Here is a 121896-nt window from a genome sequence, read left to right as displayed (position 1 = left end):
TTAAAATTTATACACATACAATTTGTATTTTGTGCAATAAAATGTTAGCCCAAAAGTAAATATATGCATATGCCATAATCTGATTCCGTGCAGTATCAAACATGATGATTTTAAAATCCTTATGACAACACCTATTTATTATTCATGACAAAGTTCGACTCACCAAAATAACCCTAACATTGTGATGATGTAAAGAAATATTCAGACTATTATCTGCGTAAAATTCTGACATGTCCTCTAAACCGATAAATGGAATGTGGGACATTTAGAACGTATGGTTGCAAGTAAATGCGGTAGTACGTATATTACAAATTTTGGAAGATGAAAATGTATACGCGAACAAGAAGACTTAGTCACCACCTCATAATTGTATCGTGTAATAAATAAGTTAAAATAATGATATTTGGGCATAAAAACAGATGATGACTGCTAATTTTCATCATGATGACAAATACTAGTAATACTTAAACGAAGTTCCAAAGTAGTAGGCTTGTGGATTCTATTTGGTTAGCATGTTTTTTCAATGGAAGTGTTTTTTTCGGTACATCTTTTGTTTGTCGGTTCTTGTTTCTTATGTTAGTTGGGAAATTTGATAACGCTTGGTATCTGAAATTATCTCAAGAAAAGCTGTTTCTACCAAACGAAAAAGAATGTAAAGATCAAAAACCTATTTGCCACTCCTGTCTTTGTGAAATTCTTTAGGATGATACATTGCCAGTACATATATTCTGATATATAGTAAAAGTTAATAAAATTGTGATTATGAACTTTACTAATCGTTTCAGGTGTAGAAACTTACAGGTTACTTAAGATATATGTTATTGACATCTGTTGCAGAGCACTTAAATGATTTAAGATTGAAACTGGCGGGAGATTTATAGACGTGTACTAAGTAAAGACTATTTTACATTAAGTTTGTAGACATATTTTAGTTATATCTAATATTAGTGTTTATATAATTTGAATACATCTCTAAAACTTATTATAAATATAGGTCTATGGTACTATATCTTCGTGCCTGTGTTTTCATTTCTTCTGTCTAGTTGATGACTGTCAGATTATTGTAAAGTGCCATAATGTATATCTTTTAATTCAACCTAATAATGAAAATGTGATCTATTAGAAAAAATGTGTTTCCACAGAAGATGATATTGTAGTTGTACTTTCCTTTCCAAATATATACTTGCTTTTAGTATCACTGGATTGATAACTCTGTTGGTGGACTGTTAGTCCCCGAGGGTATCATCAGCTCAGTCACCTGTGTTTCGATACTGACATGATTTATAACATACATTTCCCAAATATCCTGTTGACGAATAAGAAATTATTTAGAAACTAATGTTTCAACTCTTTCGTGCAAAGTTGACCTTAGATGAATTTGGCTATTCTTTTATTGTGTAAAGTTCCTAATGTAGCTACGTCCTTTTACATCCGTGGCTTTCAAATTACGTTTGAACTTTCCTGATGAATTCCAGAGGTAAAATAACACTTTGAAAGCATGGTATTTATAAAGTCTTATCTTCATTTGATTTATTTATGCATCTTTGGCTGTCATTTTATTTTTTTATTACTTCCAATGTAATGGAACTTCTCGCCTTGGCAATTAGTCCATCGAGGACATCAATCGCCAAGTACTCAATTTATTAGAATGTGCCATTATGTTTCAAAATGAAAATAATGAGATGTGGTATAATTGCCAATAGAACAGCTATCCACTAAAGACCTAAGGGGATATGAACAACTATATATATATACGTCACCATAAGGTCTTCCGCTATCAGTTAAAACCGTACCGCATAGTAAGCGATTAAAGGACACTAGAAACAATGTTTGAAATCCTTCAAAAGAGGAAACAAATAGTCTGCCTTTAAGAACAAAAATATACTTTTTTTTATAAATTCCAAGCTACAAAGCAAAAACGGACTCCCAACGCGACTTTAACTATGCTCGGTTGTGACTATCCCTTTTGGTTATAAGGCTTCTGTGTAAATCTGTGTACATCTTTGGTATATGGGAATAAGGGTTAAACGCAGCAAAATGGTACGTTTTATTTTTATTCACAATAAAACCACATATTTACACATCAAAATGTCAGATGTCAATATTTATAGCTGATCTGTTAATACATTAAATTTTTTGGAGCGAAAATTATCCGCAACTATTTAGTTTAAGAATTAACTGATGCAAATAAATAGTTTACAATGAAATGAAAAAGGAGGAACCCGAATTCTGAAGGTAATATGTCACAGGCTTGTCAGCATTATCGAAGTGAAGTGCAATTTTCATATTATTGAGAAAAAAAAAACACGCTGAATTGGAATGTCATTGGTTTAGCCATTTAAAAAAAAATTAAAACTATTCAATTCTTATATGTATGATGGCAGCTGTAATACGTATAGTTCTTCTGGTTGTTTTGATTTACTATGTAAGCAGTTTACCAAGTAAGTATTAATACCAAATCAAAAGATATAGCATTGGTGATTGAGTATAACTGTAAATATATATAACAGCAATCAGTTATAATAGAATATTTTGAAGGTAACATTTTGGAAATATAAGTTTTTAAGTGCTCAAGTTGCAAATCATTTTCAAAGTCAATTCATGAACTGGAAGAAGGTGAATAGTTTGACTTTATTGTTAGCTTAAAAAGTGTAAAACATTCAGACATAAAACTCCATTTGTTTTATAACGGGAATACTTGAAAAAGATGTTTGGCAAATTCTCATAAATAAATATTACTTAGGTTGAAAAGTTGATATTTCATCAATTCAAAAATATTTGCAATCGTTTAAAGTGTTTAAATACATACCACGACACAAATTTTTAAGAGCATATCATCTGTAGATTTGAATAGGCTGTTTGGTATTTCACGTAATATTGAATTATACAGTATTGAGAGATAATACTTAAGAAAAAATATTGAATTGAATCGAAAAAATCTTCGTACTTTATTTTTTTTTTCAATCGAGCGTCACTGATGAGTCTTCTGTAGACGAAACGCGCGTCTGGCGTACAAAATTATAATCCTGGTATCTCTGATGTTTTTTTAGAATTATAGTCATGTGTTTAAGCAATTGTTAAAAGACTTATGCTAAATCCACTGGTCGTGTGCTGATTGATATTTTAGTCTGGGAAACATGATTTATTCATCAGTTGTAAGTGGCTTTTAACTAGCTTTCAAATAAATGCTCGAATATGACATCACCAAATGAAACAGAATTGCAGATTTATACTGACATGAGCAACACATGAGCCTATAGATCAAGTAGGCCTAAATGTTTGCCGAAATTTTATTGTTCTTGGCCAAAAATTACTAAATTACAGTATTCATTTAAATCTGTTTTACTTATAAAGAAATTGTGTAATTACACAAAATCTGCGTGGTCAATCAGATCACATATTGTTACCTAATGTTATTTGTTTTCTTATTTTGCTTTTTATGTATTGCTCTCTGCTGTTTATCATTTGTCATGTTGTAAACATGTTTTCGTTGCTATAGCATATTTAATGCTTTCTGCAATAAAGTATTCATTCATTCAACACAACAGGCATCATATGTGAAGCAGGACCGAAGCTCATAAACTCGGCAAAAACGCAGGACTTCGGGAAAGTTCGGGGAGCCGACAACCTTGCTTCGGAAGTTGGTATTCGATATTACAAAGGCAAATTTTGCTCACGTGAATTTCACATGTATCTCATGAAAATTCACCTCAAACGAGCTTATTTTTTTCACGTGAATTGAGATTCACATAAATCTCACGTTAATTTCACATGAACTTTACAATTTTTTTCTATATTTTAATTAAATTTGAAAATTTAGATGTTATTTGAATAACTTCATAATGAAAATCACGTGATTTTGTCGTGAAATTCATGCGAGTTTCACGTATAAACTCGTTTGAGGTAAAATTCACGTGAGATTCACCTGAGTGAAATTTCCCTGTGTAGAGTTATAATTTGATAAATACTCAAGGACATTTGTGTTGCTTTATATGATTTCTATGTGAATTTGATAATTTTAGTTTACAAGAAAAAGAAGTCAAGAGAACTAAAAGAAACCCACATCTTACTTGAACAGTTTTTTGGTAACAGACTTTGTCCCTCAGGGCAGTATCCCCTACTTGGAAATATATGTTTAGAAGATAAGAGTTCAGATGAAATTGATTCAGGTATGACAAATTATGAAAATTATGTGCAGTAATAGAATTACAGTGAACATTTTTTTTATAGAGCTCACTTATCCATTGAAAAATCTCAATACTAGTTTGTGTTAACTTTAGATTAATGATTTCCCTGAAATTCGTGGAAATTCTTTGAACTTAAAGTTTTACGAAAATTACTCTTGCATATATTACGTTTTGATAATGGGAGTTTTTGCAAGATATCCATTGTCCTTTCCTTAAAGTAGGTTATTGCGTCAATACTGTCTATTTTCTTTTTTATAAAACAGAGTTGCACGAATTGTTTCAACCCAAGTTTAGAATGAGAAGTAAAATGTGTTGTTCTATAGCAATAAGAGAGGAAAGTTAATTTCTGTATAAAAAAAAATAGTATTCACTTCTGATACGCGTTCAATATAGTTTAACATGTTTCACAGTAACCCTGAATCACGTTTTATGTCTGTGCAGACAACATCATATTGTAAATATGATATATTTAAAAAGAAGCTTTCTTTTTTTACAGATGAATCCTTTTTACGTAGCAACGGACTTCCAAATGGACATCTACCAATCTTTGGACTTTCTCATGAATAACCTTAATTTATTTTGTGCTATGAATAATTGTAGACCAGTTCTATTGGAACACAAATCTGATGTAACATTTGCGATACTTTAAATATTTTGAAGCTTGATAACAGTTTTTTATTACTTTTATGCTGAATGTCGAAAAGGCCAAATTCTTCAGGCGCGACTAAGAATGGATAGTAGTTCTTTAAACTGTCACTTGTTTTCAAGAAACTTAGTTTCTTCCCCTAAATGTCGCTGTGGTGACTTAGAAACTAGTTCACATTTTTATTTTTTTGCCCATTATATTCGGACACAAGACAAGAACTGATAATATCATTTGAAAGCCTAAAATTAACGGTACCAATGGACACCGAATTTCTATTAAACGGCTCAAATACGATTTCAAATGAAGAAAACATTAGTTCATTTCTCATGGTACAAAGGTTCATTATTATTTCTAAAAGGTTTACAAATTAATAATTCACACAATAAACCTGTAAGCATTTCGTCTTATCAGTTACTTTTCAGTTCATTATGTAACTCAACTGACATTATCAATATTTTTATTATGTAACAGCAGAGACATATAATATTCTCTGGTAACAGAGCATGTAGTTTTGATTTATTTGTGTATAATGTATTTAATTTATCAAGGAGACGGATTAATATAAGCACTTGTTGCTTGTTTCTGAATCCTAATTGTGAATGTGTTTATAATTATACTAAGTCTTGTATTATTCATAATAAAATATTGTTTACACCAACAGTTTTTAGAAACTGCCAATATATAAATATATTTTTTTCTACAATTGACGGAACTGTTTAAAACAAAAACATTTAAAAATCTTTTGCAAAACTATAGTAGTATTTAAAAAAATTCCTCGGCTGACTTGTTACGAGTGTAATGGGAACTGATGGATAATATGTCATTATTTTCTCAAATCATTACTTCATAGTTTTATTGTAATTCATATTTATAAGGTAGATTATTTTGCCAATACAAAAACCCACATGAAAAATTGAACGTTTAGTTTAATTAAATAACTATAAAATTAAGAAGAGGCAAAGTTTGCGTCCAAAAACCCTTCAATTTTTATCAATTTAAACTGTCTACACTCAAAGGTTGAGTTTGTATACCTGTACTATCCACGAGATGGGGAAAATGTTCATTCTTTGGGTGTATGATAAAGGATATTGTACATGTACAGCTTTGCACTGGCTATTATCACCTAAAGTTCAAGGTTAAGCCATTATTATTTACAAACTGAAGAAGGATTGAATAAGTTTCCATCTGTAAAAAAATCTGTTCGAAGTTAATCGGCCCAATTAAACCCTTGGACGAATACAGAAGTTGACAAGCTCTGAAAAAACAAAGGAGAACCAAGAAGACCTGTTAAAAATAAAACATAAAAATTCCACGATCGAGTCAATAAAGAGCCACAGAAAAGAAGAGAAAAAACAACAATTAAACAAGATGAATTTTATTTACAAATTTACAAAAAGTACTCTTAAGCAGTTAAATGTTCAAAATGTAAAAAAACAAGATATCTTGTATAGTCCACTGATTCGTGTCACTTCCAAACGAAAATTAAACGTTGATGTTCTAAGTGTGTCCAAAAATTAGTCCACAATTTGACAAACAGTTAAATATAATTTAACACACACGCAGGTTGTTCACAGATAATATAGATATCTCAATATCATGAACAATTTAAAAGGGTGCTTTCACATAGTTAAACATGGAAAATAAATCCTGACATAAACTAGTAAAGCTTAATGTATGTAATGAATATACAATCCTTAATTTAATCTATTGTTGATGAGGTCATACATCTTGTACCGAAGATAAAGCTAGGGGGATGCCTTATCGGTGTACCTAAACGTTAATTTTGTTGACATTGCTGGTTGGTAACTTGGATTGATGATAAATGCAATGATTTGATTTTCAATAATACCAGCTTACAATTCTCAGGTTGCGTATATGAGTTTAAACATATACGCTATGTCAGAGTATGTTCATAAAAGTTTACATGCAGAGGTATACTTTTATTTCAAAAACAACACCAGCAAGATTTATAGGAAAAATGAACTAAAAATGACTAAAATAATCTGAATATCAAAAGGTGAAAAAACAACATATCATACAACTATATAATATGGGTATAACAGAAATTTCATATACAACTATAATATGAATATACGTTTGGCGTCGAATTGTAACATGTGATAAATGTATAATATGATAAACTAAATATTATGTATCATATTAACGTATATTCCAATGATTATATAAACTTGTAATTAAAATAATTATAATATCAACAATAAAAGTTTAATCAAAATAATAAAGATTTCAAATAATAAATGTTATCTCACTATTTAATATTCTTGGTGCTAAGACAATATGCAACATAACACCACATACAAGACCACTTGCTTATAACATATTATTACAAATTCCATCTAATCATTATCCCATGCATCATAAGTGTATTTGCACTCCAAAAAAGTAGTTGGGGCAGGCCAAATTCAGTCCAGATATTGCAAGCAATGAAATCAAAGGCTCCGCAACAAGTGCAGTCATATTTATTCATCCTGCTAATTGCAAATGCCTTTGACACAGAAACAAACCCTGGTCCTAGGTGGCCATGTGGAACATGTCAAAAGGCTGTTACATGGAAACATAAAGCACTTTGTTGTGACAGTTGTGATGTTTGGTATCACATTGATTGTCAAGGAATGTCACCTCAACAATATGGCTGTATGAATGCCAGTAACATCAGCTGGGAATGCATACAATGTGGTATGCCCAACTTCTCAACTAGTCTGTTTAACCACTCGACCATTGAAACATCAAATCTATATGACACATTGAATGATAACTCAGTATTGGGGAGCCCAGGTGCTCCAAAAGCCACATCCTCACCGATACCTAAACAATGTAAAAATAAAAAGAAACAGCGTACTACAAATAAAAACATTAATTTCCAGTCCATTCGAAATAAAAAACCAGAACTTCTACAATTGATAGACTCTGCAAAACCAGATATCATCCTTGGTACTGAAACTTGGCTTGACAAAAACTCATCCTCGTTCGAATACTTCCTAACAGATCTTTATAACATCTATAGAACTGATAGACCACCAAGTAAAAACAACCAAAGCTATGGAGGGGTATTACTTGCAGTCACCAAAGAATTTATCAGCACAGAAATCCAAGAACTAAAAACTGACTGTGAAATCATTTGGGCACAAATAAACATGTCGGGTGCAAAAAACCTTCTGGTTGGAAGTTATTATAGACCACCTTCAGATGATGGGAACTCCATAAAACAATTAGACTTATCATTAAGTAGAATAAATCAAACTTCAAACAGTAACATATTAGTAGGTGGCGATTTCAATCTAGGCCACATTGACTGGTCTGTCCCTGAAGTAATACCAGGGAAACCAGATCAAGAACAGCATAATTCACTTTTAGAACTACTATATGATCATAATTTACACCAAATAGTTAACATACCAACACGAAAAGAAAGAATCTTAGACTTAGTACTCGTCAATAATCCATCTAACATTAACAAGGTCATTACACTACCACCAATAGGCCTTAGTGACCACGACATTGTCTATGTAGAATCTGACATCTGGTTACGCAGGGTGAGAGAAAAGCCTAAAAAAATATTAAAATATAACAAAGCAAACTGGAGTAACATCAAGTCAGATCTAGAAAAAACATACAATGATCTACAAAACCTAGAGGACAAAACAAATGTAAATGATATGTGGAACACATTTAAAACAAATCTTACACAATCAGTGGAAAACAACATCCCACACAAGTTCTTAACATACAAAAACAGACTACCTTGGATTCATAACAACCTCAGGAAAATGATAAATAGAACAAATAAATTATATTATAAAATGAAACAAAACATCAAGTATGCAGACAAGTACAAACATCTGAAAAAACAAGTACAAAAAGAACAGAGGGAAGCATATTGGGGTTATATTGAAAAAATGATATTGGATCTACCCATAAATGAACCGGACCAACCATGTAACAATCAGTCAAAACCTAAAAAAATGTTTTCCTTTATAAAATCACTGCGCACAGATAACACCGGTGTAGCTCCTCTGAAAAAAGAAGGACAGTTAATAGCAGACACAAAGCAAAAGGCAGACATCCTCAACACACAGTTCCAACCAGTGTTTACAACCGAATCAAATAACAGCATTCCAGACAAAGGTCCAAGCTCACACCCCACATTAACACCACTAGAAATATCACTACCAGGTGTCAAGAAACTTCTACTCAACATAAACCCACATAAGGCAACTGGCCCAGATAACATCAGTGGCAGAATATTAAAAGAACTCAAAGATCAAACAGCTCCAATTCTTACACTAATTTTCAAAACATCACTTGAAACTGGCATAACACCAACAGACTGGAAACATGCCAATGTGGCACCAGTATTTAAAAAGGGGAAAAATACAAGCCAGAAAATTACCGCCCAATATCATTGACATGTATTTCCTGTAAACTTATAGAGCATAACATCACCAAACACATCATCAACCACCTTGAAAAGAACAATATACTGTATGACCTCCAGCATGGCTTCCGTCAGTCACGATCATGTGAAACCCAACTCATTTCATTCATCCAAGAGCTTGCAGCAAATAACAACAACAACACACAAACAGACTTAATTATAATGGACTTTGCCAAAGCATTTGACAAAGTCCCTCATAAAAGACTTCTCTATAAACTGAGCTATTATGGTATTCAAAATGAAACACTAAACTGGGTCTCTGCCTTCTTAAATGACAGAACACAAACAGTTGTCCTGGATGAAGACTCATCTGACCTGGCCCCAGTCACCTCAGGTGTCCCTCAAGGCACAGTTCTGAGCCCAGTATTATTCTTGGTATACATCAACGACCTACCAGAATAATTACAATCCAGTAAGCTCAGACTTTTTGCCGATGACAGTATCATCTACAAAACCATCAAATCTCAAAGTAACTGTGATGAACTTCAGTTAGATTTAGATGCAGCTGCTAGGTGGGAACAAGACTGGTTGATGGCTTTCCATCAAGACAAAAGCACAGTCCTTACAGTATCACAAAAGAAAAAACAGTTTAAACATGACTATATCCTTCACAATCACAAACTTGAACTAGTCTCTTCAGCTAAATATCTGGGCATTACACTACAAAAAAACTTAAAATGGTCAAATGGTCAAAACATACAGACAACATCATAGCTAATGGAAACAAATCTTTGGGCTTCTTAAAAAGAAATTAAAAACATCATGTCAGAACATCAAAACCCAGGCATATCTGGCACTAGTTCGTCCTAAGCTTGAATATTCATGTCCAGTATGGGACCCTCACACAGCTGAACAAACCTCTAGAATTGAGATGGTCCAAAGACGAGCTGCCAGATATGTCTGTAACAGGTATCATAACATCAGTAGTCCTACAGACATAATAAACTCACTAAACTGGCCGACGCTACAAGAAAGAAGACTACGCACAAGATTGATAATGTTCTACAAAATAGTACATCAAATCGTAGCAATCCCATCTGCTATTCTCATACCATCAGACAGTAGAACCCGCAAAAATCATAGTTTCACTTTCAAACACGTTTCTACCAAAAAAGATACATATAAATTTTCATTTTTTCCGTACACCATTACTCAGTGGAATTTACTACCAGTCCACACAGTCGCTGTAACCACAGTCGACACTTTCAGAGAACAGCTTACACCACTGTTCTCCACAAATTCATTTAACTCATTATTAGCCTATGTACATAGTTTTAATCACAATTTAAAATTCTTACGCACCCCAAATTCATTTTCAATTATTTTTGTGTTTTTGTAAATATATATATAGGCCACGCAGCGCAAAACAAAATATAATCTTCAGATAATGAAGGACTACTGAAAACCGAAAGAAAAGAAGAAGAAGAATCTTATTTGAATTTTAAATGCATTAGCATTTATCATCGATGTTATTCACGACAAAACACGCAGTAAAATTCAGTATTTTTTTGTTGGTTTGGTGGTAACTGAATACAATGTGAATACTGACGCCGTATAAGCATACAAAAAAAAAATACAACGACTTTTAAACTCGCCACTATATTTTCTCTGTATACTGAGTTATCACACTACATATTCCATGGCCCGTTTGTCATATGCTTCATCCATTACATTCCTGTCAGGATTAGGATACTTTCGGGAACGTATATATATCGGGTGTATGTTTTTTTTTTATCATGGTCTAATTCTTAAATGCTATTTCGGATTATTTGCATTTTGTTTTTCATTTACTCTCATATGTTTGATCTGACTAATTTCCTTGCACAGTGTTTAATTGGCTGCAGTGTGAATATGTTGACTCCAAGATGTAAGTGGCATATTCTATAGGTCGGAACACTACTGTAGTGAATGCTAGTATGTTTTTTTTTGTCTGGTTCTAGATCTGTGTTGATGGTGCCTTCTATGTACCGTTAGTTGTTGATCCATTATTGGCTGTGACTGACAGTGACGAAGAAATTAACTTGGAGGATAGTATGCAACATTCTGTAAATAATTGATTATTTCGTATGGTTAATACTATATATATCACTTGAAATTCGATATCCACTGTCTTGATCCAATCCAACAATATACAGATTCCGGGATAAACCTTCACTGCAACTAAGAAGTTTCCAATATGCAAAAAAAATATCATTACTGAGGTTTGCCGTGGAAGCCGTTTAAAATTCAAACAACGAAAGTTCCCTCTTCAGTACAAGCCACAAGGCCACACAGATAATTACTCGTTTTAAATATTATTCTTTCTAATTAAGAAAAACGGGCTCATTTTCATAAAAAAACATATTTAGAAAGATATTTGAAGAAGACTAGTACTGAAAGAGCCAGATGCGGATTTAGGGCGGGCAGGGCCGCCCCCATATGGAGATTAATATATGATAATGAACAGATATATCATGTTATGGAGGGGTATTTGCGAAAAATACCAGTCAAGGGACTAAAATTTCCCGAGCCGCTAGGCGAGGGAAATTCGGTACCAAGACTGGTATTTTTCGCAAATACCCCTTCATAACATGATATATCTGTTTAATTACACCGAATAGATTTGGATTGAAACTAATTCATTAACATGTTTATGCAAAATTTTGGGGATAAGAGGATATTATCACAGAACCGCGGGAATTATACATGTACTAATACGCGTTAGCTCGCTTTTTTATGTAACGTCATATCCGAAAAATTTTGGCGGGAAAATGCTCGAGAGGGTAAAAAAGGAATATCCAAAATGGCAAATCAGTTGGAAAGCAAGTCCTTGGAAACGTCCGTTGTCGTCAAGTTCTATCAGCAACAATAGCAGGGGGAATTAATTAGGTGGCGCTACAGTCGTCGGTGACGTCAAAAAGTCCGCGAAATAAATCAGCTAAAAAATCGACGTTTAAACTATTTATTTCAACTTTATTTTATTTCAGTACTGTACTGTTCAACTAAGAAACATAGGCTTGAGTTAAAAGGCTTTTTTTACTTTGAAGAAACTAAATTGTGACTCTTGGTCCCACTTTATTAAAATATAAAATATAAATGGTCAGTACTATTTTTTTCAGAAAGATTATTTAAATTGTATACAGTATGTTTTATTGAATTAAACATTGTTAGAAGTAGTTACATTAGGAGTGATCCCATATCCCAGTATAAAAATTACAAACTGAAAGTAAATTTCATCAGCCAGGGCTAATTTATATCAATTCAGCTAGGTTTCTAGATCTAATTTTTACCAATTTTTTGTCTTTTAATTTTTACCTGTAATCCTTCTCTGAAAAGTAGAGAAGTATCTCTTCTTACTATTATAATAACATAGTTGTTAATCGACTTTCTTTTATTTTCTTCTTGATTTTTGTAAAATAAACTCCTTTTTATTCATTTTGGTGGGTTTTTATTTTTGACTGGTGATATCAAGGGGAGATAACCACTTGCACAAATCGGCAAAAAAACCACCGCTTCGTGTTGAACATAACTTGACGTTTGCGTATCCAAAACTGTATTGCCTAGATATTCATATCGAGTGTTTGTCTTAATGAGATGCTTTATTAAATTTAAATTCAGCCCATCATTTTTAGTTTCCTCGAAAATATTTAGATTTTTCGATCAGGAGCCTTGACAATTTTCACACAAACTTCAAGTTTGAAGATAAAATAAAGAATAAAGGACTTTGAGTTGATATGTAAGTTTTGACGAGTTAAAACTATGTATATTCCAGATTATTTTGATCAATAAGTTTTTACTATGACAGTGGTATTTTAGTGAGTAAAAGTGAGGTTTGTCTCATCCGTAGTTTTACTGAATTTTCACGGTCACGTGACTCTATTGTTGCTGATAGACTTGGGGTCAAACCGTGACCTGCTTTCCAACTGAAATACCATGGTATTTGAGGCAAATTCAACGGCAGTGGTGAAAAACAGGCAAATTCACCGGCAGTGGTGAAAATTCGTTTGAAATGAGGAAAAAACATTAGAATATGCGAAAAATACACTGGCTATCAACCAATCAAAATCTGGCTTTCTTATATAAGGTGTAATTATGATGCATAGATTTTTTACAAGTATCACTTCAAACATGGGTTACTAGGATCAGAGACATGCATACATATGTGTATATATGTCTCTGCTATGATATATAACGTCACAGTACCCAAACTGCACTGAGTACCCAAATTGCACCTATTTAGCCCCCCCCCCCCCAAAAAAAAAAAAGCAGCGAAAATCTTACAAGTTTTTTTTAGGGACTAAACAATTTGTATTTTTATGAATTGACATTATGCACGTCTTTCAACATAGCTAAATATTTGAAGATATGCTCAAAATTTTCACTGTATAGAGTCTATATCATTAGAATGAAGTATTCACTGGAAAAAGTAAAATCTATGGAAAGTCCACAAAAAGTCATCTTTTAAAAATTAGCAAATAAAACATGTTACAAGCATCCATGTCTTAAAAAATGAATAGTAAGCATGGACTAATGTCAAATTGTTCTAAATATTTGAAGAAATAAAACAAAACATCTGTTATTCCATTTTTAAGCCGGGATGTTAAATTAAGCATGGATACAATTTGCGTACTCCTCATTACAGAATCGTGGTTCGTTTGGAGGTCCATACAAACCCATTTTTCTATAATTCAATATGGATTCAGAATTAAATTGGTGGAAATATACAGCAAAGACGTATATAAGTATCTTAGTTATACGTCCTTGTATATAGTAAATAAGGATACATCTATAAAATAAACCCAGAATGGAAACTATTGTCTAGTGGATCATACATAATAAACGTAGGTGAAAAACTGTCAAAATAGGTGCAATTTGGGTACCCTCACGTTTCTATCAAACTGTAGTATATCATATTTATGTGTTAATTGTCCTTATGTTTTGTATATTGATCTATATTGTTTTGTCTTAAATGTACTGTATTGTTTTATGTATTCCGTAAGTTACAGAAATAACCGGAAATAATACCCAACCACTCGAAGAACTATTCGCAATTTATGATGTTTAAGCGCACAAGGGACATTGACATTGACAACAAAAAGCCATTTGACGCTGTCATACTTAACAAGCAGAATACTTTAAAGAATTTAGAATAATGGCTGAAGATTACAATGTTTTGAAAGACCTACAGAGTCACCTTAGAACTGCACAAGTTCCAATAGAACAGATGTCAACTCTGGCCCAACAGGGTGATGATAAGGTATCATACATTTACCCTTTGACGTCTTACACGTTATGTCGTTTATAGCAGGTTATTCTCGTATTATAGGTTTTCGTGCTATTTAGAATGCATTGTGACGTCACAATTTCCATTGAAAAAGCATGCATAGTACGAATTCATATGACGTACGAAAACATATGATCTGAAGATAGGTGTCCAGTTAACTTGTCCCTTTTCAGTCTTTTCAGACTTTTGAGAGTCTGTGACTGTGTCTCTCTGGAAACAGAATTCAAAAATGGATTACCAGTTATCCTTCTTCTTCTTCCGAATACGGGAGTAGACTCCTAGGTAGGAGTGTAAAACTTCCCGGAACTTGTGTGCTATGTACATATGGACTTAATTTAAAAATAATATGACAAAGAAAAATCATTAACAATAACATATATACATTATGTACAGTGGCTTTGTAGTTTAATAAGTTGTTGTGGCTCCTTCAAATGTTAGAGTGGATATGCCACTTTTGAAGGATTCCAGGGTGTCAGACATACCTATTGCTTCAGGTAGTGAGTTCCAGTCCGAAATAGTGCGAGGATAAAAAGAAAATTTATAGAAATCTTTATTTGTTGATATTTGCCTAAATTTATGTTTCCCCCTAGTACGTCTATCAGATATTGTTAAATTGTCCTTAGGAACTTCCACTAACCCCCAATTTATTTTATATAGCATAGTTAATCTAGCTTTTTTCCTTCTTATTTCTAAATTTTCCCATTCCAATGATTTAATTAAATTTGAAACTGCTCCAGGTGATCTGTCTTTATAATCATTGAAGACAAACCTGGCTGCCTTACGCTGTACCTGCTCAACCTGAGTGATGTGTTGCTTTTTGTACGGATCCCATACAGGGGAAGAGTATTCGACGACTGGACGGACAAGTGATGTGTACGTAAGGTTTTTAACCTTACGTGTGCAGTTTTTTAAGTTCCTACGAAGAAAACCTAAGGTTTTATTTGCCTTACAGGTAATATTGTTTATATGTGTTCCCCAATCAAGATCATGGCTTATAGTTACGCCTAAATATTTACTATCTTTTACTGCTTCTAAAACATGATTGTGTAATATATAATCAAAAGTGGAAGGTTTACTTTTTTTAGAAATATGAATAACATAACACTTCTCAGGATTAAAATTCATTTGCCAGTCCTCTTCATTAGATTTTTTGTTGAATTTCAACTGCTGAAGAGGATCTCACTATTAAATACACCTTATTGCTATTTAGACCAACCCAGGAAAAACAGTTCCTTAGACAACTTCCTGTTGAGATCAAGTGGAGCAAAACACAGGTGATCAGCAATGAGCTGAGGGAGGAAAAAGTTTGGAAAGTTGACATTTTAAAATTTTGATAGTTTAAGAAGCAATTTTTAAAAGACAAATTAAAGTCATTGATTATTTGTTTGATGTGTTTACCGTGGTTTAAACATGTCTCTATGAAAAGTTTTATGCACATTACATTTTTTGCTCCACTTGATCTCAACAGGAAGTTGTCTAAGGAACTGTTTTTCCTGGGTTGGTCAAAATAGCAATAAGGTCCACGGATAGCTTCAACTGGTTTGAAAAGTTGTGTAATTTTAGAACTTATCCGGATAGGAATAAATAGTGATAAGGTGTATTAGCACCAAGAAGTGACAAGAAGAATAATTTAGCGACAAGAAAATAAATTTAATGTCAAGATATCTAACAAAATGTTCAGAATGATGCATACTTTAAAATAATATAATAAAATAATTTTTACTAAAAATTCATTACAATAATGTAAGTAGTGCTACTAAATATAAATTTTTTTATAAAAAAGCAAAGAGTCAACTGTAAATTAATTAATTGACTTTTTCGATAAATTTATTGTTTAAATAGTATATAAACTTTCTTGTCGCTAAATTTGTCCTCTTGTGCTAATTTTTTCTTCCTGTTGCTATTTTTTTTATACTTGTAGCTTCTTGACGCTTCTTGTCACTAATTAGTGAGACCGACTGAAGACACATCTATATATATAAACTTTTAATTACTGATGATTTATATTTTGATCACCATTGAAATCTTTCGATTGTAAAAAAAGAGGCATTAATTTTTCTAAAATAAAATTCTATTTGCCAATTGAAAACACTGTCATAGCGTCCCTAATTTACATTCAATAATATGAAGAAGAAGTCCTCAGTATAACGGTAAGAAAATCAATTAAACACAGAACATGAAAATTCAATATACTAGTGAATTCAGAATCATGTATGTGTCTATACAATATGTCAAGCTGTAATTTGTGCCATTTAGCCTTTAAAAAATGTTAAAAAAAAATTGAATAGAAACGATCTAATGTCTGCCATTAACACCCAATTCTCCAAAAAATGAAAAACATAAAGATATGACAATTGACATAAGAAAAGTCTTGAGTAGTCTCGTTTCTTGGGACAAGAAAATGTTTTTCAAGATCTCAAGCCTGCCCTTAAAAACTTGATCAGTAGATTAACAAAACATACATTGAAGAACAATAAATAAAAACCAGATTGGCTGAACAGGACTAACACTTCTAAAAAATAATGGTACATTTATGTCTATGATAGATAACTAAAACACAAAATAGATAACAAATTATACCAATAATGCCTGCAGTTACTGAAAGCAAGCTCAAAGTACTTAACCCTTTGATAAGAAATTTTGTTGCTGTACTTTATAGAAGATTTCATTCAGCAACCTTTTAAAATAGTACAGGAAGATACATGTATATAATCCTGTTCAATGCCCAAAACAAACTATACAAAAAAAAAAAAAAAAACACCCAAAAAGAAACATTTTAGTATTTCTTTAAAAGTTCTATAGACAACCAAATTGCAGCTTTAATTCCTTTAAACTGTCATAGTGATTCAGGGATAAAACAATGTATATATTTCTACTTCTACTTTGTAGTGACCCCCTTCAACACATTGAAGTTTATGTCACTTGTACTATGCATTGCTTAGTGGAAACGTGTTTACAGTGAAAATAATTTGAGAACTATGAACAAAAGTACCTTTAACATTTTGACATAGTACACATTTTTTATTTTGTTTTTATGCCCCACCTACGATAGTAGAGGGGCATTATGTTTTTCGGTCTGTGTGTTCGTCCGTCTGTCCCACTTCAGGTTAAATTTTGGTCAAGGTAGTTTTTGATGAAGTTGAAGTCCAATCAACTTGAAACTTAGTACACATGTGTCCTATGATATGATCTTTCTAATTGTAATGCCAAATTAGAGTTTTGACCCCAATTTCACGGTCCACTGAACATAGAAAATGTCAGATAGTGCGAGTGGGGCATCCGTGTACTATGGACACATTCTTTTTTTTTTTTATATTAAGTTAAAATTAATTAGACCTGATAAGTTTTGTTTTAAATTGTTGATCATGTCGACTTAAATTTCAGTACACATGTTCAGTTTCATCAGTCAGGGGTACTACTTGTACAAGTAATCTTTATATACTTGAAGAAGTAAATAATAATATACTTAAATAAGTAAATTTGGTTTTGTTTATAACGTTTGAATAATCTCCCCTTAATTTTCTTGAAAATTTACTTGTATAAGTAATTTTTTTTTTTAAATCCCTAAAGTTCTCAAGTTTTGAGATGTTAAAACATGCCTTTAACAATTTTTCTCAGGTTAGCTCATAATTTTTGATTAGAGTTCAATGTTTCATCTCATTAATTCAAGAGAGAAACTAATTGGGCAGAGATCTTGCCTTCAAAAATTGCCCCTTGGGGGCTTGTAAATGAGCAGTGTTCTGAAGATAACAATAATAATCTTTATTCTCATAAACCATAAGATACAACAGTACAGAGATAAACATACATATAGCGATGAAAAAAAAACTTATTTATAATAACATCATACACACAAGCATTCACAAATTATCATTAAATACCCACATACACATATATCATTATGTACAAAAATAACAGACAAATGAGATTTTCATTGTCCATGAAATTACACTTAATTGATTAGTAAAGACATCTGCAAAGGACAGACAATTAAAAATTCTATTAGAGCAAAGAAGTCCTGAGAAATTCAAGAAAAGAAGATAGTATGACTTTTGTACTTCTATAAGTAAAAAAATCTGAATGTCTAAGGGACATAATTATAACTAAGCCAATAAAATAATTTACCTGTACAAGTAAATAAAATACACTTTTATAGGTATCTTACAAATTTACTTATATAAGTATATTAATATTTACTTCAAGTGAATAAAAATTACTTGTACAAGTAGTACCCCTGACTTCATTCAGTTCATTGTGATGTGAAATTTATAAAATATATGCAAAATTAGGAGTGGGACAAGATTTCATGATTCACTAAAAATTTGACAGTGTGAGCAGGGCAATGGTGTCCTATGGTCACATATTATTGATTGTATTATACATTTTTATTTTGTACGCATATTTGTTTAAAAGGAAGACAAGATTTAAACTCACAACTATTCAGGGTTCCACTATAATATTATAATGCAAAACAATACATTTTGAAATTTGAATGCTCTATTCTTTAAGTTTATACTAAATCATTTATTATTTATTGCTCACCAGCACTGGGTATTGAACAGTAAAGATTTCAAGGTTTGGTTAAATTGTAATGGGCACACTTTATTTGTAGTTTAAAGTATGAAATTGTGGGGTATCAAAGGGAACATTTGTTTCAAGAAGCTTTTGCTACATTATGTATTATAATGGAGTTGTGCAAATATCAAATAATACATCTTTTAATGATTGTAGTTTTGGTTAACAGCCATTAGTAGCAATTATTTTATTATTTTAATTTTGACCCTTTTGACACCCCATGGTATTGTGTAAGAACTCATTTGTACTTTTCTTAGCAGAGGTTCAATTCATTTATCCTATTTTCTGGATGTAAATGTAAATATGGTATCAAAATAGATATCATTGTATAAGCTTCAAAAACTACTTATTTCTTTTTATGATGATTTTGCATTTAAAAAGTAGCCTTCTGAATTGATCATTTAAGCATGCAGTGAGATACAACATGTACTGTAGTCTTGATTGTATTGTTATGCTAAAAAGCCCATAACAAATTAGTAGTTCTAGCTTCTGTCTCATCAAGGACCTTGAATCTATCTTCAAGTACAAGGAGAATCAGTTAAAAACTTTAATCCCAGTTTTAATTCTGTATCTTGCATTTTGTAGGCTATTACTTCGATGCATAATTACTGCTACAAAAATCTATTAATTTCCCTGCTTTTGATTTTTTACATAACCTAATCGAAGTTATATCACAATAAAGATGAAGTCTTTAAGTTGTTACATCTTTTAGTTCAATTCAAGGTAACTTTTTGATAAGAGTGAATTTGTTGCATTCAAACTAGTTTCAGTTTACAAATGGTTTTAGGGTTAAAGATTTTGAATGGTTTGTTGTTAAGTTTAAACCCAGTTTACGAGTAATGAAACAAATCAAAAGTTTTTATATTGGTTTGTTAAACTGTGTATAAACCCATAGGTGGATCCAGGGGGGGGGCCTGGGCCCCGCCTTTCGTGGGAAAAATTTGGTTGATTATATAGGGAATCACTGAAGCATGACTGGAGCGGCCCCCCCTTATGAAAAGTTCTGGATCCGCCACTGATTAACCGCACAGGTTTTTTAAACTGAATAAACCACAGTTGAGAGGCAATCAATACGCCAATAGTTAGTGGGTCTCATTGGGGTCTAAGCGTGACGTGGGATTGTCAGATTTTTTTTAAGTGTGACAAATGAAAGTCAAATTATTGAGCGTGAAAACGGGAAACGAAGATGGGCGGGACACGTGAAATTACAAGCGTTATTATTACAATGATAAGCGGGATACAGGATTCTGACAAAACAATAAGCAGGAATAGGGATCAGACCCCCTAGTTGGGCATTGTATCTGTATGCATGATTAGATGATAATTATTCTCTACATTATTGTTGCATGTGACCTACATAACTGTAACTCTTTGGTGTTCCATGACATTGATTTTCGTCATTTAATATTAGGTCAAAGTTGAGTTTGATTAAATTGGCTTTAATATACTATATTCCGTGACAAAAATATTAATTGTGGAAAGGGATAACTCATTACAGCCATGAGAAATCCTGTCCTCCCTTGTATTATACGACCGCAAAAAAATTTTGCGATCGTATATTGGTATGACGTTGGCTTGGTCGTCGTCCGAAGACACATTGGTTTTCGCACTCTAACTTTAGTTTAAGTGAATGGATCTCTATGAAATTTTACCATAAGGTTCAATACCACAAAAGGAAGGTTGGGATTGATTTTGGGGGTTATGGTACCAACAGTTAAGGAATTAGGGACCAAAAATAAGCATTTTTGTAACTTCCAGGCATAACTTGTGTGTTAGTTTATGGATCTCTCTGACATTGTACCACAAGGTTCCATATCACAAAGGGAATGCTGGGCTTGATTTTGGGGGTAATTGCCACCAAATTTTAGGAATTAGGAGCCAAAAAAAGGGGCAAAAAACAAGCATTTTTATATGGACAAATACTTCAGTACAAAACATAATTTAAAGCAGTGTAAGGGAGATGAATCAAATACATCATTTGAAATACCTCCCTTACACTGCTTTTAAATTATGTATAAAGTAATGGTTAATGAACATTTAAGACAATTTAAAACAGTGTAAAGGAGGTAATCCTGCACATACAACGTTTTGATTACTTCCCTTACACTGCTTTTCAATTATGTTTAAAGAAATGCATATTTATAAAGGAAGACCAGTAAAAATATCTGCAAATGTTGCATCTTTTTTTTTTACAAAAAAATCCATATGAAAGATTTGACACCATATTTTAAATTCTATTATAAAATAGATTAAGTTAGCGCTATGGTAAATTTAAATGGGTAATTATGGTTGCAAATTCCATTGGAAATTTGAATTGAGATTATGACCATATCTTGAGGAAAAGAATTTTTTTGGGGAAAAAGGGGGGGGGGGGGTAAAAAGAAATTGTGGGGGTCATTTTTTTCTCATTTCAGATTTCAGAAATTAAAAAGAATTATTCTTCAAATATTTTTTTTTTTCAAATTTCAAGAAGTAATCTTTAATTGTACAGTATGGCGCATTAGATTTGTAAAATCTTTGACCACATTTATTTATTTGTTATGCCAAATCTGACCGTGTATTTAGATTTTTAATTTTGGGTCCAGTTTTCAAATTGGTCTACATTAAGGTCCAAACGGTCCAAAATTAAACTTAGTTTGATTTTAACAAAAATTGAATATATGGGGTTCTTTGATATGCTGAATCTAAACATGTATTTAGATTTTTGATTTCGGGCCCAGTTTTCAAGTTGGTCCAAATTGGAGTCAAAAATTACACTTTGTTTGATTTCAACAAAAATTGAATATATGGGGTTCTTTGATATGCTGAATCTAACCATGTATTTTGATTTTTGGGCCCCGTTATCAAATTGGTCCACATTGAGGTCAAAAGGGTCCAAAATTAAACTTTGTTTGATTTCATCAAAAATTGAATTCTTTGGATTCTTTGATATGCTGAATCTAACCATGTATTTAGATTTTGGATATTGGACCATAATAGGTAAATTAAAAAATTTTAAGTTCTTAGACCACATTCATTCTGTGTCAGAAACCTATGCTGTGTCAAATATTTAATCACAATCCAAATTCAGAGCTGTATCAAGCTTGAATGTTGTGTCCATATTTGCCCCAACTGTTAAGGGTTCGACCTCTGCGGTCGTATCAAGCTGCGCCCAGCGGAGCATTTTATTTTAAATGTATTTTAATAGGGTATAATGCCCTTACTAAAAGCAACAAAAAAGAAAACAAGATTTCTCTTTCTCGTAAATTTAAAATTAATTTTTTCGAACAGAATTCAATTTGTTCAAGTCTAATTATGGTGCATGAATTAAGACAAAAGATATGGACACTAGAACTTTTATACATTTGAGATTCGTTGTTTTATATTTGCCAGATAAAAGATGTTTATTTGCATTGAATATATATTATTTGTGAGCATATGCTCCAAGAACATCTTTATTTTTTTTACAATATCATTTGATCAGTCATCATCACTACAATGCTTTGAGAAATTAGATCTTTTATCAAGTGAGTACAAATGAGTCTTGTATATGTGTGATCAAATATTTGTCATGATCAAAGTGAGCTAATTATATACAGATATGGGTCATAGCTCTAAGTATATTGTAATAAAATTTGGAATGAATTAAGAATTTTTAATAAGAAGGCAATACTGTATGCTTCATTTAAAATCTTGAAGTATTTTTTTTATTTCTACATAAATTTTTAAATCTATAATTATTTTTCTATGTATTTTTATATGATTGGTGAAAACCATGCCCAAATATTTGAGTAATTTTTAAATAAAAGCTAGAAACTGGGAATTTGAGCTTCTAAAATTGCTTTATTACAAGGCGTTACTAAAAAGTCAGGCTTTAACATTGAAAGAATAAGAAGTAAAATTTCTAATTCAAAACAATATTAATTTGATCTTGACATTTTCACATCCTGTGCTATCCCTTCTTTGTGTTGTATGTACATTGTAACATTTGCACAAAATTCTAAAAGTCTAAATTCTTACTCTATATATACTCTTGAAATATTGGTCATTAACTCATTTTGATTATTTAAGTATGTGTGTGATGCTTTATCCTTTACATCATTAATCATATCAGTATTTTTAGATATATTCAAGTAATCAAAAGTAAACTTTGAATTTATAATCTTACATGTATAATATTTCTAATAGTTTTTCTATGAAGAATTAAAATTTTGTACAATCACTCAAAACGAGATTTTTGAAATATTGAATTAAGTATGAATCGTGATAACTGTAATGTACTGTTGGTTCATCGATATTATTCTGTTGCAAATATAATTATATAACCAAGGAAATATTGTATGCATAAAATAAGATCTTGTTTTTGTTCTTAGCTTGTAGAAGATTTTTTAACAGAGAACATTAAAGTACAGGGAAGTGACACAGAGGTGTTACAAAGCCAGTTATATATAGGTATAATATATTATACAAAGCCAGTTATATATAGGTATAGTATATAATACCAAGCCAGTTATATATCAGTAAAGTATATAATACCAAGCCAGTTATATATCAGTAAAGTATATAATACCATGCCAGTTATATATCAGTAAAGTATATAATACCAAGTCAGTTATATATAGGTACAAAAGTATAATATATAATACCAAACCAGTTATATATAGGTATAGTATATAATACCAAGCCAGTTTTATACATATATAGGTATAACATATAATACCAAGCCAGTTATATATAGGTATAATATATAATACCAAGCCAGTTATATATAGGTATAATATATAATACCAAGTCAGTTATATATAGGTATAATATATAATACAAAGCCAGTTATATATAGGTATAACATAATACCAAGCTAGTTATATATAGGTATAGTATATAATACCAAGCCAGTTATATATAGGTATAACATATATTACAAAGCCAGTTATATATAGGTTTAATATATAATACCAAGCCAGTTATATATAGGTATAGTATATAATACAAAGCCAGTTATATATAGGTATAGTATATAATACCAAGCTAGTTATATATAGGTATAGTATATAATACCAAGCCAGTTATATATAGGTATAGTATATAATACCAAGCTAGTTATATATAGGTATAACATATAATACAAAGCCAGTTATATATAGGTATAGTATATAATACCAAGCTAGTTATATATAGGTATAACATATAATACAAAGCCAGTTATATATAGGTATAACATAATACCAAGCCAGTTATATATAGGTATAGTATATAATACCAAGCTAGTTATATATAGGTATAACATATAATACAAAGCCAGTTATATATAGGTATAACATAATACCAAGCCAGTTATATATAGGTATAGTATATAATACCAAGCTAGTTATATATAGGTATAGTATATAATACCAAGCCAGTTATATATAGGTATAGTATATAATACAAAGCCAGTTATATATAGGTATAGTATATAATACCAAGCTAGTTATATATAGGTATAACATATAATACAAAGCCAGTTATATATATAGGTATTATATATAATACCAAACCAGTTATATATAGGTATAACATATAATACCAAGCCAGTTATATATAGGTTTAATATATAATTCAAAGCCAGTTATATATAGGTATAGTATATAATACAAAGCCAGTTATATATAGGTATAATATATAATACAAAGCCAGTTATATATAGGTTTAATATATAATACCAAGCCAGTTATATATAGGTATAATATATAATACAAAGCCAGTTATATATAGGTATAATATATAATACAAAGCCAGTTATATATAGGTATAGTATATAATACCAAGCCAGTTATATATAGGTATAGTATATAATACCAAGCTAGTTATATATAGGTATAGTATATAATACCAAGCCAGTTATATATAGGTATAGTATATAATACAAAGCCAGTTATATATAGGTATAGTATATAATACCAAGCTAGTTATATATAGGTATAACATATAATACAAAGCCAGTTATATATATAGGTATTATATATAATACCAAACCAGTTATATATAGGTATAACATATAATACCAAGCCAGTTATATATAGGTTTAATATATAATTCAAAGCCAGTTATATATAGGTATAGTATATAATACAAAGCCAGTTATATATAGGTATAATATATAATACAAAGCCAGTTATATATAGGTTTAATATATAATACCAAGCCAGTTATATATAGGTATAATATATAATACAAAGCCAGTTATATATAGGTATAATATATAATACCAAGCTAGTTATATATAGGTATAATATATAATACAAAGCCAGTTATATATAGGTATAATATATAATACCAAGCTAGTTATATATAGGTATAATATATAATACAAAGCCAGTTATATATAGGTTTAATTATAGTATATAATACTAAGTCAGTTATATATATTTTTATTTCAAGCTCACTGATGAGCTTTTTTATGTGAAATGGGCATCTGGCATACAAAATTTCAATCCTGCTATCTACAATGAGTTCATTTACAACCACTGGGTCGCTGCCACTGCTGGTGGAGTTTTTCTCCCCAAGGGTATCACCAGCCCAGTAGTCAGCACTTCTGTGTTGACATGAACTATCATTGATATGGTCATAATTATAAGGGGGCCTCGGTGGCCGAGTGGTCTAAAGTAGTCGAACTACTGTATCACTAGCCAGTCAACACTGAGGTTGTGAGTTCGAATCCTGCATGTGGCAGGTGCACTCGACTCCAATCTTAATTGACTAGGAATTTCAGTTTTCATTCCGAAGGTCGGTGGTTCTCTCTGGGCACTCCGGCTTCCTACACCAATAAAAACTGACTGCCACAAAACAGCACAATAGTGTTGAAAGTGGCGTAAAACATCAATCAATCAATCATAACTATAAATTAACTGTTTACAAAACTTTGAATTTTTTGAAATACTTAATATTATCTACCCCAGGAAAAGATTCCCTTAGCTGTATTTGGCAAAACTTTAATGAATTTTTGGTCCTCTTCAACTTCGTAATTTGTTTGGCCTTTTTAACTTTTTTTGATTCGAGCATCACTGATGAGTCTTCTTTAGACGAAATGTGCATCTGGCGTACAAAATTTCAATCCTGGTATCTATGATGAGTTTATTAATAGATAACCACCACAGTTTTGAGTGCTGTTGTTGATTGTCAAACCAATCCAACAAAAGTAGGATTCTCCTTCCAGACTATCACTTCTTTTGAGATAGAAAAAAACATTCTATACATCCATGAACATTTTAAGAAATTTATCAAAGAAATATATACTCAGATATTCCAGTTACAAAATTATGTGTATGTGTATAACCATAGTTGTCAAGAAAATTACATAAAATGTGCACAGTGCATGAATCTTGTATCATTTCAAAATATCAATGATGTCTTTGTTAATGTTATATTTAAAATTGGAGTTATCTTCCTTTGTCCATAATTGTAGTAAAACCAACTAGATTTATTTGAAAAAGAAAATTTCTTAATTGATTTTACAAATGTATTGCCTTCCACTGACATACTTGATATAATGCAATGTTTAATTTATTGTTTCAACTGCAAAATGAAAGTTATCTTTACCCTGCAGTGCTCACAAGCACTTTGATTTATATATTTGATTATAGGCCATACTGCATCTGAAATACAAATGAAAATATTTTAAAAACTAAATAAAAAATACACGTATTCATTTTTCACATATTCATTTTATTGAATATCGACCTTGGATGTGAAATTAATTACTTAATTAAACTTTAACTATTAAAAAATTGAATTTTTTTCATCATGTTCATACAATGTACTACATTAAAACTTCAAGTGTGCATCCATCACAACTGAATTACACCTGAATAGTCCTACTGGCTGAAGAATGTTTAATATTCTGTTAAAGGACGCTTGTATATCTTTACGTTAACAACATATCTATGGCCCGTCCTATTCATTATTTCTTGGTCTGGGACACCTGCTTGGTACAGTGTTGTTGCAAGAGTTTTCTTGCCTAATTGGTTTGTAAAATAACCTTATATCTTTGCCTCAGAACATAGTTTTCATCAACATTGACAATGTATTAACTTCAACTGGTTGTGTCTTGCCGCTATATAGCTTTATGAGCAGATGTGGTGTAAAGCAATCATTAATCAATCAACTTATTGTGTATTGAACTTGATGTCACCATCTGAATCCAAAGGTCTCTTATAACTAATTTTTACCCACTTAAGATATAATATTTAAGTATTTTTACAGAAATTTTGAACAAAATCAAATGAGATTAAGGAAATAATGTTTAATATTCATTGGTCTTTGATGATGTCCCCCTAAATAAGTGATAATGAAATGAATAAAAATGCATAAAAACAAAATGAAAATTTTTATAGAATATATATCCATTTCATTTGTACCATTTTGTTTACACTTTATGAAATCAGACCTTAAGGAATACACCTATATTTTCTGAAAATGAGCATTTTTGACAGTATTAACATACAGTTATGGAACTTTCTACTTTTATGACTTTTTAATTATAATTTCTTTCAATAAAAAGAGAGTCAGAGAAATAAATAACAAGAATAAGACTTATCTTAATAGCTTTTGTCACAATAACCAATTCCAGAAAATGAGATGAAACAACCATTTTGATTTATTCCCATTTTGGAATATGCAAAAATATGCAAAATATGGTTCCTAGTTTGATGTGTAGAGTAAATTTACATTGCTTAGTACATTCTAGCAACTGCTGCAGACGTGATCAAACAGCAAACTGGAAAACTACAGCGGGTAAAACAAATATTTAATCAAATGAACATTTGGCCTATGGGATTTACCATATAGAAAACAATTGATTATGTGTAATACACGTTTGGTGGACAAAATAGCCATAGAAAGCATAACTTTCACGTGGGTTCACTGGTTAGTCCCTCTCATTGTACATGTGTATCTACACATTACCGTTTGTTTGCCATTTGATAACGAGAACATGTATAATATACAATGTCTGTTATATATAGGTATAGTACATTATATTAAGCCAGTTATATACAAGTACTAATGTATAGTAAGTATTTGCTAGGAACCTCAAAGAAAAGTACAAATAAAGTCAAAAGATTTAAATTAGAATAACAAATGGTTATTACAGCTGGTTTGTTACTGTGTGTTCCTTGGAATTTGAGTTGAACTAGTGGAAATTCATTCACTGTGCAGCCACAATTAAGTTAAGAAAGGAGAATGGCCGATTTTGGCCTCAAATTTCAGGTTCATCTGACAAAAGATTTTGGACACTTTTTAAACACTTAAGTGTCTATTTCAGTTGATTCTATTAGTTTATGTGAAAGATTTTAACTGATTTACTCATTAAAAACGCTCCGATTCAAGCTTAAATATGAAAAATCTATCAAATATGCCAAAAAATGTCACTTTTCAGATGTTTTTTGCCAAAAATGAAAATGGCCGCATCCGTGTTCATCCTCAACCTTTATATATGTTATGTGTTATCATGAAATACAACTTACATTTCAATATTAAGAATGAACACAAATGCGGCCACTTTCATTTAAGACGGAAACCGTCTAGAATTTAACTAAAATGCTAAAATTGTGAAGATTTCAGTAACTTAGCATGACTTAATGATGCTAGTTCCCAATATATGTGCATTGTATTGTCAAAAACAGCCCATATTTATGTAGCAGAAGCATTCTACTTTCCAATAAATAACTAAAAGTTTACATTTTAACAGTTTTGTAAAACTGCTTTATTTTGGGGCCAAAAAAGGGGTCTTACTGGACTTACTCCTTTAATGAATGCACACAAAAAAGGCTTGAATCTTTAAAATTTGATACTTGCACTTGTATGTTGAAGTCAATTACATTTGTGTAAAAATAAGAGCCAAACAATGTTTTAGTAGTACAAGGATAAACGAAAGCTATTCTCATTTAATACATGACTTATTAACTATGTCTTATTAACTATGACTTATTAAATATGACTTTGAGGCATGCAGTCAAGATTTTTGACTTGTGAATAGCAAGTACATATTTAATCTGTCATATAAAGGAAGTTTTTGATTTTGGTTTTCACTTCCTCTGTGCAGGATATTATAAATTTATTTCATGACCCAGTCTACTTCACTCATGTTACTATATATGTTTTACAGCATGTTTTTGGGGTATGAAGGAAGTTGTACAAGAAATCTTATCCAAAAGAATCTGTAAGTACTAACTTATACAAAACATTGTTTATGGACATGTAAAGAAAATGCTTATGTTCTAAACAAAACAGTGTCCATTCATTAACATGAAAACCCTTTGAAATTTTTTCAAATTTAGATATGTTGTTTCCTGTGACTAAATGAAGGTCAAGTTCAATTTTCACGATTTTAGCTTTTCTCGTTGTTGAGTTATTTCCCTTTCAAATAGTCAAAAGTGGTAATTATTATGTGATTGAGTTATTTCCCTTTGAACAGAAATGGTTAATTATACATATAAAGTTTGATAACACTTACAGATAAGTTTTATAGATTTTTAAAAGACATTGTATTAATGATAAATGACATTTTGGATTTTTTTTTCTTTTCTTTGGTAAATTGTTTGAAGAATTTTGTGGTAGGTTTGTTTGTTATTCTGTATAAACTAATTTTCTGAATGCTATATATATATTTTTTTTTTTGATGAAGTGAACTTTAAAAACTTAGCTTACATTGTCTATTAATAAACATATATTTAAATTTCTGATTTTGGTTTTGTTAGAAACCTTTTCAGATAATAAGGACATACTATGTAGATGTGCATATCGACAGCAAATTACGATTCAATTCTTTTTCTAGGAGTTGCGCCCCTTTGAACTTATTTACCTCAATGTACTACTGCAACAGATTGTCATCGCAACTCCTCTCAAACCACACAACAGAATTTCATGAAACCTTTTCAGATAATAAGGACATACTACGTAGATGTGCATATCGACAGGAAATTACGATTCAATTTTTTTTCCAGGAGGTACGCCCCTTTGAACTTATTTGACCAATATACTACTGCAACCTTTTGTCATCGCAACTCCTCTCAAACCACACAACAGAATTTCATGAAACCTTTTCAGATATTAAGGACATACTACCTAGATGTGCATATCGACAGGAAATTACAATTCAATTTTTTTTCCAGGAGTTATGCCCCTTTGAACTTATTTGCCCAAAATACTACTGCAACCTTTTGTCATCGCAACTCCTCTCAAACCACACAACAGAATTTCATGAAACTGTGTAGATAATAAGGACATACTTTTTTTCTGATACAATTTTTTTTTCTTACACTTATATTATTTCTCCAATGACAATTTTGGGACGTGGGGCATGTGAGCGCGCTCACTAAGGTTCTTTCATTTTCTCGTGTTTCTTATGTATGAAAATGAAAATTTCTATGCCAGATATAGAAAAGTTTACTTCAGAATTATCCACAATAGAAATTACAGAAAAAGATGTTGAGGACATACTGTTAAATTTAAATACATCAAAAGCTATTGGGCCCGATTGTGTAAGTCCCCGGTTATTGAAAGAAGCGAGTTATATTGTGAAACGTCCTTTTTGTAAATTGTTTAACATGTCTATTTCTGTTGGCAGGTTTCCCAGTGACTGGAAACTTGCCAATGTTATTCCTGTTTTCAAAAAAAATTCTCCTACGGAAGTATCAAATTATAGACCAATTTCCATGACAAGTGTTCTCTGTAAAGTCATGGAAAGATGTGTATATAAGCATACTTACTTGAAAATAATATTTTGACGGACAACCAGTCAGGATTTACACCTGGTGACTCGGCTATCAATCAATTATTATATTTGACAAACGACTTTGGGAGGGGTTTAGACGAGCCTAAGGAAATTTGGGTTATATTTTGTGATATTAGTAAAGCTTTTGATAGAGTTTGGCATAAGGGGTTAATTCATAAATTAGAAGCAATTGGTATAACAGGTCAGTTGCTTCGCTGGGTCAAAGACTATTTAAGAGGCAGGAAGCAACGAGTGGTTATTAACAGTAAAACGTCAGGATGGCGAGACATTGATGCCGGTGTTCCTCAAGGATCAATCCTTGGTCCTCTCTTCTTTTTAATATTTATAAATGATATTGTAGCTGAAATTCAGTCAGAAAAATACGATTTGCAGATGACACAAGTCTGTATCTTATAGTGGACAATCCAATAAATGGTGCATTAAAGCTTAATGAAGATTTAAAGAAAATTCACTACTGGTCTGAGAAGTGGTTGGTTTATTTTAATGCAATTAAAACTGAGAGCATGACCATATCCCGGAAACTTAAAAAACCTATTCATCCACAGCTTTTCATGAATAATTTCCTTTTAAACTCTGTAAATGAACACAAGCATCTTGGAGTGATACTGTCAAACGACGGTAATTGGCACAAGTATATTGATATGATAGTAAAAAAAGCTTATTCCCGTTTAAATATACTTAGAAAATTTAAATTGATTTTAAACAGAAGGGAGTTCTATGAACAACACTATGCATACAATAGACTACAATTATTCTAAAAGGAAGCTCTATGAACAACACTGCATAATGTAGACTCACATTTTTTCAAAAAAACTTTAGAACAACTTTATTTTTCTTATATAAGGCGAGTTCTTGAATATGCTGATGTAGTTTGGGATACATCTACATTAATTTTAATTCATAAAATAGAAAGCGTCCAAATAGAGGCTGCAAGGATTGTGACTGGAGGAACAAGGTTAACATCTATTAATTTACTATTTAAGGAAACGGGATAGGAAAAACTAAAGGATAGACAAGAGGCCCACAGACTTACATATTTGTACAAAATGACAAACAATATTACTCCATCTTATCTTAATAATATTCTACCTGATCGGTTCTGTAATATACATGAATATAATATGTGTAATGCGAATGATTTTCAACCTATTGCAGCAAGAACAACATTGTACTCTAACTATTTCCTCTCATCAGCATAAAAATCCTGGAACTCGCAAACTGTTGAACTACAAAATAGTCTGTCTCTTCTTGCCTTCAAAAATTATTTAAAAAGTAACTGTGAAAATAAGCCTGTATTTTATTATTGTGGTTCCCAGTCTGGTCAAATGTATCATGCGAGAATAAGAATGAACTGTAGTGGACTCAACAAACACCTCTATGACAGAAACTTGATACAATCCCCAAAGTGTGTTTGTGGAGACCCTGAAACAACAGAACACTATTTATTAAAATGCAGAATTTCCACTAATGTCTTACTTTTTGGCTCTGATAGACTAACAGTAGAACAAAATATACTGATATTCAAAGCTGTGCAAAACTTTATTATAAGTAGCAATCGATTTACTTCCACAATCAAATAATTCTATTTATTCACTCCTCCCCTACTTAAAGAAATATTATTTCATTCTTTAATAACACTCTCATTTTTCTAAAACACCTTTCACCCCTTCCTTTGCTATATTTTTTTTTAAATATATAATCAAAGGATTAGGGGCAATAAGGCCCTTATTTGGCCCAAATATTACTGCAAATTTAAAAGTTATCATACATATTCTTAAATGTGTCCTAACTAGACTAAGGTATCAGGTTTTCAGAAAATAAAAACAAATTTCACATTAAACAAGCTACCATGGCAACAAACCATGACGAAATTTGTATATTTTGTAAAATTTCTTAAATTTCCTTGCTTTTTATCAAATTCTAAGTATATTTTAGATTGGCAAAGTATATGCGCACCCAGGAAACAACTTTATATTTGGTGAGATTATGTTAACAGTTATAATAAAGCTTCTCTTAAATTATTTTGTTGTTTCTTGGCTGCGCACAATGTTTCCGTAATGGAAATAACAATGGAAAATTGCACAAATTCTGTATTTTTCATCGTTTTCATGAAAACGTTACATATTATGACATAATTGTGACGTCATCAGATAAACAATCTTATGTTTTTCATTTATATTTCTTCACTCTATGCGTTTCCAAACATTATGTGCCAATTTGAAATAGTTGTTAAACGTTTTATTTTCTTGGGCCAAAACCGGGCCTCAATGCCCCTACTCCTTTATAATGAACTTTCTTTATGTTATTGTATTCATTGACTGTATTTTGTTACGTACATATTCATTTGCTATTAAGCATGTAATCATAGCTTGTAATTTAATTTTTGAATTTAGGGAGACAGATTTATATAAGAGCACTGCTCTTGTTTCCTAATCCCAATTATTGAATAATTTGTATATTTCGTATTCTTTACCATTGTAGCTATATATATATAACAATTTCTTTAATAAAATATGTTTACACTAATGCTATGGTTCCTACCTAGTTTGTATCATTTATAACTCTAGATTTTATTTCAAACTTATTCCAAATCCCCATCATAACTCTACAACTTTTTACCTACAAAAAAGAACTCTATACAACATACAAATCTTGGTACACAAAAATGTAGTTAGTTACATCTTGCTTCAGTGCTATAAAAATAAACCATTCTTGAAAAAAATTGTGTAGTAACAAGTCTCCTAAATAACAGTTTTCCAAATACATGCATGAAGGTCAAGGTTTCAGATTTATGACATGCTGGTTTAGGGTAAAAACATTAATTAGCAAGAATCATTTACATTCATAAAATTGAAACTTTAAGGTATTTTGATATAAACAGACACAATAGAATATGTAATATGTTTGACTGTATTCTATAAAAGATGAATGTCATTTTATTTTGGATTACATTGTATGTTATAAAGAAATTTGGTTCAATTTAATATAATCTTGTCACTTAAAAACATCAACATTTTAACTTTTATAATTGCTATCTGTTTGTTATGTAAAATAAATTAATAATATTTGAACATATTTTCATATTACTGAAACAATTTGTTTGAAACTCTTGAATATGTATATCATGCTCAAATTGTTCTCTGTGATGCTGATAAGATGTTATTGTATTGTAACCTATAAAATGCATTGCTTTCAGAATTAGGAATACTTATTTTTATTAATTTGATTTAATTGACCCATATTTTCTTATATAACTATTATATATATGTGTACCGGTATATGTATCATTTCAGCACCAAATTGTCAGAATAAAGGTACACTGTGGACACCTCTACATGCAGCTTGTTTTCAGGAACATGGACCTGTAAGATAATAGATGCAATCAGTTGTACCTTCGTCAGATCACCTGACTTGTACAGCTTGGGTTAGCTTTTGCTGTTACATTGTATTAAGAAGACCTTTGAAAGATCCTTTTTCTGAAACCAATAGATCTTTATAACTTACGGAAGCCCAAATTTATTGTAAATCTTCAAGCATTTCTTTTTATACAACCTGAAGACCCATTTGGTTTCCGGACAGTAACTTTAGTTTAAGTAAATGGATCTCTATGAAATTTTACCAGAAGGTTCAATACCACAAAAGGAAGGTTGAGATTGATTTTGGGGGTTATGGTACCAACAGTTTAGGAATTAGGGGCCAAAAAGGGGCCAAAAACTAGCATTTTTCTAGTTTCTGGACAATAACTTGTGTGTAAGTAAAATTGAGAATGGAAATGGGGAATGTGTCAAAGAGACAACAACCCGACCACAGAACAGACAACAGCAGAAGGCCACCAACAGGTCTTCAATGCAGCGAGAAATTCCCGCACCCGGAGGCGTCCTTCAGCTGGCCCCTAAACAAATATATATACTAGCTCAGTGATAATGAACGCCATACTAAACTCCAAATTGTACACAAGAAACTAAAATTAAAAATAATACAAGACTAACAAAGGCTAGAGGCTCCTGACTTGGGACAGGCGCAAAAATGCGGCGGGGTTAAACATGTTTATGAGATCTCAACCCTCCCCCTATACCTCTAGCCAATGTAGAAAAGTAAACGCATAACAATACGCACATTAAAATTCAGTTCAAGAGAAGTCCGAGTCTGATGTCAGAAGATGTAACCAAAGAAAATAAACAAAATGACAATAATACATAAATAACAACAGACTACTAGCAGTTAACTGACATGCCAGCTCCAGACTTCAATTAAACTGATTGAAAGATTATGTCTTCATCATATGAATATCAGGCACAATCCTTCCCGTTAGGGGTTTAGTATCATACCATCATAACATATATGAGAAGAACATAACCCGTAAGTGTATGGATCTCTCTGAAATTGTACCACAAGGTTCCATGTCACAAAGGGAAGGCTGGGATTGAGTTTGGGGGTAATTGCCATAAACGTTTAGAAATTAGGGGCAAAAAAGGGGTCAAAAACAAGCATTTTTCTAGTTTCCAGACAATAACTTGTGTTTAAGTGTATGGAATTCTCTAAAATTGTACATTTTTCCTGAAAAGAAAATAATCTCCAAAATTTCAAAAAAAAAATTAGGGTGAGGGGGAGGGGTTTCAAAAAGTTTGGGGGTTTTCAAATTTTTTGGGGGTTCATATTTTTTTTTTTTCAAAATTTTTGTGAAATTTCAAATATTTTGAAAAAAAAATTGGGGGGGGGGGGGGTGGGGTGGAGGGGGGATTTTTTTTTCAATTTTTTTGAGGGTTCATACTTTTTTTCTTCAAGATTTTTCAAAATTTCTAATTTTTGGGGGTTTTTTTTCCCAAAAATTTCAAATTTTTACATTGAATTTATTTCTGATTCATATATAAAAGCAACAAATACTGATATGTCAGGAGATACACACCAAACAGGGTGTGTAAATTATTATATATAACAGATTAACTTAGTATTCTGCAACAGCACAGTATTGCACAATAGCAAGAAATCTTCAATTGAAAATAAATACAAATCTTTTAACCTTGTATTACTATTTTGGATATTGGGCTCTATTTTTAAATTGGTCTACATTGAGGTCCAAAGGGTCCAAAACTAAATTTGTTTGATTTCATCAAAAACTGAATTATTGCAGCTCTATGATATGCTGAATCTTATTGTGCATTTAGATTTTTTTATTTTGGGCCCTGTTTTCAAATTAGTCCATATTAAGGTTTGAAGAGTCCAAATTTAAACTTTGTTTGATTTCAACTAAAATTAAATTTTTGGTGTTTTTTATATGCTGAATCTAACCATGTTGTTAGATTTGGGATATCAGACCATAGTAGGTAAATTAAATGTCCCATTTCAAATTTTTAAGATCTTTGACCATATTTATTTTGTGTCAGAAACCTATATTATGTCGAAAATTTTATCACAATCCAAATTCAGACAGGAACAAGCTTGAATATTGTGTCCAAATTTGCCCAAACTGTTCAGGGTTCGACCTCTGTGGTCGTAACTGGCTGCTCTTGGCGAAGGATTTTATTGAGAATGAAGTTTGATTTGTATTTTATTGAATAACAGAATATTTATGCATTACCTGTTATGAGCAGTTGGTATATACCAAGATGTTGTAATATGTGATCAGATATTTAAGGCATATTGAGTGAAGATGCAAGTACTGAGTCTATGCTATGTACATATATCCACAATTAGTTAAAAAAAGCATGTTTCTATATATTGTCCAGCGAACCTGTAAATCTCTTATAAGGACAGATTTCTTGATAAACTTAGCATATGTTTCATATATATAGCACTGTTATAGATAAAAAGAAATGAACTTTCTGTTTTTAGATAGTCATGATACTATTAGAGGCAGAAGCACAACCAGAACTACCTGATTCTGAGGGAAGGTTAGTTATATTTATATAACGAATCTTGCATATACAGACATTGAAATGAGGATGAAAAGTATAAAACTATACATAGTAACACTAAATGTCCAACTTCCAGTATTTCTGGGATTTTTTAAAGAAAAAAGAACAAAAAAATAGATTTGAATTAGAAAGAGGAGAGAGAGTCTGAGAGTATAAGTCTTTCTTATTTTTCATGCCCCCGCCGTAGCGGAGGGGGCATTAAGTTTTACTCTTGTCCGTCTGTATGTACATACGTCCATACGTCCCAAAATTGGTTTCCGTTCTCTAACTTGAGTTTGCCTCAACCAAATGTTATGAAACTTATACACAATGCTTATTACCACAAAATACAGATCAAGTTTGAATTTTGGTAGTGTCACTTTAACCGTTCTAGAGTTATGCCCCTTTATAAATGGAAAAATAACAAATGTTTAGTTTCCTTTCTCTTACTTTAATTTGCCTCAACCAATTATTATGAAATTTATACACAATGCTTATTACCACAAAATACAGATCAAGTTTGAATTTTGGTAGCGTCACTCTAACCGTTCTAGAGTTATGCCCCTTTATCAATGGAAAAATTACAAAATTTTTAGTTTCTGTTCTCTAACTTAAGTTTGCCTCAACCAAATGTTATGAAACTTATACACAATGCTTTTTACCACAAAACACAGATCAAGTTGAATTTTGGTGGCGTCACTTTAATCATTATCGAGTTATGCCCCTTTATAAATTGAAAAATTGCAAAATTTTTAGTTTTTCCCGTCTGTAACTTAAGTTTGCCCCAACCAAACATTATGAAACCTTTACACAATACTTATTACTACAAAACTCAGATCAAGTACAAATTTGAGTAGCATAACTTTTATTGTTCTTGAGTTATGTCCCTTTATAATGTTGTATGCAAGCAGGGGCATCATCTGTGTCCATGGGGACACATTCTCCATTTATTTTACAGGCATTGTTTTGTTTTTTACTTATTCAGTTAACATTTTCAGGTTGAGCAATTAATTTTTTCCCCTGTAATAGAAAGGTGAATAATTGGTTAAAAATTGATGAAATTGATTTTGAATTACAAAACTTAAGACAAAAAGGATGCCATTTGATTTAGAGTTATTTCCCTTTTAATCAAAATTAAGTTATTTTGTATTGCATGTAATTTTATTTCAGGACTGCAAAAGATTTTGCCTCAGCGTCAGATAAAATATGGCCACATTTTGCAGCATTAAATCTACAAAGAACACACAAATGGGAGCTTGTTGATAAAGGGGTCATTAAAAAGGTAACTTAAATAGAATTAATGGTATCTGAACATATTAAAGAAAAGTATGTACTTTCAAGAAAGCAACAGATCATTAAAGTCCTTACATATATTTGATTTAAAAAAAGTTGAATAATGTTATGTAACAATTGAAATCATATACTTTTGAAAAACTCCAATGCAGCCAAAGCAGCCAAACATACACAAATTAAATGGACTTGAAATATGGAATTTTGACACGTCCCAACCTAAAAAGTAAATCATATGGAAAAATTACTGTGATAAAAATACCTTGTGATTGAGAGGGTCCCCATCATTGAACATTAAATCTTGTTTTATTTAGGATATCTTATCCTCAGAACTATTGGATGTTGGGTCTCCTGTTCTGGAATAATGACCTCCCCTATTTGCTTGAGATATAGAATGGAATTAAATGAATATACAAGGGGGCATAATTTCCATGGGATTCAGTTTTCCATACAGATGGATGTAAATTTTCCATGACAGGAATCAATATGGTTGAAAATTGACACTGCGTGTCAAAATACCATTGGTAGACATAGATGTGTTTGATTACGGTTTATAGAATTTATATATAAAATTGTCAATTTTATGAATATGGTTATGAATGTGAATTTGTCCAATTTGTAGATTTCCAGTAATCAGTTAAATAACCAGACAAGACGAAGTGGTCATGGAATAAGACTGGTATGTTACTGTATGATATAACTTCCTGTTCATTATTCATTCTAAGTTACCTCCCTTTATGGTAGGTGTAATGAATGTTTAATTATACATTGATAGTTTTGTTTGGCCTAAAATATTGTTCCCGGAAAATTTGACAGTTTCCAATTTTGAGTAAGAAATTCAGCCAACTCGTTGCATTCAAATGATAAATGTTGTTATTCTTCATACATTTCATTAGTAACTGCATTTTATACCTGCTTTATATTCCTAACTCGGTGTTAAAACAGATGAAATCGAGCATACTTTTCATATATTCCAATGTTTATGTACTCGCTAACTTCAATACACAAAAATAACCTTGAAAGTTGGCAACCTATTTTCTAACATGCAAGGATAGGTGTGCTAAGTCGTATAAAAAGGGGATTTCGAAATTGTCAAACAAATTTGAACTCAGCTTTACAGATAACTATAGGTAAATACTTCACACACAAAAATTACAGAAAACCGTTATATATTGTACTTTTATTTAATAATAATATAATTTCTATTCCCTAAAGATAATTTAGTTGTTATTTTACAAGAGAATACTGGCAAAGCCAAAAATATTATTCATTGATTCAATTTAAAAACTATTGTTGTTGAAATAAAGGCAACAATTATAACAGTAGGTATCCAAGTTGATTTCATAGAAATAAAAAAATATTTAATAGTCTTTTGTTTCGGAGGTCAGGAAAGATTTTTTTTATTTTATTTTATAGAATTCTATGAGATGATACAGCAATAAGTAGTCATGCTAAAGTATTAAAATTCATTACAAATTTGTTACCGGGTTAAAACTCAATTACTAAACCACTTTACCTTTAAGAAATTTAAATATATTATGTGTTTCCTGTATAGATTGCTGTGGCTGTTACCAGTTTAAAAAAATTACCTGCTTAAAATAAACTGAAATACAAGACATTGATTGTATGAAATTAAACCAGTATAAATTGTTGAAACTATGAATCTGGATGATTTAAATCAGTTTAAAAGTATGACGTCCTTAATGGGTTTTTATGCAGATTTGTTTTGTAGATTGTTATTTTTTTCTTTTTGCGTATTTCAGGCTGCTAACAGTCGTCCAGAATCGGCCTATGCTTACAACAGTGATCCTTTCATCCATGCAGCAGTAACAGGGGACGTGTTAGCCGATCAAGAGGAAAAAATGTCTGGTCAACAACTACAACCTCAGTTCTCATTATGGAGATGATACATTTTCTAGTCAGAAATCATGTTTGTTTAATGTTATTTTATCCATTGTCACACTCATTGAAACCAGGGTATGCATAGCAAGGACTACCATGTCAATAAATGATCCAACAAAAGTTCTAAATGACCACAATAACAATGATGTAGCTATAAATAATGATAGCATGTTTGTATGATATAAAATAAGTCAGTACACTAGGCATACCCTCGATAAAACCAGGGCTAAATATATGATGTATCCAATGTTGACTGTTTGTGGTAGAGATTCATTTGAAAAAAAACAAAAGGGATCCTAGCCAATGAATCCTTTCATACTAATGCTTGAGTTACAGTCAATTAAATCATTTAGAAGTTAGTTGATTATATGTAAGAAAATTTGTTCCATTGGTAATAATTTCTTTTGCTTGAAAATTTTAATTCTACAAAAATATGTTTTTTTAATTAAATGTATTTCCTGTTACATGGTTAAAGTAAGATTACAGGGATTTCATTTGTTCATTTATGTGCTTCTATAAGTGTGTTAACATCTGGTATAAACAAAATAAAAAGTTAAATTCTACCTGAGTTGGCACAATTAAGGTAAATTCTGATAAACAAGAAAGGTAAAATTTCCTACTTGAAAAATTAAGATGAAGTGTATTGCAAGGCTTCCAAAATGGTCATATATTCCGGACATTTGTATAGAGTCCGGTAAAAGTCCGGCTGGGCAAAGCATGAAACGGTCATCTACTTTTTAGTTTTCAAGGCTTTCTTGCTTTGCTATCACTTGGTAAAAAAACATTATAGAGTGCTGACTGTGTTCCTGAAGATTATAATGCATTTATATCATCATAGTTATTGACATACATCCATAATTGTCATTGAAGAATACTCTTATACTTTTATTTTACAGTTATTATGATTAGTTGTAAAATAATGGAAATATGATTCACTATGAATTTAGGACTATCATAATACAGGAATTCATTTGTTACCTAAATAATTCACAGAAATGATGTTTTAAAAGTAGAAACCTATCATTTGTTATATATCAATTGCTTACTCTTTTTTTGGTGAGGTTTAAATTTGTGGTTTATTTTAAATGTATTATATGTGTTACAAACTAAAGATTAATTTACAATATGTTGTGCAATCCAAGATATTCCTTTGTGTAAAAATATTATTAGCATTTTTCTATTTCAAGTCTTAAATAAGCTGTTTTAAAAAATAGCAGGTATTAAAACTTGAAATGGGAACACATTTGGTTAAAACAACCAGAAGTAAACCATTTCTCATTTCAATACCTAACAAATGTTTAAATAAAGGTAGGTAAATTCAAATTGAAGGAACAGTTGCAAGAAAATGACTATCTCCTTATTTGAATTTGGTGTAAGGTTTTGTAAGACATCATTTTTTTGTCAAATTTGATGTACCAGAGCTTCATGAACACATATAAAGTGTTGTTGCCAAATCAAATACGATAGAGTTTGATATTATTGTAAATGTTGATCTGTGGACAGACATGATTATTGTAAATGTTGATCTGTGGACAGACATGATTATTGATCAATGTCATGTTAGATCTGTGGACAGACATGATTATTGATCAATGTCATGTTAGATCTGTAGACAGACATGATTATTGATCAATGTCATGTTAGATCTGTGGACAGACATGATTATTGATCAATGTCATGTTAGATCTGTAGACAGACATGATTATTGATCAATGTCATGTTAGATCTGTAGACAGACATGATTATTGATCAATGTCATGTTAGATCTGTAGACAGACATGATTATTGATCAATGTCATGTTAGATCTGTAGACAGACATGATTATTGATCAATGTCATGTTAGATCTGTGGACAGACATGATTATTGATCAATGTCATGTTAGATCTGTAGACAGACATGATTATTGATCAATGTCATGTTAGATCTGTGGACAGACATGATTATTGATCAATGTCATAGTTCTGTTGTACTTTTTCATAAAATTGTATGATCTTACAGTACCATATAAAAAATATGAGTTAAATTCTTTTTTTTTTAAGTAGATTAACTATTGAGTAAAAGTCACAAAAAATTTCACAGGAAAAAGTTTCTGAATATTCCAACAATTTAGATTTGAATATAAATCGTTTTACATTTTTGACATAGTTATTTTTTATTTGAGAACATTTCTACTGCCATTTGTATATGAACAAAAGCTATGTCAAAATTGATAATATGATATCTGGGACTTGCACATCATGAAGACGGTTCTGAGATACATGTATTATATTGACAACAAGGTTATCAACAACTTTGTGGGTCATCTTAGGACTGCTAAAAGTGGTAAAATTTTCAGGTTTAGCAAATTATAAACTTAACTTTAGATCAGTTTAAAGATTCTTTGAAATAGTTCAATTCATTCTCTGTATTGGGACAGAAATCCAAAGAGACCTGGGTTCTCCGTCATAAGACTTTACTTAGTACTCAGAATACTTTAGATCAGTTTAAAGATTCTTAGAATATAGCAAAGTGCTCTCGACCAATGAAAGTGTAGAATTTGGTGTTCCTTAATTGTGAAGAATGAATGTAAATTATGTTCTTAGTGAGGGATTATCCTTTTGTACAGGCCTATTTACAGTTCAAAACAAAGAATTTCTACGAATGAGTTACAACTGCCTGAATCACATTTATTAGGATTATTGATTGAAAGTTCGATTTTGAAGCAAACAAAAATGATAAAAATAAGTTTAACGTTTACTTGTGCAGTACAATTGATACCGTTTGTGTTATTATGTGAATATTTAGAACTTTCAAGTTACAAAAAAATATCTTTGTGGGTCATCTTAGGACTGCTAAAAGTGGTAAAATTTTCAGGTTTAGCAAATTATAAACTTAACTTTAGATCAGTTTAAAGATTCTTTGAAATAGTTCAATTCATTCTCTGTATTGGGACAGAAATCCAAAGAGACCTGGGTTCTCCGTCATAAGACTTTACTTAGTACTCAGAATACTTTAGATCAGTTTAAAGATTCTTAGACATAGTTCAATTCATTCTCTGTAAAGGGACAGAAATCCAAAGAGACCTGGGTTCTCAGTCATAAGACTTTAATTAGTACTCAGAATACTTTAGATCAGTTTAAAGATTCTTAGACATAGTTCAATTCATTCTCTGTAAAGGGACAGAAATCCAAAGAGACCTGGGTTCTTGGTCATAAGACTTTACTCAGTACTCAGAATACAAAATTTGTGCTGGAAACAGGTAATCCAGTGTTTTGATTTGTTGATTTCTGAGTCTGAGTACAATAATAGTGCTGGAAATTTTTATGACCGTAAGCCATGAGCCATACAAATAAGATAAAGTCATTATTTTCTCTGAGATGTGATCGATAGAATTCACAGTATTATATTTATATATAAATATTACACATCCCAAATTTTTCATTTTTTGTCTCGCCTTGACAGAGTCAAAAAGCGAGACATTGGTTTGCTGTTTCCGGCGGTGGCAGTAGCAGCATCAACAATGTATTAGTTTGTGATTAGGTCTAGATATTTGGTATGCAGTTGTATTAGCATTGACACATTTCATTTCCATGGAGATTATTTAGCCCTGCCCCCTCAGTCATGGTCTACTGACTTTGAAACTTTTGCTTAGTTTACATGTATTAGTTTGTGATTATGTCAGTTCAAGGGAACCATTAGTGATGGGCCAATGTTAATTGGTATGCAGTTGTATAAGCATTAGCACATCTCATTTTCATGGAGAATATTTTGCCCCGCCCCCTCAGTCGTGGTCAATTGACTTTGAAACTTTTGCTTAGTTTACATGTATTAGTTTGTGATTAGATCAGTTTAAGATGAATGGCTAATGTTAAGTCAATGATATTTGGTATGCAAATTTATTGGCATTTTTAAGTCTTGTTTTCATGGAGATTATATAGCCCACCCCCTCATCATGGTTCATTGACTTTGAAACTTTTTCATAGTTTACAAGTTAATGTTTGTGTTTAGGTTTGTTCAAAGGGAATGAATTATGATAAGTCAATGGTATTTGGTATGCAGTTGTATTAGCATTGGCACATCTCATTTCCATGGAGATTGTTTAGCATGATGATGTACCTTCAGACATGGTTCATTGACTTTGAATATTTGCATAACCTACATGTTAAAGTATTGCTATTTTAATTTCAACATTTGCATTATCAAAATTACAAAAAGGCGAGACATATCTCTGTGTTAACAGTTTACCTAGTTTTGCAATAAATTTTTCTGTGATATTTTATGTGTATGTATTTTTTAATTTTTAACTGCCATATTTGACTTACCTTTTAAATGAATGTCAGATTTGATGTGTATTAGATTGTTTAGTTTAAGATAGTAATTGATATCAGTGTTCGATTAATTCTCCATACAGCTATGTAATTACCCCCATGTTTACTTTGACAAAACACTGTTAAATCAGTCAGACTTTATTAAATCACATTACACAATCTTTTTAGTTGTTATATGCAGGTGCTCATCAGTATTAATAATAATTATATTTTAGAACATTGATGTACAAGTATGCTTTAATTATTGTTTCATCAGAGGATGACATGTTGTAAGTGAACAGATTAATATTGATTGATTGTTGTTTGCTTATTGTTCAGTGGCAAATATTTTATTCATATTCAGGATGAGAACAGATAACAATAAATATTAAAGGTATGTTTTGCAAAGTGGGTTTAAATGGACTGTAGGATTGGGAATTAAGACTGCCACTGGAAAAAGAAAAAGTTAAATAACTTGATTATGAGTATACATGTATACACAACCTTTGTGTCAGTCACCATTCTTTACTTATTTGAGGATACTGTTGAATCAGAGACAGGAATGTTTGACATAAATGTTTCAAGTTCTATTCTTCTCAAATTTTAAGATTTAGGGAAAGCTATCTCTTTCATTTTGTTTGTACTTTTTTGGGGTGTGAATAAAAGAAAGATTGCAATTAAACTTATTTAAATACAAAGTGTTTTGATGCCATTTAAAAAATTTTAATATCACAGATGCAACAATTGTTTGTTATTGATGGTGTAAAGGCACATTACTGTGATTATTTGTTATTGATGGTGTAAATGCACAATAACTGTTAACTGTATGCATATTATAATTTGTTTTAATTGTTTTCTTTGGAGTATTAATAAAAGGAATTTGATCCAAGCTAATTGTTGATTCTTTGCTATCTGTTTATATATTTGTGTGTATGGTTCTTTTAGCAGGAATATCACACAGATAACACATTAAACAAAATCCAGAATCTGATTATTGTTGGAAATTCCCTCTTTCTATCATTTCTGTTGTAGCTCCACTACCATGGTTATTCAAAATAGACATAACAAAACAAGGAAAATTATAATTGTGATACCTATATAATCACCATTTTTGTCTGTCTTGCCTTCGACAAAGAACGCCAGACATTGGAATTACAATTCTTCAGCAGTGTAAACTACTTGTATAATGCTTTATATTCCAGAAGGGAGATCTGGACACTTCATACCTTGTAAATAGATGCATTGTGTTACGAAAATTTCTGTCTGTCATATATCAATTGTCCTTGACCTAATTTTCATGGTTCAGGGAATACTTCAACTTTTTATGTGAATTTCTCACTTATTATGAGTAATAGGATAACTATATTTGTTATATGGGTTCCTTGCAAGGTTTACATGTCCTTCAGATAGGGCTCACCTGACCTCAACCTCATTTCATGGATCTGGGATCAAGAATAAAGATGTGATTAGGTCTGTTTCTCAGATGCTATAAGTAGTGAGTCAACTATATGTGATATATGGAATGATTGTAAGGTATACATGTCAGTCTGGCAGGTTTCATCTGACCTTGACATTATTTTCATGGTTTAATGGTCAACGGTTTTGCTTCAGTAGTTTGGTCCTCTTCAAGGATACTACAAGTAAAAGGGTAAACTATACTTGGTGTATTGAATGCTTGTAAGGTGTACATGGCTGGGATCATCTAACCTTGACCTCACTTTTGGAAAGTTTGCTATAGCTTGCTATAGCAAAAACTTTCCTAAGGCATCGGCCTCAAACCGGAAGTGACAGACTATCTTACTTTAGGATGTGTGTTCTACTCCTAGATAATGAACATGTAGTACTGGTGTTTGACAACTACTAGTAATTCTAGGAAGATGCTTTTGAAATTTTGAGTTACTTCTATTTTGATTAGCTTACAGTTTGTAAGCTTGCTTCATACAGGAACTTCTTAGGAAGAAAGATAAAAAGTTAGCAATATCCTTTAACTTTACGTTCCGCTATATAGATGATGTTCTCTCGCTAAATAATACAAAATTTGGTGGCTATGTTGAACAAATCTATCCCATCGAACTAGAGATAAAGGATACTACAGATACAGTTAAGTCTGCCTCATATCTTGACTTACATCTAGAAATTGACAATGAGGGTCGGTTGAAAACAAAACTTTACGACAAAAGAGATGGTTTCAGCTTCCCAATTGTGAACTTTCCATTTCTATGTAGCAACATTCCAGCAGCGCCTGCATACGGAGAATATATCTCCCAATTGATACGATATTCCCGGGCTTGTATTTCCTATCATGATTTCCTGAGCACCTGAGATCACCCCCAGTTTTTGGTGGGGTTCGTGTTGCTTAGTCTTTAGTTTTCTATGTTGTGTCATCTGTACTATTATTTGTCTGTTTGTCTTTTTATTTTTGACCATGGCTTTGTCAGTTTGTTTTCGATTTATGAGTTTGATTGTCCCTCTCGTATCTTTCGTCCCTCTTTTTTTTTTAATTAAAACACGGTACTGAATGTTCATCGATAATTCAAATAATTCAATAATACCGGCATAACAAAATATCAAATATTTCAAATGGGAAAACAAACATCCTGATTTATGTATAAATGATAAACGAAAATTAAATATGACCGACAGCAACGGACGACAACCCCTAATCAAAGAGCTCCCGAGAAGGGTCAATCACAATAAGGATGTGGCGAGGTTTAACTTGTGCGTTAAAACTTCTCCTAAATCTATGACGGTGCTATAGCATCAATACATAAAATTCAACAAATGGACAAAATCACAAAGTACCGATCTAAGAATACTCGAAACTATTCAAATAAAGTTAAAATCTAATTTCAACCAATAGATAAACCCATGTTTTCTCTGTTTGAAATGGGAACCAGTTCACATTCCATGGATTTGAATTTTACATAGCAAGTCATGTTTGTACTATATCTGCATTTTTAGATCTTTGTATTTAACCATATCGCACTTAGTTAACACCTAAATTACCATGTCAGCTATTGTCAATGTAATACAAGCAAACATTTTGTTTTTGTTTTTTTTGAAGAATACATTAATGTGTTTTAAAGGGTACATTACTTTGGAGATGTGACCACCTGATTGTCTTTTAAAAAAATAAATAGATTACAATTCAGCCATCATCTATCCCTTTATCAATCTTCGGTCTTAATTTATATATATAATCAGCTTGTTATGTCTTATTTTTATTCATTATCTTAAGTCATCATAAGTATCGACGATATCAACATCAGGTTTTGCCATTGGTGTCGTCATCAAAATCTACATCTGGTTATGATATGAGTGTATATGTTCATCAATATCGATTCGATATTGTGTCGACATTGTCGATATCGACGATATCGACATCTTGGTATGTCTTGGACATGTATGGAATACACCAACTCCTTCTATATAGCTATTACTTTTACAACCGGTCGAGCTGCCATAGTAGAAATACACCAATACCTTCTATATAACTATTACTTTTACGACCTACTGTTTCAGTAATCTGTCTCACTGCTTAATGTTTTCTGTGTCTAATTAAATTCTGACATAATGGAAAGGGTCTTTCAACAAAATCTCAGTGGTTAAATTTGCCACGTGATGTCTGCGCAACTTCCCCGCCATCTGTCAAACATTTCTCCTTTCACACATATGGTATGCCGACTTATTCTTATTAATTTATCTTAACTGTATCGCTATCGGTTTTTATTGTGAACAATATGTCGCATGTATATTATATACATAAAAAATCAAGAAATAAAACATTACCAGTTTTTATTCGATTAGCAAAATATATGGTCTTGTTTCAGTTAAACGACATACAACGACCGTTCATTATAGATCATGGAAGGATTATATTACTAAATCTGACTCTCAATAATGCTTCCATACATAGATCTTTTTTTTTGTGTTTTGTAATATATATAGCACAGGCGCTAAAATCTTATATATACGTGCTTGCCTTCTGTTAGAGGCTTTACTAATTGTTATCTTAAGATGGTATGAATAACATATTCATTAAAGAACATTTACTAAAAGAAACTTTAAAAAATTAAAAAATTAAAAAGTGAGGAGGGTCAATGCCCCTAAACGCCAGTGTTATACAAAGGTTAAAAAATACAATAAAACATAATTATGATAATTATACGCTTACATTATTAATCCAGTAGAAATAAAAACATTGTGAAATAAAGAAACCTGAATTTAATAAATTTCGAACGGAAGTCATTTTCAAAAAGTGTCAATATACAAAATTTTAGCCTTTACAGCTTCACAGCCTCACAGTTTTATGTGTGAATTTTCAGGCCCTAACAAAAATTATTTCTAAACATGCCACAAAATTTTAAAAAAAATAAAGCTAATAAAAATGCTTCAGAATGTATCCAAAATATGAATAAGAGGAGGACACACTTAAAAACCAAACCTCTACCGAAAGTTTAAAAGCTGAAATATAAATTATAATACATGTATATACTATTGGTTATGGAAGTTTTTCGATGCAAAAACGTGTAAAGTTTTCAACATTGCATGAAACTTTCAATCAACAATACCAATATACATCATTGAATATAATAACATCCTGATTATACACATGTTGATTAGTTTGTTGTTTAGTTACTTTGGCCAGAGACATATATACACAATATGTGTATATATGTCTCTGCTTTGGCAAAGCTGTTCTTTTCTTCTAGTTTTTATGAACATCGAACTTTGGTTTTTGTTAGTGAAACAAATTGAAAGAAAATTGTCCACACAGGTTACTTATTGTCAATTAAAATAAATGCCAAGATTCATAATATATATTATGTTTAACCAGAGACATATAATACAATTGTATAATAGACCTTTTCAACAATTGTCTACACCTACAGTTAAGAACGACTACGACAGGCAAGATGTGAGGGGTCGTCTCAAAAATAAAAATTAAAAATAATAGTATTGATCACAATTGATTTTATTGCTTGAAATTTATTTGATTAGCAATGATACAACTTTCCAACAGAGTCCAAAACGACATGGATTATTTTAATTAATTTATTATGAAGAAAAGGATGGGCATTAAATCACATTTCACCCTTTTAGACGTTGAGCTTCTAGCTGTGTTGGTGCAATTTACGAAAAAAAAAACCAAACAAAACATGTATTGTTGTAGTTGATGTTTTATTAAACAAAGTTTTATGTCTGTTGACAAGGGCGGCACATGTTTCTACAATGTCTGTTTATTTTGGTCTTGGGTGCATCTATAATGTATTCATTACTTTATACCTTTTTAATTTACCAAAATTTTAAAGGCCCTTGGTGTATCTTCCGATTCCGATTCCGATTAAAATCAATGAACTATTTTTAACGTTCTCTTGCTTTTTTGTGGCTTCCGCAGTAGTCTTTATGGTAGGAACCCCCCCCCCCCCAAAAAAAAAATAAAAATAAAAAAGAGAAAATGAAATAAAGAAAATAAACATACAGCGATCTCTGATCGACTAAAAAAGGAATCAAATATGAAGGCAAAGCATAATTTGAAAATATCACATCATTAAGTAAAAATTCTACCGTGTCAAAGACGTAAAAATTACCAACATATTCAGGACATGGTTCAGGCGCACAAAACATGTGAGGGGGTTTTACTAGTCTATTTGGATCCAAAACCTCCCCTATTCATGGTCAGATATGAAATTAATAAACAGCTACGCCCGTCGCTTTTTCAAAGAACAAAGTTCAATAACTTCTCAATGTCATATCAGAAATTCATGAAACATAAACCAGTCATGAAAGTTTCATGATAACTCCTCAAACCATTGTCCGATAACTGGAAAATCCTGCATTTTTTATGAATAAAATCACATAACTCCGAAACGGAAAATCTAAAATTTATAAAAATCAAAAGGGAGTTTACGTCAAAAGATATAAAAAAATAACCAAAGTCTCATGAAAACTGCTGAAAGCATTTTTGAATTATTGTCCGAAAACTGGAAAATCCCCGTTTTTCTAATGAATAAAACCTCGTAACTCGGAAACGTATAATCTTCAATTTATAAAAATCGAAAGGGAGCTCATGTCAATAGATATAAACAATTCACCAAAGTTTCTCGCAAATTGGTGAAAGTGTTTTTGAGTAATTGTCCGAAAACTGGAAAATCCACCTTTTTTAATGAAAAAAAACCCAAAACTCGGAAACCTAAAATAAAAAAAAGAAAGGGAGCTCACGTCAATAGATATAAACAATTCACCAAAGTTTGATGTGAATTGGTTCAAGCGTTTTTGAGTCATTGTCCGATATGTTGACGACGGACAGACGGACGGACAACGGTATACCATAATACGTCCCGTAAACTGGCGTATAAAAAAGAATCATAAGTACGAAAATTAGAAAAGATTCTAAAACTAAAGCTATGTCCACGAAATAGGAAATAGAGAAACAAATCCTGACCCGGTGACAACAAATCAAAATATAGCAATGACAGTGTAACTTATAAAACAAACGATGTTTGATCAACACGGACCCTATTAAACTCCAGTGCTAAGCAATTCCCGCTTCTTGTAAGAAACCCAAAGGTCATTTTCGGGAACGGGGGAAGGACTCTACGACAAAGAAACAAGGTATGTTGTTCGACCTTTGAAATCCATATATTTTTACCCCTCCCGAAATTGAATGTGTATATCAGGTAAGGTGAATATCGGTTGAAAAACACCAACTCGACCGTGTTTACAAGTGTTTAACGGACGGACGGACAGTCCAGTAATTATGTTTCAGAAATTTAGAAAATTCATAAAACAACTTACAGAAACAAATTAATCGTTATTGGCATGCTGAACAATCTTTGATGGAAGACTCGCATGATCAAAAATTGAAGAGAAAGCTGATCAGGATGCAGAATGATTGCAGTATTATTTTAATCAATTCAACGTGAAATGTCGTGTAAATACATGTAATAAGAATATTATATGACAGAGAAATATATTTATTTAAATTTTTGTTTGATATATCTTCTGTAGCTATAAGGTGAAGACAGTGTATAACCGCCAAATCGAATATGCATACGTAATGATAATCATGATGGTGTTTGTCTTTGAGACGACCCCTCAATTTTACCTGTAAACTGTAGGTGTCATTAGTCGTTGTCGAGAGTTGTTGAAAAGGTCTTATATGTCTCTGGTTTAACACAGAGCGATGAATGATGTCCCAGAAAACCACCAAATTGGGCAATGTCGTCTGCACTGAACTCTATATGATATGTTTAATTATAAAACATGCAGCCTTGAATTTAAGTCGTTGATATGAATTTAAATTCTGTATCCATTGACGTGAAAAGATAATTTGTCAGTTGTCCAAAATGATGGTTTAATTTATTTGTCAAAAGTATGAACCTATGAATTGCATACCCCGTTCTAATGAAAAATGATATGGTCACAGATTAAGAAACAATAACTTAATGCAATTACTTGCATAAGAAATTTGATAAAACAAATTAGCGTTTTGAAAAATATCTTCCTTTTCAGAGGCCCGACGGCATTGCACGTGCTTTGAGGAGTCACATTGGTTATAGAATCACTTCCGTTATTCACACAGACCTAATCTACATAACTAACGAAGTTTAATCATCATTGATTGGCTTTGGAGTGTGTCCTGAAGTAAACAAGCCCGATTTAAACCATTCGTGTTTCTTTTATTAACTTTGATATTTTGCATGCATCCTTCTGATCGTCATAGAAAAAAATACTTTGAAGATAGTCGGTCATCTACGAATTGCAAAATATCTGCTTTATCAACTTCCGTATTTAACCATACTCGGAGAACAAGAACCACAAAACCATAGCAATTTTGTATTTTTATTCAATCTGAGGTCAATACTTTGCATCATGCCATGTCGGGTTCCCCAAAACCCTTTTCTGTCTGCACTGGGATATTTTGTCCCAGGTATGCAAAAACATTACAAATTACAAATTGTGTATCGGATCCCAGGTATGCAAAAACAATACAAATTACAAATTGTGTATCGGACATTCTATTAAAACTGATATATAAAGGCAGCTTAAATAAACAAAAATAAACATAAAAATAAAATAAACATATGATGAAGAAATGATTACTACTTTATAAATGTACCTTGCTATCATATTACTACTAGACAGACAATCATCAGACGGATAATAAATCAACAATTAGTAAGTAGGTGTGAATCATTTATTCTTACACAATTATTACTTATTGAAATATCAAGATAAACATCCAGCTGTGACTGTCTCGTTCATGAGTGACATATATTTGATTTTCGGAGGCAGAAGGATTTTTCATACGATTTTTTTGTATATTCACCTGTTTGTATACTTCTAGGCCGGTTTGGTTTTTTTTTTTTCGTGCGGCGCAGTTTATTTATTGTTGATTTTGTACAACAATACAAAATTAATATTTCCTGCATTTTGTACGCATTTTGTGGGGCACAATATTCATTTTCATTCTGTCTTGGGCAATATAATTTATTTTGAGTTCTTACAGGATTTTCATTTCTAAGATCCTCCTGCCTCCCAAGAAAATAAAATTATCGTCCTCTTATATCAAAACAGCACAAGATATTATTTTACTTGAGCTGATACTTACTGCATTTTGCCATTCTACAAACAATAAATTGAATCTAGGGTTACATCTGTAATCACAGAATGTCGAGATTACAACATGTAAATTATTAATATTTTCGAAAGTTGGGGGAGAAATACTCAACTGAATTTCAACATATCAACACAAAAAAAAGATATCTTGTTTGAATTTTGATTATAGATGAAGCAAGCATTGCAAGTCATGCACAGTTAAATGTATATAAGAACATATCCCAGATATACTAAAATCCTATTATCGTCTGAAATGTTATATAGCATTGTTTCGACTCGGAATCTTGACGTGAAACCAACGCATTGCTCAGAATGAATTATTTTGCTGAAACATTGCAATATCAAAACTATGAAAAGATGTGAAAAGAGATGAGACAATATTCCCCTGTATTTATTTCACTTCTAAAGGGTAACCATCTGAATGATGTTGAAACCTAGTGGAATTTTCTCCCCTAACGACAACATTTACAATCCTCGTTTAAATAAACCAGATATACTGTTAAAAACTCTCAAATAAGTGCAATAACTACATACAAGACACACGGCTTTTTACTGTGATATAATTTATATAGCATAAATTTAACAAATTATTCAGTGCTCCAATGACCTACTATATCACTATATATAAAATATCACACCTGCTAAATAAAGTTTCAAATTATAAATAGTTAGGTTTATTGTTAACCGAACATTTGAGTTATGAAGATATGGCAAAATCAGTTGCTTAATCTGCCAGTAGGGCATTGGGGTTATTAATAGCAAAATGTAAAGCTCATGGTGGTTTTCAATATATTGTATATACAAAACTGTTCAATGCAATTGTATGGTCAGTGATTGATTATGGTGCCTCTTTTTGGGGTACTAAGGAATTTTTTTGTATTAAAATTATTTTTTTTTTTTAAATTCTGTTAAACTTAAAGCTATGAGATTTTTTATGGGTGTGAGTAGATATATCATAACTTTAATGTGTTAGCACTTTATGGAGATATAGGATTGAAACCATGTATTGTGAAACAATGGTCTACCATTTGTAGAACTTGGTCACGGTTAAATAAGATGTCTGATTGTAGACTTAACAAGAAAATTTTCTTTGGAGTAATAATCTCAGTTTTAATAAAGTAAAAAATTGGAACTGTAGAGTGAATACAAAGTTTAAAGAACTTGATCTTAATCAGTATTGTAATTTTGAATGTATTTTGTCTGTTATTTAAGATATTGAAAACAACCTTTTTATTATGTACCAGAATAAATGGCATTCAAATTTACTAGCTTATTAAAAGCAGTAAATTGTGTACTTACAGGTTATTTAAAACAAATAAATGTACAGAAAAATATTTATACAAATAATTGTACAGAAAAATATTTAAGTATTACTATGCCGGGGAAATACAGAAGTGCATATGCTAGATTTAGAGCAGGTGTTGCTCCAATTAGAATTGAAACTAATAGATACGAAGGTATAGATGTAAATGAAAGGTTTTGTTTTAATTGTAGAAAAAATGATTTAGATGTAATTGAAGATGAAAAACATGTGTTGTTAGAATGCCCAGAATATGCAAATTTGCGAACGATTTTTTTTTTTACAATGAATGTAATGTAGAAAGTAGTTTTAACGATTTGTGTAATGAGGAAAAGTTTTTATTTATGTTTCATAACGACAAAGTTTTCTATTTCACAGCTAAAATCTGCCATGAAGTACTTTTTAAGAGAAAGTGTATTTTTATACTCGTAATACATGTGACTGTATATAGTGTTTTGATTTTTATCTTCTGATTATGATTACAAAAGAATTTCTTTTTGGTATCATTTTTTTATTTTTTTGCGAAGTTTCCCTTTAAGGTGTTTTATGCGAAGATATATTGATATATGTTATACATGTAATATAAATGTATTTTTAATGTGTGTTTTACAGTCTCTCATAACTCTTTTTAGAGTGTCTCTTTTATACATTGATATGTTATTATTATATTGTGTTTTATATCAAATGTTTTAAAGAGGTGATTTCTAATAAATTATTTGTTTGTTTGTTTGTTTGCTTAACCAAAAGCCAAATATCATGGCAGGTGTTGACAACAATATATCACATACAAATAGAGATATTATTTTTTTATCGTCAGACAATTGAAACAAAATTATCGTTTAAAAAGTATGTCAATGAAAATCTTTATATGATGGACATTTTAAAAGTATATGTTTTTCATCTTCTAAATATGTGATGGCTTACGATGCCCAACGATTTACGTTTACTGGTTACTGTCATCAAATTAAAAAAAGACAGCATATATTAGAATAAGAAGTGTTGATGAATCTGTACCTTAATCTAGACAGAGAAAGAACAGTTCCTATCACAATTTGAGGAACAGAATTGAACACCACTGCCGTCAACGTAATAATACTTAAAAGTTTCATCGGCTATACTGATAGTGACGACGTCGTCGCCATAGACGCAGAAAGAGTTTGACAAGGACATATAGATGTCAACAAACAGTTTTTCATGGCCAGCAGGTTTGCAAAATTCTGCTTTTTACTTTCTAACATCGGAAGATTTTGGATATGAACTAACCATCTTAAGCACTGGGCTGAACAGAAAACAGATTTGGACTCTGGAATTAAACCATGACGAAACAGTCTACATGAAGAATCGATTTGAACGTTATCTGACAACTGATAAGTGTGGAGCCGTGAAATGTGAATCTGAGAAACGTATTGATGATGGGAAATTTAATGTAGAATTCTCCCCTGATGGATCTGGTAGATGGGCTTTTAAAAGTGAAAAGTATGGAAGATACTTAAGTGGAATTGATCAAAAAGTAGTATGCTCGTCCAGAAAAGTTTCTGAAAAGGAACTGTGGTATGTTCCAATGGCTAGACACCCACAAATCGTTTTAAGCAACAAAAGACGGAAGCGTTATTTTGGTCTAGTAGGAAATAAAATTATATGTCGAGATAGAATTCCATGGGGACAAAATTCAATATTTACTTTAGAATATCATATGGGAAAATATTTAATAAAAACGAGTGATAATAGATATCTACATAAAGATGGTAATTTAACAGGATCAAAGGAACCGGGAACACACTTTACATGGGAACTGAGAGTAAACTCAGAACCAAAGATTGAAGGAATTGCATTTCGGGATGACGAAGGAAAATACTTAGCTGGTGTTGGTAGCATGTCGGCAACTCTCAAAACCGGCAAGAAAACAATAACAGACGAGGAAATTTTCCAACTGGATGACAGTCATCCCCAAGTTGTATTTGTGGCACCAAATGAAAACAACGTATCGATTCAAAGCGGTTTCGGACTGTCTGCCATTACAGAACAGGAAAGTGAAAAGGAAACTTTTCAGGTAAGTACAGTATCAGTAATGTTTACACCCTAAACAGAAATTTAAAAAGACCCTATCCCCGAACAAAATGGCACGCCATTCCCCATTTAATTGTCACCGTAAGGATCAAACGCATGAAGTATATAAAAACAAGAAGATGTAGTTTGATTGCCAATTAAATAACTCTCCAACAGAGACAAAGAGACATAGAAGGTAACAATTTTATGTCACCGTATGTCCATCAACAATAGCAATACCCATACCGCATAGAAAGCTGTAAAGGCACCGAAATGACAAATGTAAAACAATTTAAGAAAACTAAATTTTATGTAAAAACAATAAACGGAAAACAAATATGATATACAGCAACAAACGACAACCACTGAATTACAAACATGAAGGTATATATACACAAACGGCAACCTCTGAATTACAAACATGAAGGTATATAGACACAAACGACAACCTCTGAATTACAAACATGAAGGTATATATACACAAACGACAACCTCTGAATTACAAACATGAAGGTATATATACACAAACGACAACCTCTGACTTACAAACATGAAGGTATATACACAAACGACAACCTCTGACTTACAAACATGAAGGTATATAGACACAAACGACAACCTCTGAATTACAAACATGAAGGTATATATACACAAACGACAACCTCTGAATTACAAACATGAAGGTATATATACACAAACGACAACCTCTGACTTACAAACATGAAGGTATATACACAAACGACAACCTCTGACTTACAAACATGAAGGTATATATACACAAACGGCAACCTCTGAATTACAAACATGAAGGTATATAGACACAAACGACAACCTCTGAATTACAAACATGAAGGTATATAGACACAAACGACAACCTCTGAATTACAAACATGAAGGTATATATACACAAACGACAACCTCTGAATTACAAACATGAAGGTATATATACACAAACGGCAACCTCTGAATTACAAACATGAAGGTATATAGACACAAACGACAACCTCTGAATTACAAACATGAAGGTATATAGACACAAACGACAACCTCTGACTTACAAACATGAAGGTATTTGCAAAAACGGCAACCTCTGAATTACAAACATAAAGGTATATACAAAAACTACAACCTCTAAATTACAAACATAAAGGTATATATACACAAACGGCAACCTCTGAATTACAAACATGAAGGTATATAGACACAAACGACAACCTCTGAATTACAAACATGAAGGTATATATACACAAACGACAACCTCTGAATTACAAACATGAAGGTATATATACACAAACGACAACCTCTGACTTACAAACATGAAGGTATATACACAAACGACAACCTCTGACTTACAAACATGAAGGTATATACACAAACGGCAACCTCTGAATTACAAATATGAAGGTATTTACAAAAACGACAACCTCTGAATTACAAACATGAAGGTATATATACACAAACGACAACCTCTGAATTACAAACATGAAGGTATATATACACAAACGACAACCTCTGAATTACAAACATGAAGGTATATAGACACAAACGACAACCTCTGAATTACAAACATGAAGGTATATATACACAACGACAACCTCTGACTTACAAAAATGAAGGTATTTACAAAAACGGCAACCTCTGAATTACAAACATGAAGGTATATAGACACAAACGACAACTTCTGAATTACAAATATGAAGGTATTTACAAAAACGACAACCTCTGAATTACAAACATGAAGGTATATATACACAAACGACAACCTCTGAATTACAAACATGAAGGTATATAGACACAAACGACAACCTCTGACTTACAAACATGAAGGTATTTGCAGAAACGGCAACCTCTGAATTACAAACATAAAGGTATATACAAAAACTACAACCTCTAAATTACAAACATAAAGGTATATATACACACACGACAACCTCTGAGTAGCAAACATGAAGGTATATATACACAAACGACAACCTCTGAGTAACAACCATGAAGATATATATACACACACGACAACCTCTGAGTAGCAAACATGAAGGTATATATACACAAACGACAACCTCTGAGTAACAACCATGAAGATATATATACACACACGACAACCTCTGAGTAGCAAACATGAAGGTATATATACACAAACGACAACCTCTGAGTAACAAACATAAAGGTATATACAAAAACTACAACCTCTAAATTACAAACATAAAGTATATATACACAAACGACAACCTCTGAATAACAAACATAAAGGTATATATACACACACGACAACGTCTTTATAACAAACATGAAGGTATATAGACACAAACGACAACCTCTGAATTACAAACATGAAGGTATATAGACACAAACGACAACCTGTGAATTACTAACATGAAGGTATATAGACACAAACGACAACCTCTGAATTACAAACATGAAGGTATATAGACACAAACGACAACCTCTGAATTACAAACATGAAGGTATATAGACACAAACGACAACCTCTGAATTACAAACCTGAAGGTTACTATAGGTATTTACAAAAACGACAACCTCTGAATTACAAACATGAAGGTATATAGACACAAAAGACAACCTCTGAATTACAAACCTGAAGGTTACTTTAGGTATTTACAAAAACGACAACCTCTGAATTACAAACATGAAGGTATATATACACAAACGACAACCTCTGAATTACAAACATGAAGGTATATAGACACAAACGACAACCACTGAATTACAAACATGAAGGTATATACACTCTAAAAAATGTGTTTAGAGCCTAAACACTTTCCTAAACACATTTATGAAACCGATTTTTGACATGTTTTAAATCTAAACATGTTTAATATTTAATGTGCTAACAGCCTAAACGTGTCAAGCTATAAAGTGCTTAGACTGTAAACATGTTTAGCTGTAAAGCGTTTAGACTAGAAACACGTTTAGCTAAAAAGTGCTTAGACTGTAAACATGTTTAGCTGTGAATTGTTGTATCTGGAAACATGTTTAGATGAGAAGTGTTTTGTCTGGAAACACGTTTAGCTGTGAAGTGTTTTGAATGTAAACATGTTTAGACCATAAAGGGTCGTGAAGAAACATGTTTATCATTTTATTGTGAGAAGCCGTTACTTCATTAGGCCCCAATTAAACTAATATTCCGGAAGGCTTGACTGTAAAACGTATGATAGCTCTCAATAAAACAGGTTTTCATACCATCACAAAAAGGAGCCAATGCATCAAACTAAGAAACTGGAATTTCCATATCAAATTGAATGTGACCAATACCTTTTCAATCTCAATGAGTTTTTTCTTTAATTCAATTCACGTCATTCAACTATTGCATTTTTTCTTCATTTCAAATATTCGTAAAACAGTCTAGAACTTTTGAAATGAAATTATCATTATACTAATTCTAGCTTTAAAAACAAAATTACAACTTATAAAACAAAGGAATTTATGTTATCATTTATTTCCAGTTTATCATTGAACACAATCAAAAATAAATTCATATCAAGGTACATGTACATAATATCGACCAATCTTCTACTTGTACCCCATCCCTACAACAAAACAATTTGAAAATGTCCTGTTTTCATTTTACAGGTCAATAAGAGCTTCTCCTTTCTTAGTACCCAACTGCTGGTCAATGGCCTGAAATATAGAAAAATATTGATAAGCAACTAAGTAGAATTAATCTAAAAATATAAGAATACGAACTACAACACCAAAAAGTAAAAGCATGATTTAAGATCCAGATAACAACATTAGGACCGTGGTATAAAAACATAAATTTACTGATGAATCAATTGATAGTTTTTAATATAAAACTTCTTTTCATGCTTAATTTTATTCATTTGATCAAATATATATTGGCATTTTTAAAATCAAATACACTTTTGATTCTTACCTAGCAGCATATTTGCTACTGTTCTTTATCTCCTCTTTTAGCATGCCAAGACAGATGATTTCCTCTGCACTTCTCTCTTCTAGAATAAAACAATACATATCAATAAAATTATAAAAAAATCACAACCGCGTATAATTATTGAAATAAACAAGCATCTTTCTATTTATTTTGAGGAAATGTTGATTGTGAATATCGGAAGTGCTGACGAAAACAATGAACTCGATATGACACTGGATTTGCGAATGATGCACCTCATCCTGATAAGACTCGGCAGATTCCGCTACCCTTCATGTTTCATTATAATCTGCCGAGGAGTACCGAACGAAAATTATCCTCACAAACTCCTTTCCAAGAACATATATAAATAAAAAAATGAATGCAAACTTGCATGATAGAACATTAAACAACTCTTATCATCTATACACAAGATAGTTTGAACACTTAAAGCTCTTATAAGCACCTGTTTCGTGGGATGGTACCCCCTTTTCTCTCCTGCATTGACTATACGGTAGTGTACTTGTAAATAATGCTTATAACTGTCAATAATCATTTAAAATTGGCAGTACAAAATAAAAGACAGTATAATCATGACTCCTTACCTTTCTGAAACAGTCAGTTATGGTCAGAAGTAAACAGCGTGGCCTTTGACTTCGGGTTCTTTGTTTCTTCTTCCCGCTCAAAAATTAGCACGTGATATGAATGCCGTATTCGGCCTCAATGTGTTGTAATTCTAAACGTGTTTAGGAAAGTGTCTAAATATTGAAAGTGCTTAGAATTTAAACACGTTTAGCTTAATATACTTGACAAAGTAGCTAAACATGTTTAGCACAGCAACATGTTTATTGAAAAGTGCTGAGAGCCAAAACATGTTTATTGCGAAGTGCTGAGAGCCAACACATGTTTATTTTTTTATGTTTAGAAATTAAACACTTTCCTAAGCACATGAGTCTTGCAACACGTTTAAATTCTAAGCACAATTTTTACAGTGTAGACACAAACGACAACCACTGAATTACAAACATGAAGGTATATATACACAAACGACAACCTCTGAATTACAAACATGAAGGTATATAGACACAAACGACAACCACTGAATTACAAACATGAAGGTATATATACACAAACGGCAACCTCTGAATTACAAACATGAAGGTATATAGACACAAACGACAACCTCTGAATTACAAACATGAAGGTATATATACACAAACGACAACCTCTGAATTACAAACATGAAGGTATTTACAAAAACGACAACCTCTGAATTACAAACATGAAGGTATATATACACAAACGGCAACCTCTGAATTACAAACATGAAGGTATATATACACAAACGACAACCTCTGACTTACAAACATGAAGGTATATATACACAAACGACAACCTCTGAATTACAAACATGAAGGTATTTACAAAAACGGCAACCTCTGAATTACAAACATGAAGGTATATATACACAAACGACAACCTCTGACTTACAAACATGAAGGTATATATACACAAACGACAACCTCTGAATTACAAACATGAAGGTATTTACAAAAACGGCAACCTCTGAATTACAAACATGAAGGTATATATACACAAACGGCAACCTCTGAATTACAAACATGAAGGTATATATACACAAACGACAACCTCTGAATTACAAACATGAAGGTATATATACACAAACGACAACCTCTGAATTACAAACATGAAGGTATTTACAAAAACGACAATCTCTGAATTACAAACATGAAGGTATATATACACAAACGACAACCTCTGAATTACAAACATGAAGGTATATATACACAAACGGCAACCTCTGAATTACAAACATGAAGGTATATATACACAATTGACAACCTCTGACTTACAAACATGAAGGTATATATACACAAACGACAACCTCTGAATTACAAACATGAAGGTATTTACAAAAACGGCAACCTCTGAATTACAAACATGAAGGTATATATACACAAACGACAACCTCTGAATTACAAACATGAAGGTATATATACACAAACGGCAACCTCTGAATTACAAACACGAAGGTATATATACACAAACGACAACCTCTGAATTACAAACATGAAGGTATTTACAAAAACGACAACCTCTGAATTACAAACATGAAGGTAAATATACACAAACGGCAACCTCTGACTTACAAACATGAAGGTATATATACACAAACGACAACCTCTGAGTAGCAAACATTAAGGTATATATACACAAACGACAACCTCTGAATTACAAACATGAAGGTATATATACACAAACGACAACCTCTGAATTACAAACATGAAGGTATTTACAAAAACGACAACCTCTGAATTACAAACATGAAGGTATAAATACACAAACGACAACCTCTGAATTACAAACATGAAGGTATATATACAAAAACGACAACCTCTGAATTACAAACATGAAGGTATATAGACACAAACGACAACCTCTGAATTACAAACATGAAGGTATATATACACAAACGACAACCTCTGAATTACAAACATGAAGGTATATAGACACAAACGACAACCTCTGAATTACAAACATGAAGGTATATATACACAAACGACAACCTCTGAATTACAAACATGAAGGTATATATACACAAACGACAACCTCTGAATTACAAACATGAAGGTATATAGACACAAACGACAACCTCTGAATTACAAACATGAAGGTATATAGACACAAACGACAACCTCTGAATTACAAACATGAAGGTATTTATACACAAACGGCAACCTCTGAATTACAAACATGAAGGTATATATATTATACACACACGACAACCTCTGAATTACAAACATGAAGGTATATATACACAAACGACAACCTCTGAGTAACAAACATGAAGGTATATATACACAAACGACAACCTCTGAATTACAAACATGAAGGTATATATACAAAAACGTATATAATGCCAAGGATTGGGTATGGTATGAATTATCATTCATTACAAAAAATCACTATAAATTAAGCCGTTAGTTTCCCCATTGATTTTTTTCACATTTTTCATGTCAGATTCTTTTATAGTCGACTATACGATATAGGTTTTTCTCAAAGTTGAAGGCCGTGCAGTTGCATATAATTGCTTACATCCACTCCATTTAAACTTCGGTGGATAGTTGTCTCATTGGCACTCAAACCACATCTACTTATTATTATACGAAAAAAGTAAATGAACAACGTTTTTATTGTAGTTCTAATCTAACATTTAAGTGGGGCTTTCATTCAACAAAATGTAGCAAAAACTCTTGACCCCTTTAAAAGTTATAAGACGGCCATATATGTTTCAATAATACATTTATCGTCCATGTTATATTTCTTTTTTTATTAACATTTCCTCCAAGTTAAGCATTTATTAATCGGTTTTTTTCTACGTAAATCTGTGCAGCGGCTGGGCAGGTGGGTGGGCGTTTGGCTCTGTTTCCTTGCAATATGTTGTGCTTGTCAAATTTTGATATGTTACTGAATGCGAAATGGGGGTAAAGTTCGTTATTGACGATTTCACTTTTGTCGATCAGGAGTTATGATCCCTGATTGATTAAAAATGGGTTCTTTATATCGGTTCCGTGCAATAACTTGTGATTAATATGTATAAAAGTTGTTACTGATGACAAAATCGAGGTCAATTTCGATACTGACGATTTTCAGTTTTTCATTCACAAGTTACGGTCCTTAGTTGATTGATTGGTACATGGCATTTTACGTCGTTTACTTGCAATTAGTTAAGAACTGTTCAACCAATGATTTCCAAATTTATAAATATTGTTTCTGTCAATAATGTAATTGTCGTTCAGGAGTTATGACCCTTAATTGCTATAACACTGACAGCAATATCATTTTGGCAGTCTCTTGTTTTTTATACCGTGCCCCGGATAATTTAATATGAGTAGTACCAATATATCTATTTTTAGGCTCCGTATATTTGTTTTGCGATGGTACGAACATGAAGTGTAAATTTGACCCCCAAAAAATAAGAAAAAAGTATATGATATTCTTAGATCGCAGTAATATGTTTTGTCTTTGTTGATAAATTGACCGAAGAAAAGTGGGAATCTTCAACGATTTAAAAAAAACTTGATCTAATGTAACAGTGTTGATTTAAAAAATCATTTGTTTGCAGATTGAATTCGACTATGCTACCAAAAAATGGTACATCATCACATCGGATTATAAATACTGGTCTGTTAGCAAGAGCAATAAAATCGAAGCAACTTCTGCAAGCCGCAACCCAGATTGTTTATTCCATTTCGAATGGATTTGTGGAGCTGTTGCAGTAATAGCCGCCAATGGCAAATACGTAGGCATACAACCGAATTGTCAAATGATTGCTAATAGTAGTGGCATCGGTGCAAAGAATATATTTAGAATCAAACTCATCAATCGACATATGTTGGTTTTACAAGGTGATTATGGATATGTAGGAAAGAAGTCGCCGTCTTCGAAGGAACCGGTATACTCGTGTAACAAAACAATGTACGAAGTATTGCAGCTCGAACATGGTGACAACGGAGTTTATTACATCAAAGGCGACAATGGCAAATACTGGAATCTTAAAAACACTACAATCTCTCCAACTGGCATTAACCCGCAACCATTTATACTGGAATTTATGGGGCATTGTGTTTTGGCTATCCGTGCACCTAACACCAAATATATAAATGGTGAGAAAAGTGGTGGCTTTGAAGCTACCACTCAAGTAATACAGAAATCTTGTTTGTGGCGATTCTAGGCTATAAAAACTTTTTATTTTCTCTTCAGCGATCAGTTTGTAAGGAATCAGAAACGCATTCCAATTTTTCTTGCATAAATTGTATTAAAATGATCAAATTAGTGTTGTTGTTTTTGGTTTTCTGTATATTTTGTAAATGATAACGCTATAATCTAAGTCAATTGTTGAAAAGTAATATAGCTTTGATAAATACTCATGAAGCAGATACATGATACCTTTTTGGAAAATAAAAGGATTCAGTTTAATTTATTCAAATAAATTGATTGATTGGTGTTTGCTTTTTTCATGCAAGATTTTTTATTTCTGATAAAACCAAGTTAATGGAACAAAGAAAGATAATAACATACAGATTTTGCGCATGACAAGTTTGTACAAAACGAGAATAAAACGATGAGAGAACGAGAATGATGATCAACCTGGAGCTTCTGTATAACGAGAATGATGATCAACATGGAGCTTCTGTATTGAGAACGAGAATCATGATCAATCTGGAACTTCTGTATTGATAATTTACATAAATTTTTCAAAACCCTAATATTTAAAAAAAAAAAAACTGCCGAATTTCAGAACATTTACTCGGCTTACGTAGTAAAGTAAACAAAAAGCTCTTCTACTTTCTGTTAGAGCTGTACAATTTAGAATACAGTGAAATTCATCACACATCTCTCAAAATTACAAAGTACACAGTACCTTTCCGGTCTTAACAATGCCAAACTATCTACCTGTTTCTATAGGTAACCAGTGATTTCCAGTTCTAAATCTACATAAAGTTATTTTATCTTTATAAGGTAATAAGTCTAAGTCTAAATATTCTTCAAATTCAAAGTTTTCTCTACAGAATCAATGGAGATGGGACCAATAAAAACTACGGAATCAGTTGTCATTTTTAATTCAAATCAAATCCATGCAATGGTATCATTGTCTATTACAGAGACATTTAGTACAAAAGCATTATTTATCTCTGTCTTAATATAAATGAAAATTAACTGTTGTTGCAGATTAAAAATCTGTAAAATTTCACAGATCGTTTTCTATACAATAACCTATTGAACTTGTTTTATGCCATTAAATACACAGTATATTGGCACATTTTGAATATTAGACTGAATATATAACTCATTCAAGTAATTAGTAATAACTTCCCTTTATCACAAATATTTATATCAACAGTGTTTAGTTATTGATAAGGAAGTGTTACTTAGCAAAAATAATCACATAAAACTATATCCTATGAAGATCAATATGTGTCACCATGGAATTACATTATATATGTATCTCCATGTTGTCACATAGATATAGAACTGCAATTATAAATTTCTTTTATATCGTGATCCCTATGATATGGCATTTTGTTTTCCCGTTCATTATTTTATATATCCGAACACACTCATGCGAACATAGTTTACAAGTGATGGTATGACTTCTCTCAGTCACTATATATATTACCGACCGTGCAAGACCCTCGTGGGAAGTCAAGGTCGTTAACCCCCCCTCGTCGTCGTCGACTATATATATTTTTCAAGAAACTTTTACATATATACCAAAAAGAGCTTATACTATCAGCAGTGTAAATAAAACGTCAATGAGACGGCACAAATAACCTAAAGCAAAAGCAAGATACATCTATAGAAGGAAATATACAGTCTTCGGCAATATCTACGAAGATTTAAATCGTTCCATGTCTAAAGAAGAAAAAGACCGTAGAACTTCAACCCTTCGGGTGTATATCCGCGGTTGTGCCTGTAACGTGTATTTTACGACAGTTTTATTTAATAGTTTATAAAATTGAACTCCAAAATTAATAATTGTGTTGTTAAATACCGTAATCGTAATAAAAATGTCTATCATGCCATCAATAATAATTGGGAAACAAGAGGCTCTCAAGAGCCTGAATCGCTCACCTGTATTTCAGAGGAGAAGATTTTTAAATGTTTGCAAACTTGATGAACAAATTGTGTAAAATTGTCTTTAAAGGGCAGTAACTCCTTAAGGGGTCAATTGACAATTTTGGTCATATTAACTTTTTTTGTAGATCTTACTTTGCTGAACATTATTGCTGCTTACAGTTTATATATATATCTATAATAATATTCAAAATAATAACAAAAAACTGCAAAGTTTTGTTAAAACTACCAATTCGGTGGCAGCAACCCAACAATGGGTTGTTCGATTCGTCTGAAAATTTCAAGGCCGATAGATCTTGACCAATTAAACAATTTTACCCCCGTGTCACATTTGCTCTAAAAGATATAGTTTTTGAGATATAAGCCAAAAACTGCATTTGACCCATATGTTCTATTTTTAGCTATGGTGGCCATGTTTGTCGATGGATACAAATTTCGGATACAATTTATAAACGAGATACCCTAAGGAACATTTAGTTAAAGTTTGAAGGTAATTGGCCTAGTAGTTTCAGACGAGAAGATTTTTAAATGTTAGCAAACTTGATGAACAAATTGTGTAAAATTGTCTTTCAAGGGCAATAACTCCTTAAGGGGTCAATTGACAATTATGGTCATATTAACTTTTTTGTAGATCTTACTTTGCTGAACATTATTGCTGCTTACAGTTTATACATATCTATAATAATATTCAAAATAATAACAAAAAACTGCAAAATTTTGTTAAAACTACCAATTCGGTGGCAGCAACCCAACAATGGGTTGTTTGATTCGTCTGAAAATTTCAGAGCTGATAGATCTTGACCAATTGAACAATTTTACCCCAAGTCAGATTTGTCCTAAAAACTTTAGTTTTTGAGATATAAGCCAAAAACTGCATTTGACCCCTATGTTCTATTTTTAGCTATGGCGGCCATGTTTGTCGATGGATCAAAATTTGGATACAATTTATAAACTAGATACCCTAAGGAACATTTAGTTAAAGTTTGAAGGTAATTGGCCCAGTAGTTTCAGAGGAGAAGATTTTTGAAATAGTTTACGACGACAGACGACGACAGACGACAACAGACGACGACGACAGACGACGACGACGGACGCCAAGTGATGGCATAAGCTCACAGCTAAAAAACAACACTAGAGTTACAGTCAGGACATATTAAATATTAAAAACAACAATACGTTATAATCACTACCACACCCTATTACCGGCTGTCGGTAAAGCAGATGTAGTAGGAACTGTGTTTCCGATTGCTATTGAAAACAATTGTTTTTGCTTTCGTCGTGTGTGCAGCAAATTTTTGTCTGAGTTTCCGATTGCCGTTGCAATACCACGGATTTTGCAATCGTGCAGTACAGCAGATTTTGATATGTGTTACTATTGCATTTGATATACAGATAGCTGGCAATACGCGTGATTATTCCGTTTTGAAATTAAAATGACGACAATTCACTCAACTAGTTTCGAAACTGTGCATGTGACTTGTCATTGAGTTAATGGTTCGTGCCTCTTAGACTGCTTATATTGTTTCTATCAACTGAAGCCGAAGTTAAGTATTAACGGTGCTTTTGAATTAGTAAAGCATATAAATATTATAATACTGGTACTTTTGTCATATTTTCAAAGATTTTTTTAAGCCGTTCATTCATATGCATTACGGGTGTATTATCCAAATAAACACAGACCTGAAATGACTACTTTGCACTTAACTGGTTTTTTTTCAGTCTCGCAAAAGTGAAACAATAATCTGGATAAAATGAATTAAATTTAAAAAAAAATAACAAATTCGTGAATTTTCATTATGTCAATTAATCAGCTAAGACCAAAGAGGTTGTATGAGTCCTTGGCTAAGACTAACAAATTGTACTGTATGTTGTTTTAGAAGATTTGCAAGTCCTAAACAGATATAATTCGATTTGCTAAAACATATGTATAATCTTAGTTATTAGTGTATATAATGTCGTTATTAACACCTATGATCATATAATGTGATATTTTATACTGCTTGAAGATAAAACAATCATATTAAATCCGTAAAGTGTCTTTAATTTAACGCTTTAAACAAGTGTAAATAAAACTTCTTATCAGTTACTACTCCGTTGACACGCGCAATCGATACGTGGTGACATTTACAGTTAGTCGCGCGTGCCACTCACGTTCCGGAATACCAGACGACAATGCTATTGCCAGGAGACAAAAACTGAACGTTATCAACCTATACGATACAGTAGTCTAAAAATACTATCAAGGAAGATACTGAGTAGCAATAAAGTATACCTGAAGACTGTTAAACCAAACTTATTATATATATAACAGTGCATGTGTACTTTCAAATATTAATTTGTTCTCTATTTGATGCCCGTATACTTTATTTCTGCTAGCGGTGTAAAAATATAAGGGGGTTGCTTTTGTAGGAGAATTTAAAGCTTTTATTTTAATAACCTCCACCCCCCCCCCTAAAAAAAACAACAACCAACAATAACAAAGAAAAACCAGATACAGTGTATATATGTCTCTGGAAAAACATACAATAAAAACATCAAAAATCAGCATTTACAACTGCGACTAAAAATCAAGCATATATAATAGTCCGGGACAACATGAAATTGGGGTTTTTAATTTGATTATATCAACTGTGAGAACTTTTAAATTTGGACTTTGTGTCCTTTGTCTGTTATTTTTTATGTGCTAAGTGCCGATGTGTGTGCTGGGTCAAGTCGGCTGACTACTTCACTTTATTCATAGAGTTTTTAGAGTAGCGTAAATACAAGCGGATTCCAGATTAAGTCAAGTCCTTTCCAACTGATTTTATATAATTTGTTTAATGTTGCGTTGGTACACTACTGTCCCAGAATAGGTCAACTGAGCGCTAAAAAAATGATAAACCCCGTATCATTATTTTTGTGACTGTCCCAAGGCAGGAGCCTGTTATTCATGAGTGGTTGTCGCTGGTCGTTTTTTCCGTCTTCGTTTTTCTTGTAATATTTATCGACCCGATGTTGGTTTTCTTTTGAATTGTTCTTTATTTCTCATATCGGGGTCCTTTATAGGTATATATAGTATTGCTCATTGTTGAAGGCCGTACGATAACCAGTAATTGTTCACATAGTTTATCTTTGGTGTTTATGGATATAGTCTCATTAGCAATCGTATCACATATCCACACATTTTTGTTTTTCATGCCTTGCTTTTTTTTCTTGTACATAGAATTATTATTTAAATTAGTGTTTTTTTTCAATCGTATTGCCTTTTGCGCAAAATTTGAATTTGATATAGATAAATAAACATTTAGGAGATGGCAATATTTTGCGATGCAGCAGATAACATAATCCTGCAATTTTTAAATAATAAACATCGACGTCACTATGCTGGGAATAGCTTAAATTATAGTCTCCCACGTTGGTGAAACATATAGTAGTGATAAAAACCTTCATTAATTTAATACAACTATTGGCATAAAAGCCCTCAAAATCAGCGCTTTGAAAATATTTTATCTTTTTTGTTCGATCCAGATCGTAAAATGACCATAATAAATTAGATAACTAGGTGCAATACACGGAATCAAACTTTTAAAACACTCTAATTACATTTGTATCCAAGAAGTTATAATCCTGTATCCCGGGATACAACACTGTGGCGCGTGCCAACTTAAAGATAAGTTGCGGAAAACACTTACTGCACAAGACGACTGTAATCAATTGTCAAATGTCCACTTCGCTACAGAACTTATCAATAAAGGTGAAGTGATACATAAACTCATCAAGCGGTACTAAAACTGCAGATTATATTCTATGTTGTATTTTCGTCTTTTCTATTTTTTATGGTCTTAAACTTAAAAACGAGATCTTGTTTTCCGTAAATTTCTATTTTTTCCCGTAAGAGGTGTAGTGGTGTATTGAATTTTTGCTTTGTATGAAACAATTTGATTTGTCCGAACCCATATGATTAGCCAATCAGCGCAGAGGAATAACGGTAGAAGTTTTTAAGACAGATGGCGTAGGTCGTACTGCGGTCGGGTATTGCTATTCGTGAAGTGGTATGTATATTTGCATAATAATTAGTGTCGTTAGCGGAGAGATATAAACTGCAAAAGTTGACATATGGGATAAAAGTAGCAGATCCAAAGGAACTAAAGGAAAGCACCTTTTCGTAGGAGAGTGAAGAATGAGTGGTATTTCCCCAAGAAATTGGATTTAAAAATGCATCATCGTTACTGATAAGGAAAGCACGAAGTCAGAAAAAGAAATTAGCAAATGTAAGTAATTTTCTTATATCCGTATAAATGGGCATCAATCACATTAACTAACTCACCTTTTATTATACTTGATTTTTCACAGATATTTTGAATTAAATCTTTTCGTCTAAAAAGCAAATAAGAAAAAACAAATAAAATAAAATAATATAATATATATTATATATATATATATTAGTAAAAAGAATGAAAAACAAAACAAAAAAGTCAATTTGCACATAAAACTTTAGATGGATATAGATAAACAGGACATTTTTTGTTTTTTTGGGTTTTATATATATGGGAATTAAAATTTTAATAAACATGATTATTATTATCTCTTGAGACAAATATACAAATACGAAATACTATTTAAAATAAAATTGGTATATGTAAAGTTAAAAAACGAAATATATTATTAACATAACTTAATTTACTACGATGACTATACTTTTAGATTATAATAAATAGTTGTTTCAAACTAATATTTTAAATTGACAATCAAAAATTAACAACCCGGAAAAAAAATATTAAAATCATTGTAATTATATTCAACAATATATTATAATTAATCAAGTAATTGAAATTTTACGACCATAATTATTGGACTTATGATATCAATAATTATCGGTCTGAAGGCATTTATTAGAAAGCCTTAACATCAGACGAAATGACCATAACCGGAGTTTATGATCGTTTACACATGCTGACCGTCTGGCTTAAGCAGATGACTACTTTAGACTCTATGTTAAACAAATACTATAGGAGGCAGATGTATGGCTTTCGTTGGGTCATTTTGATGAAATATATTTGAGCTAATCTTGCATAAATTTAAAATTATAATTCTTTATATGCATCTTTTCTCCAGCCATTCATGTCAATGGGCCTTCAAGGGACAGATTCAATTGACAACAGTCACACAAGAAAGAATGCTTAAAAGTAGTCAGCTAATATATTGTAACACTATTTGGTATATATATGATTCTTTTCCAAGTCCAACAATAATGGAACACCTTTTTTTGTGTTATTTTATATGCTTTAGAGCTCTCTGCATTTGCTTTATAATTAGATTTTTCTTAGATATATCTTTTCCAAATATTCCGCTTACTAGTACTTTATAACTGGGACCTAGCTTTATAAAATAATATGCATTATTTGTGTTTAACGATTCTTATTATACTAAACAGTGTTACACACCATGCATTCTTATATAAGTATAAATTCTTTAATATTAAGAATTTGAAAACTATATACACATTTAGGAATAGTAATTTTATTTTTAATTTTGACTGCACACACATATCGACGATTTCTCTGCGCATTAAGCAGTGTGGGAATGAGTGCCTAACTGAATAAAAAATACGGCTTGTTTTTTTCATTTAAAAGGTGAAAGGCAACAACTTTTAAAAAATAAACTAGCTTATAGGAAACTAAATGTTTGCTAGATTCACCACTAAGAATATACCAATTTTTCAAGAAGTTGAATGTCACGGGCATCCAGTTAACTGCTAACTAAAAGTTATGACCTTTAATTTAATCATAAATAGTTCTAATATGTTCCCCCTTTCTGACCCCCCCCTTTCCCCGCAATAAATTATAAGCCTATATCCCATTTTACGAATGTGTTGAGTTACATACTTTATGAGAAATTAAAGACGCGTCTTTTTGGTTTCTCTGAAAGCTTTCAATATACTAGTAGTATTCACAAGTGGATAAAAACCCTCCCGAAACATCAAACGCAAACGTCCAGTATGTCGATCCAATTATGAGTTGTACACTGTCTGCATTCAAAATGTTTACTCTTGAAAAGTAATGTATAAAATGTAGAAAAATTAAGAAAAAAAAAATATAATTTTGAAATGCAGAAAATTCCGCAGATGCTTCCTAATGATAAACGCCAATATTGTTAAATTTCTGCAAAGTAACGGATTTTTATAGATTAACAATAGTTTTACATTATGGTGTCCTCTGTAAGATGGATTACACAATAGTTTTACATTATGGCGTCCTCTGTTAGATGGATTACACAACGGTTATACATTATGGTGTCCTCTGTAAGATGGATTACACAACGGTTATACATTTATGGTGTCCTCTGTGAGATGGATTACAGAACGGTTATACATTATGGTGTCCTTTATATATATATATATCTTTATTCTCGTAAACCAAAGTACAATGGTATAGAGACATATACAAATAAATTAACATACATAGTATAAATTTTAAATACAAATGTAAAGTAGAGACATAAAGTGGTTACCCAGGAGATTCTAGGCATTTAATCATTATTCCTATAAACTTGCACAGCTTGTTTAATTCAGACGGGTTGTTTCTATTCATTAGACACCTTGAAATTTAAAAAAATATTTGGTCTGTTTACAAGATGATTCTTTAGTAGCATTTGTCTACATTCGTTTATTGCCGAACATTCTAAAATATAATGGAACTCGTCGCCAATATCACCGGAATTACACTAAGTACAAATACGATTTTCTCTCTGGATATTTTGCCATCTACCAATTTCGATATGAATTTTTGTGTTCAAAGTTCTAAATCTACAAAAAGAAGCAATATTTTTGTCATCTAAAATATCAAAGTAGGTTTCGAAATTTATACTATTTTTGAATAATTTATAATTTAGAGCTTTTGGAGAATTCTGTAGAGTAGCATACCATGTCTGTCTGAACTGGTCAGGTAATCTTAATTTAACAGTATTGTACAACCAGTTTTTACTTATAAAATATTTAGTGTTTCATATATTTGATAGTCCACAATTATCAAGCACAGATTTTACATTCTTACACCAAGCTATATTTCCATAAAAACTACCAGTAACAAGATTGTATAGAATAACAGGAAGTTTCTTTTCTTCTCCAGTTACAAGCTTTGCCCAATAATTAATAGTACGCAATTTAATAAAAAATATCCAGTGGGAAGCGGCCAAGTTCCCGATATATCATGTAATCAGGAGTGGATTTTTTAAGATTAAGCAGTAGTTTACAAAATTTTAGATGAACACGTTCTAACAGAGGTGTTACCCATTCCCCAGACTTCACACCCGTACAATAATATTGGCTTTACTACTTTGTCAAATAATTCTAGTTGACATTTAATGTTTAAATTATGTAATCTCCCCTTTTTTAGAATATCGTACATAGCCCTTGTTGCTTTCTCGGGTTGTGCCTTTTTTGCTTTTGTGAAACTTCCTGTTCTAGAAATTAATACGCCAAGATATGTAACCAACAATATCTAACTCAATATGAGAATATTCAAAAATAACATTTTGTAGTGGTCTACCTTTAGAAAAAATTACTATTTTGCTTTTTGGGACATTGACTTTCAATTTCCATGTATCACAATACTCCTTTAAAGCGTCTAATTGTTTTTGTAGATCTGCTTGTGTTTCTGACATAAATACAGTGTCGTCGACGTACAATACAACACACAGTTTTAAATACATATTTAGCTCGTTCTCTATTTGATCTGATAAAGATTTCAAACCTTTCATATTTTTGTTCTGAAAAAAGCTTTCCAAATCATTTAAATAAATAGAGAAAAGTATAGGAGATAAATTTTCTCCCTGTCTTACACCCACATTACATGGAAAGTAATCTGAATATTCACCATCACTGAAAATTCGTGATTTGACATTTTTATACATATTAAATATATAGAGAATATCATATGGCTTTTTCAATATCACATCCGTATCAACCCGAGGCACCAATATAATCCCAAGAGCTCTGCTCGAGGGATTATATTGGTTGAGGGTTGATACGGTGTGTGATATTGAAAAAGCCATATCATATACACTTTATTATATACATATACCTCACGTAGATGCTTTTTATGTGACATGACGTCATACAGATAAGGAGGTTTGAAATGACGTCATACAGATAATAGGTTTGACATGACGTCATACAGATTAGAGTTTGCAACAGTGACTGCAATCGATGACGTGACGTCATACAGATTAAAGGTGTGATAAAGCCTTTGCAACCGTGCTGATATCGATATCATCACGGGTGGCTGATACAGCACGCTTGCCAATGATTGTATTACACATACAATTTATCTGTATTTACTACTAAGTATATAATAAAGTATTATACATCTCATTCACTGTATGTAAAATGAGTTTTGACCAAAGACCAGATCTCCAAACTGTATCGAATGCTTTAGCAAAATCAATAAAAGCACAAAAAAGTTTTTTCTTTTTTTGTCTCAGTAGTTCAAATGAAATATGCAGAGTAAATATGCTGTCTATAGTGAATAGCCCTTTCTGAAACCAAACTGGTTTTCTTTAACAACAAATATTCTTCAAAAAATTTACTAAGTCTTAAATTCAAATTTGACGTGAAAAGTCTACCCATACAGCTTAATATAGTTATTGGTCTGTAGTTTTGAGGATCTGATTGGTCACCTTTGTTTTTATAAAAAGGTATAAAATTACCAACAAGCCAAAGTTCAGGCACTTTTCCAGTATCAAATACAATATTGAACAGTTTTACATAGATTGGCATGAAAATCTGTAAGAACATTGTTATACACATTCGATGGACAATTAGCTCATTAAGTTCCATAGTTAACTGGCCATGCGTTAGCATTATGGACGGTTAAATAATTAGGCTTTGTAGTTTTAAAGTAATCTGACCACCCGTTCGCACGAACACATTTTTACTGTAAATATATACATGTATGTCTGTTACCAATACAACTTAATATGTAGTCCCTAGTTTAAAATTTTCATTTTCTCTACCATTGTAGACGCATATTATTACGACCTTTTAATGTTAATTTATTGCAGGACGAAAAAGATTGGGATAATTAAGACTAATTCTCCATAGCTCTGTATTCTTGATTTATTGGTCATTTTATTTCCTTTCCGATAATGTCCTGTATAACTGTAGTCATTTTTATGGTCATCCAACCAAATAAACAACATCCCTGACATTTGGTATTGTTTGTATTATGAGATTTATAAAAATTCAAAGATGTTATCAAAGCAGATGCTTGGATTAACACCTATGTCCTCTGGTGCCTCCAGGACAGAAGATGTTCAGTCTCGTGTCTACGAGATTAGAATTAGACAAGCACCTGTAATTAATTATTGATACAATAATACCAATTGTCACGTAGAGTCGGGCTTCACTTCTTTGATCAATGTCCGATTTTTATTGTAAATAAGTCAATTTTTGTTAATATTTTACATTTTAATCAGTCAAATGTCAGTTATTTTATCTTAAGGTTGTAATTCGAAACAAGTCTAAATTACTTTAAAATCTCGAAGGTCTAATAATTAAGCGTTATACAATTACAGTTGAAAGATTTAAGCACGCAAAGAATGACGAAAATATAGATTGTGCCTTTCATTAAGATGTTAATTTAATTCTGCCTGTTATTATTCAAAATATCAAATTAATGCCCCAAAAAATGTAAATAACACGTATATCATGTTAAATAATTACCTAATAGATAACAATGGATGACTTTTATCCAGAAATTTGTGTCTTGAAATTTTTTGAAGCAGGTTTGTTATCGTAATAGGAACAAACTTGTTCTTGTATGGATACCAGTAACCTATCAATCAACTCTTGCAAAAAGTTGATTAAAATAATTTAATGATAGGAAAATACACATTATTTGTAAATAAATGCCAGTTCAAAAGACAAACTCGTTAAAAATGTATAACGTGAAAGTCCACTGAGATTTATTTGTCGGTTATATACCCATGATCCACCCTGAAACATATTCATTTACAAGGTAACTTTCATCAAATGACTCATTTTTCTTATGGTTAAACATGTACAACTGAGATCATCTCGATTAAGAATTAATGTAGAGAAAAAGTCTTTATGAACTTTAGAAGAATAATGCATTCTGGCCAGCTAATAAAAATGATGAAGAAAAAAGGTCATCGCTATGACTCAATAGTTGATTCATCTCTCCTAGGACCTTTAACAATATTAAGATAGTCAATGATAATTTTACCATTACTAAGTGTTAAATTTCCAGTTTTTCTCTGGTTTATGGATATTAATTGTATTTATTATCAAAGTCCAAAATATTTTCTGAATACCCCTGGAGGTTCATTGATAGAGATCGTCCATCGATACAAACAAAGGAACCATTTGCCAATGATATCGTTTTAATTCAATCCTTTTATCCTTTCCCGTTCCTGATCTATCCCTCGAGGATATTCTCATGGAGAAAAAAAACTTTCGCTTCTGATAATATAATAGAAGTTTTAACAAAGAAAAAAAAAAGCAAGAACATAGATGTATTGAATATGAACCATCATTGGTAATTGTGATGAGCATTGGTCAATACTTTACAAATAATCGCCCCTCAAAGAAAAAACCAAACTTAAATAACATTATTTTCAGAAATTTCAGACGTACCCAAATGGTTTGCTTTGGTGTAGAAGTATGGCTATCTAGTCTCATGACCAGCTGTGTACCAATGTTGGAAAAGGGTGTTCATTTATTTGACTGTACGGGACATTCAGGGTTGTACTATACCTGGTCTTCTTTTTTAAAAATAAAATGTGAACGTGAAATTTCACTGGTGTGATATGTTTTTTTTTATAACGTTTTACTTCCTGTAATGGCCGTGTTTTCATTCTTTTATATATACGAAGTCATGTTCTGTCTGTATGAAATTATTAATCTAAGTAGTAGGAGGAGAATACAAAGCTTTCCTTATAGCTGAAAGAATCTCGACAGTTCAGAGGGTCTTTAGATATCTTGTTGTAAATCAACATTCAGACCCGATACAATTCATCCATGTTAACAGTCCCGCTTGTGATCGATTCCCACGATCTTACCCATTTCTAGACTGTCCATTCGTATATTATTTGTTTGCTCTCGTCTTGGTTATGGGCTGAAATATTTGCCACTGAGCGTTATAGTACCCAGCAGTCAATCAGTTATAACTCAAACCCAAAATGCCTGCACTTAACATGCAAAAATTCTAAATCAATCCTTCATATGATGTATAAAGTCTATGTTGTGATCGTTTCATTTACTATTTAATCAGAGAAGTTGCCAATTTTACCATAACTTTTTTTCACTCCCATTTTCAAAATGTGGCAGTCGATGTAACCGCTAGTATAATTTCAACATGGAAGAGTATAAATAATATGCCTACAGTATTTTTCAACATTTATTAATGTCTATCAATTCGAAATGATATTCTGGCTTCACATTGCCGTTGTGTCTTCCGATTGCACTCTGGGTATTTCCATCCTTCATGTGATAGAAAAATTGCAAAGTTAACATGATATTTGTTACATTTTCAGTGACGGACATCCATAACCCCAAAAAAACTGTCGATCTATGGATATTTGATCTTATTTCCTCTTAAAATTAAATATAAATTACAATGTATTTCGACATAATAGAGCAGTAAATAGACAATTTCCCAGTATTTACATTCATCTTATGTTTTGCTCGGTATGGATAACATAATGTTACTCTGAATGTAATGTGATATATTGATATATTTTACCAAATATCGTTCAATATTAGCGTAAATCGTATTAATAAAGGTTATTTCTCTATAAACCGACAAATTATCTGACATATGGGAAAACATTTCTCCTGAGCAGGAATTGATTTATAGTGTGTACTACCTGCTCTTTGTCATTTAAATTCATAGCAGTTGTAATCACCCTACTCAATTTTAATATCAAATGGTTAATTCTATATAATAATTATAAAATCTAATTCCTCCATCATTTTATAATTCATTTTCGGTTGAAGCGCCTGTTATAAATGTTGTTTGTTGACAAAAATGAACAGATGGGACAATTTATAAAAATCAACATCCTCATCAAATCATTCTCTCGTTTTATGACGTAACTTCACGCGCAGCAGACTTGCCTACTTTTCTGTTCATCTTGAAAAAAGTCACATATGTCGATGTAAAAATAACTGGTGAACATTCTGTTACAATGGTAACCAAATAATTGTGAAACACGATTACTGTTTTGATGATTAGTTTTATTTATAATTGGTTTTCAGTAGTCCAACATTCAGTCAAATTATATTGGTTAACTTCAAATATACACATATTCCTATTATTCATATAAATATAGTGTATCCCAATACTTTAACAAATTTAATAGGAAATTGATAAAAGGAGCATTCCTTGAAACAGATTTAACCCAGAAACATCATACGGTGACGGGTCTACAAATATATATTGTTGTTTTTTAACTTGGCATAATTCCTCTCTTTTTCCCAAAGTTTTTAATTTGTATTTTCTTTCATGTAATTTTCTATTGCAACTGTCATATTTTATGATGGAATATGTAATTTAATTAACATTACTTCATGTCAATTTTTTTTCTTTTCTTTTCTTATGAATAACGCCAAGCGAGTCCGAGGTATTGCTACTATGCAGTTCAAGTCAAATAGATTTAAATTATATTCTTAGACAATTGATGAGTGTAACCATGATCTATATTCTTTATGATTGTAACTAACATATGATCTATATTCTTTATGAGTGTAACTATGATTTATATTCTTTATAATAGTAACTATGATTCATTTTTCTTCACGCCTGTACTTCCCTTTTTTTTACCCCCTCATTGAAAAACAAGTGACAGTTTGTATTTCAATAACGGATCGGTCATTTTTACAACTGCGTTATATTTAAGAGATTTTGACCTTTGTGTTATTCGAATGCAGTCAAGCATTACCAGATATGTCACTTTAAGAAATAAAATCTTTCATTATCTATTGTAAAAGACATATTTAAACATATGAAAACGGTTTTCTTAAATCGTTTGTCGCGTGCCATCAGTCAACCGTTCACTTGATTAGGCATGTTTGCAATTCAAAGGAGTTTATTAATCTGCAAAATGTAAAGGATAAGCTATTTGATGCAAAATATTTGTTGACATTAAGTGGACTTGTTTGACAAAATTGTCCTTCCGTTATCTATCTTTCGGGAAAACATGCCATTCAGCAGGCGTCAAAATTGCTATTTGTAATGTTTATTACTTTGACACGCGACGTCGCGTGTAAGTCACGTGTTACAATCCATTCAAAAAAATTTAAGAATAGGTTAGCTACAAATATAATATAATGTGTCTACTAAACTTCGGAAGGAAGTGAAGTTAACCTTTTATTGGAATCAATTACTAAATATCACAACACCTAACCACAAAGAACGACCACCCGTTCTGAAGGAATATAATATCTCGCACACGTGTTACATGGGATGGTCAATAAATATTTTTTACATTGTTTCATAATGCTTATTATGACTGGGAATCAAAATCACCAAGAAGGGAGAGTTTCGATCTTACCTGTTTTTGCCCAATACAATTGTCCCAAGTTTTTGTAACATGTACTGAGGTCTTTATAACATTAACTTAAATCTAGGTCAATGTTTTAACTGAAGAAATTTTAATAGTATGTTTTATTATTCTAAACATTTACCAAAAAAATTATATGCATAGCATTCGAAGTGCCTGTAAAGTATATGTGTCAAAATAGATTTAATTCGTGTGCTATATGAATAAAATTAGTAACAGTCGGCCTTGCCTTGGAGTCAGGCTAAACAGAAGTATTACTTGTTTCCTTTCAAATGGCAGAAAGAAATAGGGTATAACTATAGAAAGATAGATAGATAATTTTATTGGATTTTTGGTGTTAAAAACCGTCAATACATTTTTTTATTAACCACCGTTAAAGTCCTGAACATTGTTATATATACATGTAGGTATAATCTATGTAAAATATTATAAACGTGTTAGGATAGTCATGGAAATTTAGGGTATGTATGGAGACAGGAAATACGACTATATATTTTTGCCGTAGTATCATTTTCTCTACTACTCCAAACAATATATTAATTTCTTATAAACATGCAAAAATTCAAAAATTGTTCAATAATAATCAAATATTCCGGCGTTCTTTACCTGCACTGGCACATTTCCGATGATTTGCCCGGCGTTTTATTTTAAGTAACTTTTAAAGTAACTTAAGGATTAAGTGGGGCTATTCTTTTTTTTTTATACAAAACTCTTTCTAACGGCTTTATCTAAAGATGCATGATAATTATAACTAAATATATAAACTAGAAACTGAAGTGTACAGTGCCACCGTAACCAGCATCATAATAGCTTAGTTAATGTCACGAAAGTTTTTAAACTGTAACTGTCATTGACTTCCTTGTCACAATAGTCAAGTGTTTGTTTGACATATTTGGTCAAAATAGATTTAATTTTATCAAAGGATTTAGCGTAAAATTAAATACAGTTCTGAATCCTTACGTAAACAACGATTGCTACGTGATTTACCGTTATTTCCGATACTCTTCTTTACGCATGCTCAAACATCACATTTGGTACTGTCTGAACAGATGGCCTCTCTGAATAACAAACAGAAAGAAGTGTTGGTCCGTACTCAAGTGCTTAACAATAAACGTAGAAATGATTTGATTTAAAGCTCCGTGTCTTAATGAAGTCAAATTTCTTTTGAAAGTCTCAATAGGACCTGTTATAGATTGATAATTGATTCATGGTTGAATAAAAAGTTAACGGTATTCGGAAAGATGAATGATCTCCGGAACAAAATAAAGAAACACGGTATTGAGAGCTTGCTAATTAGAAAATGGGTATTTATGATCATTCAATTAATTTTATTTTTGATGTCTTTCGGTGAATAAATTTCTCCACAAAAATCTGTCAAATAATGAACAATCGTCGTTTAATCACTGATTAAACTGAAATCCAAGAAAAAGTAACAGACCTTGTCATGCATCAAACGATATTGAAATAAAAACTTAACGTAAGGGAGAAGGGTTTTGTTTTTAATTATTTTGTTTTAAAGACTTAATTTGTTAAATAACTCAAATGTTATCATCAAATTCCCCCAAAAAGAAAAGAATTGAATTAGTACAAAGAACTCTTTCCACATTGAATCAAAATACTTAGTATGACTATGAATCAAATTAATTAGTATGACTATGAATACTTAGTATGACTATGAATCAAAACACTTAGTATGACTATGAATACTTAGAATGACTATGAATCAAAGCACTAAGTATGACTATGAACCAAAACACTAAATATGACTATGAATACTTAGTATGACTATGAATACTTAGTATGACTATGAATACTTAGTATGACTATGAATACTTAGTATGACTATGAATCAAAATACTTAATATGACTATGAAACAAAATATTTAGTATGACTATGAAACAAAATACTTAGTATGACTAGGAATAAAACTACTAAGTATGACTATGAATCAAAATACTTAGTATGACTAGGAATCAAAATACTTAGTATGACTATGAAACAAAATATTTAGTATGACTAGGAATCAAAATATTTAGTATGACTATGAATAAAACTACTAAGTATGACTAGGAATCAATTTTTTTTCAAAGGTCAACTTAGAAAATAATACTTGTTCATTAATTTTCTGTAGGTTTTAGTTTGTACTTCAGAAATAATTCATTAATAAGGCTTTATTTTCATATTCGATTAAGCGATTACAACGAATACGTTCGTAAAAAATAAAGATTATTGATTGATTGGTGTTTGTGCCGCCTCATGACAAAAAGGCTATATGCGGCGGCGAGTCATTCATAAAATAAAGAGTTGTAGTATAATTGCCAATAAGACAATTTTAGCGTTCAATCCATCCCTCACTTGGAACATTGGTGTAACATTTCAGTATAAAAAACATCAATTGGAAAGGGATCGCTTCAGCAGATCGACACGAAGCACTAAAAGGACAAAATACACACCTAATGAATATTCCGTGCTTTCCCAGACTAAAATATCAATCAGTTTACACCCAACAGTTTTAGTGAAAATAAGCCATAAACAGCACGAGAAAAGCACAACTTTGTGCAATACCAAAATAAAGCATCGACCGGATGTAGGACCATAAGTGTTCATTTCAATTCATTTAAATATTGTGTTATCAAGTTTAACACATTTCATGTTTATATCAATTGCTGTTATAACAAAAAGTCAGAAGACACCAACGTAACAATAAAAACAATCATAAGTCGGAGAAAACATCATTATATAGACAAATAATTACATGAACGCTTGCTTGGACCCCTTTTCCATTAATATAATATTCTTTTTTGTGTGCGTTTGTTAATAATGTTTTATTATTAGAATGTATTTAATACTACTATTTCAACTTATTGTCTCTAACTTTATGTGTTCTTTCTTTTATCCATAAATTTGAAAGAATTAAAACATCGAGTGATGTTTTCCATATATTTCTTGAAAAACTTAAGATTAACACCGAAAGTCTAATATTCTATCAAAATACATAGATATGAGTTTTTATCCCATTTTCATCTAAAACACAACACTCGGGAACAAGTTGAAAAAAAATCAAGCCATGATCAGGATAAACGTGTTAAGTTTTGTAAAGGTTATTCAGAATATGAAAATAACAGAAAATTTATTCTTTGTTCACAAAGACCTAATGGTATAAAATATTTGAGTCAATTTTGACGAATGATGACTGTAATATATTAACCATCGCCTCGATCTGATTGAAATACAAATTTTGTGTCCACGCTTAGCTTCTGTGACTCGTAAGAAGAGCGTAGAAACAGGAACTGCATATTTATAGACTGCCCTCGCCTCTACGAACAGTTGACTGAAGTACATATAAAACCATTCATACTTGAAAAAAAATTAACACACCTTTTATTTTCTTTCATTGTAACAAATAAACTGTTGCAACCATATATTGTAAACTATGTCAAAGAAAGTATCTTGTTAACAATGAATTTTTATTTTATTTTAGAAATCATGCCTGTTAAGTCCATATCAGATTTAGAGAAAGAGATAGAGGAACTCGAAAGGCTTGAAGTTGCAGGTCTGCTAGAGGAAGGTAACGACGATGATTCTTCTGATGTAGATGATGGAAGTGAAAATGACGAATCTGACCACGAAAAGCAAAGGAAAAAGAAGCATAAAAATGAAGTGAAGGAAGGAAGTCCGGAGCAAAAAACACCAAAGAAAAGAGGACCAAAAAAGAAAAAGATGACAAAAGCCAGATTGGCCAAGCTACGTCTGAGAAGAATGAAAGCGAACACGCGTGAAAGAAATCGAATGCATGGACTGAATGATGCTCTGGATATTTTACGTGAACATGTGCCATGTTACTCGAAAACTCAAAAACTATCAAAAATAGAAACCCTTCGACTTGCCAGAAATTACATTAGTGCCTTAGCTGAAATTTTAAAAACTGGACAAAAACCGGACAGTATTTCTTTTGCCAAATCGTTATCGAAAGGTTTATCACAAAATACGATGAATTTAGTTGCTGGTTGCCTACAACTTAACCCGAGGACACTGCTACCAGAGTCTGCTTTTGGAAAACCTTACCAATTTTACTATAACAATTCATTCGATTTTCCTAATTCTCCAAATGCCAACAACATTTCGTTTTCGAATTCATTTCCGATTTGTTCTCAGACCGGGCAATTTCCACAAATTCCAAACGACCTAGATGATGGTCAACCGTTGTCACATTATCCGTTGTCGCCAGTTCATAGTTCGATTGTTCCGTCTCAGGGCGTATCACAACCAATTTGTTTTGATAATATGCGAAATACCAGTCCATTGCAAGCCCAAACGGCAAACGCATCTCTTCAGTACGAGGCTGTTACGTCTTCATACTACATGCGCTGTGATAACGTTATCGACAATTTCAGTTGTAATATTTCACGTGCTACTCTCCCGACAACACAACAATCATCTTTCAATTCTACTGCTGTCCCAGAATGCAATTCGTACGTCCTCTTGGATGATATACCAGACATCGTGATAGATACAAACAGTCACATGACAAATACGTCGTCTAATATTTTTATTTAAATATTAAGTAGTATAATAGTTACTACCACTTCATTTATTTCATCAGTGAAGTTTGTTATCCAGATCTTTCATACATTTACTTTAACATTCATGCCAGGAGACTGAAAAGACAACCACTATTAAGTTTCAGCCGTCCAATTTTATAGCATGCATTTCCAAGCATTGAGTTTTGCAAGCAGATGAATGTTTACAGAGAAATTAATTGCATGGACTTCATTGACAAGATCGACCGCAATAGTGACGTGTTTTACAATTTTCGAACAATTTCGGTAAAAATGATGCATAGAAATGTCAGAAGATATCTTTTTATAAAATAATAGAATCATACATGTATATCAAAAGAAGATGAAAATGGTTGCAGACTCTTCGATACAGTGTGCACTTGTATTTTGTTAAGAAACCGTAAGGTTGTAACCACTGGCTTTATATCATCAAATTATAGCTGTCGACTTGCCAATAACTGTACTTATTTTCGTAATTCATTTGTCATTTTTTTATTTGTTATCACTCGTGTTATTTTTGATATAAAATCACTTCTATGTGCCTTCTCATTTAACAATGTATGTTATAATTATACATTTTTAATATTTACATGTACTTATATCACGGTTGTGCCTGTCAACTTGCAGCAAACAAATTCTAGTCACAAAGTCACATTTATTTATAACTGTATATTTTGCTATAAGTATTTGATATTATATTGAATAAATTTACATGTTCTAACTATCAAAATAGTTTGTTATTAAAATATGCTACCGTATATCAATACATGCTTATCTTTTATCCTGCAATGACATCACAGTTCTAATAGACATTGAGAAAAGTAGGCTGTACTGAACAATTGATCAGAAATATTAGCAAAATCTTATTACTACATACACCAAAAAAAAAAAACGAAAAAAACAAAAACGCTCAATGATACAAAGAATTACGGCAAACAACAATTTTTTTATAAAAGAGTTATTTCTGTACCTGATTAAGATGATGCCGGGGAAATTAATAAAAAATACTTACCAAATATCATATAGCAAAGACATTTCTAAAAGCTGCGAAACTACAAACACTTTTCCATTTAACGTTAGTTTTTTTTACCTTATTTCGGTTAGAACTTTATTATTTTTTAGAATAAGCAACTGGAAATTAAAAAATAAATATGCTGCTGCTGATGTTTTTTTTTGTCTTACCTACGACGAAAGTCGCAGAATACGAGACATAGGGATAACAATTCGGGGTGTTGGTGTAAACTATTTGTATAAAGCTTTATATTTCAGGGGTAGAAGACCCGGAGAGCCTGAAGGTTCCGTCTGTCATATGTCCATTGTCCTTGACCTCATTTTCGTGGTTCAGCGACTTCTTAAAAATATGTGTAGGTTTTTTTGTCATGTGAATTTCTCACTTATTATGAGTAATATGATAACTATATTTTGTATATGGATTTCTTGCAATACCTACAGTCCGTCAGACAGAGTTCACATGATCTCGCCCTAATTTCATTGATCAATGATCAAGGTTCAAGTTACGTGATTAGGTCCGTTTCTCAAATACTATACGCAGTAGGTCAACTATATGTGGTGTATGGAATGGTTGTAAGGTGCACATGTCAGTCTGGCAGGTTTTTACCTGACCTTAATCTAATTTCATGGTTCATTGGTAAATATTAAGTGTGGTCGTTTTTCAAATACTTTAAGGAATAGGTCAACTATATTTGGTGTATGGACTGATTGTAAGGTGTGCATGTCTGTTTGTCTTGGTTTATCGGACCTTGACATCGTTGTCATAGATCATTGATCATCTAAGTCATTTTTATGCACCTGTCCTAAGTCAGGAGCCTATTGTTCAGTGGTTTTCGTTAGTTGGTGTGGTTCATAAGTGTTTCTCGTTTCTAGTTTTTTATATGGATTAGACCGTTTGTTTTCCTGTTTGAATTGTTTTACACTAGTGATCACTAGTCTTTTTGGGACCCTTTATAGCTTGCTGTTTGGTGTGAGCCAAGGCTCCGTGTTGAAAGCCGTACTTTGACCTATAATTGTTTACTTTTTACACATTGTAACTTGGATGGATAGTTGTCTCATCGGCACTCAGACCACATCTTCTTATTTAAATTATCTGATACGTGTAGTAAAACTTTATCTTTAAGAATATATACATACAATCATGTTCAATAAAGCAGGCGAGACATTTCAGCGTGTGTATTCTTGCTTTATTTAAAGAAGAAAAGCGTTAACTAATTTTATTGATATCCTCTACAACTCCATATATTCAGCACACATTCACGACAAGCAACAACAAATAAGTAAAAGGAAATGTGGAGCGTACATTAATGAGACAGCAACCAAACACAAATATTAAACCAAAAGACATCTGGAGGTCAACATAGTATTGAACAAGTCTTAGAGACTAATGTCTATGCTAGTCAACAACAACAACAACAACAACAACAACAACAACAACAACAACAACAACAACAACAACAACAACAACAACAACAACAACAACAACAACAACAACAACAACAACAACAACAACAACAACAACAACAACAACAACAACAACAACAACAACAACAACAACAACAACAACAACAACAACAACAACAACAACAACAACAACAACAACAACAAGGCATTTTCCATATATAAGGAAATTTGATACACGGTATACACAGCTAAATAATTATCCAAATTGGTCCAATATTCAGAGTGTCGTTTTTTCAACAAAAATAAAATTGAGAATGGAAACGGGGAATGTGTCAAAGAGACAACAACCCGACCAAAGAGCAGAAACAACACAAGGCCACCAAAAGGTCTTTAACACAGCGAGAAAATCCCGCACCCGGAGGCGGGCTTCAGCTGTTCCCTAAACAATAATGTATAATAGTTCAGTGAAATGGACACCACATTCAACTCCGAAACATATAAATGAACCAAAATTAAAAAAAAAACTTACAAGACTAACAAAGGCCAGAGGTTCCTGATCTGGGACAGGCGCAAACATGCGGCGGGGTTAATATAAATAATAAGATGTGGTATGAGTGCCAATGAGACAACTCTCCATCCAAGTCACAATGTGCAAAAAGTAAACAACTATAAGTCAAAGCACGGCCTTCAACACGGAGCCTTGGCTCACACCGAACAACAAGCTATAAAGGACTTTTGTTTTGTTTTAATTTATTGTGGTATAAATCGGGCCTTTAGTGTTTTCTCTTTTGAATTGTTTTACATTTTGTTATCCCTGGTCCCTTTATAGCTTACTATACTGTATTGGTTTTGCTCATTGTTGAAGGCAATCTGCAATTGTTCTGTTCAATTTTTGGCCACATAAACTACATAGTTGACATCGTAATCGGGATGAGTTATAGTTTTTGGGCGAGACAGAGATATACTGAAATAAAAAAAAACGAAGAAGAAACGAATTGCGGTGGTGTCAGAAAAAGGGAGGGGGCAATTAAGAAGAACACGCCAAAGAGTGACAAGCAACACCATGGTAAAAATATCAGTCAAGAAAACACTACTTACAAAACGAACTTCAGGAACTAAAAAACAATGAATATAGCATTGTGTTTTTAATACACATACAAAATAGATAAAAATCAGCCCCCAGAACTCGTTTCAAACCAGGGCCATTCTAAACTAAAGGCTATAAAAAGTCCGTTTTAACATTGAAGACTGGAATATAATTCAAAACTAAGATGTATTTTCTGATAATATTTTTTCAGTTTGCAGTTTCTCTCTTTCTACAAAAGTTTTTTTCGCCAAAATACAAAAATTTGGTTGAAAATCGTCATTTAAGGGCAAAGACTTCTTTAAAAGTGGACAAACAATTTTTGTGTTGTTGACCTATTTGCACATTTTGTATTGCTGATTATTTTTGCTGATTACAAGGGCGTATGACATTTGCGCCGATTTTATAAATTTCCAGTCTTTCATTTGAGCCGATTTGGTTGTTTCATTTGCGCCGATTCAATAATTTCAAGTTCCATTTGCTCCTTTTTGCATTTTAGTGCTCTGCTTTTTTCATGGCGTAAAGAGGTTTTATTGTTCTTTGATATTTTAAAGGCTGTAAATAGATTTTTATATCATTTGATGTTTTATTGCTTAACTCAGTTATTTTAGTGGATGTAAACAGAGTGCTTTTAATCTTAAAATTGACTTGTTTTGCTCGAAATCCTACTTCCACCTCCCCATTGTGTGCAGGGGGTAACAGTATATGCATGTTTTAATTGATAATTCATAACATATCTATAACTGGCTGGCGGCAGAGGGTTATAATGATAAATAAATAGTTTTCACCTGTAATTTAACTGTAAAACAATCGACGCAAATGAAAGAAATAATCGGCGCAAATGCAAAACGCCAGACTTCAATTATCTTTATCTTCTGTAGTTTTTGCTCAACACATAAAAAGGGTTAACAAATCAAAAGGGCAGTAACCTCTATATGGAAGCAAAAGAAAATGGTGACTTATTTGAATATCTTGTCTTGCTGATAATTTTTATTGTTTACATTTTTCTTTATCTAATGTAGTTTTTGCATGAAATGCAAACAATGAGCAAAGATCATTATTTTAGAGCAATACTTATAATTCCTAAAATAAAGGGTCGACTGACAATTTCGACGATGCTGATATATTTGGATATATTTTCTTGCTGATAATGTTTGCTGTTTGCAGTTTTTATTCATACAGTTGTGGTAAAAAATGCACAATATGGTTAAATTGTCATTTAGAGGCAATGACCCCTATACGAAGTAGACCGACGATTTCAGTCGTTTGTCAAATTTGTAAATCTAGTCCTGCTGATAATTTTTGCTTTTTAAAGTTCCTCTTTTTCTATAATAGTTTATAGATAATAGGCAAATATGAAAGAAACAAAAAACAATTTGTAACAATCGATATGTAAAGGCAATAACTAGAATACGATGTCGTCTGAAACTTTTGGTGTAAATGAACAGATGCTTTTGTTATAAATTAAAACTCAACTAAATATTATTTCATTTTACCCCCTATGTTCTATTTGTAACCAAGTCGACCATGTTGTTTGACAGGCGGGACACATTTTTAAAACTAGATGCCGCTATGATAATTGTAACCAAGTTTGGTCCCAATGAGACAGTGGTTTCAGAGGAGAATATTTTTGTAAAAAGGAAACAGATGACGACGGACGCCAAGTGATAGGAAAAACTCATTTGACCTTTGTGTCAGGTAAGCTAAAAAGTACCCTAATCTTTACTAATAGTCACATTTTGATTGCTTCATGTGTGAAGTTTGCCGTTTGTAATATTATGTCGTGTTTTTGAACCAACGTCTATTGGAAATAACAATAAGGTCATGGTTTGTCCTTTAGATATAAATGAGTTCCTGTGAGTTACGGATATCCTTCTATGAAAATATAAAAAAAGTTGAAATTTTCGATATTGTATCAAAATTGTCATTAAAGAAACGTATCGGACTGGAAGACTTTTCTGAATAAGTTGAAAATACTATTTCATTGCATCTTTATTGTGTTTAACATTTGGATTTAGCTTTGAATGTTGGATGACCGTATATTTGAAAACAGACTGATTTTTTTAATAGAAACTAATTGATAAAAACTTATTCATTTTTTTCACGTTCCAGTTGCTTTTGTGTATATATGTTCCAATGCGTGATATTTTGTTTATTGTGTGATTTAGTACTTTTTTTATGAATGTTATTGTGTGTAAAAACCATCATTTTACATGGAGGAAATAAAGATTCATTAATTAATAACGGTTCACCACAGATCTTTTGGACCCCTTTTGATCATACAGTCCTTCACGTGTTTAGTTAGTTATACATCCTTGACTATGATCATACAGTCCTTCACGTGTTTAGTTAGTTGTACATTCTTGGCTATGATCATATAGTCCTTCGCGTGTTTAGTTAGTTATACATCATTGGCTATGATCATATAGTCCTTCACGTGTTTAGTTAGTTATACATCCTTGGCTATGATCATACAGTCCTTCACGTGTTTAGTTAGTTGTACATCCTTGTACATCCTTGGCTATGATCATATAGTCCTTCGCGTGTTTAGTTAGTTATACATCATTGGCTATGATCATATAGTCCTTCACGTGTTTAGTTAGTTATACATCCTTGGCTATGATCATACAGTACTTCACGTGTTTAGTTAGTTATACATCCTTGGCTATGATCATACAGTACTTCACGTGTTTAGTTAGTTATACATCCTTGGCTATGATCATATAGTCCTTCACGTGTTTAGTTAGTTATACATCCTTGGCTATGATCATATAGTCCTTCACGTGTTTAGTTAGTTATACATCCTTGGCTATGATCATATAGTCCTTCACGTGTTTAGTTAGTTATACATCCTTGGCTATGATTATACAGTCCTTCACGTGTTTAGTTAGTTATACATCCTTGGCTATGATCATACAGTCCTTCACGTGTTTAGTTAGTTATACATCCTTGGCTATGATCATACAGTCCTTCACGTGTTTAGTTAGTTATACATCCTTGGCTATGATCATACAGTCCTTCACGTGTTTAGTTAGTTATACATCCTTGGCTATGATCATATAGTCCTTCACGTGTTTAGTTAGTTATACATCCTTGGCTATCAATTTTTTGGGATATGAGCGTTTCTGATAAAGGTTAATCCTGATGGAAACACATTTATGTAGTGTCATTTCCCTGTCTTCACGTCTTCCTACAATTCCATATTTACTAAGAGGCTTTGTGGTTAGGAATCTATCCATACAAGAGACACTTAGTCTCAGTTTATTCTAAAAGTAGTCGTTTTATCTGAATATTGATTTAGTATTGAAATGAAATAAAACAAAAATGCACTAACTCTTTCATTCTATAAAATAATTTCAGACATTTAAAAATAAGAAGATGAGGTATGATTGCCAATGAGACAACTCTCCACAAGAGACCAAAAGACACAGAAATTAACAACTATAGGTCACCGTATGGCCTTCAACAATGGGTAAGACCCATACAGCATAGTCAGCTATACAAGGCCCCAAGATAACAACTGTAAAACTATTCAAACGAGAAAACTAACGGCCTGATTTATGTACAATATAATGAACGAAAAACAAATATGATATACAGCAACAAACGACAACCACTGAATTACAGTCTCCTGACTTGGGACAGGCACATACAGAATGTGGCGGGGTTAAACTAGTTTGTTGGCGCCAAAGCCTCCCCACTAACCTGGGGCAGTGGTGTAACGACACAACACAAGAATAAACTATGCAAACAATAAACGAAAAACAAATATGAGAAACAGCAAAAAACGACAACCACTCAATTACAGGCTCCTGCATGACTTGGGACAGGCAAATATAGAATTTGGCGGGGTTAAACTAGTTTGAAGGCGCCAACCCTCCCCTAACATAAGCATTTCATAAAATACCTAAAGTTTTCAGGCATTTTAGAATTCAGAAAGTGCCTGCAAGATATATAGAAGCGGTTGAAAAATTAAATGATGAGATATGATGGGAGTCATACCTTAATTGTGGTAGACAGGTTCGCCCAGCTGGGTTATTTACGGTCGAGCTCAAAAGGTATTTAACATATGATTTGTATCCGAACATATAGTTCTGACTCGGAGCCAGTCAGTTCTTTCTCTTAATTCTCAGTGCTGACGGTTTAGCGTTAAATTTTTTGAGTAAATGTATTTTGAAGATACACACCAAGAGCAACCATAATAGAATGGTATTTGGAACGATTTGGAAAAGAAAACCATTGGTAATTAATTAACAGACCAAGCCGTGGATCGGAACAACGACATATCGTATTCGAGGCATGTATGAAGACACTTAATTTTTTTCGTCACATTAGTTCACAGTATTATTGAGGAATAAAAATCATTTTGACATACATATTTATGTTTCTGATTTGTTCAACCATTCGTCAATACAACAGATTTTTCACAGATTTTGAAGTTGAATATTATATTTAACTGTATTCACGATCCGATACAAGATCTTTCATGATCCGGTACCAGATCGTTCATGATCCGATACCAGATCGTTCATGATCCGATATCAGATCTTTCATGATCCGATACCAGATCTTTTATGATCCGATACCAAATATTTCATGATCCGATACCAGATCTTTCATGATCCGAACGCAATACATGAATGCTATACTTATTCTTTCACGAATATCAATTATGTAAAATGAAAATAATGAAATAAATTATAGGATTTTAAAAAGCATTGGTGCTGTACAAAAACAATAACAACATATTTCCTGCTTTACATGCTGATGTTATTTATTCTTCTATACCCAGGTCAGTAGGACAAACATTGATATCTCTTGCAGATGTAACAGACTTCAAAACTCTAAGTAAATTTTCTTGACTTGGTCTTTGCAATTTATTACTTAGACCTACAATAATAATGAAGAAATTAAAATCTAGATTTATGCAGTATATAGAGAACAACCATACATTGTTTCAAAATATAAGCAATTGACAAGTTGTATTATTAAGAAATGAATATTAAAGTTTTAAATATGGGTTTGATTATGCTGAGGCATTGATTTGGACTATTTTCGTAAAAAAACTCATCAATGATTCCAGACTTAACATTATGTTCACTAGACCAGCATTTGGTCTACAAAAGACTCATCAGTGACGCCCAAATAAAAAAAGTTAAAAACTCACATTTTAACAAGGCGAATACAAATAAACTTTGCCGAGTTTTCATGTGAAGAGACAAGTATTGCTCATATTAAAACTTGTAACAAGAATATCAGGCGAAGGTAATTTCGTGGAACAAGTACATCAGGCGATGGTAATTTAGTGGAACAAGAATATCAGGCGATGGTAATTTAGTGGAACAAGTACATCAGGCGATGGTTATTTAGTGGAACAAGAATATCAGGCGATGGTAATTAAGTAGTAGTTCCGACGCCGAGTCAGTATAACATTAGTCAGCTGATCAATTCAAATCCCAACTTTGGGAGAATGATTTATTTTTGTACAATGTTTAAAGTTTGACAGGGTTTTCTTAATCATTGTACTGTTTTTTTTTCGGTTACAATTGTAGGACTGAATTTGGTGTATAATCATATTCATACGTTGTCAAAATGGTTTATTGGATAATGTCTTTTTTCATATATCAAAAGATTGCATAGTACTAAAATAAAAAAAATAGCAAATAATTTGTAAGGTTTCTAGAAATTTAGGAAATGGTAGTTTACCGATGTTCATATCTAATTAATCAATTATGAACACACAAGCAACGTAACAAACAAAAACTGAGGAAATCGAATTAACTCCAAAAGATGCGAGATTGGGTGAATCGACACGGTAAGCTTTCATGCTACGCATTCATTACCCGCCATGCCAATCCACACTAAGTCAAAATATTAAAGTATATAAACAATCCTTTTTGGTCTATAATTTATTTATTGTAACTAATAAAATATCTATTTTGTAGATGGCAATATCCATGTTAAAAGAAAGATAACCCAATATTTATCAAATCAAATCAAATGTATTTATTCCTTTATAACGAACTCGAAAGTGGTCTATTAAAGGGCCCATATAGAGCATATAAAGCAATACAAATCACAAAGTTTATACAATAACCACACAAACAACACATGCAATCTTACATACATACTAATTGTTAATGATTAAAATTGATTAAGAACAAATATGGAAACAGGATACATGAGGGGAGAGAGCCAGTGCAAAGAGGGATAACTCCATTTGTTTTCCTTACTTGTGTCTCTTTTTCCCTGTCTCATCTGGAAAATTTTATTCAGATACAGACTAAAAACTGTATCAAAATCTAAATCTTCATTTGTCATGATCCAGATAGAAAGATTTTCTAAATTTATGTTTTTCAGATTTGGAAACTTTTGAAATAAATTTGTCTGTCTACATGTTCGCCAGTCTTTCTACGTGTCCACCATTCATTCATCATGTTCACCAGTCTGTCTGTCTATATGTCCACCAGTCTGTCGGCATGTTTACTAGTCTGTCTACATATTCTCCAGTTTGTCTACGTGTCCACCAGTCATTGCACATTTACAAGGGGAAATAAGCTTCTCCTGCTACTAGGAAAGGGGGGGGGGGATATACCTGATCCTGGTTTTCTTCCAATTACATGCCAATTTTTCCGGGGACGAAAAACTAGATCGATCCAGTCCGCATGTAACATTCTAAGAATCCAATTCTTGATATCATATTTAATAACAACACTGTAAAATGGAAAATTATTTACAAATATTTTCTACTTAAAACTAGATAGAGATCTAGTGGTAGAAATAAAAATCCTCAATTCTTTTGTAATAATGCATAAATTGGATTTTTGCAGTAAAAGAGAAAAAAAAATGAATAGGAAGAAAACAGTTGGTGGTAATGTAATTAATGGATCTACAACTATTTCATGGTACCAATGAAGATATAGTTGATGCAATATGTCGCCAAGGCTTCGACTTCCGGATTAGTGGTAGTAAAACAGGTTATAAATATGACAAAGGCAGTTATTTTGCGAAAATGGCTCAAACTGCCGACAGTTACACGTATTTTGGAAGAAAAAAACGCGTTTCTTGTTCGAGTATTAGCTGGAGAATATACCCTTGGAGAAACGTAGTTTGTTCGTCCTCCTTCAAGGAACCCGTCTGACCCCTTCGAACTTTTTTACTCCTGTGTAGATAATGTGTGGAATCCGAATATATTTGTCATTTTCACTTTCAATCAATTGTACCTAGAATATGTTATAGAATACCAGCACGCAACACTCAAATTTAAAGTATAATGAATTTTAATAGAAAAGAAAAACAAAGGATATGGGGAATCCATCCATGACACATAATCAGTACATGCACAGCAAAAACAAAAACAAAAACACACACACATACACAAAAAGCAAAGGAACAGCGCTTTTATTGCTGTTCTTCATCTCAAAGTCACAATGAGGCCGTCAACACGGAGCAGAAAAACTCTCATCTCACTGCAAGTTTAAGACGGCCCCTAGCACCGGCTTCAGCGGAATTCTTTGCAAAAATAATTCGGATAGACTCTTGATTTTTTTGATATTTTGATATTTGAGAACATTGTCTTTGGGTATTGCTATTACAATTTAATTTCTTTTCAAAATAACCCGTAAAAGACTTATAAGATGAGTCGAGAACAATCAGCCTTGTATTATTTTCTTATTAATTATAATTGATACAGAACTCATGACATTTTCAAAACGTAATGTTGGATTGAAAGGTATTTAGTAAAGGAATTATATAAATCATATCAGTTGTCATCATTGATGGGGTGATCCAGGAAAACAGGGAGAGCGTAATTGTCTAAAATGGTACAGATAGGGATTTTTTTTTTTGACAATTTTTAGCAAAACAATGATATTTTTTCGATCAAAAAAGGGGTCGCGTTCCCCTCTTAGCCACCCCTGATTCCTCCACTGTTAATGCAATTGTATAGAAAGTCTGACTTTTTACAATCAGATTTTTTGGATATCCAAACCTCCATTTTTTTGTATATCACAAAGAGAACGCTAGATTCCCTTTTACTTTATATTAAACACTTGGATTGCAGATAATCACTTGTAAGTTTTGATATAGAGAGATTCTACAGTATAGACAATACAGTAAATTCATGTCTAATAGAAAAATAAGAAGATGTGGTATGATTGCAAATGAGACAAATTAACTTAATTTTCACCAGAGTCCAAATGACATAAAAGTTAGCAACTATAGGTTACCGTACAGTCTTTAACAAATAGAAAAACCCATACCGCGTAGCAGAGACTTATACTTCACTAAACATGTCTCTGTGCATAGAAAGCTATAGGCGTTGTCAGTTTGTTTTCGATCTATGAGTTTGACTGTCCCTCTGGTATCTTTCGTCCCTCTTCTATAAAAGGCCCGACATGACAAATGAAAAACATTTCAAACGAGAAAACTAACGGGCTGATTTATGTACAAAACAATAAATGAAAAACAAACGACAACCACTGCATTACAGGCTCCTGACTTGGAACAGGCACATACAGAATGCATCGGGCTAAATATGTTTGCAGGGGTCCACCGTAAGAGATTTGTGAAAAATATTTTTGCCACATAGAAATATAATAAATACAAGTGATATTTATTCCAAATCTGAAAATGCGGACACTAATCCGGATATAAACAAAATAAGAATATATCCTATACAATGGATATGAAGTACTTTGGGAATTAAATACCAGGATAGAAATTGTCTTTTCTTCAAAAGCACCCCATAAGATTAAACGGTATAAAGGCAAATACAAACAATTGTACGATTTAGTTTATCCTCATTGAAGCCGTTTAAGTTGAACAAGCCATTACCACATCCTATTACCGACTGTCGCTACGGCAGATGCAATAGAGAAAATACGTTGTACACGATAGCAAAATCCATTGTATTGCAATGACAATCGAGAGGAGACAAAAATCTGCTGTGCACGATAGCAAAATCCATTATATTGTAATGTCAATCGGGAGGAGACAAAAATCTGCTGTGCACGATAGCAAAATCCATTGTATTGTAATGTCAATCGGGAGGAGACAAAAATCTGCTGTGCACGATAACAAAATCCATTGTATTGTAATGACAACCGGGAGGAGACAAAAATCTGCTGTGCACGATAGCCGGGTCGGGAACACAGATCCTATTGTATATATCGTATCCTTAGTCGGTAATAGGGTGTGAGCATTGTAGGAAATATTACAATCGGTAATTTCATCTGATTCAACTGAACTGCATATTAGCTGAAAAACAATATATTTCGCGAAACGAAACCAAGAGAGATTCCAAGTTATGATGTGTTATTTACTTTAAAGTTCTTTTAGTTTATAGAATTATTTAAAACAAATTGTTAGTTGTGCTTTGTTTGCTTTTTTTGAAATATATTTGAAAATTCATATTGTCTTTTTTTTCATTATCTACAGAGAAAATTGCGTAGGAAGCTTGTTACACTCGTCTGGTATTTGGAAAAAAAATGTTTATCATTCCTGCATATCAAAAGAAATTGAAAAATCCGGGTCTAAAAACACCGATCTTCAACAATGAACAAATACCTATTTAGACATGCGCATGCTACTTGTGTGCTTTAGACCATATGTTAACAGCGCGCATAAATAAGACCAGGAATTTTTCTGCAATGTTTGAAAAGCACAATAACAAAAACTATAAACTTGTCATTCCAAAGCGGCGATTACCACCTTGGGATCAAAAGACCATTAGCTTGCAGTGGATCCAAACAATGGTGGTAAGGGAACGACCATTTGATATTCTTGAAGGGGGAGATTTTTTGCGGATTGATTATTTATTTTCATCTGTTGCTACGCATGCTTATTTTTTTCTGCGCGAAAATTAAATTACATTCTTGAATTGTGACAGTTTTTGTGTGACAGAAAAGTACACTTCATTTTCATCTGCAAGGTTATTTTTTTAGATCCTACCAGACCAGGATATTCATTTTCAAAACCCTCCTCCCCCCATTTTAGTGCGCAAAACACTCGTTTCTGGAATAAAGTTAATCAGCTAAGTTAGATACATAGTAAAGTGAGGAACCCCAAATATATATAAAGCGTTTTTGTAGAATTAATGTTAAGCAGAATGTTCCTTAAAAAAATCACCTCAAAAGTAGGGAAAAATCAAAATACTAAACTTATCCATGAAAATGTTTCACTGATTTTTTTGTGTGTATTAACTATACAAGAGTGGATGAAAGAAAATTCTCTATGTCTATAAAACATACTTACTTCTAGTGACGTTGCGCACGATGTTGGTACTACTTAGCGTTTCACGACGTTCCTTAAAATAAGGCGATTTCGACGATTTCAAAGAAAGTTTCAGGCGTTCAAGCATATTATTGATGAGGTCAATTTACTGTAACAGTTGTGAATTTGGTACCTGATTTCGGTTTGTCTGAAAAAATGCATAATTTTACAAATAAAACTCAAAGCGGTCGTATAGATATTTTTTTTAAATGAATATTCATTTACAGGAGTTGTCAGTCTTTCCAGGCCATAATTGATAATTTTCCTTTCGGCAGCAGTTCGCATTAATGAATCTGATACATTAATTTCCAAATTTACACAGATTTATTTTTAATATAAATTAGATTTTGAATAAATATTCTCCTATTTTTTGCATATTTATACATTTGTACATACTCCTGTTGTTGCATTTCTTCCCGTTTCCGTTTCCGTTTCCTTTCTATACTTTATCATTTCCCGATGCTTTCTTTGTCGCAAAATATCTAGGAAGTTAAACATTCGAGATTCATTTCTCAATTCCGTTTTTTTTTGTGGCTTATGCATATCCTTTGTTTGTTATAATTGCCAGCAATGGTTTTTCTCTCTTTTATTTTATAAAAAAAATTATACATGTTACTTTTGACGATTTAACACTTGCAGATAGACAATGTTTCTTGTATAAAACAAATATGCTATAAAAAAAACTAAGATCCCGATATTTTTTTTATATCAATCTCATTTGGTCAATATTTGAATTTAAACTTAAACTACTCCTTTTTCATACATTGGTTGTATTGTAAATTATACATTTATTTTTATTTTTATTCGAATTAAACTGGAAACAAATAATTACGATATAAAATTAAAAACCCGAACATGACATCAATTACGTTTTGCGAACGTTGGGACAAAACGGCTATACTTTTTGAAACGAACTTAAAACCTTATTGCCCAAAGAAAAAATATTAAACACTATATTGTTTAAAAAGAAAAACAAAAAAACCTTTACCGCCAAGTTTTATTTTCTATGATCTAACTATGCTTATTTGATAGACAGCTGGTTAAAACCTCAATTTTAAAGAAAATGCAGCGTTTTTTTTCGTTGGGACAAGATGGCTATACTTTTTGAAGTCATTGCAATAGAAACTATACGCATGGTTTCCGGCAAAAAAATATCATAAACCAGGAGAAAAGTAAAAAAACTTTCAAAATATAATAAATATTTTTCCTGTCAGCTTTTTCAATTTCACAGTATAAATGCGCAAACCCGAAATATACTTACCTTGCATATGCTTGGACATTTTTCAGACCGTTTTAAAAAATAACATTTTCCGGATTACGGTTTCAGTGATATTGATTTTGCTTTAACACGCGAATATCTATAACAATAGCAATACTCTTGTGAAGTTTTACGATGATCGGAGAAGAAATACCGTTTGAAAGAAACGGAACTCTGATCTTTTGCACACAAAATGAAACGTTGGACATTACGTTTTTGCGTAAAAATGGGATAATTAAGTGTTATAATTCCTGGTATTTTAAATTTCGGTTCCTTTTTTTCTTTAATTTCAAGTCTAATGTAATGAATTCAATCAGAAATCACTATATTTTTATCGAACTGACCAATCTACGTATTTATTTTTATGCTAATCTATAGCAAAATTGAATTCGTACCAACATCGTGGACTATTTTGTACGGCATGCGACATTACCTATTTATTAATCTAAAACTGAAATTGTCCTTGTCAAATGTGCAAGTACAAATAATTGACATATTACTAAAACTGTTGTGTCCAGACCAGACCGGATCCTAGAAAAATATTTAAGTGGTGAATAGCCTCGGTCAACACCTTTGAAATGAGCTAGGTCTGGTTCGTATATTATAGTATAAGAGGTCAACATGCACAAGGTCTCTCTACCTTATAAGGTCCAACTGTAAATGGTCCTATACCACTACAAGCTTGAAAATGATTTAAACAAAGACTACCAAAGATTAAATTACAACCAACAGCAAAGGTCTTAATGAACAAAAAGCATTAAAGAAAAATAAACAAAGACAGTCAGTGACGCAATTCCGTAAAGGTGGGACAGAAAAAAAATGTCCAGAATATGTGTCAATAAAAAATTTTGCCCGCTTACTCTTACTTTTCTTTTCATAATTTTGATTATAAGACATTTTTGAAAATCTTATAAGATCCTTGTTATTTATTTATAGTTTTTAAAAGGAAAAAGGTGCCAATTTAATATGTTTGACAAGTCCAAAGAGAATCAATTCCCGCCAAATTTTCAATTGATTATATCTCAAAAAACAAGGACAAGGACCTATCATTTCTTTTCTGCTTTTTAAATTCCCTTATTTATATTCTATCTATTTATAATATTCATTTAAATAGATAGTTATTTTGAAACAGAGGAGCGAACAGCTTCAAATTATCGACATCACTAGCGACAATCATTTGCCTTGCTTCCCTCGTAAACTATATACCGAACTCGCAAGTTCGTTCTATATCAAAACTGAATCTACTCGGAACAATAGTCCACTCGGAACAATAGTCCACAATATTCACACAATAACCGGCCTATAGTATTAGTACCACCCTATATAAATACTTTGTTTTATGCGTATATATATTGCATTATGTAAATATAACTTATATTCGTTCACGTCTGTGTTATACACTTTTATGTAATAATATTGTATGCTTTATAATTAGTTTCGATAGAGGTGACATTTTATTAAAGTATTTGTCTTGTCTTCTAATGTGAACATCTGTCTGGAAGACGCCTGGTTCATTACAACTAGTAATTATTAATTCGTCTTATGAATATTTTACGAATGTAATTGCTGCAATAAATACAAATAAGCAATAACATGTATAGAGGTATAAATCATAATTACGAGAAAAAAAACGTATGTTATTAATTGTGGTGTTGCTATCTTCTTTAGATTTTGAAAATCAAAATAACAGAATGTCGAGATATCAGGTAGAATGGGGTATTTTTGGAACCATTATTCCTTGGTCAATACTATTTTCAAGAAACTTCAGGCGGCACAGATTTTAGAAGACGACGTACCTATATAGTGTACATTATAGATATAAATTAAAAATCTACTAGTTACATATATGTCTAATTGTATTCTTCACTATTTTGCCTATTGTTGTGAGAAATATGAAATACACACCATCTTATAATTATTTGTAAATCACTGAAAGCAGAATGACCACAGATTATTAAAAAAAATCAAATTCCAAAGCTCTTTCTTAATTATTTCTTTATGACGTGTATTTTCAAATGTATTTCTGAAAACGGCTAATTCAGTCACAGTTATACAGAAATTATGTACCTGACTTGTTAATATAATGAATGCTTGAACTCCAGGCTCTCCAATTAAATATACAGGTAATACTGACCATTTTACTTTACATGTATTGTAGTGACCACTACATTATCATCCTGTAGGGTATTTAATCGATTCAAATACAACAGAGAAGGAAATGGATTATCTTGTCACAATATAAAACTGTACATGTGGATATATCTAAATATATAACTTGGACATATTATTGATGGTTCTCATATCATTGTCATAATAATCACAACCATGAGTCAAATGTTCCAAAGATTTCAGAAATGTCTGGTTTTGTTGTTCGTTGTGTGTTGTCTAGTTCTTTTGTTTTTATTCGCCGGGTTTGATCATATGGAATTTGTAAAAAATCTAGTTAGTGAGAGAATACAACAATCAGTGCAGGTTTTCTCTGTGAACAAATCGGTGACAATAGAAACTAAAGTAACATTTAACGGTGAAAATCAGGACAGTTTGTATAGCCTGTTGGACGAACTAGATGTGACAATACGTAAAAAGTCACCGGAGAGTAAAATTTACGGTAAGTTTTACTATGTACTATACTAAATGTAAAAATATGTCTAGGTTTACAAAGTAGACAAACATATGTAAGCGGAACACAAAGCTTATCAAAAACTTTCAAAATATTGAGAACTGAAACTACTATGCTATATTTAATTTCATAGTTGTACCATAAAAATTACTTTAATTCGGGTGTAAAAGCGTTAACCGAAGCATAGGTTGTGCGAAGCGCAGATGCGCTTAATTTCATATTAAAAAATGTGCGCACGATCACCGCTTTTACATCCCCATCCTACAAAATTATAAAAAGACTCAGTCAATTCTTATAATTATATTTTTATGTTACAATCCTGAAATTAAGAGTTATATCAAGCTTTTGGTTTGTTTTTCTGTGCATTGGTTTAACTGTCACATGTAGCACGTGTAGTGGTTTGTTTTTCTATGCATTGGTTTAACTGTCACATGTAGCACGTGTAGTGGTTTGTTTTTCTATGCATTGGTTTAACTGTCACAGGTAGCACGTGTGGTGGTTAGTTTTTCTATGCATTGGTTTATCTGTAACAGGTAGCACGTGTAGTGGTTAGTTTTTCTATGCATTGGTTTAACTGTTACAGGTAGCACGTGTAGTGGTTAGTTTTTCTATGCATTGGTTTATCTGTAACAGGTAGCACGTGAAGTGGTTAGTTTTTCTATGCATTGGTTTAACTGCCACAGGTAGCACGTGTAGTGGTTAGTTTTTCTATGCATTGGTTTGACTGTCACAGGTAGCACGTGTAGTGGTTTGTTTTTCTATGCATTGGTTTAACTGTCACATGTAGCACGTGTAGTGGTTTGTTTTTCTATGCATTGGTTTAACTGTCACAGGTAGCACGTGTGGTGGTTAGTTTTTCTATGCATTGGTTTATCTGTAACAGGTAGCACGTGTAGTGGTTAGTTTTTCTATGCATTGGTTTAACTGTTACAGGTAGCACGTGTAGTGGTTAGTTTTTCTATGCATTGGTTTATCTGTAACAGGTAGCACGTGAAGTGGTTAGTTTTTCTATGCATTGGTTTAACTGCCACAGGTAGCACGTGTAGTGGTTAGTTTTTCTATGCATTGGTTTGACTGTCACAGGTAGCACGTGCAGTGGTTTGTTTTTCTATGCATGGTGTATCTGTCACAGCTAGGTAGCACGTGTAGATGTTAGTTTTTCTATGCATTGGTTTAACTGTCACAGGTAGCACGTGTAGTGGTTTGTTTTTCTATGCATGGTTTATCTGTCACAGCTAGGTAGCACGTGTAGATGTTAGTTTTTCTATGCATCGGTTTAACTGTCACGGGTAGCACGTATAGTGGTTAGTTTTCTATGTATTGGCACCCTGGGTTACTTTGTACACAAAAAAGGTGTACTATGAAACCTTATGAAGGGAAATTAAGACAACTTGATGATGATTAGTTTTATAACTTTCTTAAGGAAATTGATCTATTTCATCATGGATTGATAAACTGTGATAGCGTCTGAAGGGAATGTGCCACCTATATTTATATATTCTGATAAATCTTTTAGTTTTTACTTTGAAATAAAAAAAAACAACACGAACTATCTTTGATCTATTGGTAGTTGCTTTTAATGCCTATCCGCTAGACTATCTATCGGCACACATATCTATATGTTTCAAATTCATTATAGCTTTAGTTTTACCGTGTTAGAGTTGTTAGTTTTGTCTTGAAAACGTATGAAACAAAAATATTTGATACATCATCTTGCTTCAGATTCTATTATTTTTAAATATTTTAAGCTACATTTTGATATATATAATAACATGTAGCTTTACAATAAACATTATACGGAGATGATTTAATTTAGTTAAATTTTCGTATAGACAAAAAAACAAGAAACAAAAATAAAACTCCCATTGACCTAGCTTCGTGCTACTACAAATGTTAAAATTTCAGAAGTATTTCTGACGTATTTTTTTTGGTTAAATTTCGTTCACACATTTTTCAATTAAAATTAAGGTATATTAATGAAATGTACTAATAAAAGAAAAGTCTAACACACCGTTCACCAACACGCCCTTTATAACTCTTATTAAAAGCCGCTGACGAAAAACTTTACTTTTGGATATTTTTTATACATAACTTCAACAAATTTTTTTTTTGTGTGTGTTGTTTGAGCAATTAGTCTTTAAAATTTTTCGTCTGCTCCTCCACTAAATATTTAAATACATTTTTTAGTGTTTTTTTTTTACTTATGAAAATTCCCCTGACAACCAATCAAACAATAGTTTTTAGTTGACAAAAGGCCTAAAAGTACAATAAATGATGCGTTATAGCTAGTAGATACATTTGTCTTTAGAATACAACTGTCATGTAAGGCTGGTAATGATGCCATGTGGATACATTTATCGGTTTTCTAGAGATAAATTGACAGTACGTCATCGCTACAATGACCTGAGTTCTGGAAAAGTGGTGGTTCGAAGGTTTTGACCTACACAAATTGCAAACGTGCAAACCGACACAATTGTGGTATTTTGCAATATTATAGAAATAAGACTTAAGACCAACAGGGAAAAAAACTTTCAATGTTGACATTATTTTCCTTTTTATAGCTGAACACGCCTAGTTCATGCGTAACCCATCTCTAGCTAAGGGGTTTAATAAATGGTCACATAAATACGTATTCAACGAGGTCGAATTATTCACTTGCAAGTGAATAATTCATCAGCGATGTTTCTTAGCTTATTTTGACAAAATTGAAAACCAAACTGGCTTCAAAAGCGAATTATTATTTCACTATTTCACTTTCATTAATGATTGAAAAAAAAAATCATATTTTAATTTTTTTTTATCTCGTAGCTAATGCCCCTTTAAAGGTGTAGAATAACATTAAAATTAAAAATTGATGTGGCGGCATAGTAATTAACATTATCATCCTCACGATAGGAAAAATAGCTGATCTGAAAGGTACACCATCTACTAGCACCATACATCAAATACTGTGTTACAAACCTAGATAAAGCCGACGAGGAAAGGCATTACATCGATCACCGAAAGCTATATTTTTATGTAGCCTAGGTGGTCGAGTGGTCTAGGGCGCTGGACACGGTGCAGGCGGTGTTGCCACGATGTCACAGACGCGAATCCCGCCGAGGGAAGAACAAAAATTTGCAAACGCAAATTTGAAGATCTAACATTGTTGGGGGTAGATTTGAGAAGATTTATATATATATGGTGTTATCCCTGTATAACCACGTGTTATCCGATGGAGAATGTCTGTCATAAAGTTGTCACATGTTTAGACGTGTATATTAAAATTAAAATTTGATGTGGCGGCATGGTATTTAACAGTATCATCCTTTATACGATAGGAAAAATAGCTGATCTGAAAGGTACACCATCTACTTGCCACTATACATCATGTACTGTGTAACAACTCTAGACAAAGCCGACGAGAAAAGGCATTACATCGACCACCGAAAGCTATATTGTTATGAAGCCTAGGTGGTCGAGTGGTCTAGGGCGCTGGACACGGTGCAGGCGGTGTTGTCACGATGTCACAGACGCAAGGGTTCGAATCCCACTGAGGGAAGAACAAAGTTAGAAAATTTGAAGATCTAACAAATTTGAGACGAATTATATATAATTCGTCTCAAATTTAGCCCAACAGTGTTAGATCTTCAAATTTGCGTTAGCAAATTTTTGTTTTTCCCTCAGCGGGATTTGAACCCTTGCTTCTATGACATCGTGGAAACACCGCCTGCACCGTGTTCAGCGCCCTATACCACTCGACCACCTAGGCTACATAAAAATATAGCTTTCGGTATATATGTATATATTATTTGGCAATCGCCAATGGCTCTCAGGAGGGTTTAAGAACATTTGTTGTTCGACCTGTTAGTCAAATGCGTTTTGTTAAAATATAAGTATGGCTTTCCAAATACCGTTTCGATTCCTAACATCACTGAAGAGACATTAATTGTCGAAATCCGGATATGGTGTACAAAACCTTTGCACCTTTTGTTTGCGGTATATCATCTTTTCCGCAAGTTTATTGTTTTCTGTTTAGTATTAAATTTATATTAAGATCCATTTATTACATCGGTGATCCGTTTATTTGGCAATCGCCAATGGCAGTCAGCAGGGTTTAAGAACATTTGTTGTTCGACCTGTTAGTCAAATGCGTTTTGTTAAAATATACTTTTTCACTTTTTTGGTCTTTTGGAAAATGTTGTTTGTGCTGTATTTAGACCCCTCTAACAAGAAATTTGTTTTGCATGCACACGTATAAAAATTGCGGTTTTTATCCAACGCAATTATAGGTTTGAACGTTGTTTTCAATTTAGACTTGTGTATATATATATATATATATATATATCTACATGCTATTTGTCGTGATTATAGTCTTGGTCCATAGTATGTTTTCCCCCATTTATATAGAACTATATATATATTTGGCGCTGAAGTTGGCCTATCTCTTTTGTGATACGTTTTGTTCATCATACGAAGAACTACAACGTCTATACAGTCTAAAATAAAACAATTTTGTCAATTTATATGGAGAAATTTAATTGTCATAATTTATATTTTCACAGGGAATATATACAACGGAAAGGAAAAGTTACAACTTCAAAGTTATATCTCTGCTATCAAGGAATTTAGTAAAAAGTATCCAATACGAACAATTTGTGAAATCGGATTTGCCGGAGGACATAGTGCAACACTTTTTCTGCATTCAACAGATTCTGCCAGTTACACAGCGTTTGATATGTGGGATCGAGCTGAGTATGAAGACTCTGCAATTGACTGGTTACGGAAAAGATTCAGTGACCGTCATATTGCACTTGTGAAAGGTGACTCTACAAAAACCGTCCCTCAGTTTGAGGGAAAATGTGATCTGATACATATAGACGGTGCCCACCATGCTCACTTTCCAGAGACGGATATGAAAAATATGGCAAGAGTTGCCTCTGTCAATAACCTATTGCTGTTGGATGATTGTTCTAAATCTTGGCCTGCGGTGCTGAAAGGCGTGGACTACTTAAAGACAAACAATTTAGTACATGATATCAAAATGCATGTTCCAGAAGGTTGGATTTACAGAGGAGCTCAAAAGGGTTGGTGCATTGGCAGCTATAAAGTTAAAGCCCAAACTAGTAATACCACTCCAGTAAATTACTTGCCGAAGAGTATAACTTTCTTTGACAAAACATTTTGTACACCACCTTGGCATGGAGACAGATGTGAAGTTTATGCCAGCAAACAATGTTCGCAATGGAGTGACGAGTGTTTCTATAGCAACGTAACTGGTACTTTGTCAGTCTCTTGTGAACGATGGCATGGTGCTCAAAGCGTCGAAAAGGTAACATGGGATAAACGAGAAACTGCAACAGATCGGAACGAGGCTCATTCTAAATCGTTTGATTTCTACAAATCTTTGCCACAAAATTTAGGCGATATCATCGAGCTTGGTGCAGGCCCCTTCACACAGTCACAGACGATACTTAAAGACAAGAATGCGACCAGTATTACGTTAGTAGAACCAATGGCATTCCATTATATGCGGCACGTTAAACGTTGCTTTTACAAAAATGGTATTTTTGAGAATTTACCGACTACTTTATTATCTATACCGGCCGAAGAACTTAATAATACTAGGAAATTTGATTCTCTTGTCATGATTAATGTGATTGAACACGTTTATGATGCATTATCTATACTTAATTCAGCCATTAATTTGATTAAAGAAAATGGATTATTTATTTGGCATGAACGACTTTGGGATAATTACCGAGGTGTAGCAACCCCACCGGGTAACGATCGTGAATTTCAGTTGCACCCAATTCGTATAAAAACTGTGGTTGCAAAACATATCATGTCTATGTTTGAGGAAGTGTATGTTTCTTGGGACACCGAGGAATTACGTCGACTGAAGAATCAAGGCGTATATTTCATTGGCCGTAGACGTAATATGATGGCAACCACCACCATCCCACATCATCCTGCTTGCTTTGAGCGAAGTAAAGGCAAACAAACTGTTATATTTTTTGTTTCAAATGCTAATTCTACATTTTTACAAAGTCAGCTAATGATGGTCAATGATTTCGACAACACAAAATCAATCATAATCATACAAACCGATAATGTTGGCGCGAAAGCAACAGCAGACATTTTGAAATTTAGTAAAATCAGAATAATGATCTCGCATCAACATTTACAAAACTGGAAAAAGGAAGTTAGTTACTATGTTGAGCCATGCATGTTTATTAATCCTCATTTGACTTCTGCTATGTTAGAAGGAGCTGATACGCTTTGTGTGGGAAATAGTGGCGTCTCTGTTGTACTTATGGGATACTCAACTAAAAGGTTCTCCAACTATGACGTCATCTTACCTGCATACTCAAAGTTTCAGATAATAGACCAAATTGTATTAATATGGAATAATAAAAACGAATCATTTACGCCAAATATTGATTTACCAAAGCTTACTTTCATTCAATCGGATGTTAACAGCATGAACAACCGTTTTAATGTGTCCCAGTATATTCGTACAGATGCCGTCATGGTGATTGATGACGATGTTCTTATTAGTGAAGCGTTGCTGTCGTTAATGTTATTACGATGGAGTGAAAATACGAACAGGTTGGTGGGCATCAGCAGAGATATGCGTTATGTCAATTCGATAAATGAATACATTACCAGGGGCAAGAATCCATCTTTAACTATCGGCAAAACAATGTTGTTTCACCGTAAATATTTAGTGAAATATATGCAAGATAAGAAGCTCGTTGATTGGAATAGCAAAAGATACTGCGAAGATATCTCAATGAATGCGTTGATTTTTAAACAAATAAACTTGAGACCTTTATTTGTACCGATGTCTGCGCAAGCTTCGCGTAAAGATCTCACGGAAGTAGATGGAGCATCTGTAGTTGACCCAAAATGGGCTTTAAGGAGGACAGAATGTGTACAATGGGCAGCTCAATATTTTCAAATAAAATTATATTAATATCAAAGTACTGAAGTACTGAACATCGGATGACCGCAGGTTCTTGTGGATGGTCAAAAGCACATGTCACAGAAATAGATCACATCTCTATACCTGAAACTGAGGTTAATTTACAGAGATATATATTTTTCTGATACAAGTTCGTGCATGGATGATGAATAAATGACAGGAAATTCAACCGCACCGTAATAACTATTATATTGTAGTGATACAAATCAGTATACCTGGGACTATTATACTAATATGATAATAGTGTCAGAGTATACACGTCTGGTTTGTTGTTATATATTATATTAATATTACGGTTGCATGTATATATAATTTTCATCTATTTATGTATCATTCTATTCTACTATTCTAATTATAGTGCAGTGCAAGTGCATGGTGGATACTCTTCTGTAAAAAAATCGATTTTTCTAAAAGATTGGATATGAGAAGCCATTCATATTTTCCCGCAAAACAATAACAGAGTTATCGGTCCTTGCCGGGAGTGTCGCAAAACGTTCTTGAGATATTCTTCCGTAAGCTTTAACACAATTTTTCGGTACGTGTGCATTTATATCATCAATGATTTTTTACTTTTATATATATATAACTAACGACAACACATTTTCATATTATTAATTTGTGTTTTAATAAAAATATTTATAGGAGTATCCATTGAAAAAATGAATTTGAAACAAGCGATAAGTAATGTTATTTTGCACTAGATAAGTGACCGCGGATCTATAATTTTTATAGATCGGTTGAAAACCCAAAACTAATTTGCATAATGGATATTTAGGCGATAGCAATACATCGATATGACCTCACGGTCATCGCGATGTAATAAAAATAAGGAGATGAGGTATGATTGTCCATGATTCAACAGTCCACCAAAGTTCAAATAAAGTGGATGTAAGCAATTATAGGCAGCTGTACGGCCTTCAACAATGAGAAAAACCCATACCGTATAGCCGGCTATAAATTCTCAATTCAATTGACAAAAATAACTGCCTAATTTATAATAAAACAATTAACGAAAAACATATAAGCTCTTATACGATGTTAGTTTACAAAGTCACGAACTTTAAATAAGATGTAAGACTGTTTTATATGTCATTAAAATATTCTTTTTTGTATGAACCAAAAAATAATCTTAAGCACACCAAAGTTGAAGTTGATAATATCATAGACATTCAATAGAAATTTGCTAATTACGTAGACGAAATTTCGTGACATCGTGATTTCATTGAAATCAAATAAAGTACGAAATTTTTTTTATCTCTTCAAAAATAAAATAAAAAATTTGAATAATATCTGCAATACCGTATGAAGAAATCCTTTCCTTGTTTTGTAACTTCATATCTTGAAAAAAGAGTATAAACCAAACATCATATCTTGAAAAAAGAGTATAAACCAAACAGCACTACCCACCCCTCTTTCTTTAAACCCTGTAAATCATATCCGGAAAATGAAAAAAAAAATAAAAGAGAAGGAATATATCTGTACGTGTAAAAGAAATTTGAAAAATAATGAGAGAGCCGTATGCTATTTCTATAGATTTTAATTATGACCATTACATCGTTATTCAAATCTCTAGTATTATATATTTCTGATAATAAAAAATGGTAATAAAAACCCAAACAATAGCTTCACAGCGATAGTGTCAGAAATTAAGGTCAGCCAAAATTAACCAACGCGAGGGTTATCAGAATAGATTTATCTGTCTGTCCTTGTGTTAGTCTCCAGAAAACCTACAGTTGGCATAATACACCACAGTTAACCCAACCATTAATACTCATTATATGTTTATATGCAAAGCTTCATTTACAGTTCATGTATAGTTGCTTTAATGTGGATAAAAAGGTAAATAAAATCAAAATGATTCATCTGAAAAAATTAAGGTAAAGATGAATAACTTTTATAAACCTAATTCTTCGCGTGAATCTTATAGTGTTATATGTCCACTTTTGATAAAAATGGAGATATCTACATTTATGATATCCAAGTGCAATGATCTATCTCCCTATACAACTGTAATACAAGATTTCTTTACCCTACAAGTTTTTGTCAGAACTACACTGTTCTATCTCCACACTCCCATTGGCATATTCATCTAGTTAGTTCAGATAAAAATATTTTTACACAGTGTCGTATCTCCACTATTTTTCGGGTATTTTTGCTGTAAAATAATTATCAAAATTATCTTAGTAGTGCTGTGCTTAGATTGTTTGCGTGATTAAAACTCAATATACGAGCCATTTCTTAGAGAATCCAGCAGTCCAGAATTGACAATATTACACAGTTAAAAAATCCATGGTCTATCTCCTATAGAAATATAGGAATACATTTCTAAAACAACATTTTTTTTGTAGTGAAATGGAAATGTTATATCTCCAGGAAAGGGGATGCTTTATTTATCTTAGTTGCTTGTCTATTAAAAAAACAATCGAACAAAAAGTTGCTATTCATGTAAGTAAATTCAATTCCTATATAACTTTTTATGTCTCAGTCAAATACTTAAAATATTGCGCTTTTAAATGTAACTTTTAAATTTTTACCACTATTACCAATTGGGAAATACATCATTATTTGATTCACACGACGCTATGTCAGACCTTTGTATGAGGATACCAAGACAACATTTTAAATGGATACAGAAAGACTAACAGTGTCCAAAACAGGCAGACAAACAATAAACAAAGCCAACAAGATAGAAAGCCTTAGATGGGGATGGAATCAGATGATCAGGCAAGCATCACCTGTTTCACTATTGGCACCCGCCATATAATGGAAGACAATGGTCAAAGTCAAGTAGATATTTTATACAATGCAAACAGAATGAATTTACTAGAGTGCAAGCAAAACCTGTGTCATCTGTGAAATGGAAACTTTTCTCTTTTTTATGTATTTTTGAAGATGGATATTTTACTGCTATTGTTTTGTCCTGGATTGTCGTTTCATTTTATACTCCATAGTGATAAACCCACTCATGATGGTGGCCGTAAAACTTCCGAACAGAGGTCATAAACATTGTAATAATTTAAGTATTCATTGGGTATTTTTCAGAGGAAGTAGCAGAGACATCAAAACGCTAACAGTTTTTGACTGTCCTGTTGAAAATTGCACATTCTAATGTCAACTGAAAAATGAAATTATGGTCATAGAAGGTATGCTACCCAACGTCCTGTGCGTGAATTAAATCTGATGTATACATATACATATAGCCACTTTTCCCCACGACTATATATAACAGTCAAAATGGCACTGCTATATATTGGATATATTTTCCGTATTTTCTTTAGAATTGATTGATCTCTGGGATTCTAAAATTATCTGTTTTTTTGGCTAAAGTTGCATAAAAGAAATGTTTGGTACAAGTTGTGTGCGTTTTGTTGATACGCGTCTCACAAAGGGTCAGAGAGTGGATGTTGTCACACAGTTGGGCACCTATATTTTGTTCCAGGGGTACCGTTTGCCTTCGAAAAATTATCCCAATCCATATATTGACTGACTAAAAATCCGAACTATTAGTATGGCCAACATAAAAATCGCACTTATATTTCATGGCGTCATTCGTTCATGTTACGCTGATTTGCAATTCCATTCTTTTATTCTCTTGCCTGTAAAATATGAAATGGAATGGATATGAGCCATGGTACGAAGACAGCAAAACATTACCCGATGCAACACGCATACAAATTATCAATTGATTTCAGTGCATCCAATGCGATGTGACCCCTTCTATAATTAGCAGTCCTATCCGGACGGTCTCGAAAAATATATAAAAAAAAACATTTCCAAAGACACATCATAAACTTTAAACATTCCTACAACAACTGTTACCATCCGACAAAATTCCTTCTTCTTGTGGGCTTCAACTAGAACATGGGTTGACCATTAGACATTACGACCTACTACAGAAATTCACGCAATACATATTCAGGGTTCACGGAAGAGAGTAGATGTGATCACCACTATGCTTCTTGTATATATAAATAAATCATCTGATATTGAATGTATAATAATATGATGATGGTGTGGTAACACTTAAATAATTAAAAAAATGGTTACTATCCTTCAATGAATGAGTAATTTCCAACTGACGTCGCCGACATTACTACAGGAGGGGTAAAATGAGCTTCTCGTGCTACTAGAGGGGTAAAATAGGCCTGATCCCCCCCCAAATCACGCTGAAGAGAAAACTGGCATCATGCCAATTTTTCCTTGTCCCCCCGGAAAGATTGGCATGGGGAAAAATGGCTGTAGGACACCCGTACCGTATAATAAGCTATAAAAGCCCCGACATTACAAAATGTGAAACAATTCAAATGAAAAAAAACAGCCTGATTTATGACAAAACAATAAACGAAAAACGAATAAGACAGACATTAAATATTACCACTGAATTACAGGCTCCTGACTTCAGAGAAGGCACACAAAGGATAAGACAGAAATTAAATATTACCACTGAATTACAGCCTCCTGACTTGAGAGAAGGCACTCAAAGAATAAGACAGACATTAAATATTACCACTGAATTACAGGCTCCTGACTTGAGAGAAGGCACTCAAAGAATATGGCGGGGTCAAAATGTTTGTGATGTATATTTACACTTTGAAAAGATAGTATATTTACATTTTGTACAATTAGTTTTGTAACAAGACGTCTGACAGCATGATTATATTCATCCATTCTTCATTCATTTAATCATAACCATACTTGTATCTGGAATCTGTTAGTTATGGCTGAAGGGTTTTCGAACTTGTGAATTTTAAATTGAAATCTACCCAAATGTTTTACAATATATCAAAAACTAAATGAAATTTGATTTTGAAGAAAACTCTGTAATATGCTGTTTTGTTTATTCCTGCTCAATGAATATCCAATGACGAGGTACAGATATCTTCAGCAAAGCCTTATCAAGTGCTGGTTGTTTACTTAACAAGAAATCAATTGCGTGAAAACCTTCTTTAAAACTGTACAGGTTGGTCCTGAATTACCTTTGAATATGAATTATAATTATAAATATTTACTACCTAACCCAGCATCATCAAATAAAATGATGACAATTGACAACATTTCATTTGCTTTTCTACATTGAAATGGTATTCTGGTACTTTATACATTACCTATATTGGAATTTTTTATTCCTGACGTCATGTACTCGTCACTTTGAATATCTTCCGAAATTGTGTTTAGCGACTTCGACACAGCTTTCCATTTGGATAATAGTTCTTCCATGGGTGTATCTTTGACTTTGATTTTAACACCCTTTATTTTTGCTTTAGAATGGCAGATATTATTATTTTCATGTCGCTTCTTGTCCATCGTCTGTGCTGTGACATGTTCTATGTATGTCTTGTAACCGTCTGTAAAAAAATTTAAGAAGCATTTCATTTAAAAAAAATATTGTCAAATTTAATGCTAGGCCATACTAGTAACAGAGTAGTTTTCGTCTAGTAGCAACTTTTCGTTACCAAAATAGTTTGTGGACTTTAGCGGCGTTGTGGACTTTAGCGGAAATTTGTTGTGGACTTGAGCGGTGTTGTGGACTTTAGAGGAATTATGGACTTTAACGGTGCCACAACCACTTATCGACTTCTACTGCTCATGCAATATGACGGATGTCACATCTAAAAAACCGGATGTTACTAGTTTTCGGATTTGGTTGGTGTTTCGTATTATTGCCTTAAGCCTTAATTGTTCAAATTGTTCGTCTTTAAGAAAACCTATTTTTTAACAGTCTTCGTGTCAATCTTTTACATTTCTATAATTAGTTCTTTGTTAAAACTTTCCCACTCTGTACTCCCTCAGAGCATATATGCCAGCTATATGTCTTTTTGGTTGGATATGTCGTTAGGTAACTGTGTCATTGACGTATACCACACATCTCCTTTTATTTTTATCGTTTATAAATCGAAGGGTTGTTTAACAACATGAGCTATACACTAGAAATAAGAGTTCATTGCTTTTGAGGTTTAATTTTTTTTTGTATTTTTATATGCAAAACTTTAAATGCTTGTATTCATTTTGAAATAAAAGGAAGTTTGAGATAAACGTCAATGAGACACAAATAACCAAACGGACATAATCCTTTATAGTATTTCAAAAACAAAATCTTGCTGGAAAAAAAAAACTTTGATCATTTCTGTAAACAAAAAAGGTAAATAGTTTTATAACATAAACTGTTTTGAATACATACCTTTACTAAATGAGAAGAATGGTCCTTCAAGTTTAGAGCACATCCGTTTTTGTTTATGTCTGGCTTCAATTTCTTGTCTAGTTCGAGGAATCCTCACGTCCTTACAGCAGCAGAATATAATAACTGTAAAAACAAAGTAATATATCAATTAACTTTTATAATTCAATATCATATTAAACAGTATAAGTCGAAAGGCAAAAGCAGGGAAAATGAGGCAATTCTTGTATATGCCAAAATTTAAAAACATAAGAAGTACCTTGTCTTCTCTTTCTTGATCTTGACACTAGGGAAAATTACATTATCAAAAAGACTAAAGTCTGTAAAATCTCTATGTTCTGGAAAATAAAACGGAATGAAAAGATAATTGTAAGTACCAATACAAGGAGACTGCCGAGTCAATCGCAAACACTAAGATAGAATAAAAACCCAACATACTAAGTGAAATAGCTTAGACAGGAAATTTAGGATCTTTCCAAAAGGTTATTGGAGCATCACAGAGTGAAGTGTTTTGGATCCCCAAATCTCCAAATAGAAGTATTTCGGAAAAATGCCTACTTTTTCTTAGATTGTCTATGACGTTTTTCAATGTCGCCGTTCAGATGATAGTCAAACGAAAAAGTAAACATGATCTAAATTTAAATTGCATTGCATGGGAACTTAGATTAGCCCCCCTCATAGCTTTGTATATATTGTATTTTAGCTATAAGAAAGAGCAAGAAGGAAAAAAAAGAGTTTCAGAGGTTCATGTATTTATATTTTGTTAAAGGTACAGCGTTTGACCTTTTTTAAAGTTCAAATTTAAATTATTGCTTCCTGATGAAGGTAAATCCGGAAAAGTGGTTTGGACGAAATTAATAAAGTGTTATTTTCGTTTTTTGATTTAAACTGACGTATGATAAATTATTGGTGTAGAATTGTTCACGGCAAAGAAAATAAGTTGTCACACATTTTGTATAACTTTATGTTTTTTAAATATTCACAGAATAATTGTACGTCTGAATGGGTTATTTTTATAAAAAATATTCTTGAAACATGTGGCTATAGTAATATCTGGTTAGCACAAACTGGCTTTAACACAAAATGGCTAAATAATAGTTTAAAACAGAAGTTATTTGACCAATTTCAACAAAACTGGCGTTCAGATATATGTAATTCGTCAAAAGGTTTATCGTACAGATTATATAAGGATAAGTTTGAATTCGAAAAATATTTAGATATATTACCAGATAGAGATAGGGTTATATTTTGTAGATTTAGAACTGGTAATCATAGATTACCAATTGAAACTGGTAGATGGATAGGTTTAGATAGAGAAAGGAGATATTGTAATTTATGTCAATGTCAAGAATTAGGTGACGAATTTCACTTTCTTCTGAATTGTAGATCCCTAGACGACTCAAGAAAACTGTTTTTGGATAATTGTTATTGTAACAGAGTAAATGTAATTAAATTTTGTAAATTATTACAAACAACACATAGAAATAAGTTAAAAAATATATGTAAATTTATAAAGGTTATAAATTCATTAGCAGGTCTTCCTGGTTAGCCTTTGTCTATCTGTTTTTCTATTATAATAACTAAATGATCTTGTATAGTAATTGTAACATTCATATCTTGTCATGTGCACAATTTATTTTGTATACTATGTATTATTATTTCATTCTTTGTACCAATGTGTATACAATGGTTTTAAAGAATAAAATTGTCTTGTCTTGTCTTGTCTTGTGACATTTATCATTCAAATATATTTTAATGATCATTGTCGTTAATGAGGCTGTTGGCGCCTGATCTTTTAAGTTTTCAATGAGCATGAATAATCAAGAAATGTGTGTTTAAGTGTACGTAATATAGGCCTCGAATAATGTCTACTCCTTTTTGGACGCCACTTCCCCATTGTCTATCACAGTTTTCTGTAATACATTTGGTTTTTGTCAGATTACAAAGAAATAACAGTCAGTTGTCATCTGTGTAAAGTGCAGCTTTTCAACCAATACAATAAATTCATAGTTAAAAAGTTCAAAATGTATAATGGTAGCAAAAAAAGGCATGCAATGTAAAATTTCGCTGATAAAATAAATTGGTTTTATTTCAATATTTTATTTGTTGGGTATGAACAAAAGACATGCAATTCGTTATTCATATTTCGAATTATAAGGAATTAAAATAGACGGACATTTGAATAAAAAATATTCATCATATTTTGTTTTAATTATAAAGCATAGAACATATTTGATATAAAATACAATATATTAATAGAACACAAGCATCACAGAGTAATGAAAAGTTGTAATTCTGGATTTTTAAGTAGTAATTATGAAACAGATGACCATTCCAACCATGTGCCACATTTTCAGTACTTACCTATTGTCATTATGACAGATGGCCATTCCAACCATGTGCCACACTTTCAGTACTTACCTATTGTCATTATGACAGATGACCATTCCAGCCATGTCCCACATTTTCAGTACTTACCTAATGTCATTATGACAGATGACCATTCCAGCCATGTGCCGCATTTTCAGTACTACCTATTGTCACTCTGAAACAGATGACCATTCCACCCATGTGCCACATTTTCAATACTTACCTATTGTCATTATGGCAGATGACCATTCCAGCCATGTGCCACATTTTCAGTACTTACCTATTGTCATTATGACAGATGACCATTCCAACCATGTGCCACATTTTCAGTACTTACCTAATGTCATCATGACAGATGACCATTCCAGCCATGTGCCACATTTTCCGTACTTACCTATTGTCATTATGACAGATGACCATTCCAACCATTAACACATTTTCAGTACTTACCGTTTGTCATTATGACAGATGACCATTCCAACTATGTGCCACATTTTCAGTACTTACCTATTGTTATAAGGAAACAGACGACCATTCCAACCATGTGCCACATTTTCAATACTTACCTATTGTCATTACGAAACAAATGACCATTCCAAACATGTGCCACATTTTCAGTACTTACCTATTGTCATTATGACAGATGACCATTCCAACCATGTGCCACATTTTTAGTATTTACCTTTTGTCATTTTCAGCAGTTACCTATTGTCATAACGAAACAGATGACAAATCCGCCCATGTGCCACATTTTTCATACTTACCTGTTGTCACTATGAAACAGATGACCATTCCATCCATGTGCCACATTTCCAGTATGTACCTATTGTCATTACGAAACAGATGACAAATCCGCCCATGTGCCACAGAACTTATATATTGTCACTATGACACAGATGACCATTCCAGCCATGTGCCCCATTTCCAGTACTTACCTATTGTCATTACGAAACAGATGACCATTCCACCTATGTGCCACATTTTCAGTACATACCTATTGTCACTATAAAACAGATGACCATTCCGCCCACGAGCCACATTTTCAGTACTTACCTATTGTCATTATGAAACAGATGACCATTCCACCCACGTGCCACATTTTCAGTACTTACCTATTGTCATTATGAAACAGATGACCATTCCACCCACGTGCCATATTTTAAATGAGCCAATGATATAGTTTTCAATGTTGATAGACGAAGATGTGGCGGCGTTAATCTCAACAAAGCTACTTCCATTTTTGTATACCTTTGAAGCAAAAAACGTGATACAAAGAAATAACTTTTTACTTTCATTTCATTTTACATTTGTGGTCTAACTATATAAACAAAAAGGGTGACTGGGGAATAAAAATATGGTCAATCTTGGTTCTTCTGATCGGCAGCATAACCCTTGCCTAATCGGAGCGTCCTTTTGGTATTTGCGGGATGTACAAGTACGCAGCCATGTCCAGACAGAATGGGGCATTAAATCCGATGCCCCGTGTACAGAGAGTGACACGCTCTCTGCACGTCAAGAACTTGCAACAATTCTTTGAGGGGTCCGTAGGTGGCCTGTTCCAAGGCTACATTTCTGACCATATCCAATATATCCTTGTTTTTCAGTGGCAGTCCAACCCCCCCCCCTCAAAAAAAAAAAAAAAAAAATCGGCCCGGACGGCCTCTATTACAGGTGCTAATCTTTTTTGTGTTTATTGTTAATTTGTTCTCGTCCTGAACATGCATGAAATATTTACCACTGTACGTTAAGCAAATGACAATCAATCAATCTAACTATATATACATCTAGAGATTTGAATAATGTTAAGGTTTCTTATGCTAATAAAAATGAACAAATTAAAATAATTGCAAAACTTAGTACAATTTGTGACTTACCAAACGACTTGCGTGTAAACTATTTCCTAGCGAAAGTACAGATAGAGCAAGATAAAACTCCATGTTTGTCTCCAAAAATTAAAATGTTTAATATTGCTTTATACGGTTTAATCAATATTCTGGCTTCTTATAATTGAAAAGGTAAATAAATGTTTTAAATTATATCAATTAGTTAAGTGAAAATTGATGTTTAGCTCAATGATGCATTTGGACTTATTTTGATTCAATGGACGATAATTGATTTACTTTGTTATTCGTTTAATCATTACAATGGTAACTATCATTTAAATGATCAAAAACCGTTATTTTTGGTACGGTTTAAGTTCGAATATTTTGTGACCAAGTATATTTTCGTCTTCTTTCTTTTAGTCGTAGTATTGTCAGTCTTTCTCCGGATTCAGGTTTTGAGTGTCTCCTTGGCAACTTCTTACTTTTGTTCGAAGGAACAATATCGCTTATTTTAAAACGATTCGTTCTCATATCCTTTAAGGCACGATCGTACTTGCCATCAAATTAAGTAAAAATAGCATTTTGGGAAACTGCCATAAGCCATGCCCACTTCTCAAATTTAGATTCAATGTAAACAAATCGATACAGATATTTCCCAAAGACACTCTTGTCTGTCAAAAAGTTCATTTATTGATTGGCATTATCTAATTATAGCTTTGTAAGTAAACGAAACAAATCAATACAATGATTTTCTATTCAGAAGGAACCAATTCCCAATTCTCTGTAAATAATTTCCATTATTGATAGATTTTTTTCACATTTTGCAACAACTGTATTTGAATTTGAAGGCCCAAATATACAAATATATTCTCTGAACAATATTCCAAGTGGACTAGTTCATTAAATACTTCATATAAAAACTGTTTTACTGCTTTGTCAAAATGTTGGACAAATGGAATTTACTACTTATTTCATATTTGTTATACAATTTTGTAGAATATGGTAAGTGATTTAATTAAAAATTGTAGTTAAAATCGAAGAGAATTGTTTTGAAGAAAAAGCAATGAGAGAAATAAAAAAACATCAACAGAAATTTTCAAAATATAGACCACTTATGTTCATCATACGGCCAGGGGTCAGAATAATGTTCTTGTGAACTAGCACGTTCAAAATCCTGCTCAGTTTGTCGGTCTAGTACAAAGCAGTGTTCATATTCATATGAAATTGTTATAAAAGAAGGAAATGTGGTATGATTGGCATTTAGACAACTATCCACTAAAGTGCAAATGACTTGTATCAAAGCAACTATAAGTCACCGTTCGACCTTCAACAATGACCAAAAATCATACTACAAAGTCAGCCTTAAAAGTCCCCGATATGGCAAAATATGAAACAACTCGAACAAAGACACAAACGGCCTGATACATGACAAAACAATAAACGAAAAACAAATATAACAGCCAGCAACTTACGACGACCACTGCATTTTAGGGTCAGATAAACAGGATGTGGCGGAGCCAGACATGTCCATGAGCTCTCAACCCTCCCCAACCTGGGACAGTGTCGCTCCAGTACAATACGAGAACAAGCTGTAAAAATAAGTTGCAAATGACCTGACTCTCAAGATTGGCACGAAGCACACAATTCAGGATCCTGACTCGGGAAGGCAAACAGAATGTTGCAGAGTCAAATATGTCCATGAGCCCTCGACCCTCCCCCACCTGGGACAGTGTCGCTCTAGTTCAACACAAGAACAAACTTGAAAAGTCAGTTGGAAATGACCTGACTCTCAAGATTGGCACGAAGCACACAAAACAGGATCCTGACTCGGAAACGCAAACTGAATGTGGCGGAGCCAAACATGTCCATGAGCCCTCGACCCTTCCCAACCTTGGACAGTGTCGCTCCAGTACAATACGAGAACAAACTGTAAAAGTAAGTTGCAAATGACCTGATTCTCAACTCAAGATTGGCACGAAGCACACAATTCAGGATCCTGTCACGGGAAGGCAAACAGAATGT

At 32.3% G+C, this 121896-nt stretch overlaps 3 protein-coding genes and 1 long non-coding RNA gene across 4 annotated transcripts; 3 read left to right on the top strand and 1 right to left on the bottom strand.

The window, feature by feature from the left end:
• Positions 1-14339: 14339 nt before the first annotated feature.
• Positions 14340-45142, top strand: LOC127730883 (uncharacterized). The gene is made up of 8 exons (XM_052239486.1): positions 14340-14525; positions 23480-23558; positions 29251-29304; positions 34173-34243; positions 36712-36770; positions 37944-38055; positions 38686-38742; positions 39827-45142. The coding sequence occupies exons 1-8, from the start codon at positions 14421-14423 to the stop codon at positions 39968-39970; spliced, it is 681 nt and encodes a 226-aa protein (XP_052095446.1). The 5' UTR covers positions 14340-14420; the 3' UTR covers positions 39971-45142.
• A 10179-nt stretch (positions 45143-55321) lies between these two features.
• LOC127730881 (fascin-like) lies at positions 55322-64968 on the top strand. The gene is made up of 2 exons (XM_052239485.1): positions 55322-56225; positions 64258-64968. Exons 1-2 carry the CDS (start codon positions 55350-55352, stop codon positions 64864-64866), a joined length of 1485 nt encoding a protein of 494 aa, XP_052095445.1. The 5' UTR covers positions 55322-55349; the 3' UTR covers positions 64867-64968.
• Positions 59660-60173, bottom strand: LOC127730882 (uncharacterized). Its single transcript, XR_007995343.1, has 2 exons — positions 60117-60173; positions 59660-59860 (listed from the first exon to the last, which is right to left on the bottom strand). It is a non-coding gene; the product is annotated as an uncharacterized LOC127730882 (long non-coding RNA).
• A 5830-nt stretch (positions 64969-70798) lies between the features above and the next one.
• Positions 70799-85630, top strand: LOC127730880 (neurogenic differentiation factor 6-A-like). Its single transcript, XM_052239483.1, has 2 exons — positions 70799-71020; positions 83813-85630. The coding sequence occupies exon 2, from the start codon at positions 83818-83820 to the stop codon at positions 84886-84888; it is 1071 nt and encodes a 356-aa protein (XP_052095443.1). The 5' UTR covers positions 70799-71020; positions 83813-83817; the 3' UTR covers positions 84889-85630.
• The last annotated feature ends 36266 nt before the right edge of the window (positions 85631-121896 follow it).

Source organism: Mytilus californianus, unplaced genomic scaffold (genome assembly GCF_021869535.1).
Source record: "Mytilus californianus isolate M0D057914Y unplaced genomic scaffold, xbMytCali1.0.p SCAF_2, whole genome shotgun sequence".
NCBI lineage: Eukaryota > Metazoa > Mollusca > Bivalvia > Mytilida > Mytilidae > Mytilus > Mytilus californianus.
Note: the sequence above shows the minus strand (reverse complement) of the source record. Positions and strands in the feature narration are given on the sequence as shown.

Coding starts and splice junctions, on each gene's coding strand:
- LOC127730880 (XM_052239483.1), top strand. CDS start 83,818: ATGCCTGTTAAGTCCATATCAGATTTAGAGAAAGAGATAGAGGAACTC.
- LOC127730881 (XM_052239485.1), top strand. CDS start 55,350: ATGTCAACAAACAGTTTTTCATGGCCAGCAGGTTTGCAAAATTCTGCT. Junction 56,226..64,257: donor GTGAAAAGGAAACTTTTCAG/GTAAGTACAGTA, acceptor ATTTGTTTGCAG/ATTGAATTCGACTATGCTAC.
- LOC127730883 (XM_052239486.1), top strand. CDS start 14,421: ATGGCTGAAGATTACAATGTTTTGAAAGACCTACAGAGTCACCTTAGA. Junction 14,526..23,479: donor CCCAACAGGGTGATGATAAG/GTATCATACATT, acceptor TTTTGTTCTTAG/CTTGTAGAAGATTTTTTAAC. Junction 36,771..37,943: donor CTACCTGATTCTGAGGGAAG/GTTAGTTATATT, acceptor ATTTTATTTCAG/GACTGCAAAAGATTTTGCCT.